General features: G+C 36.7%; 2 protein-coding genes across 6 annotated transcripts; one reads left to right on the top strand and one right to left on the bottom strand.

Annotated features, from left to right (window-relative positions):
• Positions 1–34,298: 34,298 nt before the first annotated feature.
• METTL4 (methyltransferase like 4) lies at positions 34,299–77,215 on the bottom strand. Of its 2 annotated transcripts, XM_039243197.1 has the most exons (8): positions 76,853–77,215; positions 74,916–74,978; positions 57,014–57,383; positions 54,832–54,901; positions 42,271–42,445; positions 40,976–41,082; positions 40,492–40,583; positions 34,299–34,588 (listed from the first exon to the last, which is right to left on the bottom strand). In XM_039243197.1, the coding sequence occupies exons 1-8, from the start codon at positions 77,189–77,191 to the stop codon at positions 34,443–34,445; spliced, it is 1,362 nt and encodes a 453-aa protein (XP_039099128.1). In that variant the 5' UTR covers positions 77,192–77,215; the 3' UTR covers positions 34,299–34,442. The 2 variants fall into 2 exon arrangements, with proteins under 2 accessions (XP_039099128.1, XP_039099129.1); XM_039243198.1 differs by lacking the exon at positions 40,492–40,583 and having other exon boundaries at positions 34,419–34,588.
• Positions 77,216–79,189: 1,974 nt separating this feature from the next.
• Positions 79,190–139,645, top strand: NDC80 (NDC80 kinetochore complex component). Of its 4 annotated transcripts, XM_039243182.1 has the most exons (17): positions 79,190–79,293; positions 80,821–80,930; positions 82,479–82,556; positions 85,021–85,144; positions 85,223–85,395; positions 86,090–86,192; positions 95,264–95,353; positions 97,746–97,839; positions 99,051–99,157; positions 99,877–100,021; positions 102,600–102,805; positions 108,683–108,835; positions 110,989–111,078; positions 122,942–123,034; positions 124,445–124,575; positions 126,852–126,954; positions 139,265–139,645. In XM_039243182.1, the coding sequence occupies exons 2-17, from the start codon at positions 80,830–80,832 to the stop codon at positions 139,400–139,402; spliced, it is 1,929 nt and encodes a 642-aa protein (XP_039099113.1). In that variant the 5' UTR covers positions 79,190–79,293; positions 80,821–80,829; the 3' UTR covers positions 139,403–139,645. The 4 variants fall into 4 exon arrangements, with proteins under 4 accessions (XP_039099113.1, XP_039099114.1, XP_039099115.1 ...); XM_039243183.1 differs by lacking the exon at positions 82,479–82,556; XM_039243184.1 differs by lacking the exon at positions 86,090–86,192 and having other exon boundaries at positions 85,223–85,399.
• The last annotated feature ends 4,534 nt before the right edge of the window (positions 139,646–144,179 follow it).

Below are 144,179 nucleotides of genomic sequence, written 5' to 3'. Positions count from 1 at the left end.
GTATAGTTGACCCTTAGATAAAGCCCTTAGAGTATCAACCCTCTGCACAGTGGAAAATTTATGTACAGCTTGACTCCCCAAAACTTAACTACTAATAGCCTACTATTGACCAGAAGCCTTACCAATAACATAGTGAATTAATACATATTTTGTATGTAATTTGTATTATATACTGTATTCTTAAAGGAATCTAGAGGAAAAAATGTTAAGAAAATCATGAGGAAGAGAAAATACATTTATAGCATAGTACTATATTTATCAAAAAATGTCTGCATATAAGTAGACCTACAAACCCATGCTGCTCAAGGGTCAACTGTATATGTTTTTATTTTCAGTTTCTGAGGTACTATCAGAAAATTTTGATGTTCTCATTCTATCAATTTACTACTGAAATCCATAACCACAAAGGGTTTGAAGAGTTAGTCAAAAAGCTGAACATGAGGATTATGTAGTTTATTTTCAAATGAGCAAGTATTTTTGGCTAAAACCTTAACCACTCAGACATATACACTACAGAATGGCATATTCTTCAGTTGCAAATAGGGGTCTTTAAGAAATTAGAGCTTTCCCAGAAGAAAGGAATCTATTTTTCCAGGTAGCTGCAGATTTTTCAATGCTCATTTGTCTCCATTCATTGTAGCACAGTTGAAGGCTTCTCCTACCTGGACCCACAGCAGTTTTGATCAATAAACCAACCAGAAACAGGTTCTGATTATAGTGTACTGTTACACAGATTTTCTCCTAATGATTCCTCAACTCTTTCAAATGTAGTCAGGAAGAAAAGATTCTTAACTTTGCTCGATCTCTTGGTAAATACGGCATATTCAAAATGTAAATTCATACATATTCAAAACCAAGTTTCTACTATCTTTCTCAAAAGTAAGCAGCATGTCCTAGTCTAATGCTGGGCACCTAACAGGATTAACTGAGAAAAAAATCCAGACAGTGTATCAAGGTTACTAATATAGAAAGAGTTTCAAAAACACTGATCAGGAAAAGACCAATAAACTAGGAGGAAAATGGACAAAATATATGAACAGACAGTTTACAGAAAAGGAAAGGCAAAAGGCTCTGGAATATATAATGTACAGCTTCACTCAAAATAAGAGAAGTACAAATTAAAGAAACACCCAGCCACTGTTTTTTGACTGTCAGATAGGCAACAACCAAAAAATTTAATAATACACAATGTTGGTAAGTGTATGGAGAAATAGGCAATATTATATATTGCTGGCAGGAATGAAATCGACTCAACTTCTAAGAAGTGCAATTTTGTAATGAATATCAGGTAATCCACTCTTAAACATAGAAAATTTCTTTTTGAGGATTTTATCCTATAAATTTAGTCAAACATGTATATAATTACATATGTATAAGATATTTTACTGCAGCATTATTTGATATAGCAAAGACTAGAAACAACTTACACATCTATCAATAGATGATTAATTAAATAAATTATGACATACCTATTCAAAGAAATACTCGATAGCCAGAAAATTAATGAGAATTCTCTTTTTGTAACAATATGAAGTGATTTCAAATGTGGAATAAAAAAAAACAAGGTATAAAATCATTTGAAGAGTATGCTACCATTTGGATAAACTGAGGAGAGTATCTACATATGTACTTATTTGTACATGCATAAAACACTTCTGAGAGCATACTTACAAAACTGATAGCATTGTTTCTTTCCAAAGAGAGGAACTGAATGGCTGAGGAATGAAATGGAATGTAAGGGAAATTTTCATTATAGGCCATTTTGTAATTTTTTTAAATGTTTACTGATTTTTAAATTTTTAAAAAATATTTATTTATTTATTTATTTATTTTTGAGAGAGAGAGAGAGAGGGAGAGACAAAGACAGGGCCTGAGCAGGGGATGGGGTCAGAGACAGAGGGAGACACAGAATGAAGCAGGCTCCAGGCTCTGAGCTTTCAGCACAGAGCCGGATGACAAGACTCGTACCCACAAAACATGAGATCATGGCCTGAACTGAAGTAAGATGCCTAACCGACTGAGCCACCCAGGCGTCCTGATGTTTATTTATTTTTGAGAGAGAGAGAGAGAGAGAGAGCACATAAGCAGGGGAAGGGCAGAAAGAGAGGGTGACAGAGGATCCTAAACAGGCTCTGCACTGACAGCAGGAAGCCCATTGCAGGGCTCAAACTCACAGACCATGAGATCATGACCTGAGCTGAAGTTGGACACTTAACCACCTTGCCCTTTTGTAATTATTTTATTTTGAACCATGTGGATATATTTCCTATATGAAAATTAAAATTTAGATTAAAAAAAAAAGAAACACCTTGGGCTGAGAGCATCAGTAGCTCTGATCACTGGTTTTATCTCAGCCTCTGTGGTCTCAAATCACCTCATGTCTCTGTGGCTCATTTTTTCCTTCAAAAAAAGAAGTTAGACTGGCAAATCTCTAATTGCAGAGTTTTACACATATGTAAGAAATCATAACTGCAGGGGATAAACAAAATAATTCTGTTATGCATTTCACATACAAAGTTTAATGGTGGTTCTGGCCAAGATAATTGTAATTCATTTTCTCAAAATCATAGAGCAAAAGCCCAGATTCTAGCAAATAGTCCCACTCTCTTCTTACAAATATGTGACATCAACATGATCTTTATGGAAATTGGAAGGATACACCAAGAGTCCCTAAACTACATGCCAAGCAAGCATATGCCTGTCATTCTCCAACTTAGGACTCCTGAAAATAGATGGTTCTTACTTTTTTAACATAGCCAAAAACCCCAAGATCCATCCATCTCACCCTTCCTCACTATAGGGTACATCGGCTTCATTCAATATAGAAGTATGCTGGTTCATATTTGTGCATACACAACTTAGTGTTGTGTATACAACTTAGTGGTCGTGTATACAACTTAGTGGTCTGCATACATATATGTATACAATAAAACATACTATACATATTTACCTGAAGGTAAATTTGCTTTATACATATATATATGTATACACACAAACACACATACACACACACTCTTATATATATATATATATATATATATATAACCTTAAAGTAATAATTTACCTTAAAATGTCTTTTACTAAAAAGAGTCACAAATCATTTTTGCAAATATGCAAATATTCTACAGTGTTAAGGTAAACAACTCACAACAGTCTAACAGTAACTCATAATTATAAGGCAAAAGAGCATCAACTAAAATCATTACCACAGTCAAGAAAACAAGGATGATGTAGGGATAACAGTGTTTTTCCTTGACATTGTGGGAACTGCAACTATCTACATGGGAACAAGTAGAATAGAAGTTTTGTAAACTCGCCAAACACAAAGTAGCCAGACTCTTTAGCCATGAGTACACTGACTTAGAGCTCTCAGTTACCTATTAATTTTCCTCATGAAAACCAAATTATAGTCGGCTTTAATCATTCACTTAATAGATTATTGGTTAATCAGCCCTTACTCATAACCTAAAAATAAAAGTCTATGGAACATGCCATTTGCCTCTGTTCTCCTCATTTGTAAAAGAGTACTTATTCTGACCTCACAGGATTATTTGGAAGATCCCATGATAGAAAGGGCTATAAAAATATTTTATAAACTGCAATGGGGTTGTTAAATCCCCCCCTCCATTAAGCCCTAAAGTGACCCTGGCTGCAAGAGCTATACACCCTGAGCTGCCAGGTATAGTAACTGCTGAATTGTTAAAGGTCTCAAAGGATCCTTACAAGACTGAGGAATTAGGACAAATGTTAATGTTTACTCGAGTAACTGAAATTAAAGTTATTTATAACTGTATAGCTAGAAAATTATATACTGAAGGTATACTCATAGATACATATAGATATAGATATAAGTAGATACAGATATCCATCTATAGAGATATAGATTTGAGCAATGAAACAAACTGCCTAACAAATATGGTTTACTGGTACACTCAGTCTCCAGTTTCTGGTAAACAACTGTTAAAGTAGCAAAACAAGCCAAATTTTCACATTCTCCACTTGGGAAATATGCCCTGTAGATATTTAATAATGTATTCTGCTTTTTGAAATTATTATATTAGTACATACAATCTTACCTTCAGGATCTGTTTTAATTAGAAATGTGTCATACATAAAACATGTGGAATCGTTTAAATATGTTCATTATCCTTTGCCTCATTCTTCAATTCACAAAGCAAGTTTAATTGTGGTATATTCATCAACCCTTCTATAGTCTTAAGATTTCCACAGATATTAGTTCAGCTGAAATTTCTAGAAAATAGTCCTCTGGCAGGTTACTCCTGATTGGGTTCCACTTCAGAGGACAGTATTAATCAATGTACTGGAAAACACATAAGCAACAAAACCATATTAAATCTAAGCTCCATCCCATAGGGCTCTGATTATGTAAATAGATTCACATATTTTAGTGAGAATATTAGCAGCCACAATTCTTTCTCAAATGAAACCTGAAGCAGTAATGCAGATTAGCACCAGTTTAACATTTTAAAATTTCATTTTTAATCGGGCTTGGAAGGAAGTGATTGTAGCCTCCCTGGTTATTTATTCTCCCTATTTCACTAAGGTAACATGAAGCTTAATTATACTTATGTTAAGGCTATTTGCTCTTCTGAAGTTTAAGTTTCTATGAATGTTGAATCATTAAATACCTGCAGTGTAAACATAAAAAAAAAAATCCTTTCCCTAAATCAAGAGACTTGAGAAATCCCAAACTACTTGAAGCTGGAGGAACTGAAGTGTAATTAGTTAATAGATACAATAATACTTATTTGAAACAACAAACCGGAATTTGATTCTGAGATGAAGAGCCAAAATGGAAAGCCAGAGAGAGTGAAAATAAAAGAGGCAAAGTCCTAAAGAAAACTAGAGAATTTCAGGAGAAAAACAAAAGCACGAAGTTATTAGAATTGGATGGTAGTAATAAACATTGAGGGCATCGTAGGTGATTTTTTTTTTTTTTAATAAGGCTGAGGTACCCTGAGGAGAAAGGGTCTAATTGAATTGGTGTTCAAGCGGCTGAAAGGAAAGCAATTTTGACCAGTCATCAAAAAAGTGGTTTTGAGATGAAGACTACAAAAAACAAAACAAAACAAAACAAAACAAAAGCCCCGTTTCTTTCCCAATAAGGAAAGATGAGACCAGAGAGAAAGAGCTCTATTTTTATACTAGAGCTATCATTTTGTATTCCTTTTCCTAGCACAACACATGACAAATGATATTTCCATTTAAGACACATCCCCCATAAGCACAAATACATGCAACTTTTTACATTTCATTCCTCTCTCTTCAACTTTTGAATTGTAATGTGTGACTATACTATCTTTATGGGATAAGCACTCTAATGTTTGGGAAAGGTAACTATTCATTACTTGGGATATACCTCACAAATGACTCCAACAAGGCAGTCCATTACCCAACCAGAACTAAGACAAATTAGGAAGGGTAACTAGAAATCACCAGGAAAGGCTAAAGTATCTACTTAGAATAAGCTGATAAGAGCCCATAGGTTAAAAGAATTTGATATTCCCCCAAGACTCTAGATTTGAGTCCTGTTACTCACTACCAGTCCTCCATACCAGGAGCCAAGATACCTGTATTGAGCTCACACTACATTATGTTTTGAGGTTAGGAAATCAGAACAAACAAAATCCAATGCAAAATCTTAAATTCTGGAAGCCTTTTGAAAATCTATCAGCTCACACTCCCATACAGAATTTTCTAAACAATGTTCTATAAAGGATAAATCAAGAAAACAAAAGTTGGCCACCCAGGGAACTTGCTTCTGATTTGGATCTGGTCAAAAATATGAAACTAAAAACTCACTACAGGGTACTAAAATATTCAGAGAAAGATAAAAAAGTCTTTTTCACTTCACATCTTTTAGGAGGCTTATTTTGTATGGATCTCCATTATCTGAGATGCAGTACTTGTCATTACTATGCAGACTAAAACTGAAGCACATACACCCTACAAGTTTATTTAATTTTTCTGCTTTGTCTCATCTCTCCAATTAGATTGCAAATTTCACATGATCAGGATTGTAACCCTCTTCTTAGCCCTTAGAGCAATGCTAAGCACCTAGAAGCCATTCTATTAAATTCTTACATGATTAACTAATAAAGCAACTTTAATTAATTCCTACCATTTCTCTAACATTGTTTTCTTACTGTCTATTGTTTTCTGTGGATTTATTTAAATGCTATTATAGTTAAACAAAGTGTGTGTGTGTGTGTGTGTGTGTGTGTGTGTGACACCTGAAGGCACATATCATAAATTAAGAATTAAGAAAAATGTCTGCCTTTAAATCAGATATATCATCAGAAACGATATATCTTTTTTTAAGGTTTATTTTATTTATTTATTTATTTATTTATTTATTTATTTATTTGAGAGAGAGAGAGAGAGAAAGAGAGCGAGTGAGCAGGGGAGGAGCATAGAGACAGAGGGAGACACAGAATCCAAAACAGGCTCCAAGCTCTGAGCTGTCAGCACAGAGCCCAGTGTGGGGTTCAAACCCATGAACCATGAGATCATGACCTGAGCCGAAGCTGGATGCTCAACTGACTGAGTCAGTTGTCCCATGAAATATCCTTTTAATCTTAGACAGTTTGGCTAATCAAAGTGAGTTTTAAAACATTAATAGGAATGAAGATGGAAAAGAAGTAGAGAGTAAAAGACCATTCTGGATAACTCTATGTTTGGAGCAAAATATACCTTACAGCAGATATAAAAAGCTGAATCACAGAAAGAGTCAAAGGTCATATCAAAGTTTAGACAATTGGCTAAAATTAGGCAACTGCTTTTAGCATGGAAATCATAGTGAACTCTTGGGTTAAACAGACCAAAATGTACATCAGAATCCAAGGAATCTTTTTGTTCTATATATCATACTCCTAATGATGTAAGTTGTGTTTATTTTAATATATCATTCTAATGGTTTCTTTTTGCATCAATTTTACTATTGAAAGTTATCTTCCTGCTTCTAGTATCACTTCCTTAAAGCAAGCTCTTACAAAGGGAAGTCTGAGAAAATGTAAATCTAAGCAAGACTACATAGAGAACTTAATTTATAGAGAATCGCATTTACAGCCACTTTATTAAAATCAAAATTAAAGGTGAGCAGTTCCTAATCATATGTCCCTGGCCAGTTTTACAGAAATATCAAACTAGAAAGCACCACAAAGCCAGCAACTGGATTTTTAATGTTATGCCCATTATAGGGAAAATTACAACGAGGAAAAGAGATCAACAAAAATCCATGGGTACGTAACCTGAATTCCTCAAAGAACAGAAATATATTAGGTTAGACAATGCTTCTCAACCCTTGCTAAGAGTTGAAACCTGAGCTTTTGAAAAATACCAATGCTTGGGTCTCAGCCCCAGAGATTCTGATTTACTTCATCTGTGAAGGTCCTAGGTACCTGCAGTTTTAGAAGCTCTTGAGATGACTGTACACCCAGAGTTGAGAACCATTAGGTTCAATGATACAAGATTACAAATAAACTTTCTTTAAAAATTCCTACATTTTCCTTCTGTCTACTTCCAACACTAATTCAAATAGTCTTAACTTGAAGTTCAAACAGTTCAAAGTCACCCTTTTAAGTATAGCCTGCTTTATGTAGGCTTAAACCCATCTGCCAAAATTATACTACATGTAGCTACAGCCAAAATTGTAAAGACTAAGTTTATAAATAATGTTAATTTATTAATTATATTGCAACTCCATTGATGCTTTTGGTCTGAAGTGATGAAAGTTAATTAATCTAATTTAAATGAAAGAAAATGGGAGAGTGGACTTACCAGCCAATAACTGGAAAGGACTAGAATACACTTAGCATTACATATCCAGATCCAGGGCTCAAAATGTCCCCAAAACTTGCTTTCTCATTCTCTCACATTCTCTTGCTCCCATTCTTAGCTCTACTTCTCTCTAGACGTTGGTCTCAACTTCTGTCAATGAGTTCCTCCAAATGATAGAAGCCCAGGTTCACATCTTAGCAGCATCCTTACCTGAAAAGCAAAAGAGAGTCTTTCCCACTCCTCTCCAGAAGAAAAGCCCCAGACAATGACTGATTGCCCTGAACTGGATCACAGGCCCATTGCAAAAATATCAAAATATTATCTATCTACAAACATATTACTCAACAATCAAAGTGAGTTTTAAAACATTAATAGGAATGAAGATGAAAAAGAAGTAGAGAGAGTAAAAGAGCGGATAACTGTATGTTTGGAGCAAAATATACCTTACAGCAGATATAAAAAGCTGAATCACAGAAAGAGTCAAAGGTCTTATCAAAGACAGACTTTAATCTTAAAGAGATGAATTTCAGTTTTATTCTGAGAGCTAAGAAGGCCACAAAAGGGTTTCAGCAGAGGAATGAAATAATCAGATTTGTTTTCGAAAGATTACTTTGGCATGTAGGTATAGACTGAAGAGAATGCATTTTAAAAATAGAAACCAGTTAAAAGGATGTTGCAGCTAACCACAAGAAAAGAAATCTAAACTTATACTAAGGCAATAATAAGACAAACAGAAACATGAAATGGACTTAAGAGATTTTAAGGAGGTGGTAACTACAGTAACTAGATTGTGTGTGAAGTACTTAGAAAGGAAGAGGATTCAGGATAACTCACTGATTTCTGGCTTGGGAAACTTGGAGAATAGTGATGCTATTAACTAAGAGAATTCAGAAAAAGAGGCAGATGTGGAAGGAATATATTATAAATTCAGTTTAACATATTAAGAGTTATATATAGGATAAAAAATGGAAGTTAATTCTTGCCCATTTTCTGAGCCTTGTTCTCAAGCCTTCCAAGTACTGGATATCCAAGTACTGGATAAATTCCTTTTCAGTTTAAGTTAATCAAGGGTAGTTTCTGTTGTTTGCAAGCTCTAAGTTCAGCTGCAAGATCAACTTTAATTGTAAAGTAATGGTGCTGGGTGATTAGTGAATAAATATATTAAAGTCAGTACTCCAGACAAAGGGAGAACTAAAAGCAGGGCTCGGGATGATGGGCCGTGTGATATTTGTAATCAACATGCAGGAGAGGCAAGTTAGTCAATAACCCCGACTAGAAGGATGTAAAGGGTAGTCTAACCAGTTGACATGAGGCCCAAAGGAGGTACAACATGAAAAGAGGAACAAGTTTTGAAGTGGACAAAATGGATGCTGATCTCCCCCCACCTCTTCCCAGATCTGTGGTTTGGAACACCAAAAAGGAGCTCGATAACTGGGCCAGGATGCTAAGGGGGTGGGGACTTTAGAGGAAATCCAGGTACTACAGTGCAGATTTCTTGGCCCTCTAGTATCTGAATCCTTGGACAGGGGCAGGGTTTGGCCTTGAGAGGAATGAAGAAACCAGAGAAGATTCTCCTTCACCCTGATCCCTGCAAAGAAGGCACTCACATGTAGCCTAGGTTCAGCCAACTCCATGTCCCATGTCCCACCTTAAGGCAGTCATGTATGGCATGTAAGTATGCAGTCAACTTGAAAAGTTCCTCATGGCAGAGGCAGCAGCTTAATTGACAAGCAGGATATGAGGCATATTGTAAATATTAAATATTCCAAAATATGATATCCCCTACACAACAACAGCATCAGAAAAGATTCCCAATACTCACTTTATGTTTAAAGGGACCATTTTCTGTCATGTCAATGCATTCTTTGGTCTGCTCTAATTTGGTGATTTAGGAAGCATGGCAGAGGGTGGGGGGAGGGCTGTTGTAGGCCAGGGAGAAATAGACAGGTATGTCAATTTGAAAAACAGCAGCTGTAATAATTATGAACATAAAACATCTTGGTATTTTTTAAACTCTAAAATATTAATTTCCATATATACCACATATATTTTATTATTGAATAGAGAAGATGGGTGGCTGAGAGTCCATGGTAGCATGATGGAGACTGGCACCAGTGTCAGCCCCCTAAATAAACTGACTCAATGCTGCACTTGGGCTGTAATTCCAGCCGTAGCTGCTCCAGCTTCCCTTGGTTCCTGCCCGTTTTCTGAGCCTGGTTCTCAAGCCTTCCAAGTACTGGATATCTTTGCAATAAATTCCTTTTCTGTTTAAGTTAGCCAAGAGTGGATTCTGTTGCGTGCAACCAAGAACTCTTCACAGCTACAAGTGACAAATGCTTTTATAGGCAAAATGAAGGGTGTAGTATGGTAGAGACCCCGGCTCTGTTAAGACCCCTGAATTGTAGTATTAGTAGTTTCAGAGTTTCTAAACATAAAAGCAAAAGTTCAAAGGTGAAAAAGTGATGTGACAAACAAAAATTAAAGTATTTCTATATCAAAATATATCATAATTAAAATTTAAAAGGCAAACTTAAAGAGTATTTAAGAAAATGCCAAGGTATCTTAAGGGTTTTTCAAAATTAGTAATATATCCTGGTCCAGACTGTGTGTTGGTTCTTTGGATCTTCATGAGAAAGAAATTACATAAAAGATAAAACTTGTCAAAAGATTTCACTCTCTGTTTCTTATTAAATGCAAGGCCCAGTAGTACAACCTGCCCAATTCCAACCTTTGCCTGAAGGTGAGATTCCACAAGCAAGTAAACCATTCCTGGGTTTGAGAGATGAAACTCCCATGGCAAAGAGATTTTGGTGACAAAGGGATGGTCCTTGAACTTAACAAAGTTAAGCCTCGATGGGTGTGACAATAGTCTTATCAAGGCAAGGCAGAGGGTAGAAGCAGGGGAAGGAAGAGAGTAATGTTCCCATCACATTAACTGTTTCTCTCTCAAGCAGAAGTTATGATTTGAACTACATAGCTAATTATAATTTTCTCTTTACCTTACATGGGCTACCTAAGGGAAACATGTAAGGCAAACAACCATGACTGGTAAATGAAAGGGTTTCTAGCAGATAAGGAGACCTTCCATGTTTTCTTGTATTGATTACATAGCCCATGTCTGGGAAAGGCACTGTTAAAAAACAACAACAACAACAATTTGACTGAGTAAATCTGAAGATCTATTTGGCTTTATCAACAATTCATGAATTGGTAATACCTCACCTAGCAAACAGAAGGGAGCTCTGAGGAGTTGTACAAAATACTTTTATAAACAGAAGGAAGGTAGGACATGGAAGGTAAATGAGTGGATTATGCTTATCAGGAAACTCCAGGCTGATTGATTTAAAAATCTGCTGGGAGAGGCTGATACTGCCTTTAGGTTAGGTATTGAATCTTGGTGGGGCTTAGCAAAGTGACTCCATTTGGGGCCTATTGTTTCTTTGTAACAGCACAAAGACTCGTTGCTTCACTTACACACGGCAGGTCATGGTCACAGTCCAGGCATCCCATCTGCTTTCCAAAAAGGGAGGAGATAATTTCATAAGTGTCAGGTCTTAAGGACCTGTCCCAATGTCTCCCTATCTACATAAAATACTCTTGTCTCAGCATCTTGGACTCAGCTTCAGTCCCACAGCAGTAAACTTACATATGACTGATTATGCCAATTAATGAATCAAACTCCAATGAGTTCAGTTTGAAATTGTGAAATCCTTTGCAATGATGAGCAGCCCTGTTAGTCTGGAGAATTCCAACATACAGGAGGTCCAAAAGGCACAGTGGACAAAACTGATGGAGGATAGTTTGAGAGGAAGGCGTTGTAGCACAGAGCCAGGCTAGAATAGCCATATTAGAAAGGATACAGGCCTGAATGGGCTGACATTTCAGGGACAGGAAAGATGACAGAGCCAGAGGCAAAGTGAGGTTAGCTAGGCACAATTCTGACTGGAATGCATCATAGGCTACTGTGCTAAGACAGAGTAAAGGATTGAGGGTTCCCTTATTACTGCAGTACAGGCATTAATTTCTACAGAGAACTGGCCTGCTCTGGACTCTGAACTGAACACTGGTTGGGGGGTAAAAAAAGTTTTGTGCCTTAGCAAATTATAAGCACCAGGGCACTGAGTTGTCAGGTGAGGGTGAGGCCCATGTCAGAATGGAAGTAACCAAAATTTTGGCAACCTTTTAAAGAAGCAAAGCAGGGGCGCCTGGGTGGCTCAGTCGGTTGAGCGTCCGACTTCGGCTCAGGTCATGATTTCGTGCTTCATAAGTTCGAGACCTGCATCAGGCTCTATGCTGACAGCTCAGCTGTTCCACCTAATCCTCCTATATGTGCAAACATACGGTAGCTGTCCATCTCTGCCTGGCTTATTTCACTCAGCATAACACCCTCATATTCCATCCATGTTGCTGCACATGGCCAGATTTCATTCTTTCTCATTGCCATGTAGTATTCCATTGTATAGATAAACCACATCTTCTTGATCCATTTGTCCGTTGATGGACACTTAGACTCTTTCCATGTTTTAGCTATTGTTGAGAGTGCTGCTATGAACATTGGGGTACATGTGTTCCTATGACAATAAACTATTTGTAAAAAAAAACAAAACAAACAAACAAAAACTAGAAAGGGCCTCTGTCTGCCCTGAGGAGTTGCTGAGGAGGCTCTCAGGCCTCTCCGCTCCCAGCAACAAAGGTCAGCTACTTCAGCAGGAAGACTGAAGGCTTCAACTCCACTTCCTTCCTGTTCATTCTCTACTTCAGCCAACTCATTGCTTAGTCACCTCACTCACATACTGAACTGTTAAATCACTTATCTAACTTTATCTCTCAATTCTTTTATTTAATCTATCATATGCCTCAATTTCAGCTTTTCATCTAACTTTACTTTTAACTCAGTTTTAATTTACTTTTGTCTTTATTTCATTTTTTTCACTTTATTATTATTGTAATGCAATTGACATACAATGTTGTATTAACTTCAGGAGTACAACATTGATTCAACAATTCTAAACATAACACAATGCTCAACACGATAAGTCTAGTCACCATCTGTCACCATACAACATTATTATAACTTTATTGACTATATTCCCTTTGCTGTGCCTTTCATCTCTGTGACTTATTAATTTTATAACTGGAAGTACAAACTTCTAGTTGTCCTTATCTCATGTTAAAATCATTAATGTTACTGCTGGAGTTTTAACTTGTCTTATCCTAATTCTTTTCTCTTTCTCTTTGCAGTTTTTAGCTTCTTATGCATTCCTTTTATTTACTGTCTACTATCTTAACCCTTTCCTACTTCTCTCGGATGTAGTCTTAAGTTATTCTCATTTTTAAATCATTTTTCATTGACTTATCTATACAGGGAGGAATGTGAACCACATAATCTGGAGAGCATCCACATTAGATGTCTAGAAGTTTGCAGGCTTTCTTCTCCCTGCCACATCATCCCTCTACTCATATTTCCCAATTCAGCCAATAACTATAGCTCTGCCCTCAGAAACCCATTCCCTGGCCCAGTCCAAGATGGCTCTGCAAAGCACCAAAAGCCATTCTCTGGAGGATTTAAATACAATGCTAACCACACAGTTGATTTTTTACAAATGTTCCCTCTCAATCCCATTTACAATTGCACCAAAAACAATAAAATATCTAAGAATAAACTTAACCAATGAGGTGAAAGACCTGCACTCTGAAAACTAATGAAAGAAGTTCAAGAAAATGAAAAGAAATGAAAAGACATTCCACACTCATGTGCTGGAAAAGCAAATATTATTAAAATGTCCTTAATATACATCTACGGATTTAATGCAATTGCTATCAAAATACCAACAACATTTTTCACAGAACTAGAACAAATAATCCTAAAATTTGTATGGAACTACAGAAGATCTCAAATAGGCAAAGCAATCTTAAGAAAAACAAATCTGGAGGCATCACAATGCCAGACTTCAAGTCATATTACAAAGCAGTAGTAATTAAGACAGTATGGTACTGGCATAAAAACAGACACATTGATCAATGGAATAGAATAGAAAACCCAGAAATAAACCCACAATTATATGGTCAATTAAACTTTGACAAAGCCATAAATAATACCCAATGGGGAAAAGACAGTCTCTTCAACAAATAATGTTGGGGAAACTGGACACTTACACACAAGAGAATGAAACTAGACCACTTTCTTTCACCATACACAAAAATAAAACCAAAATGGACTAAAGACTTAAAGTAAGACATGAAACCATAAAAATCCTTGAAGAAAGCACAGGCAGTAATGTCTCAGATATAAGCTGTAGCAACATTTTTGTAGCTATGTCTCCTAGAGGCAAAAGAGACAAAGGCAAAAATAAACTACTTGGACTACATCAAAATAAAAAGCTTCTGCACAGCAAAAGAAACAATCAACAAAACAGAAAGACAACCTACGGAATGGGAGAAGAGATCTGTGAATGATATAGCCAATAAAGGGGTAGGATCCAAAATATATAAAGAAATGATATAACTCAATATCCAAAAAGCAAACAATCCAATTTAAAAATGAGCAGAAGATATGAACAGACTTTTCTCCAAAGAAGACATTCAAATGGCTAACAGACACATGAAAATATGCTCAACATCATTCATCAGGGAAATGGAAGAAAAACTATAATGAGACATTTTTTCAACCTGTCAGAATGGATAAAATAAAAAACATAAGAAACAACAAGTGTTGGTGAGGATGTGGAGAAAAAAGTGGAATGCAAACTGATGCAGCCATTGTGGAAAACTATATGGAGGTTCCTTAAAAAAATTTTTTTTAAATAAAAAATAGAATACGCTACAATCCAGCAATCACACTAGTGGGTATTTCCCCCCAAAATACAAAGACACTGATTCAAAGGGATACATGCACCTCTATGTTTATAGCAGCATTATTTACAATAACCAAACGATGGAAGCAGCCCAAGTGTCTATCAGTAGATGAATGGATAAATATGTGATATATATACAATGGAATATTATTCAGCTATAGAAAAAGAATGAAATCTTGTCATTTGCAACAACGATAGAGCTAATAAGTCAATAAGAGAAAGACAAATATATGATTTCACTCATATGTGGAATTTAGAAACCAAAACAAATGAGCAAAGGAAAGAAAAAAAAGAGACACAAACCTAGAAACAGAATCTTAACTATAAAGAACAAACCAATGGTTACCAGAGGGAAGGTAGGTGGGAAGATGGGGAAAATAAAGAGATGGGGATTAAAGAGTACACTTATCATGATGGAAAAAAAAGAAAATGATAAAAAAAAGAAAAACAAATGTTGCCTGTCAACACTTCAAACACTCACACTCATCTGTTTCCAAAATAAACAATGGATCTGGAGCAAACCAAGATAATCACATGTCACAATCCAAAGGAAGGGACTGCTTACTCTCCATCCTAATCTTTACCAGGATGTCACATTCTTCTTGGAGGATTTTTTTTTTTTTTGAGAGAGAAAGCAAGCACACAATCAGGGGAGAGGGGCAGAGGGAGAGAGAGCGAGAGAGCGAGAGCAAGAGTGAGAGAGAGAGGGAGCAAGAGAGAGAGAGAGAGTGAGAGAAACCCAAGCAGGCTCCATGATCAGCATAAAGCCAGACTCAGGGCTCAATCTCACAACCATGAGATCATGATCTGAACTGAAGTCAAGAGTTAGACACTTAACTGACAAACCCTGGTACCCCTTGGAGGAATTTGTTTTAAAAACTCTTGAGATCAGGCTCTTCCCCAGCTCTCTTCATCTTGGAGGGATAAAAAGCAATCTAGATCAAGGGCTACTCCACAAAGAACATGATTTAAAGCAGCATTTGTATTTTGCCCTACTGGATGGTTCTTAACTTGAGGCATGGAATCCTGTGCTTAGATGCTCAGGCCTCCCAGGAAAGGTGGCTTTGGAGATGACAAAGTAGCTCTTCTCACTTTCCTGCTCAGGATTCAGTGGATGTGGGGCTCATGATTGGAGTGCAGAGGCCAAGAAGCTGCATTACTTTGCTGTCCTATTAGATACAAGGAAATTAAACATCGCCTTGGATACCTCCAATTTAAGGTTTCTCTTTTTCCACATATTAAGGAATTGAAGATTTAAAGTTTAAATCAGAATTACAAAATATAAAAAATATAAATCTTCCCTTCCTAATACCTGTTTTTCAGGGACTTCCAGGTAGCTAAAATAATTCTGTGTTCTCACACTAATAAAAAATAAGAAATACAACTAACAAGCATTATGAAGTATTTCCCTATGATTTTCTCTTTCAGATTCCCCAATAACACTATAAAGTTGGTCTTGTCTCCAACTGAGGTATTCTTACAGGTAGAAATGGATTTGTACATCAACCTCCCAACTGCAAGATCCCATGCCACTTTCATTGTGCCACACGAGGACCCACTCTCTTTGAAGAATGAAGGACTAAATTGCAGCTATTTGCCATCCAGAAGCCTATTCATTTTACCTTCAGGTCAAGGCTGAGTTTCCAGCAGACAGAAGACAAGATGGCTGACCTCCTAATAAGGAGATCTTCTCAGGCACATCAGAAACCAAATAGAAAGGGAGAGAGCTAAGACAGAAAAATCAGAGATGGATATGAGACAAAAGATATCCTAAACAAATATAAGCCATTTCTATAGTACCAAACATAAATCCAGAAATAAAAAAAGGATTAAGGTTCCAATTCAAGATGGCAACATAGGCAGACTGCACTCACCTCCTCCATGGAACACACTAAATTATACCTATTAATAAAACTCCTCCTGAAGAACTAAGGGCTGACTAAATAGCTATTGAACAGCCAAAGACAGACAGAACAGCAAGACAGATGGAGACAGTAACAAAGGGAACCCCGAGCACTCTGATGCTATCTGGGAACTGCAGTGGGGAGGAATACCAAGGGACTGGGAACAGATCCCTCTCTTCTTGGGCATAGTAAAAAAACCCCACATTTTAAAAGAGCAATTAGTGTATGAAAAAGACAACACTAGAACTCTGCCAAGCAGTGGAGGAGCTGCAGGAAAGTTCTCCAGGTCAGACAGACTACGGAACAACATAGTTTATGTTCCCACTCCAGGTTGGAAGCCTGAATAGGAGCAAAGTCCAGGTGCTATGGTGGGCAGGTCCGATGGTCTTGGCAGGCTTGCACCTTCAGTCCACAGGCCCACACAGCTCTAGACACACTGGGACACAGAAGAAAAGCTAAGATTTAGAGGGTCCAGGGAACTGTAGTAATGCTCTCTCCCCTTGCTCCTCAAAGACTCAAACTAAAGCAGTGTTTGGCCACCATTAGGGGTCAGTTCAGATGCCAATAAGTGGAGCATCAGATCATCACAAGGGGCTTACAACCTCAGCAAGCAAGGGTACACAAGTCCACATCAGTCCTACCTGTACTGGGAAACAGGAAAAAAGCCATGGTTTAGAGGCGAAAGGGACCTGCAAGTATACTCTCTCCTCCACCACCTTAAAATCCCAGAATGGAAGACACTCCAGCTCACAGTAGGCTTGTAACTTCAGTGAGCCCAGGGTCCACAAGCCCACACCTGCCATCCTCTGGTGCTGGGGCACAGCAAACAAGTCATAGTTTTGTGTGGATTGGTGGCTTTTGTACTGTTTTATCTTATCTTATTTACTTTTTAAAAATTTGTTCTGTTTTTATTTATTTTTATTTTTTCTTCTCCTTTTTTTCTTTTTCTTCATTCTTCTTCATTCTTTTCTTTTATTGATATTTTTTCTTTATTCTCTCTATAAAAAGACACAGTTTAAAAGAGTAACCATCCTGAAACCAATACTACATTGTGTTAACTAACTTGAATTTTAATAAATAAAACAGTAACTAGCATATATAGTCACAGTTCCAGCCCAGCCAGAGTAAGTAACCAGACACACATAGTCTGCAACAGAGTCACCAAACACAAGATCATTCCTTCAATTATAGGAGAAGTAGTCATTTCACTTAATCCATACAAATACACACAGAAAATCAAGCAAAATGGGGATACAGAGGAATATGCCTCAACAAAAAGAATAAGAAAAAAACCTCAGTAAAAGAATTAAATGAAACGGAGACATGCAATATCCCCCATAAAGAATTTAAAGTAATGTTTATAAAAATAATCACTGGGCTGGAGAAAAGATGGAAGAACTCAGTAAGACCTTCAATAAAGAGAAAATATTAAAATGTACCAGTCAGAGCTGAAGAATACAATAGCTAAAATTAAAAAACACACAAGGGAATCAAGAGTAGATTAGAGGATACAAAAGAACGTATCAGTGATCTGGAAGACAGGATAATGGAAATTACACAAGCTGAACAGCAAAAAGAGAAAATAATTTTTAAAAATGAGGACAGAATAAGAGATCTCTTGAACATCAAATGAAAAAAATATTCGCATTACAGGAGTCCCAGAAGAAGGAGAAAGAGAAAGGTATAGAAAACTTATTTTGAGAGATCACTGAAAACGTCCTTAACCCAACAAGGGAAATAGACATCCAAGTCCAAGAAGCATAGAGAATTCCAAACAAGATGAACCCAAGGAGGTCAACAGCATGACACACAATAATTAAAGTGCCAAAAGTTAAAGATTTTAAAAAAGGATCTTAAAAGCAGCAAGAGAGAAACAAAAGGTTACCTAGGAGGGAAAACCCTGTAAAACTCTAAGCTGATTTTTCAGCAAAAACTTTGCAAGCCAGGAGTGGCATGATATATTCAAAGTGTTAAAAGGAAAAAACCTACAATCAAGAATGGTTATCATTCAGATTTAAAGAAGATATAAAGTGTTTCCCAGACAATAAAAAAAGAGGAATTTATAATCACTAAACCAACCTTACAAAAAATGTTAAATGGATTTCTTTAAGTGGTAAATAAACGGCCATAATTAAATATAAAAAAACACGAATAAAAAGATGTAAAATATAACCACATATAAATAAAATGTGGAGAAGAGAGAAAAAGGAAAGAAAAGGGGGAAACAAAGAAATTTTTTCTTTTTGTTTTTTGGTTTTTTTAAGAATGTATTTGAACTTAAATAATCATCAAATTAATATGGACTGCTATTTACTTAGGATGCTATATATGAACCTCATGATAATCACAAAACCAAAACCTATGAAAAAAAAAAAAACCCAAAACCTATGAAACATACACAAAAAAATAAAGAGAAAGTCAAACAAAACACTGTAGATATTCATTGATCACAAAAATAGAAAACGAGAAGAAGAAAGGAATAAAGAACTAAAAACAGAATTTTTTAAATGTCAAAGTATATATTTATCAATAATTACTTTAAGCGTAAATATCCTAAATGCTCGAATCAAAAGACAAAGAACGACAGAATACATTAAAAAACAAAACCCATCTATATACTGCCTACAAGAGCTCACCTCACACCTAAAGATGCATATAGACTGAAAGTGAAGGGATAGAAAAACACTCACCATGCAAATGCAAGTAAAAAAAAAAAAGCTAGGGTCACAATACTTATATCGTACAAAAGAGACTTTAAAACAAAGACCATAACAAGAGACAAAGAAAGGCATTACACAGTGATAAAAGGATCAATCCAACATGAGGATATAACAATTATAAATATCTATGGACCCAACACTGAAGCAGCTCAATACATAAAGCAAACATTAATGGACATAAAGAAAGAAACTGATGGTAAAACAATAATAGTAGGGGACTTTAACACTCCATGTACATCAGTGGACAGATCATCCAGACAGAAAATCAATAAGAAAACAACATCTTTGAATGACACATTGGGCCAGATGATCAAAACAGATATATACAGAACATTTTATCCAAGACAACAGAATAAAACGTTCTTTTCAAGTGCATTTGGAACATTCTCCAAAACAGATCACTCATTAGGCCAGAAAACAACCTCAATAAACTTAAGAAGACTGAAATCATACCATGCATTTTTCCAGAAAAGACATACAGATGGCCAACAGACACATGAAAAAGATGCTCAACACCACCCATTATCAGAGAAATGCAAATCAAAATCACATACACACATCTGTTAGAAAGCTAAAATCAAGAAGACAAGAAACAAGTCTTGGCAAGGATGTGGAGAAAAAGGAACCCTTGTGCACTGTTGGTGGGAACATAAATTGGTACAGCCACTTTAGAAACAGTGTGGGCATTCTCAAAAAATTAAAAATAGAATTACCGTATGACCCAATAATTCCACTACTGGGTACAGTAAAACCTTGGGTTGCAAGTAACTTGTTCTGTGAGTGTTCCACAAGACAAACAAAGATTTCTAATAAATTTTAACTTGATAAACAAGCAACGTCTTGCAATACGAGTAGTATGCGATGCCAAATATCACATGATCACAACTGAGCCAATGATTCTCTCTCTCTCTTTGTGGGACTGTGGGTGATCATCTCATGCTCGGATGCTCGGTCTCAGGCAGTGGTGTTTGGCAGAAATCAGTGATATTTCAGAACTTTGGAAGGTGCCCACAGCTGGCACTAGTGTATTTTTTGTCACTTCAAAAACCCTATGGCAAGTCCTTTGCTTTACCATACAAGAGTAAGCTTAGGAATGCTTTGCTTCATTCTAAGTCAGGCTGCCTATAGATATAGACCCTTTCCTCTGCTGTCTTATTGAGAGTTACATTAAATACAGTATATGACAAGAGGTTATTAATACTGTACTGTAGTCACCATCTGTTAGTAACAGTGAAAGTCATCCTACACAATAAAGCTTCTCTCTCTTGTCTCCCTCATATCAGCCATGAGGATTTTCAAAAGTGAAGATTAATTTATTTTTGCTTATATTTTCTATTTTATTATCTTGTATTATATTACAATATTGTAATCATTTTTATATGAATATTTCTGGGTTGTGGAATGAGTGTTCTGAGTTTCCATTATTTCTTATGGGGAAATTCGCTTTGATATACAAGTGCTTTGGATTACAAGCATGTTTCCAGAAAAAATTATGCTTGCAAACCAAGGTTTTACTGTATTTACCCAGTGAAAATGAAAACACCATTAGAAAAGATGTATGCACCCCCATATATTTAATGTAGTATTTTTTGCAACAACCAAGACATGGAAGCAACTAAGTGTCCATCAGTAGATAAATGGATAAGGAAAATGTGATGTATATACACAATGAAATATTACACAACCAAAAAAGGATGAAATCATGCCATTTGAGACAATATGGATGGACCTAAAGGGCATTATGCTAAGTGAAATAGGTCAGACTGAGAAAGACAAATAGCATATGAGTCTACTCATAAATGAAACCTAAAACAAACAAACAAATAAACCAATGAATAAACAAAAAGCAGAATCAGAACTATAAATACAGAGAACAAACTGATGGTTGCCAGAGGGGAGGGTGTGGGAGATTAGCAAAACAGGGGAGATACAGGAGGAATATCTTCTAAATTTTTTTTTAATGTTTTATTTATTTCCAGGAGAGAGAGAGAGAGACAGCGTGAGCAGGAGAGGGTCAGAGAGAGAGGGAGTCACAGACTGAAACAGGCTCCAGGCTCCGAGCTGGCAGTCAGCACAGAGCCCGACGCGGGGCTCGAACCCACGAACCGCGAGATCATGACCTAAGCGAAAGTCGGACGCCTAACCGACTAAGCCACCCAGGTGCCCCAGGAATATCTTCTAATACATACACAAATGCACACACACACACACACACACACACACTATACTACTACTACTGCTGCTACTACTACTACTACTACTACTAATAATAATAATAACAATAATAAAAAGAGGGTAGAAGGAAACTTTGGGAGGTGATGGATATGTTTATGACCTTCATAGTGGTGATGGTTTCCCAGATGTATACTTATCCCCATACTTATCAAGTTGTATGCATTAAAGATGTATCAGCTTTAACATGTCAATCACACCTCAATCTCAATAAAATGGTTTAAAAATAAACAAACAAATAAGTGTGGGCTTTGGAGTGAAGCAGACTGGAGTTCAGGTCCTAGTTTTGCCACTTATTAGTGGTGTAACTTTGACCAAATCATTTAAATTCTAAAGAAAAAATAACAGAAAATGTTAATGATCTTGGGTTTAGTTAAGATATTTTTAAATAGTACACAAGAATCACAAACTAAAAAAAGAAAAAACCAACAAATAGAACTTTGTCAATAGTTTAAACACTTTCTCTTTAAAAGACAATGTTATACAACTTACAAGATATAGATCAATTCCTCAAAAATCACAAATTACCAAAAGACTACGAAGATGAAATAGATAATGTGAATAATCCCATTACTATTAGATTGAATTTAAATTAAAAGCTCCCTAGGGGCATCTGAGTGGCTCAGATGATTAAGTGTCCAACTTGGGCTCAGGTCATGAACTCACAGTTTGTGGGTTCAAGCCCCACCTAGGGCTTGCTTCAGATTTTGTGTCTCCCTCTCTTTGCCACTCCCCTGCTCACACTCTGTCTCTCTCTCTCAAAATAAATAAACATTTAAAAAGTATTAAAAAAAATAAAGGGAAGAGAAGGGGAGGAGAGGGAAGGGAAGAGAAGGAAAGGAAAGAGAAGGGAAGGGAAGGAAAGCAAAGCAAAGGGAGAGAGAGAGAGATACAGCTATCTAGAGGAATCCACACACAAAAAAAATTCTACAACTAATAAATGGTCACAAGATACAAAATCAATACACAAAAATTAATCACATTTTATTTAGTAACAAAAACATGTAGAAACTAAGATTTAAAACACAATACCACTTACAATTGTGCCAAAGAAAATTAAATGCTTAGGTGTAAATTTAACATAGCATGAACAGTGGGGTGGCGGTGTGGTATGGGATTGAGAAAGACAGGTTAGTAGCAATAAACATAAGTAAAACTAAAAGTGAAAAAAAATGCAAGGATCTGTATGCTGAAAATGACACAATACTGTTTCAAAAATTCAAAGAAGACCCAAATAAACAGAGCTATAGGATGGTTTTAAAGACTCAATACAGTTAATCCATCAATTCTTCCCAAATTGATATACAGATTTAATTTATCCCTATGAACATTCCAAAAATTTTTTGTAATCTGTAATAAGCAGAATAATAGCCCCCACAAAGATATACATGTCTTAATTCCTGGATGAAAGAGTTGTATAACTTGACAATGGTGGTAATTACACAAATTTGCATGTATGATTAAATTGAACAGCCCTATAAACACACTGGTCCATGTAACACTGGTGAAATTTAATAAGCTCTGTAGATGGTTCCAACGTCAACTTCCGTGACTTTGATACTGTGCAATAGTTATTCAAGATGCAAGATGTTACCACTGGGAGAAACTAGATAAAGGGTACACAGAACCTCCCTACATATATTTCTGCTACTTCCTGTGAACCTATAATTTAAAAAAAAAACAACTTTAAAAAAAATGTTTTATTTATTTCTAGGAGAGAGAGAGAGAGACAGCGTGAGCAGGGGAGGGTCAGAGAGAGAGGGAGTCACAGACTGAAACAGGCTCCAGGCTCTGAGCTGGCAGTCAGTACAGAGCCCGACACAGGGCCCGAACCCACGAACCGCGAGATCATGACCTAAGCAAAAGTCAGACGCTTAACCGACTAAGCCACCCAGGCGCCCCTCCCCACCAAAAAACTTTAAAACAAATGAAAGATGTTAGTGTGAAAATTAAAAGACAAATCTCAGATTGGGAAAAAACATTTTAAAAACTATTAAACAGAGAACTTGTGTCAAGTATACATAAGAATACTTACAACTCAATAATATAAAAACAAACCACCAAATAAAAAGCAGGCAATGATTTGAACACATTCTTCACTAGAGTTATACAGATAGCAAGTAAGTATGTCAATATATGCTCAAAATCATTTGTCACTAGGGAAATATAAACGAAAGCCACAATGAGCTATTACTTCATATAAGAGCTAAAATCTAAATGACTGACCATACCAAGCACTGACAAGGATGTAAAGGAACAGGAATTCTCATTTGCTGCTTGTAGAGAATATAAAATAATATAGTCACTTTGGAATACTCTGTGACCATTTTTTTAAAAGTTAAACTTATACCTCCCATAAGACCAAGATATTCCACCCTGAGGTATATACCCAAAAGAGATGAACACATAGATCTATACAAAAATTCACATACTCATAGAGACTTTATTTATAATTGCCCCACACTAAAAACACCACAAAGGCCTATCAAAAAAAATCAATGTAGGAAATTTTTAAGAATTTTCTTAATTGACCCCCAGTGACCCACATCCCAGTAGAATCCCCTCTTCTTTTTTTTTTTTTTTAATGTTTTATTTATTTCTAAGAGAGAGAGACATAGCATGAGAGGGGAAGGGTCAGAGAGAGAGGGAGACACAGAATCCGAAGCAGGTTCCAGGATCTGAGCTGTCAGCACAGAGCCTGACGCGGGGCTTGAACCCACGAACCGTGAGATCATGACCTGAGCTGAAGTCGGACGCTCAACCGACTGAGCCATCCAGGCGCCCCTAGAATCCCCTCTTCTTTGACTGTGAGTGGAACCTGTGAACAGGAAATACCACTCTCATGATCATGTTACATACAAGGGAGATTATCCAGGTGGACCAATCTAACCACAAAAGCCCTTTAAAAGCAAAGCCTTTTCTCTGGTTAACAGCAGAGATTAGAAGCACAAGAAGTATTTGACACACTGCTGCTAGTTCTGAAAATGGATGGGGGTACAGCCTCTGGGAGCTGAGAGCAACCACTGTTGTGGGCCAGCAAGGAAACAGCAAGGACAGTGACCTGTCTTACAACCATGTGGAACTGAATTCTGCCAACAATCTGAATGAACTTGGAAGCAGATTCCTCCTGAGAGCTTCCAGATAAGAGTCCAGGTTGAACGACTCCTTGCTTTTGGTCTTGAGACCCTAGGTAAAGAATCCAGTCTAGCCCACCTAGAATTCTTACCTACAGATTTGTGAGATTTAAAAAAAAAATGGGATGGGGATGCTGTTTTAAACTCCTATGTCTGTGATAATTTGTTAAACGATTAAAAAAAAAAAAAGTGATACACACTCTAGTACCTGGAAGTGGATACTATGGGAATACCTAAAATGCGACTCTTAAACTGGACAGTGGGCAGAAACTGGAAGAATTTGGAGAAGGAAGACAGAAGTCCTGAACAAATGACAGTAAAAATGTAGCAGTTAAAGATAATGCTGACGAGGGCTCAGAAAGAAGTGAGGAACATGTCACTGGAAACTAGGGGAGGGAAATCCTTGTTACATAAAGGCATAATATGTAGCAAAATCATATCTTGTAGTTACGTGGAAAGCAGAATTTAAAAGTGATAAACTTGAATATTTAGCTAAGATGTCCAAGCAAAGTGTTGAAGGTACTCCCTGGTTTCTTCTTGCTGCTTATAATAAAAGGCAAAAGGAGATAAACTGAAGGAAAAACTCTTAAGGAATCAAGATGCTGATTTGGGAAATTCTTGGCCTATCCAGGTGGCAAAATATGCTAAAAGTAAGAGAGTGCTTCTGAAATCATGGCATAAAGAAAAGGCTGAGAATGTGACTGTCCAACACTTTGATGAAACCTTGGAAAGATTAAAGGGCCAAAGCATTCAACCACACAAAAGATCCTTCAGAGAGATGAAGAGTGTTTGTAAAGATCTCAATCAACCTAGAGGACTCAAGGAAGCTTAAGAGCAGTGGCCCTCAGTCATTTCAGCAAAAGCCAAAAAAAGAGAAGGGATTATCTTTTCAGAATCTGCGGATCTGGCTCTTGTCTGATGAGTGAATCCCCTTGAATTCCAAACAAGATCCAAAAGGTTCTTGAGAATTGTATAGCAGTAGAAATACCAGCTTAGGCTGAAAGGGAGAGAGTATAAAATGAAAAGAAGGCTGTCATACCTCCCCCCACTATTATACTAACAGGAAGCAGGCTGATAAAAGAAGTCAGCTATAGTAAATACATGCTACCTTTCACAGAAAAGGAAGGATGACACAAAGGATGAAAACCAAAGCCAAGAGAGATGAACCAGAGCTCAGAGGGTGGAGCCAAGAGCCCTAAGTGCAGAGCTGGGAGCCAGTGTTTTCCAGGCCTTACTGAACTTATATTGGATTCTAATCAAGTAAGTCTGCCTAGAGTTCACCTGGCTAGATTTTCAGACTGATTTGGATTAGGTATGGTCATTTTTTTCCCCCAAATCTTTTTTTTCTAACATTAGTAGCTGTAACTCTTATGCTTTGACTGTCCCACTACTGCATGTTGTGTTGGAGGCAGGTCACATATTTCTTGAGTTCCACAGGTCCATAAATGGAGAGGAATTTTTCCCAGAAGCTTTACTTAATCAATTATACCAGAAGCTTCTGTTCTAACCTAATTTAGATGACTTAAATGATGAGATTTGGGACTTCTAAGCTGATGAAATCTCGGTAAGATTCTGGACTTTGAATTGGTGCTGTAATGAAATGACACCCTTGCAAACTTTGGGAAAGAGTTGAACATATTTTTACATGTGAGGCAGACATGGATCTCTGGGAGCCAGAGGTTGGGCCCATGGTAGGCAAAATTCTAAGAAAGACTCCCAAAGAACTTCATACTTTGTAAAGTCTCCTCCACTTTGAATCTGGTTGGAACCTGTGAATACAATGACCTTATCACCCACAAAAGGGAGACTATTCAAGTGGGTTGAATCTAAGCATAAAAGCCCTTTAAAAACAGAGAATTTTCTCTAGATGGCAGCACATGGAGAAGTTAGAGTGAGTTGAAGGCTAAGTACTCAATGTGCTAATTGTGACTTTGAAGATAGAGGAAGCCATGGGAAAGGGCTGAGAGCTGACCCCTAGCTGACAGCCATCAAGAAAACAGAACAGTATTAGGCTATCAACCTGAATGACCTTGAAAATGGATCTTCCCTAAAGCCTCCAGATTAAGAGCTCACCCCAGCCAACATCTTGTTTTTGGTGTTCTGAGATCCTAGGCAGTGACCCAAGTGAGACTGCCAGAATTCTGACCTATAAAACTGTAAACTAATAATGAGTGTTTTTTAAAGCCATTATGATTGTGCTAATTTGTTACGGCATCCAGGCACAATTCTAGAAAATGCACTCAACTCCACAGTACAGAATGCAGATCAGTGACTGCCTAGGGATAAAATGTAGAAGGGTAATTATGGAAGATGGATTATTTAGGGCCTTGACAAAATCTTGGGAGATAATGATTATATGTTTATTATTTTGTTTGTGATGGTGGCTTCGCAGGTACACACATAAGTCACAGCTCATTAAACTGTATGTCATAAGTATATGCAATTTATATCAATTATAAGTATATGCAGTTTATATTAATTATACCTCAATACAGCTATAAATAATATAAATAATTCTACTAGGGAGGCCTGGGTGGCTCAGTTGGTTAAGCTTCCAACTCTTGATGTCAGCTCAGTCATAATTTCACAGTTCAGTTCATGAGATAAAGCCCCATGGCAGGCTCTATGCTGACAGCATGAAGTCTGCTTGGGATGCTCTCTCTCCCTCTCTCTCTCTATCCTTCCCCCACTCATGCTCTCTCCCTTTCTCAAAATAAATAAATATTTAAAATAATAATCCTGCTAGACAACTCTAGAAAATATGCCCAAATAACATTTTCATTCAAAAGGTAGATATAGAGAAGTAAAAAATCCTCAATTTAGCCTCTAGTTCTATTAAATTGATAAATAAATTGCGTGTACTAATATCCTCTCGATTTCTGGAGAAAACAATTTTAAAGCTTACAATCTAGAAAGAACAGAATGCTTTCTTTGTAACTCCTCTGAACTCATACATTTTAGCTGTCTACTGTCTAGTAACATCATCACAGTTACTCCTACAGTTAGAAAATAAACCAAATTTAATCAGGACTTGTTTCTTGCTCTCTGTTTCTCATATTGCTTAGTGATCCCTAAGTGATCTGCTTTTCTAAACTTCTGTATCACTTTCCATCTATTCCACCACTTAGTCATTGATTGTATACTGTGGTTTATTATGTTCTAATGGCTTCTTACAAGAGTCTTACCTACTCAGCTGAATTCAAAGATACTTGAAAGCCAAGAGTCAGTTTATTCATTCAATAAATATTGGCAGTTCTAGGTATATGCTGGTAGGAGAAACAAATAAAAATTTGTCCTACTTCTTGCATCTTATTCAAGAGGTTATAAAGTCATCTATTTTTTCTTTTCAGTGAGCCACCTAAAGAATAAACCACTTTCTGTTTTCATGATAAATGTGAGGAAAAATCTATATGGATAATCCATACATGTGGAAAATGGCTCTATGAGCAAGTATAAAAGCCTTCCTTTAGAGGGGCGCCTGGGTGGCTTAGTCGGTTAAGCGTCCGACTTTCGCTTAGGTCATGATCCCGTGGTTTGTGGGTTCGAGCCCCGCATCGGGCTCTGTGCTGACTGCCAGCTCAGAGCCTGGAGCCTGTTTCAGTCTGTGACTCCCTCTCTCTCTGACCCTCCCCTGCTCACGCTGTCTCTCTCTCTCTCTCCTAGAAATAAATAAAAAAAAACATTAAAAAAAAATTTAAAAAAAAAGCCTTCCTTTAGAAAAAAAAAAGCGGATCATGAAATAAAAGTTGTCGGGAAGACTATAAATACAGAGAAATAAGCATATATATATTAAATAACTTCTAGGTACCATGTCCCATGCCAGACACCTTCACATATGTTACTTCACTTCATAATAATCCTATAAGGTCCAAAGATGAGCCTTCTTATTCCTCAGAAAACAGGATAGCGTAGTTTAAGTAATTATTCAGTCACTCAGAAGATAAATATCAAGACTCAATATATAGTTCCAGCTGAGCTGATCCCACAGTCTAGTTTTTTTCTGACTGAGGAAGACCCATGAGCAAAAGCAGAGTCTTAAATTCAAATAACAACAGTCCAGTTTGACTAACAATCAGGAAATATGTGGGTACTTTTGAGAGAAGCAGCTAAAAATCAAGGTGGGTGCCTTATGTTTTTCATTAAAGATAGTGACCAAACATGATTTTAATACTGTAAGTGACCATTCATTTGCCTTATCTGTCATCCAAAGTTGTCCCATGTTGTGTCACAGTTATCTGATAATCAGACCAAAGCCTAATTGGAAAAAGTAAATGGTGAATGAAAAAACTTATATCCTCATATTCTCCACCCCTAGAGATAAATTTGTTTTTATATGGTCCGAGGACTTTGACTGCTACTGAAAAAGTCCAAGAGGTTACCCTCAAGTTCACAGAAGCCCTAGAAGATTTAGGTAAACTCCTAGTAATATTTAGGGGGAAAGGCTGATTGTGGAGTTATCATGGTATTCTGACCTGCTTTCAAACTGGAGTAGACTAGTCAATAAAATGATTACTTTAATTAAGACCATCTACAGAGTTCCAGGTTGGTCCATACATCCAAACACTGACAACAGGTCACCAAGGTACATATAATTTGCACATGTACTTACCTTATTTAATCTCTCCTTTCTAACCACTTGAATGGCTGTGTTCAAGTCCAATTCTATATTCTGCAGAAGAGTTTCCTTAAAATTGTGAACTTAAAATGCCTAATCTGATTAAGGAACACATAATAGTATGGTAACTGTGCCAATGACTTAAGTTAAAAGGTTTAACAGCTCATCTGATTCTGAGTGATTCTGAGTGGCGTTTGGGCTATTAGTTCAACCAATGTCACTAAAATGTCTAATGAAAAATACTGTGCTAATAACTCAAGACTGATGATACAATATATTGAGAAAGGTATGTTCAGATGATTATAAATAAACCATTCTAAATCTGCTTCAGGCCACCCAACAGATCCTCTGATTACTAGCTAATGAGTCTACTATTAAGATCTCAGGTTCATTAGCAAACATGATACAACATAAAGTGCCTTAATTTAGGAATCAGAATTCAAGTCTTGATTATCACTATTAGCCATGTTGGCTAGCCTCCATGAACCTGTTTCTTCATTATAACTACAACTTCAAAAAACTACTTTGAGGGTAAAGTGACATAACTGAAGTAAAAGAACTCTGATAACCAGAGAGCTATGCCAACAGTGCTGTCGTGCTTCCCAGGGTGTGGCAGGCCAGTGGTGCATGACAGGAGTCAAATAAGGTGAACTGGAAGCATCTTCAGGGAAGGGAAGGCCCTTTAATGTAATTATAATCCTCCTCTGAATCATTATCAAGAGAAAACCCAAAGTCTCACTACAGCTGAATATATAAAAATTCATCAAAGATATGTTTCTAAGGCACCAAACTTGAAAAGGTACATTTAGGGTTTCTGATAAGAATGAGTTTGAGTCACAGAATTTGAAGAACTAGAATAGGACAAGGTAAATAGAGACTATAACAAGAACAGAGCAAAGGCAGCAATTAAAGCCAGGCCTGAGTCATAGACAAATCTCTCTGTTCTCCTCCAAGAAAACAACCAGCCCACAGTGATGCTGGCCTCTCACAAACATTGACATCCAAGAGGAAAAACTGATTCCGCACTGGTGCCTTTCAGATCTTTGGAAGAAAAAGGCCTTATTTACTTGGTCTTTACCTTATCAACTAGAAAAGCACTTTGGTGGCTATCTCAGACCAATTACTATAACAAATGACCATGAGTTGCGTGGCTTACACAATAAACATTTATTCCTCAGGGTTCAGGAGGTTCAAAGCTTAAGACCAAGATGCCAGCATGGTCAGGTTCTTGGTGAGAGGCCTCTTCCTGGTTATGTCCTCACCTGGCCTCTTCCTGGTGCTTGCATGCAGAGTGAGGTCCCGTAAATCCATTAATCCTGTCATGAAGGTCCAAAGTCACTTGAGGGTTGGGGTTTCAGTATCTGAATTTTGGGAGGGTAAAAACATTCAGTCTACAGCTGTTGCACATAAAAACCAAGTTCCTACAAAGGGTGACAGATCCTCCAGCAAAGTGTAAGAGATATATTTTGAACCAAAATTAACGTGACATGAGCCTAAAGTCTCTGAATATAGAAGAAACATCAGAAAGGCCACCAATTAACCACCTATGGAAGTCATCAAAGAACCATGCAGAGTAACTATGAAGTCCAGAGTCAGCATGGCAATATATAATCAAGAGTTCAAGCCTGGCACTATATGTGGCGTTTGTTTTGTTTTTAATTATTTGTTTTTAGGCAGGACCACAATGGAAATGATGGATTTCAAAGCTTCCTCATGTAAGAAACCAGATACAAGCTAGGAAATCTGATCTCAAGAAAAAGATCAAGAAAAACTCTATTGTATGGAAAATATTCAGGTGAACCTCCTGAATTTGAGTACAGATTGTGATAGAAAAAACTTTTTGACCTGAAACTGAAAAATATGCAAGCAATTCAAATATTTATTGATCACTTAAAATATTCCAATCCAGTTCTCAGTGCCTTACACGTATTAATACATTTAATCCTCATAACAACTTAAGAGATAAGCATTTTTATTGCCTGTTTCTATGGATGAAGAGGCTAAAGCATAGAGACTTAACTTTAAGTCTTAAGCTAGTAGCTGAAAAGGCTGGGGTTCAAACCTAGGCAAGTTGGATTCAGAATGCACTGACTGCTACAGTGAACTTACTGCCATCTATACAAAAAAGGCCCTGTGCCTAAAGTGACCAAGAAACTGAAAGAAACTAAGAAACTTTGACTAGAGGATACAAATAAAGGCTGAGCGAGAAAGGAAGACAAAAAGGACCAAGTTAAAGAGGATCTGCTTCCAAAAGAGTAGTCAAATACTCTGTTATTTTACTGTAACAGACCCTGTATGAGAGGGTGAAATAATGTCAAGAGAAAGACCATGAATTCCAAGGATACAATCTTATGAGGCAAGACTCCCCCAAGTTTCTTGAGTGTGTCTGCTGTTAACCACATGTAGGTGAAATGGCTTTTTGTGTGGTTGCGGAGGATCTCAATTGTGCTTCCACAGCTTCCAGGTAAGTTCAAATGAAACCAAACTCTAGGGCTGGGCTACAGGACTAGAGTGCACTATCACTTTAGAAATCGTTGGTCATTTGCTCAGTTTTCCATGTTCTTATAAGGAATACAGCATGAACTTCGGAGTCAGGGAGCTGTGCATTCTAATCCTAGTTTCAGTACTTACTATAGGTTTTAGGACAAAATGGTCCTCTTGGTTCAGTTTTCTTGACTACCTCACCCCATGTAATAATCTTTGTGTGTGGGGGGAAGGGGATGACAAGGAGTAAAGTGCACATAACCTTTGCCACTTTAACCATCTTATTTTTTTTCTTATTTTTAGGTAATCTCTACCCCCAACATGGGGTTCAAACTCATGACTCAGAGATCAAGAGCGGCAAGCTCTTCTGACTGAGCCAGCCAGGCACCCCCAGTATTCTTGACCATTAAATGGAGGTAAGATCTCTCACGGCTCTGCAAGGGTTAAATCCACTAAAATGTAAAAAGCATAGCAAAGACTAACACACTATTCAACAAATATTAGCTCTACCCCTTGCCTAAGCATTTTCAAGCATCTTAAAAGAATGTGTCTTAAAAAGAATATGACAGAAAAGAAAATCATTATGTTTTAAAGGTAATATAAAAATCTCTGAATGAAAATATCTTATAATATTAAATAAATTTGATAATAAAGTTCATTAGGTTAGTTGGCTAAAACTCAGTGGTAATGAAGTCAAAGGTCAATCTCTTAGTCTAGCCTTTTTGTTCTCACATGGCGTGTGATTGTTCCATTTCCCAGAATCATCCTTTATTCAAAAAAGAGCCCAATACTTAAACAGGAATTTTAAACAAGGCCCAGAAGTTGTACAACTTAGGAGCAGAGCTAAGACTAGAACTTCTGTTTCCTTTAAAAACAACAACAACAAAACCTGTATTTTGAATATCAAACTCAGTGAATAAAAGAAAATTCTCTTTTTCTCTCAATTATCAGTATTTGTGATGCAAAAATAAAATTCTAAAAACTTGGTGAGGATAAAATGTTTTCACAAACTATATAAAATCTATAAATACTACAAGAAGCTGGAAAGAATTTCAAATGAGGTTGTAAGAAGTTTGCTTTGAGTTTAATACCTTTTTCCATTTCTGTAACAAGTTAGAATATCCCTATAAATACAAAGTTAAGCCTAGATTACTATATTCACACACTCAAAGAATGAACAAACTTCAAAAATAACATTTTTCTTTGTAAAAATCAGTAAACGAATTGGCAACCTTGTGAGATAATCATTTCAATCTAACATTTTACTTAGCAGATAAATATTTATAGAAAAGCTGTAAATTGTATAAATACTTTTGTCAAAATGCTAAGTGAAAGAAGCCAGACACAAAAGATTATATATTCTATGATTCTAATTACATGACACTCTAAAAAAGCAAAACTAATTTTAGAAAACAAATTATTGTTTACCAAAGGCCAGTGGGGAGAAAAGGGATTGACTGTAATTGAACACATGAGTTTTGGAGGTGAAGAAAATGTTCCATATTATGACTATGGCAGTAGATAGACAACTGTATATACATTTTCTAAACTCACTGAACGCTATTCTAAAAACTGGAGAATTTTATGTGAAATTATACCTCAGTTGGAAAAAAGGTTATATATAATAAATCAGCATGCCTTTCAAAGAATCATTTCAGTAAAAATATTTTACTTAGTAAAGAAATAAATTTATTTGTGGAAAATCTGTAAATAATATAAATATCTTTTAAATCCTAAGCACTGTTTATTTTCTGACATTTTTATACAAAATATTTTTTAAATATTCTTCTAGAAAACAAAGCAAAACTAAGAAGTACTTGAAAAGTGACCTTGAATGCAGTTTAAAACCCTCTAAAATGTTTCATAAACACAATACAATGATGACTTCATAGGTCTTTCAATATTTTTTCCAGAATGTAGCAGTATACCAGAGGTTATAAATTTAGGGTGCACAGGAGCCAAGTAGACAACACAAGTGGGTAGTTACCAGTGAGTCCTACTTACTGATACAAGGAAAGAATAAAGACTGCAGTGTAGTCAGAGCTTCTGATGTTTAAAGAAAAGTAGAAATCTAGACTTTATGTGAAATTTCCCTATTTTTTAGAATGATGGCTTGAATTTTTTTTACAATACCATATGGGCCAAACAAAACACATCCATGGACAGAATTATGACCTCTGGTCCACAGTGCATGCTTTCTCAACTTTTTCAGGAACAAAGTCTTATCATTTTTCTAACTACTTGTCTCTTTATTTAGAGTGAATCTGGAATAATGGGGAATACTAATGCAACTGAAGTAAATTCATCTAAAAATTACAAAAAGACTAGTCACTTCTGGTCTTTTGCAGAAAAACCAAGTCCTGTTTACATTTTTTTTCTTTTAAAAAAAATTTTTTTATAGTTTATTTATTTTTGAGACAGAGAGACCAAGCATGAGTGGGGGTGGGGCAGATAGAGAGGGAGACACAGAATCTGAAATAGGCTCCAGGACCTGAGCTGTCAGCACAGAGCCCGACAGGGGCTCGAACCTACAAACCCCGAGATCAGGACCTGAGCCGAAGTCGGACTGAGCCACCCAGGCACCCCGCACCCCGTTTACATTTCTAAGCACACTCATTGGTAAAAAAAGGAACAATCAGTTAGAACGAAGGGAGAGGGGTGAGGAAAAACTGAAGAAAATCACAACTTTTAGACCACAGTCAGCTTCTAGACTCCAGAGCAACAAAATAATCCATGTGTTGAAATTTGAGAACTTCATTGCCCCAACTAGTCCAACCCGGCTGTAAATTTCGAGCAAACAATTCCAAACATTCCCCATCTGGCTTGACATAGTCTTTTAGAACCTCTGTCCAAAAAAAAGAAAAAAAACACAAAAATTATTATTAAGAAAGGAATCAATTTCCTTTTAGCAGTTAAAAGCAAAAGAGCAGGATTGTTTCCTTTAAAAAAAGAAGAGAGAAAAAAAAGGATAGCTAATTAATTTCAAGGATTTCATCACAGACTTTACTATTTATAGTTAGAAGTCATTTGAAATCAATACTCCTGAGATTGGAGATAATACCATCAGAACTTTCAGAAGTCCTGATTTATCAGGTTTCATTTGTAAATGAGAAATAAGGAGTTTAACACCCACACAGGTGACTTTTCAATTTTCCAATACTACTGACACGTCTCCTGAGTACTAACCTAACTTTTTAACAAATGTAATCCACGCATGAAAAATAAGTATATAGGAACAATATAAAAACAATTCACTTAAAAAACTGAAATAAAATATAATCTCTACAAGCATATACACTAGCATAAGAGCTGTAAGTGAAGAATTAGACATCAATAAAAATATTAAGAACACATAACTAACAAATATAACAATATCCTCTTAGTTGTAACTGGGTAGTACATTCCCTCATTTCCAAATTATAGATCCTTTTTACCTAAAATTTCACCATATTATTTCCACAGATAAATATTCCTTATGTATACAATTAATTAATGAAAACTTTATTTTTGAGAAAAAAAGTGTATCATATATATGATTATTAAATGTTATGACATATAGTAACAGGAAGAAAATACCGTAGAAGCCTTTTTTTTAAGTACATGTTCATTGGGATGACAATATTTAAATCAACTTAACCTTGATCATGTTACTGGTTAGCTATATTAACCATATTATAGGAATTGGGTATGAAAATATTAAATCAGGGATGAAAAGTCAGCAGAACTATATTTTTAAAATATAGTTCTTAAGTGCTATACAAAATTGAGCTTACAATAAATCTATCAAATTCCCTTTAGGAATGATAAGTGTTCCTTAGGAGTACTTGATATAGGTAAAGTTTAAAGAAAAGATATATAAAATATAGGTTTCATGATGTTCCCCAGTTGCTCTCACAGCAAAATAATGGTTTATATGTATAAATGCATTGACCCAATTTATCAAAAATCAAGGAATTTATAAAGTATTCATTGTCAATAACCCAACTGAAGTCAAATTTGGGCTTTGATAGCTTTTAGGAGATGCCAACATGAGACTTCTAGTCCTAACTTAAGTGTATAATTATAATTAAATGTTACTAAACCGTAAAGAAAATTTCCCAGAGCCTTAGAGCCTTTTTTCCCCATGAATTCAATGCCTTACTAACCTCATTTCACTTTTACTGTCACCTAAGATTATAGTGAAGCAAGGTTTTATTTGTTTGTTCCGTTTTTAGGTATAAAGACGTTAGCAACTCTATTTTAGAACCTTAATCTGGAGTCTAAACTGGAGTCAGACAGTCAAAAATGTTTACTGTTCGGAGCACCCACTATAATCTGTGCAATGGGATTTAACAAAGGAAACAAATATCCATGTCTTCTAAGAGTACACAAGCTAGTAGAAAAAGATGGCTGTGGACCTAGAGTCAACAAACACAGTACATAAAACCTCAACCCATTTACTACTTCCTACTTTCTCAATGTAATACATTTCTGCATGGTTTTTTTTTTTTCTGGTTAAAAAAAAACAGAAAATCAAGGAGTAATGTTTTTAAAATGTTAACCACATTTCAAAACAAAGCAAAAGAAATAAGGGTAAATTAACGGAAATGTTTTAATTCTCTAATCTTAAATGTCAATTTAAAAGTAAACTCAGGATTTTAGAAGTTCTAACCAGAAGGAAAAATATTTTGTAACTATGTGTGGTAATGGATGTTAACTAGACTCTTTGTGATGGGTGATCATTCCTCAATATATACATACAGAAGCCATTATGTTGTACATTTGAAACTAATATGTCAATTATATCTCAATTTTTAAAAAGAATATTCCAATGTATAAATTTAAGTACGAATGTGATATATAATACACTTAAGATAATTACAGAACATTTGACATTAGTAAGATATGCTACTAACCACAGAAGAGGAAATAATCCATGCATAGCCAGTTATTCCCCTTTTCTAAGGGATGGTGGCGGGGGGGAAGTAGGGGCTCAATCAGTGTACAGAATCTCATCAAACTGTGTTTTACTCTTCAGACAGAAACTGTTAGTGAATGAAGTAGGAAAAGGGAGTAGAGATTCCTCTAAGGTAAAATATGAACACTAATTTTGATTCAGATACTGTTATTTCATAATTTTCCCACCTTAAATCTTTTTTTTAATGTTTTATTTATTTCTAGGAGAGAGAGAGAGAGAGACAGCGTGAGCAGGGGAGGGTCAGAGAGAGAGGGAGTCATAGACTCTGAAACAGGCTCCAGGCTCTGAGCTGGCAGTCAGCACAGAGCCCGACGCGGGGCTCAAACCCACGAACCGCGAGATCATGACCCAAGCGAAAGTCAGACGCTTAACCGACTAAGCCACCCAGGCGCCCCCATAATTTTCCCACCTTAAATCTTTAAATGTAATAAATATTTATAAGGTTATGTGATAAGTTATAGCTATGGATGACTTATATTTTGATCTATAGAAGGAAACTTCAAAACTGAAAAACAAAATAAATGTATCTTTTTAAAATTTTTTACAGGTAGCAGTAGAAATCAATTAAAATATTTTAAAAATCTTAGTGTTTCTAGAAATAAAAGAACATTTCATTTTAAAAATATACACAAAACAATTTAAGAACCTTTACATGTAAAAGTTCTAAGCATTATATTTAGGACATATACTATCCCAAATCCGAGTTATGATTTCAGAGTAAATTATAATAAAAAAATCTGAAAACTGGTTTTTGGTGGCTTTAATTTGTATGGCTCTGTATTGAATTCAAAAATACTAACCTCAATTGACATATCTCAGTTCATAGTAACATAAATTCAAAAATACAGAATTACAAATACTTCTTATCTACCACTACTGATCTAAAACATAAAGATTACATATGTCATCATGTAGATTTTTTTCCCCAAAAAAATCCTTTCTAAATGTTCCCAGTCCTAAAAATATGTTTGTGCTGCTCTCTACTGGGAATATGGCAGAACTGCATTTCATACACATAGGCTGTAAGACTAATTTTTATTAGTATTAATAAAAGACTAATTTTTACTTACTATTTTAAAACCTTGTTTCTTGAGACTAATATTTAAACATTATTTTATTTTATGTAAAAGGAATTGATAAATAGTTTACCTATAATTTTAGAATAAAAGTTTAGTTCTTTGTTTTTAGATTTTTAAAAGTAAAAAAATAAGCCCTGGGGTGCCCGGCTGGCTCAGTAGGAATAGCATGCAACTCTTGATCTCAGGATCATGAGTTCGAGCCCCATTTTGGGTATTACTTAATTAATTAATTAAGAGATTACTTAAGTAAATAAAAACTAAAGAAAATAAAAAATTCCCAGGACAAACACTAAATTATGCTTTTGATACTCACTGAATAATAAAATTCAAATGAGAAGAATACAAATTAGACTTCCTCCATCAAATATAACTGGTGCCAAACACAATTGTCATCTCAAAGAATAGTACAACCTCACTTTTCATTTCAGTCATATATTTAATGCATTCTTCTACAGAAGTACACAGCTTAAAGACAATTACTCATTCAGCATTTCTCTAAGTCAAAGAATGGATCATCAGGTAAACATCTGAATATTTTTCAAATGAAATAACACTACAAAGACTCTTCTGCATAAGCAGTTTAAGAGAAGAGAAATTCTAAGTGCTATCAATAAAAATTACCTTGGGAATTTGTATTCACTTTCCTATGTACTCTAGCTCACGAACTATCCCATATTCTACAAAATAATATGATAGGTTGAGGACCTTATAGTTTTCCTGAGCAGCAGCTTAAAAGTTTTTGGTTTTTTGAGTGGGGATCACCAAATCAATATAATAGATATTCCTAAAGAAATTTTTTAATAGATAGATAACTATGAATATCACATTCAGTATCTCTCAAGGACTTACATCTCTATTTTTTCAATTCTATTTTTTTAAACTCTCATTTAAAAAATTTAGCATTCACTAAGCTTCCACTATATGCTACGAATTTCAAAAATATTATAATCAATGCTCACATCTCTAAAACATTAAATACCATTAGTCTCTCTTTAAATGAGGACTTTCAGGTAGAACATGTTAGAGTGACTAATTTAGTAGCAGAGCCAGGATTAAAATTCATGTTAGTTAATCTCCAAAGCCAAAACATTCCACTATTCCTTGCTGCCTTGCTGCTTAGTTTCACTGAATGATGAACATTATACCAAAGTGTTAAGACTAGTTAAGAATTGTAGCCTGCAGGGGCGCCTGGGTGGCTTAGTCGGTTAAGCGTCCAACTTTCGCTTAGGTCATGATCTCGCAGTTCGTGGGTTCGAGCCCCACGTCGGGCTCTGTGCTGACTGCCAGCTCAGAGCCTGGAGCCTGTTTCAGAGTCTGTGACTCCCTCTCTCTCTGACCCTCCCCTGCTCACGCTGTCTCTCTCTCTCTCTCCTAGAAATAAATAAAACATTAAAAAAAAAAAAAGAATTGTAGCCTGCAGATATTACCTTTCCAGTAGTTCAGAAAAGCAACACTACCTCAACATAAAACTGAGTCTCTACCAAGTATCGAGGGGATTCTAACCATGCCTCTGACTACTATTCTAAGTACCTGGTTTCAGATCAAGCAAAGGAGAGCCCTTGTAGTAAAATAAAGCCACTAGTAGAACTACAGTCCTCAGATGCCCCATCAGTCTATCAAGGACAGTGAGGGAGTAACAACCAAGGGGAACCTAAATAAGTGGTATTAAGGGGAAAAGCTGAAATGAAATAAAATGAATCTATGTAGTCCATCAACAGTTCATAATCTTATTCAACAGTCTTTAGATGGAACAGACCCAGGGACTCCCCTTATTCCAGTCTCTAACCACCTTCCAACCACTTTCCAACTTTCTTTCCAGGCACAACCTCTAGGACCAGCCAACACCATTTTTTGTGGTTCGCTCTTTATTGCTGACCAACAATGAGCTCCCAGATTCATCAGAATTATTCTACTGAGGTGGAGGCCAGTGTCAACCTCTTGATCAACCTGGATCTGTGGGCCTCCTACACCTACCTTTCAGGGCTTCTATTTTGATTGTAATGATACAACTCTGGACAGCCTGAGCACTTCTTCCACAAGATGGCCAAGTATCGCTTGGAAGATGCAAAACCAGTACAGCAGCTGTGCCCTCTTCCAAAGCATGAAGACGCCCTCCCAAGATGAGTGAGGCAAAGCCCTGGTTGTCATGGAAGCTGCCATGACCCTGAAGAAGACCCTGAACCAGGCCCTTCTAGACATACATGCTCTGGGCTCTGCCACACAAATCCCCATCTCTGTAACTTCTTAGAGAGCCACTTCCACATGAGGAGGTAAAACTCACCAAGAAGTTGGGTGACCGCCTAACCTCCACAGGCTGGATGGCACCCAGCTGGGCTGGGCAAGGCCAACTATCTCTTTGAAAGGCTCACTCTCAAGCACAACTAGGAGCCTCTGGAGCCCAGGAGCCTTTGAGCAGCACCTCCACATCCTCCTGATGTCAGAGCTTCTGCCTGCACCTCTCCCTGCAGCCACTAGACAGCTCTTTAACCATCATGAAGCCCCCTCTCAAGTCATGGACCAAATGAAAACAATAACACATTTGCAGCAAAATACAAACAAAAAACACTATTCATTAATTCTGCTATAAAATTTTAGGGAACTAATAAAAATAAGACATCTGACTTAATTTCCAAATCTCTACACCAAATACTAAATTTAATCCTTTTCTCAATTTGACAGAAGTCATAACAATTCTATTTTATAAAAACATACCAGCAAGTGGTGGCTTATGTGAGTGAAGAGTACAGGGCACACTGACAATTAACTTGTGATCTGGAATAGGAAGCACTTTTACATCTGCATTCCTAATAAAACAAAAGAACAAAATAAATTATACTTGAAAGGACAGTTTTTTATATATAAGCCACAGTTGCCTTGATTTTTTTTTTACTTTTCAACTAGTTATCTGAATTTAAAAATAAATTCAAGAATAGAAAAAATAATGAAAATCAACAATTTAAGTATTGAGACATTACTGATAATTTCCTTTTCTTCAATAATGACAGTTACACACTAGATAAAACAAAGGATAATATAAAACTTCATGTGCCATGCCATTCATACTTTTCTGGTCTGGGCATTTTCAGATTTTCAAAAATGTAAAAATTAAGGAAAATCAATGATCATTATGCCATTAATTTTATAAAATGTATAACTGTATACATTTATACAATTTTTTAAAAATCGCCTTTCCTACCTTAACGGTAGAGCAGTTTTTTCTCGAACTCTCCCCAGTATAAGACCTTCATAAGGCTTTTTGTGTGGAGAATCTAATGGGAACACAAACTCTCCTGAATTGGTGATCTGATAGGAAGAAGTCAAAAAAACAAAACAAAATTAAACCACACATCTATAAATATCCAGGAAAGAGTTGGGGTTTTTTTCCTATCACTATACAATTTCCACCAAAGAAAAGAAATTATTAAACCTTTAGGCTAGTGCTATCTAATAAAAATATGATGGAAGCCACAAATACAAACCACATTTGTAATTTAAATTTTCTACTAGCAATATTAAAAAAGTAAGAAGTTGGGCTGCCTAGGTGGCTCTGTAGGTTAAGTTTCCAACTCTTGATTTCAGCTCAGATCATGATCTCATGGTTCATGAGCTCAAGCCCCACTTCAGGCTCTACACTGACAGCACTGAGTGTGCCTGAAATTCTCTCTCCCTCTCTCTCCCTGCCCCTCCCTAGGGTACACATGCATGTACTCTCTCTCAAAATAAATAAATAAACATTTGTAAAAAGTAGGAAGCATATATAAGTAATTTTAATTATATACTTAGCTTAATCTCACATATCCAAGATGTTATTTTAAAATGTAATCAATTCAAAAAGTTATTGAGGTATGTCACATTTTTTTCATACTCTCTTTGAAATACAGTGTACATCTTACACTTAGCATCAATTCAATTTTGAATAATCATAATTCATGTGGTGAATAATGACATATGGATAGTAACTATAAGGGACTAAAATATTTTAAATATCACTTTATCACTTTATACATAAAAATCTACTTTTCATTAAAATTCATCCCTGAAAACCACGTCATCAATTCATTTATTCATTCAAATAACATTTACTGATTATTGATAATATAAATTAAGTAGATTATAGTAAAATATATTCCTTCATAGAAAATAGTGTTGTAAACATTGTCAGAGCTAGAATTAGTGATAAAAGCAACTAAGGGATTGATAAGATAGACAATACTTAGACATGTTTGTTTTTTTTTTAACTTCAGATATGAGAGCTTTTTAAAATGTCATCCTGATATCTCCCTGAGTGACTTTCTAAGGCCAGCACTTTGGAACTCACAAGGAAAAAGCCTCAAAGAGTAAGAAAATAAAAGTGTTTAGTATCAAAGTAAAAGTTCTAATTAGACTGTGCTGAAGGAGTAGAGCAGTGACTTGCTAAGTGTTAAAAATTAGATGCTACATTTATGTGACTTACATAGCATGTTATAATAACAAGTTAATATCTGAACTTACTTTTACCCAGTGCCATTCAGCTACTACCTCAATAGACCAAGAAGGATAAAGTTCTTCCTTTACAAAACGTAGGTGCTTCTGTCTATTGGTCACCCAAGTAATAACAAGACAGTCTGGAGCAGCCAGTTTAGGGATAGGTATCTGCTTTATTTGCAGTGGTGATAAATAACTGTACCTAAAAATAAACAGAAAAAAAAATTAGCAAAATTCACTGCAAAAAGGAAAAATAAGCAGAGAAAAGACCCATATAATACCAACTACACAAACACAGATCTCCTATAGCTGTTTATTTGTATAGCTAAATATGAAGCCACAGTGACACCCAGTGGACATACTATAACATGCAAGTCAGAATTAACCCAAGTCATTTTTAACAGTGTAAAACTGCCAGGCTATATTTATCATTTCTAAATGTATTACATTTCAGTAATTTCACTAATATGCTTTTCCCTCATTCAAAATTAAGCAAATATTATTGTTTTGTTTTCATAATCCTAACAGTAAGTCTTGAAACTATGGTCTCAATATTCCACTATATTTTCAACCTTCAATCTATCATCCTGCTTCTTCTTTATTCCCAATCTATTCTACTGGGCTCTCTGAAATCTTCATGCTTTTATTTTTTACAAAATACTATATTCTTGCACCTCTGAGTCATTAATAGTACAAACTTTGATTTCTCTTGCTAGAATTACTTGCTCAATAATATCCAATCTAAAGAATGTGGCCCTTACTCTAACACTCAACACACGCAACAAAGAGAGGAGGTTCAGTATTCTCCTAGCTCTATTATTGCTACTTCTAGGCTATAACTCCACCATCTGCATAAAATCCACTTCTCCTTGAGGGACATGCTATCCACCGATGCTAGACTGTAATGTTCTTTATTAAACCCATTTCTTGGGGTGCCTGGATGGCTCAGTCGGTTAAGTGTCTGACTTTGGCTCAGGTTATGATCTCACAGTTCGTGGGTTTGAGCCCTGCATTAGGCTCTGTGCTGATAGCTCAGAGCCTGGAACCTATTTCGGATTCTGTGTCTCCCTCTCTCTCTGACCCTCCCCTGCTCACGCTGTCTCTCTCTCTATCAGAAATAAATAAAAAGCATTAAAAAACTTAAAAAAAAAACATTTCTTCCTCAGTCTTCATATCAGTGAAGCTTTACGCTCTAAGATCCTTCTCTCTTACCAACACAAACCTTGTCGTTATCCTGGGCAATTTCAAGGCACAATCTATATAATAGACACACTTCACCTAATCTTCCCCTAAACAAATACAATTGCATTCATCTCAATAATCCATTCCAGTGACCCCAACCTGGGCCTTGTCATCACTCATACTTAATTTCATCTCAAACCAAATGTCAATCTCTGGCAGCAAATACCTATCCCTTACCTATTCTTTAACCTTATCAAAGCACCCCATGCCCCATCCCTTTACTTTACTGAGTCTATCATTTCTTCCTGCCCACATGCCCTTCTTCTCCACAGACTAGCAATCACCAATCATTTCACTGTCTTCTCTCTAAATTACCATCACCTCTTTACCCTTCACCCCACAGTTCCTTTAAACCTCCAATCTTCAATTCAACTTCCACACAACTCAATTGCACTTCTTCATATGGGGGAAATCAGGTGGAGAAAAATGAGAAGTGAAGAATTGGGTCAATTAAACCCATTCTCAGGCTCTCAAAACTACAAAAGCTACTCATCAATTCTTTTATTTATCCTTGGTCAACTACAAACCCTCATCTCTTTTCAAATCTCTTGCCCAAACTCACTGTTGGCAGATGAAGTTTAACTCATATATCAGTAAAAATAAAAGTCAACAGACTCCTTCAACTACCTAACCCTCTCTCCTTATATACCTTCACTGATCTATTTCTATACATTTCCTCTTAAATGAAATGGTATGGCTTCACCTATTTAAAGCTTATCAGTCCAACTGTGTTCTCTTATTCCCATTTTCTACTATCTTATAGTGCTAATTATTCCTCTCCTTCTGTATTTCAACCTCTCTAGTAGTTCCTTACGATCAGCCTAGGTATTAAAGGAAGAAAGAGAAGAGAAAGAGGGAAAGGAGGTAGTGGAAAAGAAAAGAGACAAGAAATTCCCTCAATTCAGTCTTCTAATGTCTACAACTAACCTAAGGACTGGTATGCATTTAGTCCTTCTACTTTCTTTTATGTTATGCCTCAATGGACTAATAGGCTTCTACTATTATACCTGTTCTAGAAAAAGTAAACATCCTAATGGCCAAACGCAAGAAACACTGGAATCCAACTCTCATACATAGCAACTGCATGATGTGAGGAAGTGATCAATAAGTATTTTCTCAAATAAACAGAAAAGTAAAATATTCAGATCTCATGCACCCAAGTTTTCTATCATCCAGACCAGTGCTCTTCCAGTAGGCTAGCATATCTTATAATCAAAGTGGTAATTTAAAAAAACTAAGGGGTACCTGGGTGGCTCAGTCATTAAGCATCTTACTTCAGCTCAGGCCATGATCTCACAGTTCATGAGCTCAAGACCCACTTTGGGCAAACTCTGCTTCTTGTGCTCTCCCTCTCTCCCTCTACCTTTTCTAGGATTTCTTCTCTCGTACCCTCGCTCCCTTGTGCCCTCCCTCCTTCTCAACCAAAATTAATTATTTAAAAAAAGTTAAAAATAAAAAAATTAATTTTCTACAGTATGAAAAACATCAAGTCAAAACTGTGAAGTCTGATGTTCCAATGACTGCTGGTTCCTTGACTGTCTTAATTTTATTTAATTGGGTTTATTTGCCAGGGGTAGTGAGGGGGATGAAATATTCCATTTTTTAATTTTATTCTCCTGGAAGTCACTGAACAAATTCCAAAATATGCATCTTTATCACCAAATTAGTATGCTTATCAAAAATGTTTAACCTGAATCTAATCATGAAAAAATAATCAGACAAATCCAAATGGCAGGAAATCTACAGAAAAGTGGCATGGGATATTAAAAAAGGGTCAATAACCTGAGAACAAAAACAACAACAACAACAAAACCCCCAGGAGACTGTTGTACATTAAAGGAATAAAAGAAAAATAAAGACCAAATGTAATGTACGATTCCTGATTGGCGCTTAAATCTGAAAAACAAAAAGAAAACTATAGCCATAAATAACAGTTTGAGAAGAGGTAAAAAAAAAATATATGAATATACAATATATATTTGATACAATTATATTTGATAATATTAACTTTATTGGGAGTAATACTGTTATTATAGTTATGTAAGAGATATCCTTGTTTTAAGAAGATACATGCAAAAGAATTTGTGGGTGAAAGCATGATTTCTACAACATCAGATAAAAAAGCAGAGAGATGGAAAGAGAAAAACTACACACAAATGTGGTACAATATTAATAACCAGTGAATCTGAAGGAAAGGTAATTGATACTCACATGGTATCCTTTCAACTTTTCTCAAAGTTTGGAATTTTTAAAGTCAAAAGTTAGAGAAAGAAGCAATACAATAACTCATTACAAAAAAAGACCATAAAGATATACCTATAAGCTAACTGCAGAAGAAAAACAAAAAAGTTCAAAATGTGCTGTGTAAAACTATCACAAAATATTATAAAAAGAATAAGTCTATTTTTCTGAATTATAAAAGATGCTCCCAAAGATGCTGCTAATTATGATCAAGGATAGGCTTACTTTTTAAAACATCTAAAGAATATTCAAGAAGACTATCAATTTTCATTAAAATAAAATGCAAATGAAATTTAAACTGAATTTTAAAAAAATTTTTAACATTTATTTATTTTTGAGAGAGACTGAGACAAAGTGCAAGATGGGAAGGGGCAGAGACAGAGGGAGACACAGAATCACAATCAGGCTCCAGGCTCTAAGCTGTCAGCACAGGGCCCAATATGGGACTTGAACTCAAGACTGAGCCAGTGGGTTAAGCATCTGACTTCGGCTCAGGTCATAATCTCATGGTTCCTAGGTTCAAGCCCTACATCAGGCCCTATGCTGACAGCTCAGTGGAGCCTGCTTCAGATTCTGTGTCTCCCAGTGGTACAGAACCACTGAAACTCTCACTGGGGTTAAGAGGCACCAGTAAGTGGCATTTTTACATTCTACATCCACCTTCATACCATAAACAAGGGCAGGGTCCGGGCACTCTACCAACCTGCTAGGACCACCCCAGCACACTCTAGACCTCTGGCCCACACCAGCTCCAGCTGTCCTTCAAAGACAGCCCCCACACAGTACACCCCAGGTCTCCAACCTATCTCCAGCCATCCTGCCAAGTCAGGCCCGACATAACACCCTCCAGAACCCAATGGGCCTATGCCAAATCCAGCCATCCCTCAAAGGCAGCCCCAGCATAGCACATCTACATAGGACATACCCAACCGATGCCCACTCCAGCTCCAGCAATTCCACAGAAGTGGCCACAGCACATGTCCCAGAACCTCCAAGCCATGCCCACTTCAGCTCTAACCAGCCTGCCAAAGCCACCAGACACACAGTCTACACAGCAGGCAGACCTACACAAGGCCACTCTTTCAATACCAGGAAAGTTAGGTCTTTCAGCTAATTCATAGAAACACACACAGAAAGTCAAACAAAATGAGGAGACAGAAATACATTCCAAGCAAAACAAGAAAAAAACCCAGAAACAAAGAAAAACCTAAAGAAAAGGAGATAAGTAATTTACCTGATAAAGAGTTCAAAGTAATGGTCATAAAAGATGCTCACCAAACACAGGAGAAAAATGGAAGAACACAGAACTTCAACAAAAGGAAAGAAAATACTTTTCAAAACCCCATCAGAGCTGAGGAATACAATAACTGAAATAGAAAAATACACTAGAAAGGACCAAAAGCAGATTACATAATAGAGAAGGATGAATCAGCAATCTGGAAGAGAGAATAGTTGAAATTACACAATGAGAATAGCAAAAAATAATCTTTTTAAGGAGGATAGTTTTAGGGGACCTCCGGAACAAGCAGCATACTAACATTCTCATTATATGAGTCCCAGGAGGAAAAGAGAGAGTAAAACTGCCAGAAAAATTGAAGAAATAATGACTGAAAACTTCCCTAGCTTGAGAAAGAAAATACATATCAGATGCAGAAAGCATAGAGAGCCCCTAATAAAGTGAGCCCAAAGAGATCCACCAAAACATATTATAAATAAAATGGCAAAAGTTAAAGATAATGAGATAATGTTAAAATAGCAATAAAAAAAAACAATAATCATATATGAGGAAAACTCCGTAAGATGATTAGCTCTTTTTTTTTTTTTTTTTTACTTGAGAGAGAGAGTGTGAGAGAGAACAAGCACACAAGCGAAGGAGAGGAACAGAGGGAGAAAGAGAATCTTAAGCAGCCTCCATACTCAGTATGGTGACTGACACGGGGCTAGATCCCATGACCCTTGGATCATAACCTGCGCCAAAATCAAGAATGAGACACTAAACCAACTGAGCCACCCAGGCATCCTGATCAGTTCATATTTCAGCAAAAACTTTGCAAGCCAGAGAGAGTACCAATAAATATTTAAAGTGCTGAAAAGGAAAATCTTACAACCAAAAATACTCTACCCAGCAAGGCTGTCATTCAGAATTGAAAGAGAGATAAAGGGTTTCCCAGACAAGCAAAAGCTAAAGGAATTCATCCTAACTAAACCAGCCTTATAAGAAATGTTAAAGATCTTCTTTAAGCAGAAAAGAAAGTACCATGACTAAAAATAAGAAAATATATGAAATGAAAAAAATCTCACTCATGGGGCACCTGGGTGGCTTAGTCGGTTAAGTGTCCAACTTTTGCTTAGGTCATGATCTCGCAGTTCGTGGGTTCGAGCCCCGTGTCGGGCTCTGTGCTGACTGCCAGCTCAGAGCCTGGAGCCTGTTTCGGAGTCTGTGACTCCCTCTCTCTCTCTGACCCTTCCCTGCTCACGCTCTCTCTCTCTCTCTCTCTCTCTCTCTCCTAGAAATAAATAAAACATTGAAAAAAAAAAAAAAGAAAAAATCTCACTCATAAAGGCAAAATATATAATAATGACAGTGGATGAACCAACTAAAAAGCTAGTATGAGGTTAAAAACAAACAAGTAAACTTAGGCAACTGGGTGGCTCAGTCAGTTAAGTATCCAACTTTGGCTCAGGTCATGATCTCATAGTTCGTGAATTTGAGCCCCACATAGGGCTCTCTGCTGTCAGTGCAAACCCTGCTTCAGATCCTCTGTCTCCCTCTTTCTCTGCCTTTCCTCAACTTCTACACACATGCACACACTCCCTTTCTCTCAAAAAGAAACATTTTTTAAAAAAATTAAACTCAACTATAACTATAATAAGTAGTTAAGTGATAAAAAAAAGACATAAAATATAATGTCAAAAACAGAAAATGTTGAGGGGCAGTAAAAAAGTAGTGCTTTTAGAATGCATTCAAACTGCGGCGCCTGGGTGGCTTAGTCAGTTAACCGTCTGACTTTCCCTTAGGTCATGATCTCGCAGTTCGTGGGTTCAAGCACCGCGTCGGGCTCTGTGCTGACTGCCAGCACAGAGCCTGGAGCCTGTTTCGGAGCCTGTGACTCCCTCTCTGACCCTCCCCTGCTCATGCTGTCTCTCTCTCTCCTAGAAATAAATAAAAAACATTAAAAAAAAAAAAAGAATCCATTCAAACTTAAACTATCAGTTTAAAATAGACTGCTATATATCTAAGGTCATTATATATAAACTTCATAGCAACCACAAACCAAAAACCTACAACAGATATACAAAACACAAAAACAAAAGAACCCAAACATAACTCTAAAGAAAACCATCAAATCACAGGGGAAGAGATCAAAAGAAGGACAAAGAAACACAAAAGAATCACAAAAACAACAAAAAAAATAATTCAAATGTTAACAAGTACATACCAACCAATAATTATGTTAAATAAAATGGACTAAAATGCCCTAGCCAAAAGACATAGGAAAGCTGAATGGCTAAAAAAAATAAGACCCATCTATATGCTGCCTGGAAGAAACTCGCTTCACATCTAAAGTCACATATAGACTAAAAAGATAAAGGGATGGTAAGAGGTGTTCCGTGCAAATAAAAACAGAATGAAAGCTGAAATACCAATACTCATATTAATAAAATAAACTTTACAACAAAGACGTAACAAAAAATAAAGAAGAGCATTACATAATGATAAAGGAGTCAACCCAAGAAGATAATATAATAGTTATAAATATTTATGCACCCAACATAGTAGCACCTAAATATTTAAACCAAGTATTAACAGACCTAAAGAAAGAAATTGACATTAATACAATAATAATAGGGGACTTCAATACCCCCATTTATATAAATAAATAGATCATCCAGACAAAACTCCATAAGGAAATTTTGCCCTTAGACAACACATTAGACTAGATGGACGTAATAAATATATACAGCACAATTCACCCAAAAACTATAGAAGACACATTTTTTTCAATGACACATGGAACATTCTTCAGGACAGATAATATAGTAGGTCACAAAACAAGTCTCAATAAGGTTAAAAAAAAACATTGAGCATCTTTTCTAACCATGATAGTTAAATCAAAAGTCATTTACATGAAGAAAACAAAAAAAACCATAAACATGTGGTGACTAAAAACTGTTACTGAACAACCAATGGGTAAACAAAGAAATCAAAGAGGAAATCAAAAAATACTCTGAAACAAATGAAAATAGAAACACACATGGCGCCTGGGTGACTTAGTGAGTGTCCAACTCTTGATTTCAGCTCAGGTCATGATCTCAGGGTCATGGAATCAAGCCCCATGTCAGGCTTGGCACTGAGCATGGAATCTGCTTAAGATTGTCTCTCTCTCCTTCTGCCCCTCTCCCCCACTTGCACTCTCTAAAATTGAAAAAAAAAAAAAAGGAAATGGAAACACAACTTTCCAAAATTGCAGCAAAAGCAGTTCTAAGAGGGGCGTTTATAGTGATACAAAACTATCTAAGAAACAAGAAAAATCCCTTAGATTTGGCCAGCTGTAGGGTACTTGGTGTTTGTGAGGGAAGAATTTTTAAGTTTACAGGTCTAATAATTAGGAAACCAAATTACTTATTGATAACTGAATATTCTGTAATTTGGAGTAAACATGCACTAAAATGAAAAGAGGTTTCATTTGAGGCCAGGGAGAAAAAACTGTTTTCCCAAATGGACACTGTGATAGCTGTGTGTCAGGCCTTTTGAAGCTGGCATTTGGGAGAATAAATGAGGGTTCTTGCTTTCCAGAAAAGAAGGGAAGTTGTGGATGCTTAGTCTGTGTGTCAGCCTGCTGGGTAGTGACTGTTAGGTTGGTCCCAGGCCATGAGCAACAACCGACATGAGATGTAGAAAGAAGGAGCAATAAAGCATCTTGTAGCAGCAAAAAGAAGGAGGAAGAAGAGAGAAAGAAACAAGAAAAATCCCAAATAAACAATATAATCTAAACCAGAAAAAATAAGAACAAAACCTAAAGTTAGTAGAAGGAAGGAAATAATAAAGTTTAGAGTGGAAATTTTACAAAAAAATCAGAGATAAAACTGAAATAGAAACTAAAAAAAAAAAAAGAAAAAATAGAAAAGATCAATAAAACTAAAATCAGGTTCTTTAAAAACTTAAAATTGAAAAATCCTAGCCAGGCTCATCAAGAAAAAAAGAAAGGGCTCACATGAATTAAATCAAAAATGAAAGGGAAGTTACAACTGAAACCACAGAAATACACAGGAGACTATTTATCACAGAAGAGTACTAAAAACAATTATATGCCAACAAACTGGATAACCTAAGAAGATGGGTAAGTTCCTCAAAACACAGAAGCTTATTAGACTGAATCACAGAGAAATAGAAAATCTGAATATACCAATTACAAGTAATTAAATTGAATCAGAAATTTAAAAACTCCCAGAAAACAAAAGTCCAAAACAAGATTGCTTCATATATGATAATGTACTAAACATGTAAAGAGGAGTTAGTAACTATTCTTCTCAAATTATTCCAAAAACTTGAAGAGGAAGAAATGTTTCTAAACCCATTTTGCAAAGCCAGCAGAACCCCAATACTCAGACAAATATACCAATAAAAAAGGAAATTACAGGCCAATATTTCCAATAAACACAGATATTAGTAAACCACAATCAACAATACATTAAAAGGATTAAAATCTGGTGGCATTTACCAATATACTATACAACATCAACAAAATTAAAGCTAAAATATGATCACCTAAATAGATGCAAAAAAGCATTTGACATATACAACATCCATTTATGATAAAAACCCTAAAAAAGTGGATAAAGAAAGAAAATACCAAGTATAATAAAGTCCAAATATGATAGACCCTCAGCTAACATCATAATCAGTGGTGACAAGCTGAAAGCATTTCCTCTGAGATCAGGAACAAGACAAGGATACCCATTCTCACCACTTATTCAACATAGTATTAGAAACCCTAGCCACACTAATTAAGTAAGAAAAAAAAATTAAAGGCATCCAAATTGAAAAAGAATAAGTAAAACTGCCACTACTTGCAGATGACATAATATCATCTATAGAAAACCATAAGGATTCACCAAAAAACTATTAGAACTAATAAAATAATTGAGGGAAATCACAGGATACCGAATGAACATACAGAAATATAATCTCTTGCATTCATATACACTAATAATGAGCTAGCAGAAAGAGAAATCAAGAAACAATCCCATTTACAACTGCAACAAAAAGAATAAAATACCTAGGAAAAAAAATTTAACCAAGGAAGTGAAAGACCTGTACACTGAAAAGTATGACATTGATGAAAAACCTGAAGACAACACAAAGAAATGGAAATATTCACTGTGCTCATGGACTCAAAAAATTAATATTGTGAGGATGTCCATACTACAGAAAGCAATCTACAGATTTAATGCAACCCTTATCAAAATACCAAAGGCATTTTTAACAGAACTAGAACAAAGAATCCTAAAATTTGTATGGAACCACAAAAAACCCTACATAGTAAAAGTGATCTTAAGAAGAACAAAGCAGGAAGTATTGTGCTCCCTGATTTCAAAGTATATTAAAAAGCTATTCTAATCAGAATAGTATGGTACTGATACAAAGAAACACACATACATCAATGGAACTGGATAGCCCAAAAATAAACGCACACAGATACAATCACCATTTGGCAACTGCCTTAGTAATAACTGATTTGGGCAAGACTCATCAAGGGATGCTACATTACTTTCCTATTGCTGCTTTCAAAAGTGTCAATTTCCGGGATGCCTGGGCGGCTCACTTGGTTAAGCATCCAACTTCATCTCAGGTAATGGTCTCACAGTTCACGAGCTCCAGTCCTGCATAAAGCTCTGTTCTGACAGCTTGGAGCCTGGAACCTGCTTCAGATTGTGCGTCTTCCTCTCTCTCTGCCCCTCCCCTGATCATGCTCTGTCTCTCTCAAAAATAAACATAAAAGAAAAAAACAAAACAAAAAAAGTCAATTCCTGAAACACCTGAGAAAAGTTTCTGAGAAAAGACTTAGGAACTTCCAAATTAAAGGACAGTAAAGAGATATGTACATGAATAAAAGGCATGATTCAGGATTTTGTTAAAAATTTCTGGGATAACTGGTAAAACCTGAATGAGGTCTATAGATGAGACACTAGTGCTATATCAATAACAGTACTATATCAATGTTCATTACCTATTTTGACAATTGCATTACAATTATATGTGAGAATTTCTATGTTTTCAGGAAATACAGAATGAAATATTTCAGAGTAACTTACTTTTTCTCTTAAATAATTTATTTTCATATGGTTTAGAAAAAATTATGTATAGATATCTATATGCAAACACACACATAGAGGATACATGAACACTTTGTATGATTCTTGCAACTTTAAGAGAAAAATATCCTAACTCATAAACAAAAAAGCATAAGAAACCTGGAGAAAATTGTGGAGATAAAGAAATTTCACATTAAGTTGAAGTTAAGGTAATAGGAAGTGTTCAAGTCTAGAGTTGAACATTCAAAGGAAATATAACTGAAGATATTCAGTAGTATAAGAGAGGAAAATTTAAAATTTTGAAAAAGCTATTAAACGAAATGTCCTTGAGGTGCCTGGGTGGCACCTCCATAAAGCTGACTTTTGATTTTGGCTCGGTTCATGACTTATAGTTCATGAGATGGGGCCCTGCATTGGGCTCTGTGCTGTCACCATGGGGCCTGATTTTATTTCTCTCTGTCTCTCTGGCCCTCCACAACCCACACCGCATAAACAAACATGAAAAAAAAAAAAAAAAAAAAAGGAGGGGCACTTGGGTGGCTCAGTCAGTTACACGTTCAACTTCGACTCAGGTCATGATTTCATGGTCTGTGTGTTGGAGCCCCTCCTGGGGACCTGTGCTGACAGCTTAGAGCTTGGAACCTGCTTTGGATTCTGTCTCCCTCTCCCTCTGTCTCAAAAATAAGCATTAAAAAAAAAAAAAAAGGAAGTGTCCTCTCCATAACTAAACTTACTACTCTGAGAGATGACATAAACAAAAAAGGTGACAAATTTTAAAAAGTTAAAGATGGACTAGACAAATTCATAGTAGCTACTGAGGAAAACTATAGAAGCATACCTCAGAGATACTGCAGGTTCAGTTCCAGACCACCACAACAAAGTTAATATCACTTTAATAAAGCGAGTCAAATTAACTTTGGGGTTTCCCAGTGCATGTAACAGTTATGTTTACACTATAGTCAACTAAGTATGCAATAGCAGTATTTCTAAAAAAAGAAAATACATATTTTATTGCTAAAAAAAAGTAACCATCATCTGAATTTTCAGTGAGTTAATCACTGATCACAGATCACCATAACAAATATAATGAAGAAGTTTGAGAGACACAAAGTGAGCAAATACTGTGGGAAAAGTGTTGCCAAAGACTTGCTGAATCCAGGGTTGTCACAAACCTTCAGTTTAAAAAAAAAAAAGGCAATATCTGCAAAGCACAATAAAGTGAAGCACCATAAAACAAGGTATCCCCATATTTTGGCACATATTTCCAAACTTAAAAATTTGATATCAAAGAAGGCACAAATGTTGCCCTTTGGTGTTACAGAATATCCCTGAACTGGTTCAGTCAGTAACCTCAGTCATTAATAAGTATACCACCTGTGACACTCTTATACCTATACATAGTTCTAATTCAAGAGAATTACCTAGTTAGGGAAATTAAAAATTTAAGTGAAAAGGGGTGCTTGGGTGGCTCAGATGGTTAAGCAACTGACACTTGATTTTGGCTCAAGCCCTGAGTCAAGCTACCACAGTGGGCTTGAAGCCTGCTTAAGATTCTCTCTCTCTTTCTCCCTTTGCTCTTCCTAGGTTCATGCATGCTCTCTAAATAAATACATACATACATATGTATATAAATATTTTTTAAAATAAACAAAAATTTAAATGAAAATATTTTAGCAGTTTCAGACAAACCTTATCTCAAAGTAATGCTTTTTATTATATGTTACTAGAATGTACAAAAGACAATACCTTTTAGAAAACATATCTAATAGATAATTTATTTATTCTTACTTGTTACTCCTTTTAACTGATTTGTTCTGCCATGGTGGATCTATCACAATTACATCATATGTTTTCCTACCTGAAAACAAACATACAAAGTATTTCAAAAAATAGGTGATCACTTCAAAAACTAAAATGCATTTACTATAGACACAAATATAATGGAATGCCACAAATCCTTCTATTCAAATAGAAGAATTTAACCTAAAAAAATTAAATTTCCTTCATAATTTAGTACCACTGGGATTTTAACATAATTTCACTTATTGCTATTTTTTCAAAGACTACCTGAAAATAACTACAGCTCACTTAGCTGGATACCAAGCATCTGTAAATGCTCTATAAATCTTTGCAGCCATGTTAATATGGTCCTTTCAAATCTAAATGGGGTTGATTTTTTTGTTTTTTTGCTTTACTTTTTTTAAACTTCCTTTTGAAATAACTTAAAACTGATATACTGACCATAATAAAATTTCCCCAATGTCTACAAGTGTCCTCTTTTTTGGCCCAGGATCCAAACCAGAATCCCACATTGCATCTACTTCCCATGTGTCCTCAATCTCTTCCAATCTGGGAAAGTTCCTGCCTTTTTTTGTCATTTATAACCCTGACAGTTTGAAGGCTACTGGCCATTTATTTTACAGAATGTCTCCTAATTTGGGTTCAGTAATTAGGAAATAACAGATGACAAAATGTCTCATTACTGGTGATACTAATTTTAATCACTTCGTTAAAGTGCTGCCTACCAGGTTTCTCCAGTTCTCCTTTTGTAATTAGTAAGTATCATGTAAGGAGATACTTTAAGACTATGCAAATATCCCGTGTCTCATCTCTTCACCTACTATTTTGACGTCCAATTACTATGGTGTTTGCCTAATAGAAACTTTCTAGTTCTATCAATCCACCCATATTTATTAATTGGAATTTTATATTAAAGAACAGCTGTCCCTTTCTGCTTTTATAAATATTGGGTACATTTTGGTAAATTTAGAATTTCACACATAATCAAAACAGTGCAAATTAAAATGAGGAAGTAATGGTTTTTAAACTATTAGAGTGACAAAGATAAAAAAGAATGGAAAACATTCAAACATAGCATAATTTTCCCATTAATTTATTATTCTGTTATCTACCCTGAAGAATTTATGACATGAATAACCAATCATGTATAACATGGCTTCAGAGCAATTAAAAGAAGCTTTTCTTTAATGAACTATGTCATCTAATATCATACAATTTTGCTATTAAATGTCCAAATAAGAATAAATAGCATATTTATATACTTCTTTCCTATCCTATCTCTTAGAATAGTTATAGTTTATTAAATATTATATATATATAAAACCCTGACATAAGCAATTGATGCAGATTAATTCACTTAAACCTCAAAATAGCCTCCAAAAGTAGGTTTTTATCATATCCATTTTATAAACTAGGAAACCAAGGCTCTTTTTATTGACCCAGGGACTAACAGTTAAGCTTCAGAATCTAAATTCAAATTCAGCTGTGGACTTCAATCTTTAAATTGTGTTAACATTATACAGGAAAATATTTCAAGAAATTTTAGACGATAAACTTGAACATTAGCTTAATATGTAACCTAGAAGATTAGGGTGTAAATATTCATATCTGAAGTATTTCTACTTTGCTACAAAGAAAAGTTAAATAAAGTTGTTTAGGAGCACCTGGGTGGCTCAGTTGGTTAACCATCTGACTTTGGCTCAGGTCATGATATCATGGTCTGTAGGTTCCAGCCCCACGTCAGTCTCTGTGCTGACAGCTCAGAGCCTAAAACCTGCTTCTGATTCTGTGTCTCCCTCTCTCTCTGCCCCTCCCCCACTCACACTCTGCGTCTCTCTCAAAAAAAGTTTTTTTTTAATTTTTTAAAAATCTTACATAAAGTTGTTTGGCGAAAACCAATTGTAACCTGAATTCCTAACTACAGAGCAGCAACTGTATTTGCTCTCATGGGGACTAATTACTTTTTGACCCTTTGTTCATAATTCATATTTTTAAAAATTTTTTTAATTCAAAGTCAGCACTTTTAGAATTTTAAAAGAAAAATCAGACAGAGAAAATTAAGTGTTTACCCTATTCTCATAAAATGTTGACCCTCATTCAGCATTGACTAGCTCTTAACTTTTGAGGCCACAGAAAAATTTATTTTTCTAATTACATAATAATTACTTACAGTTCAGAAGTGGATGCATGCAAGAAATGTCAGACAAAAGAAAACTGCTTTTTGGTGGCACCAGGTATTTCTGTCCCATTAAAGTAATAATTTTTGTAAAGCTAGAGTTGTTTTCAACAATCCGTGAAAATAAATCCTGTTCTGTAACAGACATATCCTCTTCCATCAATTGTAATGCCTGAAGTTCCATTTCATTCAGAGAAGGCAAATGCTTTGCCATTGCACATAATTCTGACAAATTGCAGGTATCAAGTGGTAAAGTAATGGACTCACTACACTTTTTCCATTTTTCAGAAAGTGGATGAAGAAAGCCACTCTTGAGACCTTCTTGGATTAACTCTGAAGAGCCATCCAAAATCAGTTCCCTGATCTGTAAGAAAAATTTGATGAAGTATATCAAAAGGTCATTAATATTAAAACATCTAAATAATGAAATTCTTATTTTGCTTTGAATATTTGAACTTATGGATTGAAATCAGTATTTTTAAAGCTTACACTAATTTTATAATACAATGTAAAAATAAGACCGTGAGTATACCTTTGAAGTGCTGTTTCTTAATTGTGGAAAGAAAAAAAACACCCCACAAATTCACTTACAATCAAATAACCAAACAATACACATAAAAAAAAAAACCCACATTCTTAAAAATGTATTAAAACAAGGGGCGCCTGAGTGGCTCAGTCATCTGAGCATCCAACTCTTGATTTCAGCTCAAGTCATGACCCCAGGGTTGTTGGATCGAGCCCCAGGTTGGGCTCCAGCTGAGCATGGAGACTGCTTAAGATTCTGTCTCTTCCTCTGTCCTTCTCTACTCACTCTCTATCTCTCTCTAAAAAATATAAGTATTAAGATGAATTTGAAAAAATCGAGGGTGAATTTGATAACATGAATGTTTCTAAAAGAAAGCAGAATTTCTAATCTATAAAGCAAACCAAGTTTAAATCATGTTTAATGTTGTTTTTCTAGTGATCTACTTTTAAAATAAGCATACCTTTTAACTTCTAATATACTACTTAAATTGTAAAGAAAAAAGTAACAGTTAAATGAACATATAAACACAGTTCTGTGAAAATATAACTTCAATAATTATAAAATTAAAATCGAAGTTCCACTTCTGGACAAGATGGAGTGTCAAAAGTCAGATTTCATTTTTCATCAGAAATTACTTTTTTACAAATGTATATTTTATTAAAAGGGTTTTCAGACCCTGGATGGATGTCAAGTAAAGAAGAACAATAGTCCCTAAAAAAGGAGAAACAAAATGATTGCTCCAGCTTACTACCTTGAGAAAGTTTCCAGATAGCAGCACAAGGAAAGACACTCATTCAGACCCAAGTTGACTTGGGAAGATGGGGCTGGAAGTCTGTCTGGAAAGGTCAAAGCAGCTAGAATTTGCCAGGAAGGATACTAAAGAGGAGATTACACAGAGAGTTCTTAAAAGCTGCAGAAGGGTCTAGTCAAGTCTACCCAAGATCGGGGAAAGAAATAGATGTGAAATGATCATAAGGAACAATACACAAAGCCCAGACAGGGCTGGGAACAGTGCTCTTATCAGCCAGAATGGAAAATCTCCTAATTTACAAGGCATCAGGTAGAGTATTCAAAAGAGTATTGCCTCACTAGTGGTGAGGAAAAAAGCTCTAAAGACTGCTCTGGTTCTAACTAAAAAAGCTTAAAGCAAGCTTCAAAACCTTTCTTTTAGAAAATCACAGGGAGGCCAAGATGGCAGAACAGCATGGAAGATTTTTTGCATCTCTCATCCCTGAAATACAGCCAGATCAACACTAAACCATCCTGCACACCTAGAAAACTGACTTGGGGATTAACACAACAATCTGCACAATCTGAGCCAGAGAATTCAGCAAGTGTGGGGCATGGAGAAGTAAACTGGGGGAGAGAGAAGCCACAGAAGGTAGGAAGCTGTTTTTGCTTGCAGAGAGAGGATGGCAACAGGGGAAGAGTATGAAAGGAGGTGGAGGGAAAAGAAAAAATATCTAAGGGACTGAATAAAAAAAGAAAGGAGAAAGGAGGGGGTTTAAATTCCATTAAGACTATAAACAGGGGGAGTGCAGAGTCTGAAACTCCACAGCTTGATATCTAGTGGTGCTCTGGAGGGAAGGGCGAAACCCGAGGATCAGAGAGTGAGGTCCAAGGGGTCCTCGGGCCACATGGGGAGAGGTGGTTCCCCTGCTGGGAGGACATTTGGCAGAGGCTGTACAGCCACCCCATGTCCAACAGTCCCTGCAAACTCTGGAGAACAACCACATTCACCACATTCACTAGTGTTGGAACAAGAATGTTTAGGGGGAAGCCTGGTACCAGATTTGTGTTGTGATTTTCCATAAAGTCTGAAAACACTGCTAATACACAATCACATGAACTTTTTCTGGGGCAGGCTGGCACCTACCCATAGTCTCTGGCCATGGGCAGCAGTACAGTCCCACAAATGTTCCTGGGGGCAGTTGGCACCTGGTCACAGTATTCAGTGAGACCCTCCCCCGGAGGGTCAGAATAGGTCAAAGTTATAGTCCCTCAGAAGTCAGGGGTTGGGAAACACAGCCACACCTGGGATAAAACTAAGGAGGGAGGTGCCACCTGGCAACCTGATGGCTTCGTCATGAAATGTAAAAGTGGGGGGTGGACAGAAGCTGGAGAAAAAGGAGGGGTGCTCGACTGCAGGTCGGGGAGAGCACAGAATTCTGACTCTAGAGACTGGGTAGCTGGTAACATCATTATTCCTCTTCCATGCACATGAATACATGCCTACATGTGCCACAACAATCAACCCCACTAAGCTAGGCAGTGCCATATACTGGAACCATTACACTAAACCCCCCCCAACTGGGCCAACCTCACTCATCAGGAACACCACAAGTCTCTGCCACCTGCTTAGTTTACAGAATATAAAGTGCTGCATAGTTTGACTTCTAGGTGAAACTCATGTAAATTCAATTGTATTTCATGGTCCATCTATTAAATATTTTTCCTTTTTGTTTCCTCTTATTTTTGAATACAAAAAGAGAAAAAATTCATTTTTATTCTTGATTTTTATTAAAAATATTTTTAATTTTTTCTACTTTTTAATTTTTGTAAATTTTTAAAAATCTATTTTACTTCTATCACTTCATTTTATTATTTTAGTGAATTCATTTTTTCAAATTTTCAAATGGTATCTTTTTTTTTTCTTTTTCTTTTTTTTTTTTCTATTCTTATTCCCTTTATCTCTTATCTATCAAGTTCCTTTCAACAACCAGACCACACCTAGGGTCTAGCATTCTTTATTTGATTTTTTTTATGTTGTTTTTAATTTTTTAATTTTAATTGTTTTTATCTTATTAATTCCTTTTCTTCCTTCAAAATGATGAAATAAAGGAATTCACCCCAAAAATAGAAGAGGAAGAAATGACAGGCAGGTACTTAATCAACACAGATAAAAGCACGATGTCTGAATCGGAATTTAGACACAATACTGAGAATACTAGCTGGGGTTGAAACTAGACTAGGATCCCTTTCTGCAGAGATAAAAGAAGTAAAAGCTACTCAGGATAAAATAAAAAATTTGCTATAACTGAGCTGAAATCTCAAATAGATGCCACAGCGGCAAGGATGGATGAGGCAGAACAGTGAATCAGTGATATAGAGGACAAACTTGTGGAGAATAATGAAGCAGAAAAAAAGAGGGAAACTAAGTCAAAGGAGCATGATTTAAGAATTAGAGAACTCACTGAAAAGGAACAATATCAGAATCATAGGGTTCCCAGAAGACGAAGACAGAGAAAAAGGGGTAGAAGGTTTGAGAGTAAACCATAGCAGAAAACTTTCCTAACCTGGGGAAAGACACAGACATCCAAATCCAGGAAGGACAGGGGACTCCCATTAGATTCAACAAAAACCAACCATCAACAAGGCATATCATAGTCAAATTCACAAAATACTCGGGCAAGGAAAGAATCATGAAAGCAGCAAGGGAAAAAAAAGTCCTTAACCTACAAGGGAAGACTGATCAGGTTTGCAGCAGACCTAGCCACAGAAACTTGGCAGGCCAGAAAGGAATGGCAGGATATAATCAATGTGCTGAATCGGAAAAATATGCAGCCAAGAATTCTTTATCCAGCAAGGCTTCCATTCAAAATAGTAGAGATAAAAAATTTCCCAAACAAAAAATTAAAGGAGTTTGGGACCACTTAACCAGCCCTGTAAGAAATTTTAAAGGGGAATCTCTGAGGGGAGAAAAGACCAAAAAAAAAAAAAAAAAAAAAAAAAGACCAAAAGCACCAAAGACTAGAAAGGACCAGAGAACACCACCAGAAACTCCAACTATACAGGCAACATAAAGGCAATAAATTCATATCTTTCAGTACTCACTCTAAACATCAATGGACTAAATGCTCCAATCAAAAGACCTAGGATAACAGAATGGATAAGGAAACAGGATCCATCTATATGCTGTTTACAAAAGACCCTTTAGACCTAAAGACACCTTCAGACTGAAAGCAAGGGGATGGAGAACCATCTCTCATACTAATATGTGGCAAAAGAAAGCCGGAGTAGCCATACTTATATCAAACAACCTAAAATTTAATATAGATCCTGTAACAAGAGATGAAGAAGAGCATTATATCATAATTAAGGGATGTATCCATCAAGAAGATGTAACAATTGTAAACATTTATGCTCCAAATATGAAGCATCCAAATACATAAACCAATTAATCACAAATGTAAAGAACTCATTGATAATAATACCGTAATAGTAGGGGACTTCAACACCCCACTTAGAACAATGGACATCTACACAGAAAATCAACAAGGAAACAATGGCTTTGAATGATACACTGGACCAGATGGACTTAAGAGATATATTCAAAACATTTCACCGTAGAACAGCAGAATACAAATACTTCTCTAGTGCACATGGAACGATCTCCAGAATAGACCACATACTGGGAAAGATTTCAGCACTCAGCAAGTACAAAAAGACTGAGATCATACCATGTATGTTTTCAGACCACAATACTATAAAACACAAAATCAACCACAAGAAAAATGTGGAAAGATAACAAATACTTGGAGACTAAAGAACACCCTACTAAAGAATGAATGGGCTAACCAAGAAGTAAAATAGGAAATTAAAAAGTACATAGAAGCCAATGAAAATGATAATACCACAGCCCAAAACCTCTGGGATGCAGCAAAGGCAGTCATAAAAGGAAAGTATATATCAATCCAGGCCTTCCTAAAGAAGGAAGAAAGGTCTCAGAAACACAACCTAACCTTACACTTTAAAGAGCTGGAAAAATAACAGCAAATAAAACCCAAAACCAGCAGACAACAGGAAATAATAAAGATTAGAGCATAAATCAATGCTATGGAAACCAAAAAAAAAAATCAGTAGAACAGATCAGTGAAACCAGAAGCTGGTCCTTTGAAACAATTAACAAAATTGATAAACCCCTAGCCAGTTTGATCAAAAAGAAAAGGAAAGGACCCAAATAAATAAGATCAAAAATGAAAGAGAAGAGATCACAACCAACACAACAGAAATACAAAATACAAACAATAATAAGAGAATATTACGAGCAACTATACATCAATAAAATGGGAAATCTGGAAAAAATGAACAAATTTCAAGAAACATACAAACTACCAAAACTGAAACAGGAAGAAGGAGGAAATTTAAACAGACCCATAACCAGTAAAGAAATCAAATTAGTAATCAAAAATCTCCCAAAAAACAAGAGTCTAGGGCCAGATGGCTTTCCAGGGGAATTCTATCAAACATTTAAGGAAGAGTTAACACCTATTCTCTTGAAGCTGTTCCAAAACATAGAAATGGAAGAAAAGCTTCCAAACTCTTTTTAAGAAGCCAACATTACCTTGATTCCAAAACCACATAAGGACCCCACTAAAAAAAAGAGAACTATAGCCCAACTTCCCTGATGAACACGGATGCAAATATCTGCAGCAAGATACTAGCCAACCAGATCGAACAACAGATAAAAGAGTTATTCACCACAACCAAGTTGGATTCATACCTGGGATGCAGGGATGGTTCAGTATCTGCACAACAATCAATGAGATACATCACATCAATAAAAGAAAGGACAAGAACCACATGACCCTCTCAACAGATGTAGAGAAAGCATTTGACAAAATACAGCATCCTTTCTTGATAACAACCCTCAAGTAGGGATAGAAGGATCATACCTCAAGATCATAAAAGCCATATATGAAAGACCCACTGCTAATATCATCCTCAATGGGGAAAAACTCAGAGCTTTGTCCTTAAGGGTAAGAACAAGGCAGGGATATCCACTCTCACCACTGTTATTCAACATGGTATTGGAAGTCTTAGCCTCAGCAATCAGACAACACAAAGATATAAAAGGCATCCACATATGCCAGGAGAAAGTCTTTCACTCTTTGCAAATGACAAGATACTCTATATGGAAAACTCAAAGATTCCACCAAAAAAACTGCTAAAACTGATTCATGAATTCAGCAAAGTAGCAGGATATAAAATCAGTGCACAGAAATCAGTTGCATGCCTATACACCAATAATGAAGCAACAGAAAGAGAAATCAAAGAATTGATTCATTTACAATTGCACCAAAAACCATAAAAGACATAGGAATAAATCTAACCAAAGAGGTGAAAACCCTATACACTGAAAACTATAGAAAGCTTATGAAAGAAATTGAAGAAGACACATACACACATGAAGGAAAAATATTACATGCTCATGGATTGGAAGAACAAACATTGTTAAAATGTCGATACTACCCAAAGCAATCTACATATTCAATGCAATCCTTATCAAAATAACACCAGAGAGCTAGAACAAACAATCCTAAATTTGTATGGAACCACAAACAATCCTAAATTTGTATGGAACTCCAAATAGCCAAAGCAATCTTTAAAAAGAAAACCAAAGCTGGAGGCATCACAATCCCAGACTTCAAGCTGCATTACAAAGCTATAATCACCAAGACAGTATGGTACTGGCACAAAAACAGACACTCAGATAAATGGAACAGAATAGAGAGCCCAGAAATGGACCCACAAACATATGGCACCTAATCTTTGATAAAGCAGGAAAGAATATTCAATGTAATAAAGACAGTCTCTTCAGCAAATGGTGCTGGGGAAACTGGACAGCAACATGCAGAAGAATGAACCTGGATCACTTTCTACACAATACACAAAAATAAACTCAAAATGGATGAAAGACCTAAATCTAAGACAGGAAGCCATCAAAATCCTAGAGGAGGAAGCAGGCAAAAACCTCTTTGACCTCGGTCACAGCAACTTCTTACTCAACACATCTCCGGAGGCAAGGGAAACAAAAGCAAAAATGAACTATTGGGACCTCATCAAAATAAAATGCTTCTGCCCAGCGAAGGAAACAATCAGCAAAACTAAAAGGCAACCGATGGAATGGGAGAAGATATTTGCAAATAATATATCAGATAAAGGGTTGGTATCCAAAATCTATAAAGAACTTATCAAAATCAACACCCAAAAAACAAATAATCCAGTGAAGGAATGGACAAAAGACATGAATAGACACTACTCCAAAGAAGACGTTCAGATGGCCAACAGACACATGAAAAAATGCTCAACATCACTCATCAGGGAAATACAAATCAAAACCATGATGAGATACCACCTCACACCTCTCAGAATGGCTAACAATAACAACTCAGGCAATGACAGATGTTGGCGAGGATGCAGAGAAAGAGGATCTCTTTTGCACTGCTGGTGGAAATGCAAACTGGTGCAGCTACTCTGGAAAACAGTATGGAGGTTCCTCAAAAAATTAAAAATAGAACTACCCTACTACCCCCAGCAATTGCTCTACTAGGTATCTATCTAAGGGATACAAGAGTGCTGTTTCAAAGGGGCACATGCACCCCAATGCTTATAGCAGCACTATCAACAATAGCCAAAGTATGGAAAGAGCCCAAATGTCCATCAACAGATGAATGGATAAAGATGTGGTGTGTGTGTGTATGTATATATATATATATGATATATATATATACATACACACATACATACAATGGAGTATTAGCTATCAAAAAGAATAAAATCTTGCCATTTACAACTACATGGATGGAATTGGAGGGTATTATGCTAAGTGAAATTAGTCAGAGAAAGATAAATATCATAGGACTTCAGTCATTTGATGAAATTAAGATACAAAACAGATGAACATAAGGGAAGAGAGGCAAAAAGAATATAAAAACAGGGAGGGGGACAAAACATGAGACTCTTGAATGCAGAGAACAAACAGAGGGTGACTGGAGGATTTTGGGGGGGGGAATGGGCTAAATGGGTGAGGGGCATTGAGGAATCAACTCCTGAAATTGCTGCACTGTAAGATAACTAACTTGGATAAATTTAAAAATAAATTAATATTTTTCAAAAAATCACAAAAGGATCAGCCAGTTTCAAAGTAACTTTGTCCAAGAACAAAATTCAAGAATATTTACAGGACTATGATGGGGCACCTGGGTGGCTCAGTCATTAGGCATCTGACTTCAGCTCAGGTCATGATCTCACAGTTTATGAGTTTGAGCCCCACACTGGGATCTCTGCTGTCAGCGCAGAGCCTGCTTCAGATCCTGTGTCTCCCTCTCTCTCTGCCCCTACCCTGCTCATGAGCTCTCTCTCAAAAATAAACATTTTCAATTTAAAAAAAAAAAAAGAATACTTAAAGGAATATGAAAATATCTAGTACTCAACAAGCTGAAATTGAAATATTTTACAAAAAAAATTTAAATTACCAGATATAGGGTGGTGTGGGTGGCTCAGTCACTTTAGCATCTGACTCCTGTTTTCAGTTCAGGCCATGATCTCTCAAGTTGTAAGTTCAAGCCCTGCATCGGGCTCTGAGCTGGCAGTGCAGAGCCTGCTTGGGATTCTCTGTCTCCCTCTCTCTGCCCCTCCCCTGCTCCGTCTCTCTCAAAAATAAATACAAAAAAAATTTTTTTTAATTATCAGGTATGTAAGAAGAAAAACACAGCATAATGGAGGAATAATCCATACGAATAATACAAATGATACAAAGTGTAGGAAAGGCTGAATACGTTTACTTGCAGCCCATTTAAAAGATTGAGAACAAAAGCAAAAAAGGATAATAAGACACTAGTTGTAACCATATTCATATGTTCAAATATGTAAAGCAAAAAATGAGAATGTTTAGAGATACAAAAACTACTAAAAATATTGAGCTTCTAAAGAAGAAAACTATGGCAAACCAAAGAAATATTGTGGATTGGGTTCCAGACCACTAGAATAAAGCAAATTATCATTAATAAATGAATCATTTAAAGGCAAGGGCTATAAACTATATTTTGTAAACGGGACTATATATTCTTTTTTTATAATCACTACCCTTTTTGTATATGTTTGTCCAGTCTTTCTAAAATACAGTATTTCAACTACCTTAATTGGAATCACTTTCAGGTTGTTAAGAATTCCTACTCCCAAAAAGAAGACATTGGGGGTTCAGGTCCAGGCCACCACAATAAAGTGACTATTGCTATAAAGTGAGTCAAATGAATTTTTTGGTTTCCCACTGCATACAAAAGTTATGTTTACATTATACCATAGTCTATTAAGTGTTCAAGAACATTATGTGTTTCAAAATAATGTACATACCTTAAATAAAAAGTACCTTATTGCTAAAACATGCTAATTATCTCAACTTTCAGCAAGTCATATTCTTTTTGCAGATGAAGGGTCTTGCCTCCATGTTGGTGGGTGTTGACTGATTGCTGAAGGCTGAGGTAGCTATGGCAATTTCTTAAAATAAGACAACAATGAAGTTTGCCATATCAATGGACTCTTCCTTTCTTTTTTTTTTTTAATGTTTTATTTATTTCTGAGAGAGAGAGAGAGAGAGAGAGAGAGAGAGAGAGAGACTGCGTGAGCAGGAGAGGGTCAGAGACAGAGTGAGACACAGAATCCAAAACAGGTTCCAGGCTCTGAGCTGGCTGTCAGCACAGAGCCCGATGCAGGGCTCGAACCCACAACCGTGAGATCATGACCTGAGCCGAAGTTGGACGCTCAACTCACTGAGCCACCCAGGCGCCCCAATGGACTCTTCCTTTAATGGACATCAATTTCTCTGTAACAAGAATGCTGTTTGATAGCATTTTACCCACAGCAGAACTTCTTTCCAGATTGGAGTCAAACCTCTCAAACCCTGCTGCTGCTTTACCAAGTTTGTGGAATATTATAAAGTCTTTGTTGTCACTTCAACAATGTTCACAGCATCTTCACCAAGAGTAGTTTCCACCTGAAGGAATTACTTTCTTTGCTCCTCCATCAGAAGCAACCTCTTATTCATCAGAAGCAACTCCTCTTCCTTTAAAGTTCTATCATGAGATTGCAACAATTTGGTTACATCTTCAGGCTCCATTTCTATTTCTTTTGATATTTCCATCACATTTGCAGTTACTTCCTCCACTGAAGTCTGGAACCCCTGAAAGTCATCCTTTAGAGTTGAAATCAACTTCTTCCAAGCTCCCAGTAATGTTGACATTTTGACCTCTTTCCATTAGTCACAACTGTTCTCAGAGCCATCTAGAATAGCAAATCTTTTCCAGAAGATATTCCATTGACTTTGTGCCCAGATCCATCAGAGGAATCACTGTCTGTGGAAGCTACAGCCCTGTGAAATGTATTTCTTCAATAATAAGACTTTAAAGTCAAAATTACTCCTTGATCCATGAGCTGCCAAATGAATTTTGTGTTAGTAGACATGAAAACAACATTCATCTGATTGTACATCTCCATCAGAGCTCTTGGGCAACCAAGTGCATTATTTATAAGTCCTATTTTGAAAGGAGTCTTTTTTCTGACCAGTAATCTCAAGAGTGGATTTAAAAGATTCAGTAAGCCCTGTTGTAAACAGATGTGCTGTCATCCAGGCTTTGTTGCTCCACTTAGAGAGTATACACAGAGTAAATTTACCATAATTCTTAAGGGTCCTAGAGTTTTCAGAATGGTAAATGAGCAGTGGCTTTAACTTAAAGTCACCAGCTACAGTAGCCCTTAACAAGAGAGTCAGCCTCTCTTTTGCAGCCCAGCATTGAAAGTCCTAGGTGACACCTTCTTCCAATAAAAGGCTGTTTCATCTACATTGAAAATTTGTTTAGTGTAGACACCTTCATAAATTATCTTAGCTAGATCTTCTGGATAACTTGCTGCAGCTTCTACTTCATCACTTGCTGCTTCGCCATGCACTTTGATGTTATGGAGATGGCTTCTCAAACCTAATGAACCAACTTTTGCTGGCTTCAAACTTTTCTTCTGCATCTTCGTCACCTCTCAGCCTTCAAAGAATTGAAGAGAGTTAGGACCTTGTTCTGGATTAGGATTTGACTTAAGGCAAGGCTGTGGCTGCTTTGATCTCCTATCCAGATCACTCAAACTTTCTCCATATCAGCAATAAGGCTGAATGTATCATTCCTATGTTCACTGGGTTAACACTTTAAATTCCATCAAGAACTTTTGTTTTGCATTCACAACATGGCTACCAGATTGGTGCAAGAGGCCTAGCTTTCAGCATTCCTCAGCTTTTGACATGCCTTCCTCACTGAACTTAGTCATTTCCAGTTTTTTATTTCAAGTACGAGACATGCAAACCTTCCTTTTACTAGAACACTTAGAGAAAAATGCAGGGCTATCAGTTAACCTAATTTCAAGACTGTGTGTCTCAGGAAAGAGGGAGACCCAAGGAGAGAGAGAGATATGGGAGCAGCTGATGGCTGGAGGAGTCAGAGTACACAATATTTATCAATTAAGTTTGCCATCTTATATGTGCACAGTTTGTGGAGCCCTAAAACTATTACAACAGTAACATCAAAGATCACTTATCACAGATGACCCTAACAAATATAATAATAATAACAAAGTTATTACAGCAACAATTACCAAAACGTGACACAGAGAAACAAAGTGAGCTGACAGACTTGCTTGATGCAGGGATGCCACAAAGTTTCAATTTTTATAAAGCATGGTATCTGCAAAGTGCAATAAAGCAAAATACAATAGAACAAAGTATGCCTGTTCAATACAAAAATGAAATATACACTAGGTTGAATTAACAGCAGGTATTGAAGAAGAAAAGATTAGTACACTTGAAAACAACACAATAAAAGAATCTAAAATGTAGAGGACAGAAAAAATTTGAAGAGGTAATGGTTAAAAATTTCCAAATTTGCTAAAGACTATTAATTCACAGATTCAAGCTCAACAAACAAAGGACGGGGAAACTGCACAAAGGAACATCATAATCAAATTGCTAAAAATCAATGATAAAGAAAAAATGTTCAAAACAGCCAAAGACTTCTATTTTTAATCAAGATGAAGTAACAGGAACAATAACTTTCAAGATATAGAACATCAAGCAATAAAGAACAGTGAAAGAAATCACAGGTAAGCCCTAATGACTGCCGCAGCTAAGGCCATAAGAATCCCAACAGAGGCTGGGAGAAATCCAGAGCTGAGTAGACAAGGCAGAGAACATGTGGAGGTCAAGATAAGATTTCACAAGACAGAGTACCAGAGAAGGGCGCCTGGGTGGCTTAGTCGGTTAAGCGTCCGACTTTCACTTAGGTCATGATCTCGCGGTTCGTGGGTTTGAGCCCCACGTCGGGCTCTGTGCTGACTGCCAGCTCAGAGCCTGGAGCCTGTTTCAGAGTCTGTGTCTCCCTCTCTCTCTGACCCTCCCCTGCTCACGCTGTCTCTCTCTCTCTCTCTCCTAGAAATAAATAAAAATATTTAAAAAAAAAAAAAAAAAAAAGAGTACCAGAGAGGAAAGAGCCAACCAAAAGAAGAACTCTGTAGATGTATAGGGAGTCACACGGGAGAAACTCCCCTAAGTGCTAATGTGCTTAAGTGTATGAGGGAATTATCGAAGGCCCAAGAAAAGAAGCACTCAAAGGACAGAAGAAAAAGTACCAGTTCCTAAAGTGCCAAGAATGGTGCCTGTTTCCAATATTCAGACTGAAAAACCTCATGATTAACAGGACAAATAGGAGACAATTCACCATGGGTCTCTGTGTGAGGAGAGGCACTGACAGTTTTTGTTCCAGAATAAATTCTCAAGGTTATGTGTACAGCATGGAAGATGGAGGCTGTATCTCCCTCCAAGGAAGAGGGCAGATTTATTTCCTGTCCAAGTTAATAAAAAGGCTCTTTAGAGTAAAAGGGTAGACAGATGTACTTCAACCCATTTAAAAGACTAGGGTTTCCAATCTATCAAAGATAGAAAGTCAATGGAATTCTCATGCATTGCTGGTAGGAAATCTAAAACAGTACAGTCACTGTGGAAAACAATTTGGCATTTTTAAATAGAGCTTAACAAACCTTTACCATCAACCCAACAATACTACTCCAAAATGGAATCTTAAAAATTTACTAATAACTATTTTTAAAATAATAAAATAATATAAATAAATAAAATGCAAATTTATTAACTCTTAGGCAAATCTCTAGAAAACCATAATATTTAAATGAAACTTCATCACAACACTTAAAATACAACGTATCAGAATATGAAATGTTTGGGGTGCCTGGGTGGCTCAGTCAGTTAAGCATCTGACTTCAGCTCAGGTCATGATCTCACAGTTCGTGGGCTGGAGCCCTGCATCAGACCCTGTGCTGACGGCTCAGAGCCTAGAGCCTGCTTCAGATTCTGTGTCTCCCTCTCTCTCTGCCCCTCCACTGTTCATGTTCGGGTTCTCTCTCTCTCAAAATAAATAAACATTTAAAAAAAATTTTTTAAGAAGAATATGAAATGTTTCAGTACCCAGAGAAAAATGTGTAATGCCAAATACTTCTATAAAAAAAGTAAAAATATGAATTAAGACAACTCAAAAAGCCAGAAAAAAATTAATGGAAGGATTAAATTAATAGAGACTAAAGCAGAAGTTAGAAAATAAAAATGATAAATTTCAGAAACAACTAATAAATTAGGTAAGCTATTAGCTAATCTACTAAGAGAATAAACATACAACATGAATGATGAAGGTGTAATAAAGAGACTATGCATAAATTTTAAAAACTTAATGAAATGGATAATGTTTTAAGATAACACACTTTACAAGACTGAGTACAAAAGAAAACAGATTTTTTTTTTAAATCTAAAACTTATTTCCAAAGAAGAAAAAGGTAAAGTTGTCAAAAGCAGTATCTCCAGAAAAGACAACATCCTGAAATAGTTGCAAAGAAGAGTTCTACCAAACCTTTAAAATTTTTTTAATGTTTATTTATTTTTGAGAGAGACACAAAGCATGAGTGGGGAGGGCCAGAGAGAGAGGGAGACAGAATCTGAAGCAGGCTCCAGGCTCCATGCACAGAGCCCAGTGCAGGGCTTGAACCCACAAACCATGAGATCGTGACCTGAGCTGAAGTCGGCGCTTAACCAACTGAGCCACCCTGACACCCACCTATTAAAATCTTTTTAAAAAAAGATTGCATCAGAGATTTGGGGAGGGGAAAAAAAGGAAAATTTTCAACTTCCAATATTGGTGTATAATAACTATGTGTATATAATTATGTATAAACAAAAAAAATTATCAGATTAATCTCACTTATCATTATCTCAATTACAATGTTAGCTAATAAAATTTAACAGAACATTTGAAAAATAATACATCATGGTCACTTGGAATACACACTACAAATGCAAGGATGGTTACAGATGAGGAAAAAAAATCAAAGGAAAATATTAGGGGAAAAATCAGCTATTCAATCTCCATGGATGCCTAAAAAAACATTTCATAAAATTCAGTAAGTATGTTTGATAATAACAATAAATAAGAAGAAATGAAAATGTCCTTAACATGCCATTTGCAGCTCACCCCAAAAGCCAGTATTATACTTAGTGAGGAAATCATCCCCACCCTATCAGAAACAGGACAAGGATAAATACTCTATTAAATATGATTTAATAGTATATGTAATATTCCAGCCTGTGGAATTACAGAAGACAAATTAATTAGAGATACAATAATTGGAAAGCTGTAAGTAAAAGTATTACTATCTTTTAGGAGTTTTAAGTATTATCTGGAAAACAAAAAAGATTAAAAGAAAAAAATACAGCAACTTAAGAAATTGGCAAGACTTTTATAAAGAAAATCTTATAGAATGACAGCAGAAACTGAAATAAATGGAAAGACATATTCATCTTTGGGAGCAGAATCATCAATATCTTAAAGACATAAGTATGCCCTAACTTAAAATTTTAAATTTAATTTGATGCCATAAAAATTCCACTTGCTTCTTTTTCTAACCAAGTTAAAAGTGATCCTAAAATTGATACAGAGAGGCACCTGGGTGGCTCAGTCTGTTGAGCTTCTGACTTCAGGTCAGGTCATGATCTCACAGTCTGAGTCTGAGTCCCTACATCAAGCTCTGTGCCTGCTTTGGATTCTGTGTCTCCCTTTTTCTCTGCCATTCACACTCTCCCCCTCTCAAATATAAATAAACATTAAAAAAAAAGAAAGAAAGAAATGCTGTAAAATTCATATGGAAAAATAAACAAACAAACAAAATAGAAAAACTATGTAAAAGAAAAATAATAAGGATGGGGGAGTGGGGAGAGGTGAGCATATCAAATATTAAAACAGGGGTGCCTGGATGGCTCAATAGGTTGCGTGTTCAACTTTGGCTCAGGTCATGATCTTGCGGTCCGTGAGCTTGAGCCCTGCATCCAGCTCTGGGCTGACAGTCCAGAGCCTGGAGCCTGCTTCAGATTCTGTGTCTCCCTCTCCCTCCGGCCCTCCCTCCCCTCACTCTCTGTCTCTCTCTCTCTCTCTCATTCTCAAAAAATAAAGATAAAAATTATGTTTAAATATTAAAAGACATTCATATTACAAAACCTGAAAAGAGATTGGAAAATAGACTAAGTAAGATATAAAGTGCAGATATAAACTCAAATACATATGAGAAGGGGCGCCTGGGTGGCTTAGTCGGTTAAGCGTCCGACTTTCGCTTAGGTCATGATCTCGCGGTTCGTGGGTTCGAGCCCCGTGTCGGGCTCTGTGCTGACTGCCAGCTCAGAGCCTGGAGCCTGTTTCAGTCTGTGACTCCCTCTCTCTCTGACCCTCCCCTGCTCACACTGTCTCTCTCCTAGAAATAATAAATTAAAAAAAAATACATATGAGAAGTTAGTATATGTAGCATCTCAAAACAGCAGAGAAAAAACTCAACAGATAATGGGCCATCCTCAGAAAAAACAAAGTTGGATCCATAACTCATGCTTTATACCACAATGAAATCTAAATGAATCAAAGTTACAAATGTGAAATGAAATCATAAGTATTCTAGAAGAAAACATGGGAAAATTCTTTTAAAGGTTTGAAGAAGAAATACCTTTTCAACTATGATTCAAAAATCCAGAAGTCATAAAAGAAAAAAAATAAATTCAACTAAATAAAAATACAATACTGTGTATGTGGTAAAAAAAAAAAAAAAAGATAATTAAATTAAAATGACAAACTGGTAAAAATATCTTTGCAATTTATATCATAGACAAAGAATTAATTTCCCTAACATATAAAGAGAGCCTATAAATTAAGGACACAATTTTTTTAATATACAAAAGAAACAGTTCACATTAAAAAAATACAAATGGTTTTTAAACATATGTGAGATGCTTAACTACACTCCTAATAGGAGAATGCAAATTAAAAGTATACTGAAGTATTATTTTTAATCTATCAGATTAGCAAATTTCAAAAACAATACATCACATACTATAATGGTAAGGATGTGGAAAAATAGGCAGAATTACACACTTCTGGTTTGCTAATAAGATGATAAAATCTCCAAAGCAGCAACTGGACAATATCTACCAAAAAGTTCAAACCTCTGTCCCAGAAAATTAATTTCTTGAAATGTATCCTGCAGATATACATATGTGTGTGGAAAATGGCATGTGTATAATATACCTAAATGTTATCAGTTAAAGACTAATTCAATACTACTCAAACTTAAGAAAGGAATGAAATTCTGACACAGGTATGGATCTTGAGGACATTATGTTAAGTGAAATAAATCAGATACAAAAAGATAAATATATGGTTCCACTTATATACCTATAATAGGCAAATTCAAAATAAAGAAGTTAGAATAGAGGTTGCCAGGGGCTATGGAAAAGGAAACTGGGGAGTTATTTAACCAGTGTAGATTCTATTTGGGATGATGAAAAAGTTCTGGAGATGGATGGTGATGATTAGGGCACAATATTGTGAGTGTACTTAATACCACTGAATTATACATCTAAAATATAGTTAAGTTGGCAAATTTTGTTATGTATATTCTCCTACAAAAAAGAGATTAAAAAATATTTTATGTCCTATCATATTAATATAACATGTCCAAGACTGCACTTATTATCATCCCTCCTGAGCCAAATTCCAACCCCAATTTTTCTATTTCAATCAAAGGGTTCCTTAGGGAGTTAAAGCTTAAAATACTTGCATACCCTCTGCTTCCTCTCATTTCTTTATTAGATCCCTTTATTGCTATGTTCTAAAAATACATCTTTCACATTACTCATGCTTTCTTCTGCAACTATCTTAATAAATTGTTTTACCTATGGACAACAGGCTTTAAAACTTATCAAATTTCTAAACTTAACCAATATAGTATAAGTTTACTTATGTTAAACAGTAAAACTAATAGAAGTATATAAAGTTTCAATAAAAACTGATTTGAACTGTTCATTACTGTTAAAGTAACAATAAATCACTCCACTATTAAATTCTAACTTTGATCAAAATAATTGCTTACTCTTTAAGAATATCTTTATTTATTTATTACATTTATATAACTTCACATTAATCTTCTAATATCATCAATGAACACTTTATACCTTACCTTTGTATGGTATTCCATAGCATCCAATTCACCTTGATTGAAAACAACACATCTTTTATGCTTCTATGGAGTAAATTACAGGGAGAAAATTATGTTGCAATCTATCACAACATTGATAGTATGAAATATATTAGTATTTATTTTTTATCACATTTTCCATAGTATGTATCTCAGTCTTTAAGAGGTGATAATGGACTACTAAGGTCAAAATCAGAGCAAAGAGTATGGACTAAGGAAGTAAGCTTTCTCAAATAAAAAATTGTATTTTTATTTATTATTATTATTATTATAAGCTTAATAACTGATATAAGGTCACCTCAGCCTTATCTGCTATTAATAAGAACTAGTACCAATGATAAAAAGAAGCACAGACATCCATGGAACGCAAGAAAGCTGACACTGTATAAAGTTACAAGTGTTATCTATCAGTTAATGTGGTTTAGTTACACCCATTTCTTCATTTCTGAAGAGACGATCTATCCATGTACTATCTCTTAAAAATCCAATGCATTTTCAATAGCTCTTTATAATTGATCTGAGGGCTAGGTACAAATCAAACATACTAACAGCTCTATATGTAACAACTCCATAGAAAAGAACATGTAATACAGCACAAAATAGAGCAGCAGTGCTAACATGGTTGCAAATTCCTAGCAGGCTAATAATAAATGTTTGCTGACTAAATAAATAAATAAATTAGCTTAAGAATAAGCTAATTGTACAATCTGCTCTGGCATATCAGAAATGAGGTAAGTTTTGTCAAGACAATTCATTACATAAGTGTATCTATATTTTTCTATATTGAAATGAGAAATTCACCCAACATAACAGTGTACACATTAAAAGATGTCCAAACTTGGTAAACTGAAAATGCTGGTTATAATTTTTCTGAATTTGTAACAGTAATGATAAATAATCTATATAGTACTCTACTGAAATCTCAGACACTATCTATATGTTTTCCATTCTATGCTTGATGCACAGCAAATGGTCAATATTTGTTGAAAGAAACAAAAAGATTGAAAAAAATTACAAGAATATTAAAAGTTTTACTTCGGGAAACTAGAACAATGTAATAAATTATCTCTATTAGTTTCCTTATTCTAATTCTCAACATGCTTTCTTATTTAACACCTTTTTTTATGGGTCTCAATTATAAGATCCATGAGGGCAGGAATTGTGTTTATCTTGTTTCATCCCTGTATGTACAACAGCACACAAAAAAATCCCAACCAAAAGAAAAAAAAAACAGAAAAGATCTCAAATATTTGTAAGTAATAAATAGTTTTCCTATCTTAAGATAATTTACTGATATGGACTTTATATAATCACCTCTGAACTTTTCAGAACATAAAAAGTATTAAAGTATAATTAATTAGATCCTGTATGGCATTCTTGAAACTTCACCAAAAGTCCACACCAGTGTATATACCAATACATATACTTTAAGAACATACACAATTTTCCACGGCAACTTTCTACTTTTATTACTATAAATCTTACAAAATATCACTCTTCTTCCAAACTTTATTATATGAGCTTATCCCCAATGGACAGGTCTCTAAAAATCTCCCAAAGTCCATATACTCCTTCAGAATTTTGCAGAGAAAGTAGCATGTTGTTGAAAAAAACAGGTGTAAAAACATGCAATTAATACAAATGACTAAACAGAAAGGCTTTTGTTGTTGTTTAGTTTGGTTGGTTTAATTTATAGAGCATTCACTTCTGAGCAAACATTGCTTACTTTTGAAATATGCAAATTCGGTCTTCTAACAATTGCAGAACATTAGGAACGAGTTCAAAATTACACTGGATATACTAAAACCTTCCTATGCTTTATTGATTGTTTAGACTTAGTAAATTACAAGATATTTGAGATATTGGAATAAACTTTTTCGTGTTCTGTAGAAAAATAAAAATGTATTAAAACTTTCTACCTTGCCAATAATAGAATTGAAGTTTTCTTCTTTAACACCACTCATTGGATCCTCCTTTTCATTCCTTTGTTGGCATTCTTTGTGAACAGCTGGAGTTATATAAGGTTTGGTGACATTAAACAGCTCAGATCGAAAAACATATTTCTGTATGAAGATTTCACTATTTCCTCTGTCATCATCATCTGGCTTAGAGGTAGAGTCAAAAGCAATAAATGTAGAAGAGGTTCGAAAAGAGATCAAGCAAGGCTCACGATGCTGGTGAAGTTGATAGTTTATGTTGTTAATGAAAGAAAGATGATCTAGTAACCATCCTGGTGACAGATGATGCACCACAGACATATTCTTCTTTTAAAAAAGAAAGAAAAAAAAACAACTCTGGAAATTGGGGTCTAGACATAAAACCCAACTTTCGAGATTAAGTTCTTAAATGTCCTACATTTCAATAAAAATATACTTCATATACCCAGATTTCATGTGTAAGAATAGAAAATTGACATATACACAAAAAAGGATTTGACATTCATGATACGACTTTACGGAAAAACGTAATGTTTTAATATCAACTTTAATTTCAGGGTTAATTCAAAATTTTCAGCCAATTTAGCAAAAGAGAGTTAAAACTTGATCTTATTTCTGGAATCCCAATTGAATTCTCTTATCTTCCTGGGCCCTCCACACAACCTTCTGTTTGGTCCTTGAATCTAGCCACTAGGTTCACATCCTCCAAGTCAGGAAGTCATTCAAGATAGTGTCCTGTCAAAGTAAAGAATACAATACCTATGTGAAACCACACTTTCTAATGAAATAAACCTGGAGAGGTCACAGAATTTCAAGAGGAGTTATTAGCTGATCAGCCCTTGTTTTTTCAAAGCACATTTGCCATAAGTCAGCCCATTCTCCAGTAATACTACCCTGCTTAGCCACTGCTACCAACAGAGTGCAAAAAGGGTAAAATGAAAGACTGGTCTAGGCAGAGCACAATTTTAACAGATATCAAAAGTACCAAACCCTAGCAAATTTGCAAGACTCTGGTTAAGGTAACTGGTTCTGAGCAGTCCTCTTCCAGCAACCAGGTTTTTCAAAACTCCCTTATCTTTCTATAAAAGATGGTAAAGTTCTCGACATTCCTTATTAAATCCAGTGTAAGGGAGAATTTAAGAAAGGTACAGAATAAGATATACATAAGTGGCTAAGAGCACAGTTAGTAATCTAGCACTTAGATCCAACCTTCTAACTCCATGTAGTATTAGCAGTATGGCCATGGGCAAGTTATTTGATATCACTGAGCCCCAATTTCATCATTTTTCATGACATCTCAGATGGCAGTTTAGAGAATTAAATGACATAATCTACATGAAGTGCTGTGCAGTGCCTGACACACATGGCAACTGTTCAAACAAATGCTACTAGTGATGGTAATGCTTGTATTCGCCCTACCTTCAGAGTCACCACTAACGTAGTATCTAGTGAGAGCCTAAAATTTAGTCGAGAAGACTGAAACTCATAAAAGGCGACGTGCCCCAAATTATAATTCGAGTTGACCGCACAATTGCTCCAAGAATCAGGTATCTAGACTTTGGCTCAAAGGTTTCCTCCCACCCCCACCATTCCCCAGGTACTGGGCAATACTCGTCACTGAGTCAAACTCAGGGAAGCAGGGAAGTACTATTTTAGCAAAGTAAACTACTGTGTTTAAACGCCCTCTCACCTGCCTCTCTGCTTCACACCCAACCTCACCCTACGCCGACCCCACCCCCAGCCCGGTGGGTTCTTCCTAGTTTCACTCGCTGGCCACGGCTAGAAGACCATGAAACACTAGCGAGTGGACTGCGAACCCGAACCTTAGAGGTGACCACCAGGATTCGGAAGCCGATTACACCCCACCTCAGCATTACTATGTCCTATGTCACCGCTTCCTGTCAGAAAATTGCACGACGCCTCCCAGACTTGCATTACGAAAACAGCACCCCCTCTAAAGAGTGATCATGAAAAATGCCACTTGCACAGCAAAAAAATTTCTCCTTTTCTACGAGCCAATGGGCGCGGCCATCTTGCTGTACGGAAAAAGCGTCTCAGGGTGAATTGGAGCGTTCTGCCCGCTACTTAGCGAAGCAGAGCGCCCACAACTTCAGCGCTAACTTTAGAAATTGGACCAGACTTTGGAGCAGACGTTTGCACTGACCAGAAACACCAGTGGGATGAATGAGGCGGTGGGACGCGACCAACACGCTGACTTCCACCGACTGGGAGCGGCGCCTTAGAGTTGCGCAGCCGCGCGACGTACGTGTTGACGTAAGCGCCGGCGGAGATTTTAAAATTCGAACCGCGCTGGCGGGTGGAAGGAAGAGTTGCTGTTTTGGCGGCTGGTGTCCTGTCCTTCAGATAGTTGTACAGGTTACAGAAATTCTGTCCCTGGGTCGTGTCACGAAACTGGAAGAAAGGTAAGTAATGACTTTGGGTTAATTTCGTGCCAGCAGAGCTGTTCTGAAGAGAGAAAGTGATGGCGCCAACCACTTAGATTGAGAGGCCCCGAGGGGCAACGTCTTAGTGTCTACTGTTGTGAGAGGCCTCGGGGCCGAATCTGTGCGAGGCGCCAGTTTCTCGGAATCCAATAAATTTCTACTGTCAGTGATTTACCAAGGGAGAAGAGGAGGCCCTAGGAGCACACTGGTGGGGAGAAGAGAAGCTGGAGGAAAGGGAAATAGTTGATAGGAGCATGGAGTGGAAGAACAAGATTAACCGTTTGAGATGTTGCGTTTGAGATACTCCTAGTGGGCGTGTAAGGAACTCTTAATCTTGAATTATTTTAAGTAGAGATTTGGAGTGTACATATAGGTGAGTGGGAAAGTTGAGTGGATAGCAGAAATGTATAAAGGAGGAGAAATGGGTGGCCTAACGAAGATGGTAAGTGTAATCAGTTTAAAATATTTTTTTAAATGTTTGTTTATTTTTGAGAGAGCACGAGCAGGGGAGGAGCAGAGAGAGAGAGAGAGGGAGACACAAAATCTGGAGCAAACTCCAGGCTCGGAGCTATCAGCACAGAGCCCCATGCCGGGCTCAAACTCACTAACTGTGAGATCATGACCTACCTACCTGAGCTGAAGTCGGACATTTAACGGACTGAGCCACCCCGGGCCCCGGGGAAAATGTTTAAAAGTCAAAGGACAGCCTAGAAAAAAGAAAAGATAACCACAAATGTCCACTTCCCTGGAACCCAGAACAGGACCTGGGTTCCTGAGAAATCTTAAGTGTATAGTGTCTAATACCACACAGAGATGAGAAAGGATCAAAAGTTTTATCAATCATGAGTGTCCTAGGGGGCAAGAGTTTCCGTAGATATGAAGGAAACGAAGTGTTAATATTCTCAAAAATGAGAATCATTAGACCAATTTGTGGACCAGATAATTAATCTTTGTTAGAAGAGAAATTGAAGTAAGAGGGACAGTAATTGAATATAAATGGGAAACAGTGGGTTAAGGACAGAACAAGAGAGATGGAAGTTAGGAAAACTAAAGTTGGGCTTTAGTCTCTAAGCCCAAAGAAAAGGAAACATCTTGAGGTAGTTCTTGTCAGGTTGCCTCTGACTTTTTCCCAGTGAAACAGGTATAGCCAACAGCAGTAATGTGGTCCGGGTTAGGATTCAGGGCTTTAACTACCATAGCTACCCTTGCAAAGGCAGGAATTATACCTTATTTATTAGTGTATCCTTTCAGTTGCCTTGGACACTCCCAATATATGTGGTAGGCAGTAAGTAAATATTCGTGTGTGTTGTATATTTTTAAATGAAGTTATGTAGATTTCCCTGCAAATTAAGACTTCTCCTTACACGAACATGAGGGCCCAGGCAAAGATTATCTTGAAGAAACAATGGAACCTGGCTGCTTTTTGTTTGAGGCTGAAGATAACAGTTGGTGCTTAATGTACCATCTCTCTGAAAAGATTTTTTAATACTGAATTCATGAATGCAGGTAGCAAACATGAAGCGCAGTTCAGTTTCCACCGGTGGTGCTGGCCGCCTCTCTATGCAGGAGTTAAGGTCTCAGGATTTCAATAAACAAAGCCTCCATACCCCTCAAACGTAAGTACCTCATGCCTTACCAACTTGGACAAAGAAATCTGTAAAGATGGCTAATACAAAAATGTATTAAGAGAGACATTCTGATGAATCTTGTTTGTTCATGGTGGTACCTAATTTTGGGTTAATGAAGGGTAAAAATTGGCATGTTATTACGTGTGTTTTATCTAATTTGTTCCTTAAATGTCCAAAGCTATACCCTTTGTCAGGCAAACTCTAAAAAAGACTGTTAATTCCCTTTGTGCACTCTTTCTTATTTTCCTCCTTTATTCTAGGCCTGCTTAGGTGAGTGGACTCAACTTTCAATTCACTAAAGTATATCCAACTGGCAAAATTCTTTTTTTTTTTTTTTTAGTTGTTTATTTATTTATTTATTTTTTACAGATAGTTTATTGTCAAATAAATTGGTTTCCATATAACACCCAGTGCTCATCCCCACAAATGCCCTTCTCCATGCCCATCTCCCTCCTCCCCCCCACACCCATGAGTCCTCAGTTTGTTTCTCAGCATTCAAGAGTCTCTCATGGTTTGCCTCTCTCCCTTTCCCCCACCATTTCCCCCCATTTTCTCCCCCATGGTCCTCAGTTAAGTTCCTCCTAATCCTCCTATACATGCAAACATATGATATTTGTCCTCTGCCTGACTTATTTCGCTAAGCATAACACCCTCAAGGCCCATCCATGTTGCTACACATGGCCCAACTGGCAAAATTCTTAATCAGTTATTATTTATTTGTTCAATGATAAGCTGCAGTTTAGAATAACCTACAGAACCACTTCTCCAAACTGTTTCTCAGTATTCGCTGGAAAAAAAGGGTGCATAATTATACTATCATAAACCAGTTTTTCTCCGAGTTTTTTCTAATTAAGAGAAGACTATTTGAAAGCCACTATAGAGCTATATCAATCCTTCTCTAATACCAAGGTACGTGTTACTTGCTAACTGTGCTTAGTTTACTTAGATTTACATAGTATAAGCACCTGCTACTGGTAGAAATTTGAAATATTTGTATCATTTCCTTCTGAATCAAAAATTTGTTGTACTATTACATATTACATACACTGAAAGATTAAATTTATGCTTCAAATTGTATTGGAAGTCAAAAGGCTGCCATAGTCAATGTTTTTAAGTCTGTCATTTAAATAATATATGTTTCTAAGTGTAGCTGCAACCTTATAGAGTAGTCCTTGAAAGAAAATTGTTAAATGTAGCTATCATCCTCTAACTGAAGATACTTATTTTCAAGTTTTTTTCCTTTGTTGCTTGTAAATGTACATACTTTAAGGTAATTGAAATTAGGATGTAGATATGTTTTTTTCTGCTTTCTTCTTAACATTTTAGTATTATTGCTTATACATGTTGTTAGGTTAGCCTATCCTATTTATAACAGCTATGATTGCTACTAAAAATTTTCATGATTCTGAATTATTTTTATAGGTAATGGGGAAAAGGTGTTAGTTCCAATGTATTTCCAAAAATTTCTTAAACTAATATTTTTTATATTTATATTTTAAAGTTTGTTGTTGTTGTTGTTTTTTCATTTTGTTAAAGCAAAGAGAAACCAGGCTTTGGAAAGTTGAGTATAAACAAACCCACATCTGAAAGAAAAGTCTCTTTGTTTGGTAAAAGGTAATGTTTTTTTTTTTATTACTTCTGATGAAGGGTTCTCAAAAAATTAAATGACATTGTCCCTTACAAAAGAAAATTATAAGCTAGCTTTCTTCTGCTTTAAATGGTTAAATGCTTTAGATAGTGCTAAGAAATATATCAGCACATTCAGACCACTTTCCATATTACAAGTGAATAGTTGATTGAAAATCCTATATCTGGCTTTCAAATAGTATGGAATCGTAGTATTTTAAAATTAAGAGGAACCATCATCTAGTTCGACGTTTTAGTCCCTGACTTTTTTTATATTCTTAAATATTAAGGCTCTTTAGAGGTGAAATGTTTGTTACCTTATGAGAAGTTTATTTACAGAGAGAAGGAGAAAGCATGTGCCCACCTGTAGGAAAAGGAGCAGAGAGAGAGAGAGAGAGAGAGAGAACCCCAAGCAGGCTTGTGCTGTTAGCACAGAGCCTTAGGCAGGACTCAAACTAACGAACCATGAGATCATAACCTGAACTGCAGTCAGGAGACCTGACCTGAAATCAAGACACTTAACCAGCTGAGTTGCCCACGTGTCCCTTAAGGCATTTTTGTAACATAACTTTTCTCTTGGTGGTGAACTTCAGACATAATGATGATAATTATAAAATCTAACATTTACTGAGCATTTTTATAAGCCAGATGTTGTTTTAAGTGCTTTATCTATGTTAACTCTTTTAATCCTCAGATCTGCCCTATGAATAGATATTGTTATAGATAAAGAAATCAGAGAAGAGAGAACTTATTTACTTAAGGTCATAGAACTAGCAATAGAGACAGAATTTGAAACCACAACTCTGCTTCTAGCTGCTATGTTCTTGAGCTATAAATGGAATGATACGGTATTTTGATTGGTTGAGGAATTCTCTTATAATTAAAAAAATATATATATCTAAGGGTGCTGTTTTCTGTAAAATAAAAGCTGAGTCTGCAGCACCGAGGTGGCTCAGTCTGTTAAGCATCTTGAACTCTTGATCTCATCTCAGATCTTGATCTCAGGGTCATGAATTTGAGCCCTGTGTTGGGTTCCTCACTGGGCATGGAACCTACTTTAAAAGAGAGAGAGAGAGAACAAGAGCCAAATCTATATATGTATTCCTTTTATGGTTTAAAAAAGAAATTAGGGGCACCTGGGTGGCTAGGTCAGTTAAGCATCCGACTTCGGCTCAGATCATGATCTCATAGTTCATGAGTTCGAGCCCAGCATCAGGCTCTGTGCTGACAGCTGGCTCAGAACCTGTTTCGGATTCTGTGTCTCCCTCTCTCTTACCCTCCCCTGCTCATGCTGTCTCTCTCTCTCTCAAATAAATAAAACATTAAGAAAAATTTTTTAAAAACCTAAAGATTAAGTAATAGCAGGAACATCTGGGTGGCTCAGTTGGTTAAGCGTCCAACTTCAGCTCAGGTTATGATCTCGTGGTTCGGTTCATGAGATCTATCCCCGCGTCAGGCCCTGTGCTGACAGCTCAGAGCCTGAAGCCTCTTTCTGATTCTGTGTCTTCCTCTCTCTCTCTACCCCTCCCCCACTCACACTCTGTCTTTCTCTGTCTCTCAAAAATGAATAAGTGTTAAAAAAATTTTTTTTAAGATTAAGTAATGTAGGTAAAAAAGTGGTTTTCAAATTAGCAAATTGTCGGGAGAAAAATAGCTAATTAATTTGGTCCCAAGGTAAAGAACTTTTAGAGCCTTGGCAGAATAGAACTTGAAAGCAGCAAGCAAACTTGCAGGGAGAAATAGAGCTCTGATGAACAGAATTCAGGTGTTATAGCAGTGTTCAATGCAACTCAGTTTTGTGGCATTAGTTCAATAAGGAAAAGATTTATTCTAAGGATATTTAATAAACTACAGTTGTTAGCTAAACTGGGTAACAAAGTTAAGCAAAAGGAGCCATTATAAAGATATAAACAAAGGTTTCTTTGGGAGGAAAGGGCTTGGAATGGAGCACATATGTTGTATCCATTAATAACTAAAAAGTAGAACCGTGTAGATTTATGGTAAATAAAAACCAGATACATAATATTGCATGACACAAAATATTCATGAGAAAAAGCATGCACAACCTATTTTAACATCTCGAAAGCAATTTTCTCACAAGAAATGATGGCATATGAAGGGATTGGGAGTGAAGGAGCAATGATGAAAAGCTAAAGAGGATAGCAAAAGGACTTAGGTTATTGAATAGACTTAGAGAATGGTTGGTACAGTAGACCTAGTAGACTCAAAGTTTAGATGATAATATACGTGCTAATAATGCAAAGCACCACAAGTGCATTTTTCTTCCCACCTCATTTTATACTTAACAGTTAGCTCTTTTTCTTTGCTTTGAATAGGAGAAAAGAAATGTACTTTAATGTTTGATGCTGATATTAAAATACGAAATCACCTTGAAATAATTTAGACTTGACCACAGAAGGAAATAGTTTTGATTGACTATTTATGTTTCCAGAACAAGTGGACATGGATCCCGGAATAGTCAATTTGGTATATTTTCCAGTTCTGAAAAAATCAAGGACCCAAGACCACTTAATGACAAAGCGTTCATTCAGCAGTGTATTCGACAACTCTGTGAGGTATTTAGTGTTCTCTTGAGTATTTTCCACTAGTTTTTGTATTATCAAATGTTTGATGTTTCATAAAAATTATTGTAGTTTCTTACAGAAAATGGATATGCATATAGTGTGTCCATGAAATCTCTGCAAGCTCCTTCTGTTAAAGATTTCCTAAAGATCTTCACTTTTCTTTATGGCTTCCTGTGCCCTTCATATGAACTTCCTGACACAAAGTTTGAAGAAGAGGTTCCAAGAATCTTTAAAGATCTTGGGTTTGTATGTTCTATTTCTTAATAGCCTAAAGAGATTGTTGGAACACAGAGAAGAATCAAACTCAAATGATTTGTGAAGGTTTTGAGTTAGAGAAATCATATCTTTTAAGATGGTCAATGTGGGCAACATATCTAAGGATAAATTTGAAAGGCAAGAAAAATCATTCAGTATAAATCATTACTGAATTATAGAAGATGATATGATAGATCATAAGGCCTTCCCACTACTAAAGTGAAAAATAAATAGAATGGGCTGGATACCACAGATTTTATAGAGGCAAAAAAGATAGGATTGAAGGCCTGAGAAAATGAAATGGGATAAAGTACAGAAGGGCTGTGTAGAGTAAACAGAGGGAGGAATGAATCTGAGGATGAGGAGTACACTCATTGGAATACATTGAATTTGAGGGAACAATCTTTTAGAAGTTCAATATACTGATTATAAATCAAGTTCTACAGTGTTAGGGATATATGTACAAAGTAATCTGCAGAGAAAAAAAACACAAAGTACACAAAATCATTTGAGAGTAAGATAACCAAGGACAAAATCTTAATAAATATGTTATTTCTAAACAAGTCAAGACTATTGGTATATGTGTGGAATTTTTCTAATGTAACTTCTTGCTTAATTTAGCCCTTATTTTCACAAAATTAACAGTGTTAGCTTATTTTTTTTTCCCCTAATTTTTCATAGGTATCCTTTTGCATTATCCAAAAGCTCCATGTATACAGTTGGGGCCCCTCATACATGGCCTCACATTGTGGCAGCCTTGGTTTGGCTAATAGACTGCATCAAGGTATTTGATTTCTCGTTTTAAAATATATATGTTGGGAGAATTTTTTTTTCTCTCAAAGTGATCTTATTTCTCTTTTAGTCTTTCTTTTGCCGTTATCTCACAGTCTGCATCAGTTTTCATTTTTCAAAGCACACTTGATTTTAAATTCTTCAAACTGTTAATAAATGCTTCCAGAGGTAAGAGGAAAGAAGTACCACATTGGCAAGAAGATTGTTTTCACAAGGTTTTAAAGCTTTTTTAAAAAAGTTAGTAGGAAATTATTTCCCCCATTATATACATAATTTGGTTTTTCTTTTTTTTTTTTTTAATTGAAATCCATATTCACTGCAAAAAAAAATTTTGGAAAATACAGGAAAACATACACCAAAAGTGATGTGCGCATAATCCCCACAACTTAGAGACAACAATTTAAAATTTTCATTGGGCTGTAGTTTTAAAGATGGATTTTTCTGCACACTTATGTGTTTCTTTTTTTAACTTTTGATATATATTGGCAAATTTCCCTTCAGAAGACTTGCACCAGTTAAAAGTTCGTTGTTGAGCAACAGTGTGTGAGCATATGCATTTTCCCACACTGTCCACGTCATTGTTTTTAAAATCTTTACCATTTGAGAGGTGAAAAAAAAGCTTGTTTAATATATATATTACTAATGCAGTTAGTTTTTGTATGGTTTCTCATTGATGTTTCTTGTATGTGCCTTTTTGGCCTATTTTATATTTCATTTTTTTGCTTCTGCTATTAATTTGAACTTTTATATATTAAGCTGCTTATATATGAGCTTATCAGTATTTTTAATGAACACATGACAAGCAAAAACACCATCTTTTCATATTTGCAAGTTTTGTTTTCAATTTGAACATTTTTCACATTTATTACAACTGCCTATTTGTATCTTTTGCCATTTTTCTGTTTTATTGATTTGTAGGAGCACCATTTTGTACATCAAAAACAGTCAAATTGAGGAAATCAACTCTTGTGGATATGGTGCAAATATTATTTCCCTTTTTTCCTTTTGATTTATTTGCTGTATTTTGACTGTTGAGAAATATAAGTTTTTATCTAGTCGAATTCAGTCTCTTCCTTTTGCAGTTTCTGAATTTCCTGTCCTTCTTAGTGCTTGGAATCCTTAAAACTAATACCGTCCTCCTGGCATTCTCGGCTATCGGTAATCCTTTAACAAAATATAGGCAGGCACTATATGGATGGGTTTTGACCCAGAAGACATCTCAGTACTTTCAGCACCACCATTGTCAATATAGGAGTAGAAATCCAATACTATAGCCTATTAATACAACTCACATTTTATTGAAGTTTATACATAACATTTGTGCATTCAGTTTGTCTCTTAGTGATATCCATGAGCAGTGGATAGCTACCTCTTTGTTCCCACCACCAAATACTTGTATTGTCAAAAGAATACTTTACCCTTGTTTGACTAAGCAGCTTATGTCATTCTTATGTGGTTGGGAGATAGCATTTCCACACTGATGCAGGAGCTCATGGAGTACCTGCTTTGGCTTCTGTTGGGGAGAGACCTCTTGAGATGCCTCCAAGTGTGTTATGTAGGTTGAAATCCCCTCCTTCCTATCTTGATTTGCTTGAGGTGGTAGAATTGAACACTGTAACAATGTCAGTGGATAACATTGTTAGCTAACAAGAGATCATAGGCCTCTTGTTTTAATTATCTTTCCCAGTTAAGAATCCTAGCCAGCCTTAGGATGGCCTCCTGTAGTCTCTGATTTAAAAAAAAAAAAAAAAAATCTACTTTTTTCTCTGTTGTTTTTATAATTTCTTTGTATTGTATTTAAATAAATATCTTGATAAGATAGCTTGAAACTGGGAAGTGTAATGCCTCCCACATTGTGCTTTCTCAGGATTTCTCTGGGTATTTGTCATCTTCTGTGATTCTATATAAATTTTAGAATTGTTTCTCTACCCTAGTAAAAAAAAAGGTCATTGGAATTTTGAAAGGGATTGCATTTATCTATAGCTTATAGATGGCTTTGGGTAGTATGGACATTTTAACAATATTACTTTTTCCAGTCCATGAACACAGGATTATCTTTCCATTTATTTGTGTTTTCATTTTCTCTCATCAATGTCCTATAGTTGACAGCATAGAGATCTTTCACCTTGTTACTTAAATTTATTCCTAATTATTTCATTGCTCTGATGCTATTGTAAATGGTGTACTTTTTTTTTTTCCAGATAATTTATCATTAACGTATAGAACTACTACTGAGTTTTGTATTTTAATACTATGTCCTGCAACATTACTGAATTCATTGCTCAGGTCTAACAGTTCTTTATGGAGTCTTTAGTATTTTCTACATATAAAATCATGTCATCTACAAATAGAGATAATTTTATTCCTTTTCAATTCTAATGCCTTTATTTCTTGTTTCATTTTCTTGGCTGGAACTTCCAGTACCAAATTGAATAGGAGTGGTTGCGAGTGGGCACATTTGTCTTGTTTCTGACCTTAGAGGAAAACTTTCAACCTTTTACCTTTGAGTATGATGTTAGCTGTGGGCTTTTCATATATGCCCTTTATTATGTTGAGGTACAATTCTTCTATAAGTAATTTGTTGAGTTTTATCATGAACAGATGTTAAATTTTGTCAAATACTGCCTCTCCATTTGCTGAGATTATGTGATATTTTTCATTCCTTCTAGTAATGAAATGTATCACATATATTGATTTGTGTATGTTGAACCATCCTTGCATCCTGCAATAAATCCCACTTGATGATGGTGAGATCCTTTTAATGTACTGCTAAATTTGGTTCATTAATGTTTTATTGAGAACTTTGCAACTATAAACAGGGATATTGGCCTGTTTTCTTATAGTGTCCTCATCTGGCTTTTGTATCAGGGTTATGCTGACCTTATAAGTTTGGGATTATTCCCTATCCTTCAAAGAATTCTAAGGATTGGTATTAATTCTTTAAATGTTTGGTAAATTTCACCAGTGAATTCATCTGGACTTAGATTTATCTTCATTAGATTGGTTGTTCAGGAGAGTTATGTTTAACTTCCATGTACTCATGATTTTTCCAATTTTCTTCCTGTTGATTTCTAGTTTCATACTTAGAGAAGATACTTATTATGATACTTGATCATGCTAAGACTTGTTTTGTAACCTAACATATTCTCTCCTAGAAAATTTTCCTTGTACTCATGAGAAGAATGTATATTTTGCTATTGTTAGATAGAATGTTCAGTATTTTTCTGTTGAATCCCATTTGGTCTGTAGGGTTTTCAAATTGCTATTTACTTATTCTCTGTCTGGATCATCTCTCCATTACTAAGAATGTAGTATTAAAGTCTCCAGCTATTATATTGTTGTTATTTCTCCTTTTAGTTGTCTTAGTTTTTGCTTTATATATTTAGGTGCTCCAATGTTTGCATAAATATTTATATATGTTTTATCTTTTTTATAGTGATACATTTATTTTGAGAGAGAGAGAGAGCATGAGTTGGGATGGGGGCAGAGAGGGAGGGAGAGAGAGAATCCCAAGCAAACTCCACACTGTTAGCCCACCAGGGGTCTTGATCTCATGAACCGCAAGATCAGATCCTGAGACAAAATCAGTGTTGGGCGCTTAACCAACTGAGCCATCTAGGCACCTCAGCTAGTGTTTTATCTTCTTAATGAATTGACCTTTTTGTCATTATGTAATGACTTTCGCTGTCTCTTTTTACCATTTTTACTTTAAAGTCTATTTTGTCTGTAAAAAAAAATTTAAAAAAAAATGGGGCGCCTGGGTGGCTTAGTCGGTTAAGCGTCCGACTTTAGCTTAGGTCATGATGTCGCGGTTCGTGGGTTCGATCCCTGCGTCAGGCTCTGTGCTGACTGCCAGCTCAGAGCCTGAAGCCTGTTTCAGTCTGTGACTCCCTCTCTCTCTGACCCTCCCCTGCTCATGCTGCCTCTCTCTCTCTCTCCTAGAAATAAATAAAACATTAAAAAAAATTTTTTTTAAATAAATAAAAAAATAAAGTCTATTTTGTCTGGTATATAGTTTTTCATCCCTTCACTCTCAATCTGTGTCTCTAAAACTAAACTGAGTCTCTTGTAGGCAGCATATTTTTGAATCGTATTTTTTTGTCCACTCAGTCATTCTATGTATTTTGGTTGGAAAGTTTAATCCATTTACATTTAAAGTAATTACTGGTTGGGAGTGCCTGTTTGGCTTAGTCAGTTGAGCATCCAACTTCAGCCCAGATCATAATCTCGCGGTCCATGAGTTCAAGCCCTGCACCAGGCTGTGTGCTGATAGCTCAGAACGTGGAGCCTCTTCAGATTCTGTGTCTCCCTCTCTCTCTGACCCTTCCCTCCTCACACTCTGTCTCTCTTTCTCAAAAATAAACAAATATTTAAAATAAAACTTATTTAAGTAATTATTATTGGTGTGTAAGGACCTATTGCCATTTTTAAAATTGTTTTCTCACTGTTTTGTAGGTCTGTTCTGCTTGGTCTTTATTCTACTATCTTCTTTTGCAATTTGATGACCTTTGGTTTCAGCATACTTTGACTTTATCATTTTTTATGTATCTACTTTGTGTTTTTTCCATGTGGTTATCATAAGGCTTACATGAAATATCTTCTTAACATTCTATTTTAAAGGGATAATTACAATAACTTCATTAACTTTACACTTTTACTTCTCATTTTACATTTTAGGTTCTTAATGTTACAGTTTACATAGTTTTTATATTTCTAATAGATTATTTTAGTTATGGTTCTTTTTAACACATTTGTTTTTTACTATTAAACTAGAGTTTTAAGTGAATTACATACTACCATAGTAGAAAACCAGACTTTGTATGTTTATCATAACCAGTGAGTTTTATACTACCTTCATATGTTTTTACAGTATTAATTAGCATCTTTTTGCTTCTACTCAAAGAACTCCCTTTAGGATTTCTTGTAAGGCAGATCTTGTGGTGAACTCCCTCAGCTTTTATTTTGGAGGGTGAGCATCTCTTCATTTCTGAAGGACAGTTTTGTCAGATACAGTATTTGGGGTTGATAGTTTTTTTCCTTTCAAAATTTTGAATATGCCATCCTTTTCTTTCCTGGCCTAAAATATTTCTATTGAGAATTCTCTCAATAGTCTTATGGAAGTTTCCTTGTATGTAACTTCTCCCTTTTCTCTTGCTGCTTTCAAAATTCTGTCTTGATTTTTGACAACATAATTATATGTCTCAACATAGCCCAAATTGGGTTCAGCCTTTTGGGGTCCTTTGAATTTCATGGATCTGGATGTCCATTTCTCTTCCTAGGTTTGGGAAGTTTTCATCTTTCATTGCTTTAAATATACTTTTTGATGGGGCTTCTGGGTGGCATAGTCCGTTAAGTGTCCAACTCTTGATTTCAGCTCAAATCATGATCTCACGGTTCGTGAGTTCAAGCCCCACATTGGGCCCTGGCTTGGGATTCTCTCTCTTTCTCCCTCTCTCTCTGCCCCTGCCCTACTCACATTGTCTGTATCTCTCTGAAAATAAAGTTTAAAAACATTTTTTTACATAAATCTAAATAAATATACTTTCTGTCCCTTTCTCTTTCTCATCTCCTTTTCAGATTCCCAATGCAGATATTGTATCTTTTGATGATGACCCATAAGTCCCATAGTCTTTCTTCACTTTTTTTTCATCCTTTTTTCTTTCTGCTTCTCTTACTGGATAATTTCAAATATCCTGTCTTATATCCCACTGATTCTTTCTTCTGCATGGTCAACTCTGATTTTGAAACTCTATTTAATTCTTTTTAGGTAAGTTTTTTTAGCTATAATTTATTTGTTTTTTTTATAGCTTTTGTTTCTTTGTTGAATTTCTTGTTCTTGAATTGTTTTCCTTTTTAAAAAATGTTTACTTATTTTGAGAGAGAGAGAGAGCACAGGGAAAGGGCAGAGAGAGAGAAAGAAGGAGGGAATCCTAATCATGCTCTGTGTTGTCAGTACAGAGCCCAACATGGAGTTCAAACCCATGAACCGCAAGATCATGACCCAAGGCAAAACCAAGAGCTTAACTGACTGAGCCACTCAGGTGCCCCTCGTGCATCATTTTTCTAAAATTGTTTAATTGGCTGTGTGTTCTTATAGTTTACTAATCCACTTTCAGAGGATTATTCTGAATTAGTTCATAGATAGCCATTTCTTTAGGCTCGGTTATTAGAGTTTTATTTGTTTCCTTTGGTAGTGCCACGTTTACCTTATTTTTCATGATCCTTGATTCCTTGTGATGGTACTTTGCACATTTGAGTAAGTGGTCTCTTCTTCCACACTTGAGAGGATCTCTTTGGCAGAGATAGTTCTTCACCAATCAGCTCAGCGTGGGTTTTTAGATGTGTCCGTTGGTAATGTACTTCGGTACGTCGGGCGTATATCAAGGTCTATTTTTGGGAAAGGTCACTGTCCAGGCTCTGAGGTTAGGAGAGAGAGGGAAGTGCTGCTGTCTGAGAACAATTTCCTGGATTGATTGGTCAGGCTTCCTAGATAGTTGGGATTAGATACCATACTCAGCAGTAGGCAGTGCTACAAATTAGCTTTCCTGCCCTGATGGGGCAGTAGAATAGCCCCAAAGCCTCCATAACTTGTTTGGGCCCTGAAACCAATGTGTATGTGTTGAACTCCCTGGACAGAAGAGGCCACCACTGATTTTGCTCTACACAAAAGGAAGGCCATGAGCTATGCCTTCTCTTCAAGTGTCACTGTCAGTAGGACTGTAGGATGGGCTACACAGCCTCGCACATCCTCTCGTTGGGTTCTCTGGTCAGGTGGGCTGAAGAGTGTAAAAAGCATTGGGCAAGACTGCAACTTAGATTCCATGCCTAGGAGGGGGCCCCCATACATGCTCCAAGATTGGAAAGATGAGGACCCCAATCTTTTTGGGGATCAAACTAGACAGAACTATGCTCTAAGCTCCCTGACCTTGGAGCCTTCCATCCCAGCCCTGCAGGTGGTAGGGCCACCAGCCAGATTCTCTACTCCAGTGCCACTGTAATGAGAGTTACAGGGTGAGCTACAACATATACTCCAGGTGCTCTGCTTAGGTTTTCTAATCAGGTGGAACTGGAGGCTGTATTCAGCTTTAGACAGCACTGTAAATTATCTTCCCTGTCCCACTGGGACTTCAGATCAGACTTCATGGCTGGCTAGTCTTTTTGGGAATTAAATCAGAAAACATTGCATGATCAGCTCCCCAAATAGCAGGGCCACGGAGCAAGTTCTTCATTCAGTTGCTGCTATAATTTGGGCTATCGGGTAGGCTACTGAGATTCTCATGAGCTCTGGTTAGCAGATTGGAGGCTGTAGTCATCAGTGGGGAGGGCTGTGGATTAGATTCCCTACCAGAGTAGAAGAAGGATGCAGAACAGACCCCAAGGCTGGCAGGATTCTTTTTGGGGAGCTAATCAAACTATTGCACCAAACTCTGGCTAGACTAGGTTGCTGGCTTGACTCTGCAGATGAACAAAGCCCTAGCCAAGCTCTCTTCATATGCTCCTGAGCTAAGCAGTTATCTAGGTGCTTCAGCTAGGCTTTCTGTTTGGCCAGGGCCAGAAGCCACACTAGCAGTGGGTGGGGTTGTGAATAAGTTCCCCTGCCTGGGCAAAGCAGAAGAACAGGCCCCAAGTTTCCTCTCTAAATGAGGTCACCAGCTTTCTCTGTGGATGATCAGTTCTGCCTTCCAGACTCTTAGTTCAAGTGTTTCTGAGCTAAGCAGCTTTTCATGTGTCCCAGCTAGGCTTTCTGCTCAGATGGGGCTAGAGCAGTGATTGGGGCTATGGATTAACTCCCCTGCCTGGGCAGAGTCGTTTGTCCCTGTATGAGGGTCTTTTTGAACTTTGCAGAGTATCAAGAATATTCACTTGGACCTTTGACATGGCAACACTGTCTTTATCTACCCTGATTACAAGGTTGAAGATTGTTCTTAATCTTGGGCTCTGCCCTACATGTTTTGCAGATGTAGTTAAATCTGAATGTCACTTGAGACCTTGTCAAAGGAAGAAGTAAAGGATGAGTTTATAGAGCTCACCTGCATCCAACTTAGATATACAAAAAGTTTTATGAGTGCCTTTGGAATAGGAAAGGAATAGATATGGCCAGCAGCTCTGAGCTAAGAACAATATTCTCGCTCAGGAACCTGGTGTGTTAAGTCCTACCATAAGAAAAATTAATGAAATATTTTTAACAGAAACCACATTCTTCTTTTACATTTCTAATGCATAGTCCTTTTCTTAGATGCTTGATGTGCATTATGCATTTGATAGTAGTTTCATTTACGTTTTCTAGAGTATTTTTCATGTTTGGAATATTATATTTTTAAAACAATTTATAGGGGCACCAGGATGGCTCAGTCGGTTAAGTGTCCAACTCTCTATTTTAGCTCAGGTAGTGATCTCAGGGTCATGGTATCTAGCCCCACATTGAGTTCTGTGCTGGGCGTGGAACCTGTTTAATATTCTCTCTCTCCCTCTGCCTCTTCCTGCTCATTTGCTCGCTCTCAAAAAAAAAAAAAAATTTATAAAAAAGTGTTCCAAAATGGAATTTCTTTGCCTTAAGAACCTTTAGCCATTTTCCTTTTAGCTTATCAATTATAAATATCTGAATGTTTTGCTATAATGTATTATCTGTTATGTTTCTGAAGATTTTATGATCAATCTGAAATTCATATTTATACGTAATGAAGGAGTCTGTCGATATTTAAGCACCAAACTTGAATTCATAACCTTTCTGGTTCACCTTTTATGTGACAGGGGGTTTTTTTTGGATTCTCAGAGTTGCATTAAAATGTATGCATATGCTTTCATGGATTAATAGCAGCATAAAGATCAGCATATTTTATAGAACTAAATATGGAATCTATCCTTTTTTTAATCCTAATGATTTAGTTATTAAAATATCAAAAGGATTGTATTTTAAGACTCAATAAATTAACATCTCAAGACTTTCACTCATGCAGTAATTTAATCCTCTAAAAATGACACTAAAATTTGTCAAAACCTAAAAACTATGTGTTTTACTCATAAACTTTATCAACTTAAATATGTTTCTTGTGTACTTATTAGTTACATAATGCCATGAAAGAAAGCTCACCGTTATTTGATGATGGACAGTCTTGGGGAGAAGAAACTGAAGATGGAATTATGCATAACAAGGTACCACAAACAGGAGAGTTATCTTGGTATTATTAACTGTGTCACTATTGAAATTAATGTAGTCTTTTGTACAGATTATCTTTTTGCTTCCTGAAAAACTTCTAAAATTGATTTTTTGTTTCCAATGTTAATAGAGGAATGCCTGGGTGACTAGGTCGATTAAGCATCCAATTTAGGCTTAGGTCATGATCTCATGGTTTGTGAGTTTGAGCCCCAGATTGAATTCCTGCAGAGCCCGCTTTGGATCCTCTGTTTCCCTCTCCTTTTCCCTCTTCCTCTCCCTTCTCCTCTCTTGCTTATGTACTCTCTCTCTCTCAAAAATAAACATTTATAAATAAATAAGCAAACAAACAAATATTAATAGATTTACTCTTGAAATCAGATTATAATTTCTTGAAACTAAGTAGGCATAGAAATTTCAAATGTTGGGGCACCTGGGTGGCTGAGTCAGTTAAGCATCAGATTTTGGCTTGGGTTATGATCTCCCGGTTTGTGAGTTGGAGTACCATGTTGGGGCTGTTAGCACACAGCCTGCTTTGGATCCTCTTTCTCCCTCTTTCTGCCCCTTTCTGGCTTATACTTGTGCACACGCTCTCTCTCTCTGTCATAAACAGATGGTCTAAATTGGTTCCCAAACCGTACTTTATTGGAGCCTGAACTATGTAACTAACCCTACCCTGTTTCCTAAAATAAGCAAATTTACATGTGTAAATAGAGCAAACACCAACTCCAAGGAATAGTTTATAGTATTAAAATTAAACATTAATGTGCCCTAGTACATGTAAAAGATCCATCACCATGCAGGTCCCTAAGAAGAAAAACTATTTTCTGTTTCTAATTCTAATCTACACTCTTTCGAGCATTTGACTTGAAAAGAAAGTGGCAACAACTTTAGTTTTACCTTTTATATCTACCTGGGAAATAATTCAAAGAGGTGTCATAGAGTTTTTTTGTTTTTTGGGTCTTTTTAAACAGAAAGAAACCATACCTTTTACTACTTCAGCAATGACCCCTGCTGGTGAAGTAGTTAGAAAGCCTTTGATCCTACTCTTGAGAGAATTTTCCTCCTGTGTTGCAATATGTGTACTGGACAAGATTTATTCGTACCTCAGTTTTCAAGCCAAATATAATTACAACATTTATTAAGCATTAATTTTTTTACATTTATCCTAAAGGTTAAACCAGTAAAAGTTATTCTTGCTATTTTAACTATTATTTCAGATGACAATATACAGAGCAACACTTTGGAAATTATGAAGAGCTGTTTTTAATTAAAGAAGGTTATCAAAATATCCAATTTCACCAGATTCTTAGCCTCAGCTTTGTAGATCCAGAAACTCAGTTTGTTCCTGGCAAAGCATTTGACTGCAGAAATTCAATTTGTTTTTTTAATCTGCAAAGTCGAAATTGACCAAGCTTAAAGAAACTGATTCATTGTCACCAAATTCACAAGGGACGGATCTGAAATAGAATGAAAATTTATTAATCATCAGCAGTATACCTTTCCAGTTAGAAGAATTCTCATACTGCCTATTCAGGGTGTCCTTTCCATATGAACCAAGTAATATAAAGGTTGCTTAGTTAGCAGAGAGTCAGCCCAAAGGGAATTGGTTTGTCCTGAGGGAGATATCTTTCATCTAGGGTTTGGAAAATTCTTATCAGCCATCCTCACCTCCTAACAAAGTGTGCATCTTCAAAGTGACCAAAACACTACATAACTACAAACTGTAGGGTTACTTTCTCTTGGATAAATATTAAGAATGCCAGTATTCTACTGTTTAGATCTCTACTAACCATGCCACTTTTGAGACTGAAGTAACAATATAATTATAGCTTTCATTCTGGTTTTCACAGCTTGACTTTGTCAGTTTAACTGGACTTAGGTGATCATCAATTAAGTTTTTCATAAGGTTCATTCATAGGGATGATCTATTCCTAAAGATGAATGTGCATTTTATGTTGAATTATGTTTTTTAATATTTATTTATTTTTTGAGAGAATGAGCATGAGCAGAGGAGAGGCAGAGAGAGAGGGAGACACAGTATCCAAAGCAGGCTCCAGGCTCTGAGCTATCGGCACAGAGCCTGACTCAGGGCTCTGACCCACAAACCATGAGATCATGACCTGAACCGGAGTCAGGATGATTAACCCACTGAACCACTCAGGCCCCCTGAATTATGTTTATTAATAAGCTTCCTTGTTTGACCTCAAAAGTCTATGCAATGTAATTATATATCCTAGACATTTCTGTCTCATTTATATGAGTTCATATAACTACTTCATATTCTTGATTATTATTTTTTAAATTCAATTTTAAATTCCCACTTAGAAAAATGAAACACACTAAATAAAGAATAATGGCTTTGTCTTTAAATCTCCTTAACCCAATCAGTTGTTTTTGGATTACACCATAAAATGCTATGAGAGTTTCATGACTGGTGCCGACAGCTTTGAAGAGATGAATACAGAGTTGCAGTCAAAACTGAGTAAGTGTTCTCATTCCTAGTGTACATGCTTTTAGTCGTGTGTTAAACTATATTCATGGAGCTGTCTTATTTTACCACACTCATTGTTTATATGAGCTACTCTAAATTTATTTGGATGCCTACTGATTTTTGTCCTCATTGCTTCTTTGATGGAGAAAAGTGAGAGTTAAGCAGAAAGAATGCTGTTAGAGTCAGACCTGAGGCAAAACCCCTTCCTGGTTATGTGACCTAAACAAATTAATTAACCTCTCTAACAAAGTTTTGCAAGATCAGGTGGCCATGTACCTAAAGTGTCAAACACACTACCAGGAACACAGAAGACAATCACCAAATGTTATTCCTGTGATGTCCCTATAATATTCTTGCTTTAGTGTATGAGAAATTAAAGTTAATGGACCATTATATTTCCAAGGAAAGAAATTCTTTATTTTTCCACTCTGCAATCATCTAATGACATCTAGTATTTACCAATTAACTCTAAAATGTTCCAGAGGTTATTTTACATTTTTTTCCTTTTATTGACATAGTCTTGTATATAAAATAGAGTAATAAGTAAAATAGATACATTTAAGATGTGTAAAGCTATTTTTCCAATGGAATCAATCCAAACAGGAGAGTATCACCTTGCCACTACTGGCAGAAAAGGTGAAAGCATTTCCCTTATGTTTCCATGGGATGTATCTTGCTGAAAAAACAGGACAACTTCTGCTTGTCCAACATAAGAAAGGGAGCAAGGTTAAATGATGTTTCATTTTAAAAGAAAAAAATTCACAGTGGTATAATGCAAAAGACATTTAGTGAATTCTTTGGTATTTCTTTTTATAATTAATTGAGCCAATTAATAGTATTTATTCAAACAGTATTTATTATATGCCAATAGTGAGCAAGCCACCCTTTAAGCACTGAGGATACAGTAATGAATAAGAGATAGAAAATCCCTGCTCTGTGAGGTTACCTCTAATAGAGACAATAATCAAATAACTATAAACCAAAGGGTGATAAGTGCTACGAAAAAAAAAATAAAGTAAGGTAAGGGGATAGACAGGGTAGTGAAGGGAAAGGTTTGCTATTTTAGAGGGTAGTATATCCTTCACTGGTAGTATTTTGAGCAAACCAGAAGGAAGTGAGGGAGAAAGCAATGGTGAAAACCTGGGGGAAAATGTTTCTAGGCAGAATTGAGATCTCACTAAGTTTTGGGGTTTTCTCTCCAGAGGATTTATTTAATGTGGATGCTTCCAAGCTGGAATCATTAGCAGCAAAAAACAAAGCATTGAATGAACAGATTGCAAGATTGGAACAAGAAAGAGAAAAAGAACCGGTTAGTAAACATGCTTATCATCAATAGGCTTATATACTTAGCTCTTTTGGATTTTTGGATCTCCTTAAAGCATGACAGCTATTTCTTTCCCAAAAAAACAAATAACAAAATAAGCTTCTTTAAAGCTAATTTTTTTTATATATGACAGAACTCCCTATGAAAACATGTTTAGTATCTCTAGAGCTTTGTTTTCCCTTGTGATCTATCAGTCTTGTACTAATGGTGTTCAGAATATGATGAAAGAGTCTAACCTACTTACATAAGACCAAAAAGATCTTTGAACAAGGTCCCCATGTTAGACACCTCTAGGGAGCAGTATTTACAAGAAGCCCTGAGTTATGTAGTTAATGAAAAGGGAATGGGAAGTGGGTTTATATAATATATTCTTAGAGCCTTCTAAAAGCTAAATAGTAATATCCAGATATCTAATTTTATTTTATGTATGTATTACTGAACTATCTAGACTGTTGTGTAAAATGTCAGATTTTAAATATTTGTGCTTTTTCATTCTGGCCCTTGACTTTTTGTATCCCAAACTGACTTCCTGAAAAGTATATCTTAATTAGGTAGTGATGCCAAAATTTCCTTTTATTTCTTTTGACTTCCTCTAAAAGTAAAAGGAAAATTTAATATATTTTAAGATGAATTTAAATAATATTGTGTAACTTTAAAGTTTGGAATGGTTATCAATACGAATAATATGTTCTTTTCTTTTAAAGAATCGTCTAGAGTCATTGAGAAAACTGAAAACTTCCTTACAAGCAGATGTTCAAAAATATCAAGCATACATGAGCAATTTGGAGTCTCATTCAGCCATTCTTGACCAGAAATTGAATGGTCTTGATGAAGAAATTTCTAGAGTAGGTAAGCACAACCAATGCTAAAAGAAGACATTCAAACTGGAATGTGGCCTGCCTGGGGTTTATCATGTACAGAGAGAACTTTGTCATCCATATCTTTTCTCCTTTAGTGGTGAATGGGTATAGCAGGCTACCAAGTTTTCACTGCCTTCTACATATATTAGTTTTCTGAAGCTGCCATTTAAAAAAAAACAAACCCACAGATTTGGTGGATTAGAACAATAGAAACTTATTTGTTCACAGTTCTGAAGGCTAAAAGTCCAAAATTTAGCATGGCTAAGCTTCCTCCAAGGAGTCTAGGAGACTCTTCCAGCTTCTGTTATTGATGGCATTCCTGAACTTTTGACCATGTCACTTCAGTCTCTGCCTTCAGCCTCACATTGCCTCTTCTGTGCATCCATCTCTCTTCTTCTCAGCCTCTATCTTTTAAGGACGTTTATGATGGCATTTAGGACCCACTAGGTAATTCAGGGTAATCTCATCTCAAAATACTTAATGTAATTATAACTGCAAAAAAAACCTTTTCCAAATAAGGAAATGTTTACAAATTCGAGGGATTTTGACTACATATCTTTGGGTGACCATTAATTAGTCAACCTTCTATGCCTTCCAACGTGTTTTCAGGTGTCTGATATTTTTGAAGCAGAGAAGGACCTAACTTAAGAACATATGCTGCCTAATATAAATATTTATTCTATTCCACCTCATAATTGTAAACCAGATTCTTTCATCTTTGCTGGCTTCAATCTGCTACAATTGTCTTATCCTCCATCGCTGCCTCCGAGGCTACTTGGCAACTTAAGATGATTGAAAAGTAAGGTGAAAAAATGGAAGTACTACAATTCTCTATAAGCAAAAGCCCAACTAAAGAAAGTTTGTTTATATCCTTGTGTGTTCCTAACCTTGTTTTCATAAGAACGTATCAGTCATAAAACTTTAAAAAAACTGGCACATGAATTAATTGATAGTTCTATAGTGCCAGAAGGAGAGCAAAGGAAGGTATCCATAAATGGCAGAGCCATTGAATGGCACTTTACCAAATGAATAACTCTGTAGACCCACTGTGCTATTTTTCGAGGTGTTTGCCTGCTTCAGTTTTATTCTTGTAGGATTTTATAGCCTGTATCTGCCCCACATAGGATTTGTGTAGGTAGTCCTTAGGATATTTGATTTAATTCTTAGTCTATGGAATATTGACCATCTGTCAAGTGAAGGGTAATATTTATCTGGGGTATTTGCTAATTCAGTTTTTTTTTTTTTTTTTGTAAACTCTGATTACATAAATTAGATTTGCTCTAAATCAACTCTAAATAATTTACACTTGGTTCCTAATGTTTGTTCTCAATGAGGACAAGAAGCCACAGACTAATTTTTTATTACAACAATGTTTATGATTAAATCAATAATTTACAATACAATACTCTGTCTTCCTCATTGGTGTTTAATCAAGACAATATTCATACTTTCTACTTTTCTTGTGAGAATTTTTTCCCAACAATTGCAAGCTGAAGGGGTGAGAGAGATACTTTAGCAATCATTTACCATTCCATATTGACTTAGTTTGAGATAATAATTTGATAACATAACCTAAAATGTTTTTATTCTGAGTATTTTAATTTTCTTGTTTATTTAAAGTCATTTGTGGCCAAGAATGAAAGAGACCTATTTAAACTGTATAGATACTGTACATTGTGGATTTTTTTGTGCAGATTCCTGTGATAAATGTAAAAAATTTTACTTAAGCCAACTATTAATTTATTTTGAGCTCATGTTGGAACTTTCCAAATATAGTGCTACAACTGAATCGTAACAGAGCCAAGATCTTGATTCTGTTAGCCCTTGAGATGATTCTCTTGGCCCCTTTGGTCATGAACATTCTCCTTCATCTATCCCAGCCTGCTTAAAAGTACTAGGTTATTCTTTGTAAGTTATGAATAACAAAAGGTTGGAAAACACTCTTCTATATAACCCCAAGTATTTTAAGTTTAATAACTTCTCTTCCTTTTGCATGATCATTTCCTATTTGTCTGTAAGTACCATTTTGCCTTAGTACAATATAGTCATTTTTTATTGTAAATTTTGGTAAATAGACAAAGCAAGAACTTAAACCACTGTAGGTACCTAATATCTAATCAAGCTACTGAAAATGTCAATGAAATAAGAATAAAGTGATGTATTTGAATATAAATTTTTGTTTGTGAAAAACTTGTGGGTTTTCTGACTTACTGAAGAGAATCATACTGGAGTATTAAAAGCCTTTGAACTGAATATTGACAGACTATCCCTCTTAGGTGTGGTAATTTTCAATCCTAATCATTATGTGTGGGGTCATATTTTTTTCATAGAGTACTTCTGAAAATCATCACAAGCCAATAGGGAAATAAGTTTCTAACATAAAACTTTAATTGTATCATTTTTCAGAAATGTGGGATAAAATGGAATTATCCCTCCACAAAATAAAAGAAAAATATACGTGTACATAACTTGGAATTTTAGACATCTTAATCAACTCTATTAAATAATGGTATCAATTTCTTTGTAGGAATTGAAAGCTCTTAACAAATTTGTTTTCTTCAATGCAGAACTAGAATATGAAACAATGAAACAGGAGAATACTCGCCTACAGAATATTGTTGATAACCAGAAGTACTCAGTTGCAGACATTGAGAGAATAAATCATGAAAGAAATGAATTGCAGCAGACCATTAATAAATTAACCAAAGACTTGGAGTCTGAACAACAGCAATTGTGGAATGAAGAGCTAAAATATGCCAGAGGCAAAGAGGCGGTATGTCATACCATTTTCAGAGTGGCAACTCAGAACTGAAATTTGCAAAGGCCTATCCCTGTTAAGAAAAACAGAGTGGGTAGAATAGATTGGCTAAAAAGGTAAAACTATTTATTTTTTTTAAATCCTTTTTCAACTATCGTTATAATTTTTTCTCCATCCAGCTTTCCTTTTTTTTTTTTTTTTAATGTTTTATTTATTTCTGAGAGAGAGGCAGCGTGAGCAGGGAGGGTCAGAGAGAGAGGGAGACACAGAATCTGAAGCAGGCTCTAGGCTCTGAGCTAGCTGTCAGCACAGAGCCCAACGCAGGGCTCGAACCCACAAATCGTTAGATCATGACCTGAGCCAAAGTCGGACGCTTAACCGACTGAGCCACCCAGGCGCCCCAAGGTAAAACTTTTTAGCATTAACATTTTACTAAAACCCACTCACCCCAGTCAACTCAGTAACATCCCAATTTCTCTCAGTCAGATTTAAGGTAACCTCTATTTTTTTTTTTTTATTTATTTTTTTTATTTCTAGGAGAGAGAGAGAGAGAGAGACAGCGTGAGCAGGGTAGGGTCAGAGAGAGAGGGAGTCACAGACTGAAACAGGCTCCAGGCTCTGAGCTGGCAGTCAGCACAGAGCCCGACGCGGGGCTCGAACCCACGAACCGCGAGATCATGACCTAAGGGAAAGTCGGACGCTTAACCGACTAAGCCACCCAGGCGCCCCAGGTAACCTGTATGTTTTAGCAGTGAACAAGAAATAAGCAAAAAGCCTCTAAGGCCATAAAAATAATTTTCATAAACCTCATGCCTTTTATTCTAGAAGATGGAGTGAGTCAATTCTTCCTTTACTTATTTACTATTCAAACATTTATTTAACACCTGCTGTGTGCCACTTCCCATGCTGGGCTTAGAAGAAGACAGACTCAACTCTCCCCTCAAGAAACTTCCAATCTAATTGATATTTTTCTACCATGAGGTCAGACCTCCAACAGATACTTGCAGAGAGTACTGAGGAAGCATATAGTTAGTATACCTAACCCAGATGTAGTGTGTGTTGTGTGGGGGAGATATATGAGGTGATTTTAGAAAGGCTTCCTTGAGAGGTGCCTGGGTGGCTCAGTCATTTAAGCATCTGACTTCAACTCAGGTCATGATCTCACACTTAATGAGTTCAAGCCCTGTGTGAGCTCAAGCCCCGTGTCGGGCTCTCTTCTGGAGAGAATACCTGAACTGAATTGGGAAGGGTGAGAAAGTTAATTTGGCAAGGATAGGGGAGTCAGCAAACAGAAGTATAAGGGAAAGCTTAGAAAATAGCATGATGCCCTCTGGCATCAGAATCTTTTTGGGGTGCCTGGGTGGCTCAGTCAGTTGGGCATCCGACTTTGGCTCAGGTCATGATCTCACAGCTCATGGGTTCGAGCCCCACGTCAGGCTCTGTGCTGACAGCTAGCTCAGAGCCTGGAGCCTGCTTCGGATTCTGTGTCTCCCTCTCTCTCTGACCCTCCCCTGATGACTCTGTCTCTCAGAAATAAATAAAAAACATTAAAATAAAAAAATAAAAATAAAAATCTTTTCATATGGCTTGAGCTTAATAGCAAGGGATAGGTACACATAACAAAAGGTAAAGACTCAAGAGAGAAAATGTGAACCAGACAATAAAGATTCTTTCCATATTTAATGGGGTGCCTGGGTGGCTCAGTCGGTTAAGCGTCTGACTTCGGCTCAGGTCATGATCTCATGGTTCATGGGTTCGAGCCCTGCGTCGGTCTCTGTGCTGACAGCTCAGAGCCTGGAGCCTGCTTCAGATTCTGTGTCTCCCTCTCTCTCTGCCCCTCCCCTGCTCACACTGTCTCTCTGTCTCAGAAATAAATTTTAAAAAATTAAAAAACTTTAAAAAAAAATTATTTTCATATTTAAAAGTTTGGACTTTATCCTGGAAGCTCCAAGAAGCCCTTAAGATTTTTAAACAGATATAATAATTTCAGAAAGATCTCATTTTTGGTCATGTGAAAAATGGATTGGAAGGGAGCAAAATAGATAAGGATCTTTGGCAGCAATGTGGTGAGAATTTATGAGCTGAATTTAGATAGTGCTAAGGGTAATTCAAAGAAATGGGTGGACTCTGACTACTTAGGTAGAGTGAATAAGACTTGATGAAAGAGAAGGGATACATTCACAGTGTCTGGCTTGAGCAATGAGGCAAGCTATAGTACCACTCACTCTGGAATAGAAATTGCCAGTCAGGAATGGGGATGGTATGCTTACCTGTTGTGTCTATGGGGTGTCCAAGTGAAAATATCAAATAATCTATTATGAGTCTGAACCTTAGCATAAAATAATCTAGGTTTGCAATGTAGATTAAGTAAAAATCAGTATATAATGTACTTGAAGCCATAAGAGTAGATGAATTCACCAAGGAAAAATGCAGAGGAGGAAGGGAGCACCAACATCTTGAAGTGGATGAAGGTCCCTTAAAAAGAAGCCTAAAAGAGACTGTGGACTAGCCAGAGAGATCAAGAAGATAGAAGCTGAGAAAGGAGGAGTCAGGAAGGAATTAACAGTGTCAAATGCAATAACAGGATTTAAACATTTCTGCCAGATTCAGTAACAGCAGTCACTTGTAATCCTTACCAAAACAAAATTATTTGACTTTATTTCAATTTTATAGGTAGTAGATTATCCTTTTAGCCAACATTTATCCTTTTAGTTGAGAAAGGGGGCTCATTGGCCATATGAATTTCTAGGTAATTAGAGCCTATCCTTATTTTTGTTGGAAGTCCCTTATAAATGTTTCACACTTCTGCCTTGCTTAGCTATGCACTATTTTTCTCTTTTTAACATAGCTCTCAATAGACATGAACTTTTTCTTAATGATTCAGCATAATTATGGGAATGACACCACTGTATTCTAAAACAGTAAGTTAACAGGTTGTCTAGGGTCCAAATGTTTTCCTATTAAATAATTCCAAAAATGATCTTTTCTGCTACATACACTATTACATTCCTAAAAAAAAATATGTAATATGTATCTTTTAAGAAAAATAGTAAAGCATGTCTTTCAAAGGACTCTCTTTTTTTTTTTAAGTTTTATTTATTTTGGGAGAGAGGGAGGAGCACCTGGGTGGCTCAATCAGTAAAGTGTCTGACTTTAGCTCAGGTCATGATATTGCAGTTCATGAGTTCAAGCCCCCCGTCAGGCCCTACTCTGACAGCTTGGAGCCTGCTTTGGATTCTGTGTCTCCCTCTCTCTCTGCCCCTCCCTGCTTATGCTCTGTCTCTCTCAAAAATAAGCAAACATATTTTGAAAGAGAGAAGTGCATGCTGAGGAAGGACCCAGAGAGAAGGAGAGAGAGAATCCTAAGCAGGCCCTGCACTGTCAGCACAGAGCCCAACACGGGGCTCAAACTCATGAACCTCAAGATCATGACCTGGACCAGAATGAAGAGTCAGACACTTAACTGACCTAGCCACCAAGGTCAGTCTCTCTCTCTCTCTCTCTTTTTATTTATTTTTTTTTTAATTTTTTTTTTATTAATTTTTTTTATTTCTAGGAGAGAGAGAGAGAGAGAGAGAGACAGCGTGAGCATGGGAGGGTCAGAGAGAGAGGGCGTCACAGACTGAAACAGGCTCCAGGCTCTGAGCTGGCAGTCAGCACAGAGCCCGACGCGGGGCTTGAACCCACGAACCGCGAGATCATGACCTAAGCGAAAGTCGGACGCTTAACCGACTAAGCCACCCAGGCGCCCCTCTCTCTCCCTTTTTAAATAGATAAGAACACACTACAGAGTTTCAAAATTAAATTTTGGTTTGAAGTTATCTACCTGAGTATTTGTTTATCAGTAAGTATAGTACTAAAATTAATACTTCACTGAGAAAAATTTAATCTCTGTTTTGCTCCAACGGTAATGAGGTTTTCTATCCTACTACTTCAAGCACTTTCCTTAGTACATTACTTCATAAATATATTTACCACTATTGTTAAAGTAAAAAAAGTAGTTCAAAGAAATCAGCTGTTTTTGCCCAAGAAGACAATACTGGTTTTTAATGCTGGTCACCTTATAAAGTATGTTACCATTATAAGCATAATACAAATAGTTTCTTAGGTTTTAACTGTCTTGCATTTTTAAAAGTCTGTATTTTATACACCTATGTATGTAATTCTTACTATGAAATGGACAGTTCAGCATGAACAATAAGCATTGTCTCCTTTTTTAGCCCTATTTCACCATATTTTTGCTTTGCCTTGACTATCTGTACTCTCTCAACCTCCTGACCCTCTAGGGAATCTCTGTCCCTATGTATCAAGGAGAAACATAGACATTTATAAGTAGATTATAGTGATGATCCCAAAAGTCTTTGAACCTAGAATTTGGTAAACCTCATTTAACCCTGGATTTGCCATTGCATACGTATGTGACCTCAGCCTGTTATCTAACCTCTCATAGCCTCAGTTTCCTTATTAATAAAGTGAGATGTGGCTCAGCTTACATCAGTGAATCTGAAATGTGTTCAACATACATTAATGAATATATTTTATCTCTCAAGCACTGTATGGAAAAGGGAAAGTTATGAATCTCCAGACTAGGTGAACTCTTAGAATTAGCTGTATAAAAATACTGTTTATTTGGAGGATCAGGCTAAAAGAAGAATATTATTTAGGAAATAGGTAAACAGTGATCTAATCAGAGTCAGAGTAGGCCATAGACCAGAAAACCTTAGGGTACTAGGTGCAAGAGAGATTAAAGAATGATAGCAGAATGCAACAGTTCAATATAAACCTTTATCCATCATCTTTTTTTCCTGGACTAATTTTTATTCCATTTAGATAAATAAAATGCTGGTGAAGAACAGAAGCAACTACCTCTAAAACCATTTAGTATAAGGACAAATAGAGCTACATATCTTAGTACTCCCTAGAGAGCTACTATATTACAAATTGGAGTAGTTGAAATTATTTCCTACTCATTAGTAAGAATCTTCAGTATAATATATATCTACTAAATGCCAAGCACTGTTAGATCCTGAGAGGATGCAGCTGCTTTCATGAAGCTTACAATGAAAATAAATATGTCAGGTAGTAAGAAGTGCTATGAATAAAAATAAAGTAAGAGGATTAAGAAATTCCGGGGGCTATATTAGAGCAAAAGCCTTTCTGGTGATGTAATTTGAACAGAGCCCTGAAGGAAGAGGAGACCAGGTAGTATGGAATTGTGTTACTAAAATATTTTTGTTAAGGGGGGCCTGGGTGGCTCAGTCAGTTAAATATCCGACTCTGGACTTTAGCCCAGGTCATGACTTCACAGTTCATGGGATGAAGTCCTGCTGTCAACACAGAGCCTGCTTGGGATTCTCTCTCTCTCTCTCTCTCTCTCTCTCTCTTCCCCTCCCCCGCTCATTTTCTCTCTTGGTCCCCCTCCCCCTCTTCCCCTGTCTCTCAAAATAAACGTTTAAAAAAGTAAAACATTTTTGTTCAAATAACATTTGAGACTTAAATGATTACATTTCACTTATTTTGAATAAATAAAATGTTTTATTTTTTAAACTGATAAAATCTAAAGTTTGTTTCGTTTTTGTGATTTCTCTGCCCAGCACTTTAAAAAGTAAATTTTAGTTTATACCTAAATATGGATTCTTGCTCATAGCTATTTGAAAATGAGAAGAACAGTAGTAAATGAAACAACAGTAGTATAGTGCTCATTAACTATAGTTTTTAAATTATCCTACAGATTGAGTGTGAATAATATCTTTCATGCTTATATACCAAATTACAAAACTACAAAAAATGCATATAATTTTTGTGTAAAATTGCAGGAATGCCAATTGAAAACCATATGGAATGCGGCTAGTTGGCTTACTTTAACATTATTTTGGTGTTCTCTTCTTACAGATTGAAACACAATTATCTGAGTATCACAAGTTGGCCAGAAAATTAAAACTTATTCCTAAGAGTGCTGAAAATTCCAAAGGTTATGACTTTGAAATTAAGTTTAATCCTGAAGCTGGTGCCAACTGCCTTGTTAAATACAGAGCCCAAGTTTATGTAAGTAATCATGAGATTAATTACTTAATCTCCAAAAGATTTTTAAATGATATGATTGATGTCTTGTTCATTTACTTATAACTAACAGTTTAAACATCAGCATGTTCATAGTGGAGGTTATAAATACTGAAACTTTTTATCTTCTATCTTTTTGGTAGTTAGAAATCTCTCTTATACCTTCCTCTTTGAGTAAATAATTCCTATATATACACTTTATTAGAAATATTTACAAGATACGCTATTGATCAATTCTTGCCAGAATTAAGGGGAAAGAAAAGTTTCTACAGAGATGGTGAACCTGGAATGAAGTCTTGAAAGATGTGGTATTTATTGGGATGGTCTGTGGGAAAACCTGTGGTTTCAGGTACCAGGACACACATGAAGGCATGAAATACAAGAGGGCATTAAGTAACACCAGTAGTCAGTAATGAAAAGTCTACACCTAATTTTTAAATACGGCCAACGATGTAATTTGAAGAAGGAAATATTTAAATCATTCTATTGCAGCTTCTTAATTATTCACAGATTTTAGTATTTTGGTGTCCCCCACAAAAATGTCAATTTTCAAAATACTTAGTTTTTGAACAAAGACTACCAGTTACAGTATAAAACTATGCATTTTTCCCTTGAGAATCATTCATTCAATAAATTGTTTATTGAGTACATATTCCATACCAGATAGGTGCTAGAGATGAAACACCCAAAAAGATACAGTTTCTACTTTCCCACTGATCACAGTTTATTTGCTGAACAGACTTTGATTAAATAAAGTCAGACTCACTTTCAGTAGAAAAAATCCATCCAGTGAACATTTAGTCTTTTACTAAATTGATTCTCAAACAATAGCTAAGTAGGCAGGTAGACAGACACTGGTGCAAGAAAAAAAAAAAAAACCCTGCATCAAATCAGTATAGAAAGGATTACTTAATACCAAAAAAAAAATAAAATAAAATGCATATTCTCAGGAAAACTTTTTCTCTGATCTCTGGAACAGTTTTACGTAATAATAGAACAATAAAAATAGAAACAGCATTTAGAAGGTACAACCCAACTATCACAAATAATATTTGGGGGAAAGTTCTTAGATTAAAGAGGCATTCCATCTTTCAAAAAAAGAGCAGTCAAAATTAAAACTCAGCAATAAATAACTTCAAAAGATCTACTAAAAACATAGTAACACACAAGATTTTCTTTTGGTGATGAAGATGGTTTGGAACAAAAGTTGCTGGTTATACAACATTGTAAATGTACTAAATGCCACTGAACTATACACTTTAAAAGAGGTAATTTTATATTAAATTTATTTTAACTTAATCATTTCAATTTAATCATTTTAAAGTAAGTTTGACCTCAAAAAATAATGGGAAACTATTAGAAGAGAGGACAAACAAGGAATATAAACATATGTAGAGCTTCAAGATTGGTGAACATGTGGAGATGCCGGGAGAGGGGCTCACCCAGAGGACATGGAAGCTCTGCATCCCTTTCCTAGGACCTTGACCTCTGCATTTCTTCCATCTGGCTTTTCCTGACTTTCATCATTACTGTTATAAACTAGTAAATGTTTGCTTATTCAGGACACCCACCTTGCTTCATTCCTGGAACAACCCACCCTGGTTATCTCTCTGCAGTAGTATTTCAAGATCTTCTCTTGTCCTTTTTTGCAGCCTCAGAGTCCTCCATTGTGTAGCTTATTCAATCAGTGCAGACATTTGCTGTATTTCAAGTCTTTTGCTATTGCAGTAGAGTTCCAATGAATAGCAAAAATAAGAAATACAAGCAGATAATTGTAAGACTAAGCAGTTGAAGAGGGTTGAGAGAAAAACACAAATTATTTTCAAGAAAGATACTGCATGAAAATAAATATTCTTATAAGATGTTTAAATAATAGTGAATCACCAGAATCGAAAAGGAAATCTAAAATCTTTGAAGTATTCAAAACAAAAAACAAATTGCATTCTACAGTTAGAGAAATTAGGTTGAAAATTAGTTTATTGTCTTATTTCTGATGTATAAATTTAGTTTAAAAATATCATGGCTTCACTTTTTTATCCTCCAAAACTGGCTCCTACTATTGCAATGTGTAGATGCCTCATGAGAACTTTTGTAATTACGTATATCATATGGAACTCCTATTCTTATGTATTTTGTAGGTACCACTCAAGGAACTGTTGAACCAAACTGAAGAAGAAATTAATAAAGCTCTAAATAAAAAAATGAGTTTAGAGGATACTTTAGAACAAGTAAGTAACAAAACAGTTATTAAAAGCAAAAATAAGATATTTAACACTTAAATGTGATTTGTAGTTTCTAATTGTTAAGGAATGAATTTTTAATAAGATATTATGGAAAATGAGTGTTGGGTATATCCTTGACTTAGAAACCTTTGAAGTAATATTTTAAATAATTTAAGTATCCTAGGCTTGATGTATTAGTGATAATGAAGTGAAACTGAATAAATTTCCCTTGATTTTAAATGGAGAATTTTTTAAGTCTTATTTTTTATTTGAGTAATCTCACACCCAGTGTAGGGCTCAAACTCATGACCCCAAGATCAAGAGTCTCATGTTCTTCCAGCTAATCCAGCCAAGAACCCCTTAATATCCTTTTTTAGGCTGAAAGAAATTTGACATGGCTACCTTAAAAGTAGATACGTATCATTTGGAGGTAGAGGCTAAGAATCTATAATAAATTAAGAGATTTTTATTTACCAAATTTTTCATTCTGTACCATGAAATTCAGGGGAACTCAAATGCCTATAAAAGTGTATTTCCAAAAGTAGGTTTCAAAAAGTTCCTGCTTCTAAGATACTTGAAACATTATATGACCACAATCTCTCAGAGAGACCAGTACTATTGATTTAGTAACCTTCAAATATTGTTATAATTGATTAAGAAAAGTTAAGAAGCTACTTCTCAACTGTAAACAAACGGTATTGTTTATGTGACACCAAATAATTGAAGGAAAACTCCAGTTAATTCAGGTCTTCAAGAACTATTGTGGCATTTGAAGATACAAAATCCTATCTTTAATTGGAATAGACATTTTTTTTCTCATCTGGAAATAAAACCTATGCATTTCACAAATAATTATGAAAGTAACCCACATTTTTTAAATGTTAACAAATTGTATGAAGATTTACTTTGTATTAGAAAGAATTTCCACTTAGAAAAATAGTAAACTTTGAAACATTAGATAAGTGGGCAGTTTCATGATACTATTGTTATAATCTGGGGTTTCTATAACATCACATGTGGGAAAGAAGGAATTGGTAACTTCTTTAACAGAAGGAATTGGTACTCCACAGATGTGACTGTTATTCAAGATGAAGTCTTCCCTTAGCTTACCTCAGTTCAATTTCTCTCTTCTGTTGGAATGGGCACTAAACCTATAGATTTTCAAATTGAATTGAAACTTTTTAAAACTTTTTTAAATGTTTATTTATTTTGAGAGAGAGAGAGAGAGCAGGGGAGGAGTGAAGAGAGAGCATTTCAAGCAGGCTGTCAGCACAGAGCCCAGCACAGGACTTGAACCCACAAACCACAGGATCATGACCTGAGCTGAACCAAGAGTCAGATGCTCAACTGACTGAGCCACCTAGGCACCCTGACTTGAAACCTTTTAAAGGCCATATGCAGGAAAACTTGGGGGGGAGGACAAAGCGGGGGTTATAAAATAATTACTATAGGCTAGGCCCAATGATAATATTGCAAAGATAAATATAACAAGTTTATATGAAATACAAACTCCCGTTTGGAGAAAAAGACCTGTAGTTATGCTAATCAGATTTGCATTTTTGCAAAACCCTTTGGGGCGTAGAAAAAGTGACTTGTGGGGAATTGTTAAGAGGTTAAACCAAAGTATTACAGTAGAAATAGAAGGAAGAGGACAGGTTTAGGAAATGTTCAGGTAGAACCCAAGCATTTTGTGGTGGACTGTGAAAGCTAGGAGAGAAAGTGCTAACAGTGTCTTCCATTTTCACAGTGTGGGTAATCCTGAGGAGAAAAAAATGAGTGCAGGTGACCAGGAGAATACCGGAGTTGTTGAGCTTACTGTCCACAGACCATAGACATCCAAAAGGAAGCCGAAACAATAGATTCAGAACATTGGGGAGAGATTGAGTCTGAAAATACACATTTCACGGTCTTTACCATATATATATACATAGTACTTTTAACCCAGATGTGGGTGATATTTCCTAGAATATGTAGAGAAAAGTGGCAGAGGATTACATCTGGAGAAATAGCACCACTTAAGAAATTGGAAAAGGAAGGAGATTCTGGGGAAAACTCTTAGAAGTGGACAAAATCATGAGAATAATCACAGGAAGAGAAAATGCTATAATAAACTACTTATTGTGGTATTAGTTTATAGTGTGTGTGTGTGTGCGCACGTGTGTGTGTGTATGTGTGTGTGTATATATATATATATCTCATGGTGTTATATACCTTACACCTATACAATGGTTTAGAGCCATTATATTCCAAAACTGGGGGGAAAAAGAAGTGATTGGTGATGTCATATGCTTCAGAGACTAAAGGTTAAACTTTTTTTAAATTTGGCAGCTTAACCAAATTAAGATGGCATAAGCTAAAATAGCTATTCGACATAGTAATGGTTAAACATGAATTAATAAAATAATTGAATGTTAAACAAAATTTCAGCTGAGTAACTTTGAAGATCAAATTGACTTTATTCAGCAATTCTTGAATTGGACAGTATTCCACTTAGCCATTAGAAACTCTAAAAGACTACAGAAAGAAAAGCAATTTTTAAGGCAGGACAAGGACGTCATAAACCAAAAAAAAAAAAAAAAAATCATTTCAGGCAAGATTTCACCTCCCTTTGAAAGATAAAAGGGTCTTATTAGGTAGATTACTTCAGTGATGCTAACCAGAAACTACAGACTGACCTGTTAAGATTACATTCTCGGGGAAGGTTGAAATTACAGTTAGGTTGGGTATTAAGCTCTGGTTTGGTAACATGGGCCTAGTATGAGTTACTCCATTTTGAATTGTTGGTTTCCTTTTTAACAGTTTTCCCCTTTTGATCACAGTATCACCTTGACTGAGAGATATAATCACAATTTAACACATCAGCATCACTTGTAGTTTTTGTTTTTCCTTTGTGTGATATCCTTAGATCATGACATTTGTGCTAAATGTCTGTGACAGTCACAAGTCTCAGTTTTAAGTTCATATTCCTTAAGTCTGTCATTCTTTTCAATTTTCTGATGTTCCAGTCCTAGAGAGATCACTTGCTTGGTAGTTCAAGGCTGCAAACATACGCTTAAAAGTTTTTGAGAGAATACAACACACTAGGAGATTTTTATGATTATAACAAATAAGTCCAGTGTTTGGACTGCACTTTACAACCATGGTCCCCAGGACCCAAACCAAACAAAATCAAATAAGTCAAAGAAAGACTACACTGAAGGGGTCATCTTTTTAAATCAAGTACCTTACTCGGTGATCTTATATAACTGAGTTTCAGCTTCCCCAGAAATGTTAGTCCAGGTGCAACAGGTAGTGTTGACCATAGCACAAACACCTCCTTGCTCAGTGAAAAGATACTCAAGGACTCTCCTATTACTGAGAACAACTTTGGCCAGAGTCAGAGGAAGCTAATTTTGAATTGTGAATGCCTCCTACAAAATCCCTTCTGACTTGACAACTTAAATTTAGGGAGTTGACCAGTGAGGTAACTCAGTATGGGCAGTTAGAGGCACAGTTAAATAACCTAAGAGGCATTACCCAATTATATGTTAGCCATTTAGGCATTCATAGGCCCAGGGGGATGATAACCACCAAGAAAAAGAAAAACCCTTTTGGGGCACAAATAATTCCCATTAAGGAGGTCCTATTAATGGATTAAATCACAGAGATTGCTACACTTACCCGCACATGCCTAAGGTCAGTTAGGTTTTCTCCTAGCCTGAAATAAAAAGTTGTTCCAAATACCCCCTTAGCAATGGCCTGGGAGATACAGATGATGACTTTACCTTTCCAGGCCAGTGCCAAAGTAAAGGAAGAGAAGAATAGAAGATGTCATGTTTAGTTAAAGTACGAAGTCTTGATCCAGTGTCTTGGGAAGATGCAGTCTACCTTGCTGTCACCTGTTTCTCTTCTCGGTCAAATGTGTTTGGGAGGTCTCTATCATTTGCACAGGACTAGATGTCAAGCAGAGCCTTCTTCAGCTGTGAGATATATATCTAAGGTTCAAATCCATGAAGTTTTGCTGCCATCTGCATAGTAAGGAGGTATTAATAGTCTCTTTCAAAGAAATTCAAGGCAGCCTTTGTTCTTAGTGATTCCAAATCAGAAGTCAGGGGAGAAAAATGAAATCACTAATTTGGACATTTATAGCCAGGTATTTGAGGAAATTAGAAGAATCCAGGACCTAGTCCAATTTATAGGTATGTAACAGAACCTCAGAGATAACAGGATTAGAATTTAATATCTACACATGATCAAGCATAATTTTTCTCTCTACAGTTAACCCCCTTTTACCAAAAATAACCACAGAAAAACTAATTTATTTGCATTAGACTTGGCCTGATTAATTACATAAGAATAGCAAGAAAAGTGATTGACCATATAAGCCCTATTTAAAATTACTTTGCTGGAAACTTGTAAGCAAGGTGTATACCAGGTCGATTTTTCCAAGGGGCTTTATTGACTCCCATGAAGTTAACCTTAGTTCCTTAGGGGTGTCCAGTCATATTTGAGTCTATGCAAACCTCTCCAAATATGAAAATCCAGTCAAAACCTTGATAATATAACCAATATTTCCAATTGTGTATCTTATTACAAGGAAAACAGATTCTTATTGAACTTATACAAATAACTAACCGTATTATCATGAAAAGAATACTCAAAAGAGTTTCCAAAATCTGGACCAGGTAGAAAAAGTAAATGTTTCATCATTGCTTATAAAGATATACTTTAGTGGCACCTGGGTGGCTCAGTCTTGGTTAAACATCCCACTCTTGATTTTGGCTTAGGTCATGATCTTGACTCAAATCATGATCTCACAGTTTGTGGAATGGAACCCTGCTTTGGGCTGTATGCTGGCAGCGCAGAGCCTACTTGGGATTCTCTATCTCCCTCTCTCTCTTCCCCTCCCCCCCCAATACATAAACTGTAAAACATACCAATTGGTGCAAATCCTAGATAACAAAAGTTTCCTTAAATCTGGAAAAGCAAAACATTAGACAACCATTATTTCAAACAACAAATCATAAAAAGTTATAGTCATCCTACTCAGTTCATTCAGTTCCTTGTTCCTAGTTTCTTGTTGTACCTGAATCCAGTTTACCATTAGTTTTGGAAATTCTTACCCAGTTCAGTTTTATGATCATAAGGTGTCTGTACTTATCAAAAGCCCTTTCCTTACATCTCCTTGAAGATGAAGTATTTTGCAGGAAGCTATTGCAGTGTATCAGGGTAAAACAATAACAGTCTGTAAATGACCAAAAACTTGTAAAAATGTCCATTGTTGAGATGTGATGAAAGTTCATTGTAATGGAATTGACCAAGAAAGTTGGTTATTTCATAACATGGAACATTTTAAGATAGTAAATGGAATTGTGACTGATAACACTATACCAGGATATATTAGACTTTGGGAATTTCATACAATTTCTAGAACACTTATATACTTACACACATACAATAGAAAGAAAGCTTAGTCTTCTTACTTGACAGTATCTCCCATATAACGTGTCAAATAATCCTAATTAGCTTAGCATCTCTTCTTTTTCTGGAAAGATAACAAGCCTTTTGGGAGGTTCCAGGAGCCCTCCAGAAATTCTCCCATCCAAGTACTAACCAGGCGAGTACTATCCAGGTCCGACCCTGCTTAGCTTCCGAGATCAAACAAGATGGGGCGCGTTCAGGGTGGTATGGCTGTAGACCCTCCAGAAATTCTCAAAGTTAGTTTGAGGTCATAAAGTTTAGTTTGCTTTAGAGAAGTTTATAGGAATATCAAGAGGTTTTAAAATACTTTGTCAAATAAGATCATAGGTCACTGTGATATAACAGTTATCCATTCAACTATGGTGACAAAAACTTAACAGGCAAATACAGAAAGTTAAATAGTTATAAGTAAAACTTAGCTCTTCTAATCGAGAATGCTCAGTTTTCTTAATCAAAGATCTGATAAAAACACAGGAAATTATTTTAACAAAGCAAAACTTTGCTTATAAGAGTAGACCAGTAGTCTAAGAAAACTTAGCTCTATTAGCAGAAAGAAAACCAAATTCTAAGTTTGCACTAGCTTATGTTTTATATTAAAACTCTTTTACTTAATTAAATTCATTTTTTTTTTAATGTTTATTTTGAAAGAGAGCAGGAAAGGATCAGAGAGAGAGGAAGAGAGAGACTCCCAAGTCCCTGATCTGGAGCTCAAACTCACAAACTGTGAGATCATGACCTGAACTGGAATCAAGATTTGGATGCTTAACCGACTGAGCCACACAGGGGCCCCTAAATTCATTCTAATCTTAGCCAACCCTGAACACACATAGAATGTCTTTCCCTTATTATTTCTAGCAATTTCAGTTACACATATTAGAATTGTTGACCCTCAGAAACTTTTAAGTTCTAGTGAAATCTAAGCAGTAAATTAAAAACTGTCTTTTATATTACCATTCTAAGAATTAGCAGACTAATACTTTTTATGACTTTAGGAAACATGTGCTTTCTCACAGAAAATTTGTCAGAGCAGCATAACACATGTTTACTAGTAGATCCACATACCTGTATAGTTCCTCTGTGAAAGGAAGTAAAAAGTTGATAAACCAATATTCAGTAATTCATGTTTCAGTATTTTATCTTACTTGGAAATAATATGAATAGTGAATGAATATAATGTAACTCATCTTTAACTTAACCTAGCAAAGCTTTTAAGTTTCCAGGTTAACAAAAAGATTTGGGGAATCTATTTAAAAATGCACCGAAAAAATTTTTATCTTATTTATATTCACTTAATATACTGTTCCTTACTATATTTATTTTTTAACACTTATTTTAAGTTTATTTCTTTATTTTGAGAAAGAGAGAGAGAGGGAGAGACAGAATGCTAAGCATGCTCTGTGTTGTCACTGCAGAGCCCAACTTGGCTCTAACTCAAAAACCAAGAGATTATGACCTGAGCTGAGATCAAGAATCAGACACTTAACTGACTGAGCCACCTAGGTGCCACCAAAACTTCATTAAACAAAGTCAGCCATCATCCCAAGCTAATTTTTCTTGCTGACAAATTTTGTAACAAATAACATTAACTCATTTGATTGATAAACCCTGGTGGAATAAGACTTGTATGTATGCATTTTAGTCATTGTTGATAACTCTAAAGGAAGGTTTATTTTAATTAAGTCAACAAACTTAAGCTAACTTAAGCATTTAAGTGATGGGCATTCAGAAAGCATTTGGGTTAGGGGTGCCTGGGTGGCACAGCTGGGTAAGCATCTGACTCTTGGTTTTGGCTTAGGTCATGATCTCATGGTTCATGAGTTCTAGCCCTGCATCAGACTCTGTGCTAACAGCACGGAGCCTACCTGGGATTCTCTCTCTCCCTCTCTCTTTCCCCTGCTCTGCTCTCTCTGTCTCTCAAAATAAAAAACTAAAAATAATAAAAATAAAGCATTTGGGTTAGTTTCTATTACATTTTAAACAATTTTTATGAATACATTAAGCACTTACTCAAGTCAGTTAAATAAAGCTTTTTTATAGACTAATTTTAGTAATACCATCCAGAGGTAGAAAATGCAACACATCTACAACACATATAATATACCTACATAAACATGTAAACAGAGGCCTTATAGCTTCTGTTTTTCATTTTTTTTCCTGATGAGAATTACCTTCCTAAAGTTGTACTTTAATGTGCACATCTCAAAGTCACCAGGAAAGAATACAGTTACAAGTCTTTTAAGATAAATATGGGAGGCTGGGGATTGATAAAAAGAAATAGATGAATTTTGAATTGCCTCTAGAGCTGCATTTCTAGTTTTATAAAGAAGTGAGTAAATTTAAAGATCTAATTGGCTTTGTTCAATAATTCATAAATCAGGCAGCATCCCATTTAGCAAACAGAAGAGCTCCAAAGAGCTACAGAAAGGGAAAGCTTTTCAAGGCAGGACAAAGAAGTCATAAACCAAAAAAGAGGATTATTTCAGACAAAGTCACCTCCCCTTGAGGAACAAAAGGGTCTTATTAGGTGGATTACCTCAGTGGTGCTAACTAGGAAATTCCAGACTTGACCTGTTAAGATTACATCTCTGGGGAAGGTTGAAACTGCAATGAGATTAGTTATTAAGCCCTAGTTTGGTAACATGGGCCTACCACATGTGACCAATTTTGAGCCTATAATTTTCTTTTTATCTACCTGAAAATTATTTTTTTATCTTTATTTATTTTTGAGAAAGACACCACAAGCATGGGAGGGACAGAGAGAGGGCGACAGAGGATCTGGAGCAGGCTCTGCACTGACAGCAGCAAGCCCAGTGTGGGACTCAAACTCACGAACCATGAGATCATAACCTGAGCCAAAGTCGGCCCTCAAGTGACTAAGCCACCCAGGTGCCCCTGCCTGAAAATTACTTTAAAATAATTGCCAAACCATTCAAGAAAATGCTGGGAAATACAAAATGAGAACCGGATACCCTATAAAGATGGAGGGATTTATTTGAATTATGAAGTAAAACAGTCAAAATAAAAATTCATCTCTAGAAAATTTGAAGGGTAGCATAACCCACCTACCACAATCTGATAAAGATATCACAAAAGAAGAAAATTAAACTAGTCCACTTATGAGGGTAAATATAAAATGAAAAATTAGATGTTAGCAACTATAATTTATTCAGCAAGTATTTTTAAAGAACCTGATATTTGCCTGGTTCTGTAATAGATGTTGGTGATAAAGTATCTTCCTTTGTAAACTCTCTTTCAAGTCAGAAGGTGGACGTGGATACAATTACTTTCATCATAACACTTTTTTAGCATAAATACAAAATGCTGTGGATTCTCATAAAGCACCTGAGATAAGCACAAGATTCAGAAGGAAGTTGTAGCTGAGCTGAGTTGTGAATAACAAGTAGGAATTGACCAGTGAGTACCAAAAAGATACGCATACCTCCAAAGGCCCAGAGAACAAAGATTATGGCATATTAACAAATTACCATGACTAATCTGGAGAAACAAAAACTTAGTTATGAATGAGCTTGTCTATTTTTTTTCCTTTTATAAGTTTATTTATTTTGAGAGAAGGAGAGCATACAAGTGAGGGAGAGGCAGAGAGAGAAAATCCCACACAGGCCTGACTCAGGGCTCAACCCCACGAACCTCGAGATCATGACCGAAGCCAAAACCAAGCGTTGGACATTTAACCTACTAAGCCACCCAGGTGATCCAGAGCTTGCTATTCTTGATTACTGGTTGCATTATAATTCTGTAGACACCACGGACAATTGAAGAGTTTTAAGGGAAGGCATAACATCTGTGTATGTTTTTTTTTTTTAATATTTATTTTATTTTTGAGAGAGACAGAAATGGAGCATGAGCGGGTGAGAGGCAGAGAGAGAAGGAGACACAGAATTGGAAGCAGGCTTTAGGCTCTGAGCTGTCAGCAAAGAGCCCAACGCAGGGCTCAAATGCATGAACCATGAGGTCATGACCTGGGCTGAAATTGGACAGTTAACCAGTTGAGCCACCCAGGCACCCCAACACCTGTGTATTTTAGTAAAATGCCCACAGTGTTGGCATTTTGAAGACTAAGAGGTACATGAATCTAGAGTCACACAGTTAAGAGACCTAACAGTATCCTGAATGATAAATAGTAAAGATTCAAACCAAGGCTACTGCAGTGACAATGGAAAAAAATATAAGGATTCTAACAATGTAATTTAGTGGTCTATTTGAATATGAAGGTTAAGGAAGAGAGAACTTAAGAATGTTAAGGTGTCCCCCTTTGGTATATGATATTAAAGGAAAATAAAAATTAGCCATGACACTTGTTAACACAAGTACAACTGAAAGAAGAACTGGGAGTTTATAATCAAGGAGTAGGATGCAGATCAGTGGATAAAAATTACTGCGGGAAATGCTAGGAGTAAGGGAGGATTCTGTTTAAACTGACCCAATAGGGTTTTTTTTTGAAGGCAGATTAAGGTGATCAGATATCAACTGTGGGGATGTTGGAGGATGAGGGACCTGATTAGGTTGAGGTTAGAGATTCTGATTACACTGTCTTGCATGATTCTTGCTAAATCTGAACAATACAGAGACAAACACAGAAGCTAAGAGGTCGACCTCTTTGAAAAGAGAGGTCAGGGGCACCTGGGTGGCTCAGTTGGTTAGGGCCTTAGCTCAGACAGACAAGCCCCCTGTTAGGCTCTGTGCTGACAGCTCAGAACCTGAAGCCCCACTCATGTGCGCGCTCTCTCTTTCTCTCTCTCTCTCTCAAAAATAAATATTTAAAAAAGAAAATGTTCAGAAGAGCGTGAATGGTTTGGTCAAGGAGAGAATCTTTCAGTGGTGATATTCTAGAACTTTGGTAAGGAATGCAAGAGAAGGTTATGGAAGAATTTCAGGCTGGGATATGCTAAATTTCAGGTCATCAGAGTGGAGAATGTCCTGTAGGAAATTGAAGTTTGGACATAGTTGTAAATAGGTATTTCTTGGCTTGTAGTTAATTAAAGCCAGGAGATCTTCCAGGTGTAAAAATGAGAGAGAAACAAAGAGAAAGAGAGCTCTCCCAGGTGAGCAGATGGGAATACAGCCAAGATCAGAATCTTAGGAAAATATCCACATCCAAAGTACAAGCAGAGAAAGAGAAATCTGTAAGGAAGAATTAGAAGGATCTCCCAAGACTTAAAGAGAAAATTTTGAGAGCTTGCATGGTCATAGAAACCAAAGAGAATTTCAGAAGGGAGTGATCAGCAACTACAAATGTGAATCAGATAGATATCTAATACGCATAATCCTAAGTGAATAGCATTCATTCTAGCCAACTCTTCTCATTTGTAAAAGAGTAAAGGAATATTCCTTACCAATGGTCTTTGATAATTGAATATGAAGTATATGCAAGTTTCTTTAATAAATATGTAGTCATTTATCCTATCTTTTACCAAATAATAATTGCTTCATTGAATTTTTCCCAAGTGTATATATATATATACTTTCCCAAGTATATATATATATATAATTTTGTTAATAACTTTATATATGGTTTGAATATATATTAAAAAATTATATATATATACTTGAGAAATATATATATATAAAGTTATAACTTTATATATGGTTTGAATCGTCCTTTTAAAGAAAGATCCAGCTTATTTGTACATTTTGCTAAATTTTGTTTCCTACAAAAAATACCTTCTTTGTCTAGCTGGAAAACATTCCATATTAATTACTGGTATCAACTGATATTAGCACCTGTTGACAAGAATTGAACTTTGGAAACACTTTTTTTCTTCACTTTTGGCTTCAACAGACCTTAAAGCTCAAAGTTTCATAAGACTAAATGTGGTTACTTTATTACTTTTTGGAAGAAATTACTGACTAATAACCAGTTAGTAAACACCCAATGAAATCATTGGGTTTTTATAGTTCTCCTTAACATTTATACTTCTCTTTAACATCCTAGAAAGTAAACACACAAATGTAAAGCTAGGTAGCTAACAAAATAGATCAAGTCTAAGTAAAGCTAGACTTCAAAACTAAGGACAGAAACAACTTATATGTACTAATTAATATTAAAATGTTGAGAGTATATGTAATATTGTTATAGAGCTTAAAAACACTCCCACAGCTACTAGTGGAACAAGTTGTTGGTGTCTTTATTTTACTGAGAATTAAGCCACTTTTTTTATTCCTAACCAATTCCACTCTGCATTTAAGTATTCTACATTAAAAAACGTAAGTTTGGTTGTCATTGTTTGAAATTAATTCCTCTTTGGGGAATAATAAATTTGGGGTACAAATGACAGGTGAGAATAACACGGTTCAGTTAGTTGACATGATAATAGAGAAAGTTCTATAACTTACTAGAATTTTTTTGATGTATGGTTATAATTTCTCTACCAAACTTTTATCCCCCAAGTTAAATACAATGATAACAGAAAGCAGGAGAGGCGTAAGAACTCTGAAAGAAGAAGTTCAAAAGCTGGATGATCTTTACCAACAAAAAGTTAAGGTAAGAACTTTGTTATAGTTTATATAGGTGAGCCAAACTATGTCATAATATTCACATGTTCTGATATCTAACCGAATCTCTAAGCTATATCCTATAACTTATATTTTAGTGTCATCTTCTAGAGTTTATTTTAAGGAGTTATTTTGTTCTTTTAAAGGATTTTTTTTCTGGAATTGACTGTTATATCCTAGAACATGTTTACTATTCAATTAATATTTTAGACTTAGAAGATTCTGCATGCTTGTAAAACCAAAACATGTTTTAAAAATAATTTCTTCTATCTTTTATAGAGATTTAGTGTTAAGTACTCCTAAAGCATAAACCGCTAGTAAGGCCTTGTGTATGTGTGATAGTCCTTGCAAACTGACTGTCTTGGCAAAATTTCAATGACTATTTTTATTAAATCTAGAATGTGGGTTCATTTCCCACCACCTCTAATTCATCCCCCTTCTGGTGAGCATTTTACTTAGGGAAGCACTCATATGAATGTTCATTACCACCTATCTAGTTTACGTGAAAATTTTAGTCATACCAATATTATTTACTTGGTTACACCAAAAAAGCAGCAGGAATTGAAAACTTATCTCTTGGCCTTGTACTATATTGTATTTAGACCTTATACATTTTGTCAGGCAGTGTGAAATTTTTAGAAAGTATGCCACAGTAATGTGATCTACATGTGAAATATGAAGCAGCTGGTAACCATTTTTATTTTTTCATATATTCTCTATGACAGTACTTCAGTTTATTCTCTGAAAGCACTTCAGTGAAAGCACTAAGAATTGATGACTCTGGCCTCCTTTGCCTGTGCATAATTAATACACTTGTGAAATAAAAGTAGTATGAAAGTGATCTACATTTTTGCCTATATATAAAGGCCTTTTTTTTTTTTTAATTTCTAGGAAAGAGAGAGATAGCGTGTGCAGGGGAGGGTCAGAGAGAGAGGGAGTGACAGACTCTGAAATAGGCTCCAGGCTCCGAGAGCCTGACGCGGGGCTCGAACCCACGAACCGCGAGATCATGACCTAAGCGAAAGTCAGACGCTTAACTGACTAAGCCACTCAGGCGCCCCTATAAAGGCCTTTTTGATGATCGTAGGAGAAATTCAAATCCGTATCATAAAATTTCCTATAGTAGATACTTGAAAATACTGCTGAATGAATTCTATACAGGACTGTTGAGAAGGTCACATTTAGATCACATTTATTTAGGTTGACAGTATAAAATTCCCAATGGAGCATTTTAAAGTTTCTTACATGTAAAATAGTACACATTCTGAGCACACAAATGATGATGCAATCTGATTTTTTTTCAAAGCTTTACATATATATAGTACATGGAGTATACATAGTATATGGAGTATATAGAACATGAACATCAAAAACCTTAAGGATGCTTTTATCTTGATAGGAAGCTGAAGAAGAGGACAAAAAATGTGCCAATGAGTTGGAGTCCTTGGAGAAACACAAGCACCTGCTGGAGAGCGCTGTTAACGACGGCCTCAGTGAAGCTATGAATGAATTAGATGCTATTCAGCGAGAGTAAGTTTGTGTCACTAAGATTTCTGTGTATTTTCAGATTAATTATTTACCTTTTTCTGCAAAACTAGATCTTCATTTATTTGCTTTATATTACAGAGCTATTTGGCGGAGAGGGATTAATGAACAGTACTTACATAAAAACAGTTTATAACTTGAGATACCGTCCGTAAACAAATATATTGTGCAACTATTAGAAGAAATCATTCCTTTTTAAATGTTTTTATGTATTTATATTGAGAGAACACGTGTTTGCAAGCAGGGGAGGGACAAAGAGAGGAGGAGAGAGAATATCAAGCAGGCTCCATGCTGTCAGCGCAGAGCCCAACTCAGAATTCCATCCCGTGAACAGTGATAATATGACCTGCGCTTAAACCAGGAGTCAAATGCTTAACAGACTGAGCCACCCACACACCCCAGGAATCATGCATTTTTAGATCTAATTAATAAATGACTTTTAAACCCTGAAAACAACATAAAATTTTAAATCAATTAAAATACTTTGTCTATTTGTTAGTATTTTTAAGATATATATACTTTCTAGAAATCATGTGTATTGTATAGTAAACTATATACTATAAATCATACAGTCATTCTAAAACACAACTTGTGCCCTCATAATAGGCACCACACTGCAAAATTGTGCAATAAAAATCAGGACTTAGAGGAAAATTGGGATTGGGACACAACACTCAAAATCTCTGTCAATGACACACATAAACAAGAGATAGGAGCCTAACAAAAATGTTAGCACAATTGTACACATTGTAAGTGGTTAAGAAATACATAAATGCTATGATAAATATGACACTTTATCTTTAAAAAACCTGAAGTTTGCTTAGGAAGATGAGCATTCAAAGGGTTGCAGCTTGTATAAATCATTGAGATGGGGTAGAAGGAGCATTACCTAAAATCAGATGGAAAGATATTTTTTTAAATGTTTTATTCATTTTTGAGAGAAAGAGAGTGAGTACAAGCTGGGGGTGGGTAGAGATAGAGGCGGACAGAGGATCTGAAACTAACTCTGCACTCACAGCCCCAGTGTGGGGCTTGAACTCACAAACCATAATCTGACCTAAAGTCAGATGCTTAACCAACCCATCCACCCAGGTTCCCTTCAGATGGAAAGATTTAATACCAGATGTGGATGTATGTGGCTCATCACACAATACAATAAACTGACAGCTAGTACACACACACATTTGTGTGCTGGTGTGTTTTGTGTATTCCTTTGCATCTGGATTCCTTTGCAGCTGGAGTCAGCTGAATGCAGCTTTCTATGTTCACTTAGTGTTTCTCAAGAAGAAAAAGGTGTATAGGGATTCCTGCCTGGCTCAGTTGGAAGAGCATGTGATTCTTAATCTCAGGGTTTTGAGTTTGAGCCCCACACTGGGTGTAGAGAGTACTAAAGAAACAAACTTTTTTTAAAAAGGAAGGAAATGACATAAACAAATATAAATTTTGTGTTGTGCTCAAATTGCTACATAATATATCAGTCCAGTTGGAACAAATACATATTTCCAAACAAGCAGCAGAACTGTATATTAGTTTACATTTCTTGGAAGTTCTTCATTATCAAATTACACATTGTCAAGTTTTTCTCTGGTTTCCCTTATTATTTTAAAACTTACATAGGAAAAGTATTAGCCACATTGTTTATTAACAGTAACTAAAATAGTGACATCCCTTTTTGAGAAAACATTCTGCCTTTGTGTATATAATTCTCTCGTGCAACCTATATAGAATCAATATACTAAATAGTAATCCATACGGTCTTTTTTCTAAAGTTTCAATAAAGTGGCCCTCGACTGAAAAAAATATCACTTTTAAAAGTACAGCCCTTCAGAAAATCATACCTCTTCATTTGCTTATTTGTAGTTTAGGGATAAAAATCTCAGCTGAAGGGTTTTTTGGCTTATAGTTCTTATTTTTTAACTTGAATTTGCATGCCTAAAGGTAAGACTCCCACTCCCCCATTTAAATGTATTTAATTCCTTACCCCTGAAAGCATTTAAGTTTATAGTCCTTTTGGAGATTCAATTAAGACCATTTGCTCCCAGGTTTTATATGTTAAAGCAGGAGGTTTTGGTGCTATTTTATTTTGTTGCCTGGAAAGGATCTTTGAAAATGCTTTTCTGTTTGAAGGTTTGAGAAGCAAACGGCACAGATACTAATCACTGCCTGTTCTTATTGAATATGAAAAGGAGAAGTGAGCTAACTAGAACTGATACATTAAGTTTTTTTCCTAGAAAACTCAAGCAAGAGTTTTTATTCTACAGATACCAACTAGTTGTGCAGACCACAACTGAAGAAAGACGAAAAGTGGGAAATAACTTGCAGCGTCTTTTAGAGATGGTTGCTACACATGTAGGGTCTGTAGAGGTAAGTGTATGATGGTCTCTTCTACATCCTAAGAAAGCTTTTTAAAATAATATTTCTGTTTTGTTTCTACAGATACAAATGATAAATTTTATTTCTATGGAAAATATGTTCTAGTGAAAAGTTATCAGAAAAATCTTGTTTAGTGGTATGGTAAGGGGACATACCTGTACATTTCATAAAGTAATCTGTTTTTTTTCCCCACATAAATTAGCATATAATGATATTTATTATGTCAACAATTTATAATGATGTGCCAAGCCACATTCTGCATATTGAAAGCGTATCAACACTCTTAAGAATCCATTAAGATGAGGGGCGCCTGGGTGGCTTAGTCGGTTAAGCGTCCGACTTTCGCTTAGGTCATGATCTCGCGGTTCGTGGGTTCGAGCCCCGCGTCGGGCTCTGTGCTGACTGCCAGCTCAGAGCCTGGAGCCTGTTTCAGAGTCTGTGACTCCCTCTCTCTCTGACCCTCCCCTGTTCACGCTGTCTCTCTCTCTCGCTCTCTCCTAGAAATAAATAAAACATTAAAAAAAAAAAAAAAGAATCCATTAAGATGAAAAAGAATGTGTTATGACAAATATTTTTCCTCTCTATTAATTACATGTAAAGTGCTTAGGAAACATGAAGCATAACTTGAAATTATTGTGAAAACTTCAACAATAATGCTATTCCTCCAATCTGTTGTACAGAGCCCAAAAGCCAGGATAAATTGGTTAACTTTAAAATTCCTGGGTAGTTTTTTAAATGACAATGTATTTCCAATTGTGAAGGATTAAGAGGAAAATAAACTCATTATAGCACACTGATAGGCTTCCATTTGCTGAAAACAGAACATACGGTATTGTTACAGCAAATACATGGCACCCAGGAAGAGACAAGCAACACGCACTTGGGGAATCAGAAAAGACTGTTTTGCACCAGTACCAGCCCAGTGGAGTTACCTCTGAAGGCTGAGCCCCGAGCCCCGGTGCTGGCCTGCCTAGCTTCGGGGTGCTTGGAAACATTCTGTTGGTGGCACATGGGGGTGCACTATCGATTGTACTATGCAGACAGGTGGCTGATGCAAGAGGCAAGCAAGATTACAGAAGCCAAAAGCATGCAAGGGGAGTATCCAGCCTCAGACATCCAGGTGGCCCCTTTTTTATCTGCACTTGCCAGCTTTCCTTCTCATTATCCCCTCTTGATTCTCAACCTACTGTAGCCTTAGAGAAAATCACTTTCTGGGGGCCAGGGAACCCCTTGCTATCGCAGGAGGAGGGGTGAAGACTGTTCTGGCTTTTCTTCTGAACAGGGATGTCAAAGGGAGGGGTGTGACAGGTAGGGTTCTTCACCATCCAAAGGAGAGTAGCGACAGCTAGAATGATCCAACTGGAGCATCATCTGGAGTTTTATAGCTTCTAGGCCAAAGGAAATAAACCTGGTTAGCATATTAAGAATACAAGGACCCAACAGGAGGGCTATGAAAAGCATTAGGAGAGGACCAGCTAAAGGGAGGAGCCAGGAGGCCCAATTCCATATGTCGCTCCAAGAGTTTGATGAATGTGTTAATTCTGCTGCCTCCATTTGATGATACACTCCCTTAGTTGTTGGGCCATATCTCTAACTATCCCTGATTAGTTAACATAGAAGCAGCATACCTCATTTAGGGAGAGACATTGTCCTCCTTTTTCAGCAGTTAACTAGCCCTGTCTTGTTTTATAAGACTACTGCTGCTAAGGAGTCTACTTGATCCTGTAAAACCACGAGACATTTGGCAACTCATTCTATGTCGTCTGTTAGGTCCTTGGATAATTTATAATAAGTGGTTGAGGACAGTATTCCTCCTATCCCAGTGCCCACCCCTGCTGCTATTCTGAAAGCAATCAACAGGGCTATGACTTGAATGGCTCTTTTTGATCGAGCGTATGCTGCCAAGGGTACTATAAGAAAAGCCCTGGGAGGGTATGACACCAGGGTTGGGTTGTAGGAACATGACTGAGTTCCTGACTGTCAAGGGTCTGGTTGCATTGGCTGATGGTCAGATTGCTAACTGGCTCCATTCCCATTTTGTTTGTCAGGCACCTGGAATTTGGTGTCCCAAACTTTGGGACAGTTTGACTCTAGTTGGAGTCACCACGTGGGGGTCTGGGTCTTTAGTTAATAGGGTAACATTTACAATTGCCTGTGTTATCAGAGTAACTACATAAAGGAGGGGCCCTGTGGACAAGCAGAGCCGGTAGGCTATGGCCAAGCTGGGATTGTTATCATTGAGAAGGCAGTGAGTTGAGCTCAACATCTGGTCCAGACAGAGATCTAAAGCAGGTGGTCTACCTGATTCAAGTCTAGGCAAAGGCCGATAAATTGGATCAGAGGTGACCCAACAGGCATGAAGAACATCAGGGCAAGTCGGATCAGGCAGTCCCCAATCACATCTTATTTTTATTTTTCCCATCCAGTAAATTCTCCTGTTCCTATTACAGGGAATGATCCTCCTGGCATTATGACATCTGTCTGGCATGTGGGGATAAACAGTGGCACAGAGGCATGGTGGTAGTAGTATCTCATTCTTCAGGGCCGGAGGAACAGGGGAAGAAACAAGAACAGGCGGGAATACAAGCAGAAGGAGGGATAGTGGGGTAACAGGGTAACCTAGGCCTGTAATGTAGGGCTGTCCCTCATGGAGGCAGAAGACAGCAGAAGATCCTTTGACACATCCCTCCAGTCAGGGAGGAAGGTTCCAAGAGGGGCAGTGGTACGTGGAACAAGTACACAGTTGGTAAGAGGAGAAGATCCCTTTTGAGCACATTAAGAACAGGTATATATGCAATAGGGATAGGAGACAAGGCATTGGAGGGAATGATTCCATCCTGAGGTAGGAGACAGTTGTAGAGGCAGAGAACAAACATGCAGAGAAAAATACCAATCACAACTCAGATAATATACAGCTAAGGAGAATAAGACATCCTGACACTAGGAAGTATGGGGAGGCTAACAAGGGTTTGTGACTGAGGCACCAATCTGCAGGAGTAACTTGGGTCAGCCCTACAGCAAAGAGTATAGCAACAAGTATGGAAAGAGAAATAGGTAGGGGATGACAATGAAATTTGAGAGAGAACGAGTTGCTGTAGTTCATTTAAGTCACCTCATGATTTCCTCAAGCTTGTGATTATAGAGAGTCCTCAGGTGTTGGCTACAGGCTGCTTATCGTTTGCTGTCTTCTTAAGGGTGATCTGTAGAGGATTGTTCTGGTTAGCAGTTACTTTCCATTCCAAGTGGTTGTCAGGTGACAGATGAGCTGCCTCTACTCGAGAATGGTGGATCCAGGCAGTTAGTACTGCAACCTTGAGGGCTATGGGTATGATTAGCACAACTAAATAGGGTCCCTTCCAGGTAGGTTTCAGTGGCTCCTTTTTCCAATCTTTTATCTAAACTTGATCCCCAGGTTTTTGAAGGTGCACAGTTATTCCTAGGGAAATGGGTGTCCTGTCTATCACCCATCTATGTATTTCAAACAGTTTTCTCTAATCCTTCTGATTGTTTTTGTATTTCCAAGTTCCCTAGATCTGTCAGGGACCCCCTGAATTTGACTAGCGAAAGGGGTCTTCTGTATAGGATCTTAAGTGGCGAGAATCCTATTTTTGTCTATGGTGTGCAGCATATTTGGAAGAGAGCTAGGGGTAGTATATCTGGCCAGGGCCAGTTAGTTTCATGACATAGTTTGTCCATGGCTGATTTAAGGGTCCAGTTCATACCTGTACTTGCCCTGAACTCGGGGGCTGGTAGGTTGCATGTAAGTTACATTGGATACCTGGATTTTTGGCTATTTGTTGCACTACCTCAGCCATGAAGGCTGTGCTGTCGTCTGAGCCTATGGTTAATGGCATTCCATGTCTGGGAATGATATCCCTTAGCAGAGCCTTAGTTGCTTTTCTTGCTTTTTCGGTGCATGTAGGGTAGACCTCAACCGAAGAAATTTGTATCATCCACTGGATCTTATTTTGGTAAAGTCCACCTCCAAATCTTTGGAGGGTGCTTGACCACAGCATTGGATTCCCATGGGCCCAATAGGGCCTTGTTTGGCGTTATTTTGAGCACAGAGGTGGCAGCATTAAGAGATCAAGGCACAGAGGGACAGGAGTCAACCAGTTACATAGTAACAACTCAATAAGATTTCAAGGGCAGTTTTTCCTAGGTGAGTGAGCTCATGCTATAACCACCTGGTGGGCTGGCTGCTCTGGTATATGGACTCTTTGGTCTGTAAGTACCCACCATCCTTCTTTTGTCTGGCTTCCCTTTGCCTGTTGTACCCATTTTGTTTCTTGGATTGTGTACCTTGGGAAAGTTAGCTGTTCCAGGACCAGCATGATTTTTGAGGGTGTTGTTTTTTCTCCTGCTGCTTGTTTAGCTGCAGCGTCTGCCCATCGGTTACCTTCCAACACTGAGTCTTTTCCTCTTTGGTGTCCCTTGCAATGGATGACTGCTACCTCCCTCAGTTCCCAGACTGCCCTTAATAGTTTTAGGATTTCTTCCTGATGTTTTATTTATTTTCCTCCTGCGGTCAAAAGTCCTCTCTCCTTGTATAGAGAGCCCCATGTATATGTAGAGTGGTGAAGGCATAGTGCAAGTCAGTGTATATGTTGGCCCATTTGTCTTTACTGAGTTCTAGTGCTCTCGTTAGGGCCCTCAGTTCTGCTCTTTGGGCTGACCATCCTTGTGGAAGAGCCTTTACTTCTGTGACCTCAGAATTAGTGATTACTGCATAACTGGCATATCTTTTGCCTTCATGAAGCTGCTGCCATCGATGTACAGGATGAGGTCAGGATTTTGTAAGGTGCTGACCTGTTTGATAGGTCAGGTCAGCTAGAATAGACTTCATCAAGTACCTCTAGACAGTCATGCTCTGGGGTCCCTGCCGGTGCCAGCCAGAAAGTGTCAAGGTCTAGAGTTTTTACGGGTTCCAATCTTATTCATGGGTTTTTACATAGTAGTCCCTGATATTGTGTCATCCCAGCATGCATTATCCAGTTTTGCCCTCTGGCATCCATCACGATAACAGAATGGGGAACCTAATGTTTAGGTTTTGTCCCAACATGAGTTTGTCTTCTACCTTGATTAAAAGTGTGGTGGCTGCCAGGGTCCTCAAACAGAGTGGCTGTCCTGCTTTGAAAGGTATGCTCCTGGTCTTTGCCAAGGTCCAAATTCCTGGGTGAGAACCCCCAGGGCCACCCCATTGCTTTCATGTACAAACAGGTTGAAATCTCATGATACAACTGGGAGTCCCAAGGCTGGTGCATCTGTTGAGTTTTGTTTTTCTGGTCTTGAACACCTCTTCTTGATTAGGGTCCCCAGAAAAGGGGTGCCCTTTCTTCTCTCTTTAGTGCCTTGTATACAGATCTAGCCAACTTTATGAACCCTGGGATCCATATTCAACTGAACCCTGCTACTCCCAGGAACTCTCAGATCTGCTGGCAGGTGGTGGGAACTGGAATGGCACAGACTGCCTGTTTCCTTTCAGCTCTCAGCATCCATTTGCCTCAGGTAATTTTGAAGCCCAAATATTTAACTTCCTGTTGGCAAATCTGTGCCTTTTTCTTTGACGCCCAGTATCTCACCTGTTAGTAGCCTGAGTAGGGCCCTGATTCCTTCCAGCATTGGGTCCGCGTGGAACTGGCTAGCAGAAGATTGTCCAAGTATTGGATGAGGACACATCCTAGGTCCCGTCCCAGACACTTGGCTAAGTCAAATGCCAGCGCCCCACTAAATAAGGTTGGTGAATTTTGGAATCCTTGCAGCAGCCTAGTCCAAGTAAACTGTTCCTGTGCCTCTGTGGTAGGATTTTCCCATTCAAAGGTAAATAAGGGTTGACTATTAGGCATTAGGTGGAGACAGAAGAAAGCTTCCTTAAATTCACACATGTGAACCATCCTGCCTCAGAGGGTATGAGTCCTAGTAGAGTGTACAGGTTAGGCAATGCTAAATGCAGTATGATGACTGCTTCCTTAACGGCTCTTAGGTCCTGTACAGGGTGGTAATCATTTGTTCCACGCTTTTTCACAGGCAGCAGGGGAGTATTCCATGGTGACTGGCATCGTTTTAGAAGTCCCCACTTGAGTAGCCTGTCCAAGTGTGTCTGGATCCCTCCTGTGGTACCATATATTGGCATATTTTGACAGGTTGAGCCCTTGGCTTTAGGTCAATTAATATTGGGGGATTTTTTTTGACAGATCAGGGTGGTTTCCTTCTGCCCAAACTGAAGAGAATTCAGCTTCTAGCTCAGGGGCCACAGATGGCTCACCAGGAAGGGAAGTATATAATCTCCATTCCTCTTCCAGTGGAATCGTCAGGAACAAAATCATCGGTTGGGCCTTTTCGTTTAGGCACAATTGTGCCTGTCCATCCAAAGTGAAAGCTATTTCTGCACCAAACTTGGCTAGGAGGTCTCTACCAAACAGTGAGACTGGGCAGTCAGGTAGATACAGGAATTCATGAACTGCTTGGTGACACCTCCCCACCCCCTCCAGCGAGGATTGTTGGGAGCTGCACAATGTCCTTTGGGTTTGGTTCCCAGTGGCTCCTAGGATGGTGACTTCTCGACCCAACAGAGGTGCTACCTTGTGTGTCTGCAGAGTGTTCAGCCCCAGTGTCAACCATGAAATCTATTGTCTGGTCCCCTACCTTCATTTTGACCATAGGCTCATGCGGGTCCAGTTGGATAGAGCCTGGTCTGTCCATTTTTTTTTTTTTTTAATGTTTTATTTATTCTGAGAGAGAGAGCGTGAGCAGGGGAGGGTCAGAGAGAGAGGGAGACACAGAATCTGAAGCAAGCTCCAGGTTCTGAGCTGTCAGCACAGAGCCCAACGCAGGGCTCGAACCCACAAACTATGAGATCATGATCTGAGATGAAGTCAGATGCTTAGCTGAGCCACCCAGGCACCCCAGAGCCTTGTGTTTCCTAATCAGAGTCTACTGCCATTCTGATGAGGTCAGCCTTCGGTGGTTCTGGTTGGTAGCAGCTGGGTAGAGTGGAAGTTTCTGGTTTTCCCTTTTGGCATTTGGGGCATTCATTTTTCCAGTGTCGATTCCTTGTTGTAGGCACATTGATCCCATCCCAGTGGCACCCTTCTTTTTACTTCTTGAATCCCTCATGGTTTCTGTGGGAGACCTTCCAGAGGGGTGGTTGCCCCAAGGCTGAGACCAGGAGAGCTGCCTTTTGTTTCATCCTTTGGTCTGCCTCCTTTCTGGCAGCTCAATCCCAATTTACAAAAACCTTGTTGGCAATTTCCAGTAGTTCAGTGGCATTCTTTCCAGCGAATTCTTCTAATTTTTGGAGCTTCTATGTAATGTCACTTTGGCCCTGTCCCATGACGGCAGTATTTTGGGGGGTTTCTATGTCGAATGGAGTGTAAGCTCTGAAGGCTTCACATCATCTTTCATAGAAGTCCCCCGGACACTCTTCTGGCTTTTTAGGACCTCAGATACCTTTGCCATGTTGGTGGGCTTTTGGGCCCCTGCTTTTACCCTGCTTTTACCAAGCAAGTTGGTAACTTTCTAATCTGGCCCTTCCCAATTCTGCATTGGGGTCCCAGCAAGGCTCCTCTTCAGGTGTAGCCTCCATACCCAAGACTCAACGTCTAGTTTTCCATCTTGTGCCTGAGTCTGGAGCCATTTTCTGGCTTCAGTGACTATTTGTCAGCGCTCTTCCATGCTGAAAAATGTGAGCAGCTTCTGCTCACAGTTGACTCAAGCAGGGCAATGAGTCCAGAATATGGATTCTAGGAGATCTGTCATTGCCTATGGCTTCTCAGAGTAGGGCAGCCTGTGGTGTTTCCAGTTGAATAGGTCAGTAGTGGAGAACAGTTGGTAGTAGAAAACTGATCCCCCCGTTGTAGGATCCCGTCAGGGCCTATTCTCTGCTGACCCCTCTTCTCCCACAATAGCATCTGCATTGCCGTTGGGGGCCTTGGACTTTGAGCTGCAGACCTAAGGCATCTTCCTACCAGTTCAGGTGTCCCTGTTTGGGGCCAACTGGCTGCTGGCAGAGGCAAGACCGGCAGAAGTGGGCTGTCAGGCAGCCGAGATTCCCCTCCCTTGATTGATGGGGTGCTGAGGGCATATGATGGTGGAAATGGAAGAATTTATGAATTTTCTTGGAAGATGGGAGCGTTTTTTCTGCTGTGAGATCTTCTTCTCGGCCTGTGGCCCTAAGACCCTACATTGTCCCTTACTATTAACACAGAACCGGACCCAGGGAGGCTTGACTTGGGCTATTTCCAGCCACTGATCAATGTATGGGAATTGATCTGGTAGCCAGTGTCTCCACTAACTACTTTATAAACAGCTCGGACTGTGGGGACATCTAGGGTGCCCTTAGGGGGCCAGCCTATACTGAACATAGGCCATTCTAATTCACAGATGGTGTGTAATTTCCTGGCAGTCAATTTGACCCCATAGTCCTCTGAAAATCTCTTTTTAAAATTCTTACTTATACACTCCAAAACAGCTGGTCTTGAGGAACTCCCCCCCCATCCTGGTATCCTAGATGGGACCCTCCCAATGTTTGTCACAGGACAAACACAAGGGAAGAGGTCGCTTCATCTGCCTGGCAGCTCCCCTCATGGGGATTGGATGTCTCTTAGCATTGGCAGTTCAGTATAAACTCCTGACTCAGATCAGGCCTCTGTGGGCCTGATTCTGTCTTGAGCCGTATGAGGTCATCACAGAATTGCAAGGGAAGACTCAGGCTCTGTAGCTAAAACTGAGGAGCGTGGGCACTCACTCACATTCAGACAGATTAGACTTCCACCAAGTATTCCCTGTTCTGTGCAGCTCCTCTCACCTGGGAGGTGATCAAGCTCCCCTTCCACCTCTAGGGCAAGCCTGAATTCAGTCTGAAGTCCCTTGGGACACTTAACCCATCTGATGTCCTGAGGCAGGCCGTTTCTATTCTCCCTGGAGTCCATTGAAGCACAGCGGTGGCTGACTGTTGTCAGGCCAGCAAGGATCGCGTCCAGTGAAATCACCGGTGGCACACCTTCCTTTCTGTCTCAGGGGCTGGCGATAAGTGGCCTCTCCACTGGCCTGCAACAACGGTGGCTCAAGGAGTCAGCGTGGCTGTCGGCTTCCCAGCCAGCACACCAAAAATATTACAGCAAATACTCAGCGCCCAGGAAGAGACAAGTACTCGGAGAATCCGAAAAGGCTGTTTATTTTGCACCAGTAACCTTCAAAGGCTAAAATCTGAGTCCTGGTGCTGGCCTTCTTTTATTATGCCTGGCTTCCTTCCGGATACTTGGAAACATTCTATTGACTGCACAGGGGGGCACTATTAGTTGCGCTATGTGAACAGTTGGCTGATACAAGAGGCAAACAAGATTACAGTAGCCAAAAGTATGCAAGGGAAGGATCCGGCCTCAGACATCTGGCTGGCCCCTTTTTTATCTGCTCTTGCCAGCTTTCCTTCTCAATATCCTACTTCCTCTCCTTTCTCCTGAAAGACATTGACCTGCATTTTCTTGTTTGTCAATGTTCTTCACTGCTTGGCGCTAAAAACTAAGAAAAACATACTGGATTCTATATCACAAAACCTGGACTCTACCCACTTCTTTGTAATTCAGCCACTTAGTTGCTCTATAACCTTTTATGGATTCTTTTTCTACCAGTTAATTTGTTACATTTGAACCACAGATCAGAAAATTATTTGAGTAATTACTTTTTCATTCTCCTAAAGATGATGTATAATAGATGCACAAGAGAAAAATTCATTCACAACATATAATGATTGGCACACAGTTGGCCAGGTAAGTATGGAAGGAGCACATAAGTCTCCCAATCATCTTTAAAACCTATCATGGGGAAATTTTACAAGAAATGAAATTTGACTGAAGAAAACAGAGGAGTTTGGATCTAATGGTATCTTTAGATGGGATATTTTTCCTCAGGAGCAAAGTGTTTCTTTGAGCAGTTCCTGGTTGGAGCCCCATGTAGGTCCTCATGTGGCTTGGTATTCTAGACTAGGAGATGGCAAACTACAGTCCACAAGCCAAATTGTGCTCACAGCCTACTTTTGTAAGTAAAGTTTTATTGGAACACAGATACTTCATTCACTTCCATACTATTTATGGCTGCCTTCCCACTACAGTGTCAGTGTTGAACAGTTAAAACAAAAACCATCTGGCTTGCAAAACCTAAAATATTTATTATTTGGCCCTTTACAGGGTAAAGTTGCTGACTCCTCTTCTAGATTCCTTTCTTCTTGAGGGACACAAAATCTTTTTTATCTGTTTAGATGTTCAAAAATGATTGTAAAGTATAATAACTAATCCATTGTAGTATTGATGCGTATAAACCAATCTCTCTGAGAGTACAGAAATAGATGATAAACATAGACAGTCTGATTTATGAGACAGGTACTATTGCAAACCAGTGGGTGAAAAGAATTGTTCAATTAATGGAGTTGAGATTCCTACCCTAAATCTTAGACAGAAATGACTTCAAGGTGTATTAAGAAATTAATGTGAGGCTAAATTTTTGACTTTTAGAAGAATTACAGGCACTATACTTAAACCTCAGCAGTTGTAAAGGAGTTCTTAAATTAGACACAAGTACAAACCACAATAGAAATTATTTATAAATTCATCTTTATTAAAATTAAGATCTCTACAACAAACGTAAAGAGTGGAAAGATAAGCCACAAAACAGTAGATGATATTTTTTAAAACAAGTACTAAAGTAGGGCACCTGGGTGGCTCAATAGGTCGCATCCCAACTCTTGATTTTGACTCTGGTTCATGAATTCACGCCCTGTATTGGCCTCTGTGCTGGCAGTGTGGAGCCTGCTTGGGATCCTCTCTCTCTCCCTCTCTTTCTCCATCTGACCCCCCTTCCCCCAGCTCGTGCACACACGCTCTCTCTCTCTCTCTCTCAAATAAAGGGGGGAAAACAGTAAAGAATTAACATCCAGATACATGATGACCTCCAGAAAATAAGTGCAGAAACTGGGCAAAAGACTTGAATGGGAATTTTACAGAGAGTTAACATGGCCAATAAACATGAAAAGATACACCACTAAAAAAAGAAGAAAAAAAAAAGAAGAAAAGATACACCACTTCCACCCTCACTAAATTAGAAAAATAATAATAATAATAATAATAATGAAGTTTGAGAATACTAAATGCCAGCAAGAATATGAAGAATTGCAAGTTTTTATTTATACTGCTTGGATTGTAAATTGATGTTAACAATTTTAGAAAGCAATTTGGCAGTAAAATAGTGCAGTTCCATTCTAGGTATTTAATTAAATTTGTAACTGTGTGCTGGGGTACTGTACTAGACTGGATGGTATTCCCCCCAAATTCATGTCTATCCAGAATCTCCTAAGATGACCTTATTTGAAAATAAAGTCTTATGGATGTAGTTAAGATGAGGTCATACTAGATTAGAGTAGGCCCTGAATCTAGGGACTGATGCCTTTGTAATAGTCCATGTGAATTATGGAGGCAGAAAATATTTCTGGAGGTCAGGAATATAAAATGGGCCTCCAAGGCTACAATCTTTCCAGAGACTCTAGGGGGGAATCTTTTTGCTTTTTCCATTTTCTAGAGCCAACTACACTCCTTGGCTTGTGCCCTCTTCATCTTCAAAGCCAACAGCATAGTATCTTCTATCCCCTCTGACGTCTCTTCTGTCCGTATATTTTCTCTCTCTGACTCTCACACTGCTGATTACCTCTTACTAGGATCCTTATAATTATATTGGACCCACCAGGACAATGCAGAATAATCTCCTTTTCTCAATACCCTTAACATAATCACATCTGTAAAGTTCCTTTGCTGTGTAAAGAAGACATATTTCACAGGTTCTAGGGATTAGGCCACGGACATCTTTGAAGAGGTTGTTATTCAGCCTACCATACCTGGGAACAAAAAAAATTAGTAGTAAAATTGGTAAGTAAATGTTGATATATTCATGCAGTAGCAACTATATGGCAGTACATAAAACTATCTGCATTAACACCAATGAATCAAAATACTGGGTGGAAAAAAGCCATTATACTTCGTATAATTCAGTAAATATGAAAGTTAATACCAGATGCCACTAAACTAGTGTATTGTTTAGAGATACATACATAGGTGTCTGTGTGGAGTGGGGGGTACAAGTATAAAGAATAGCAAAGCACTATTCAGGAGAGTGTAGAAAAATGATTAGGAAAGGGCACAAAAGGAGATTCAAGAGCATCCCTTTTATTCTTGCCCTTAACAGTTGTTACATGCTTGTTTGTACACTTCACAATTAAATCCTTTAAAAGAAATTAATATTTTTATATTTCCACTAGAAACATCTTGAAGAGCAGATTGCTAAAGTTGATAGAGAATACGAAGAATACATGTCTGAAGATCTCTTGGAAAATATTAGAGAGATTGGAGACAAGTATAAAAAGAAAGCTGCTCTACTTAAGGCTTCTGATGAATGAAGATAAAATTAAGCAAGACATTAACTGTAAATTTTTAAATGTACTTTGTAGGTTTGAAAAATCTCTAACATATCCTATACCCCTCCTTACAATGAAGTTTCATGACCATATCTTCCCAAGCCTGTGAAATATTTTTATATCTTTTATAAACCTAGTTTATTAATTTAAAGTATGTATAACCTGAAATTATGATAACTTGTTGGATTGTTGTCTTTAGATGTGAAAGACTAGTTGTATTATGTACCCAGAGTTAATAAAATTATATCAACAAAGTGTGTTTTTACCTGATTTCTCAACCTAACTTCAGATGGTCAAAAGACAGTTATTCTGATCTAAACCAGGAATCAGCACACTGGGCCACTTGTGGTCACTCGTATTCATTGACATATCTGGCGGTCTTCATACTATAATGGTAGTGTTTATTATAGGAGACAGAGACCATATGGCCTGCAGAGCCAAAAATGTGTACTATCGGGCCCTTTTCCACAAAGTTTGCCAATTCCTGTTATGAACTATACAAATGTCAGTGCTCTTAACCTAAAAAACATGGTTGAACTCACTCCTTATTCAGAGCCAAGAATCTTTCTAATTTCATGCCACCATTATTGTGAAGTGAGCAGAATATGAAATGTGAGAATCAGAAGACATAATAATCTAGTTCAACCCCCTCATTTTGGAGTTGAGAATTCATTTCTAGAGAAGTTCTCATTTACTTCTGATCACACCCCTAAGTAGTGGTAGAAGCAACAGGAACTTACATATTACACAATCCTGACTACAGCCAACCACAGGAGCTATGAAATATGCATGTTCTGGATGGTGAGGAAGTTGTGTTAAAAGGTAAGACTATTTAGAGGTCTAAATTGTTAGGAAGCTCCTCAAATTGAAGTGACATCTGTCCCCAGATGAACTGTCTATTCAAACTTTATCACAACTCTAATGCAAGTCAGAAGGAAGAACATGTTAAAATGAGACATAAGCAATATAAGAACCCAGAAAGGAATTCCAGCAAAACTTTATGAGAGGAGGTCATGAGCCTGAGAGTGGGATGAGCAAAGGTCATAGTTTAATAGATAGGACATGATAATAAGCAATGTATTCAAGAATCTTGACTCTTAACATGCAGCAGGACTGTCTTCAATGATGGAAATATTTTATCTGCACTGTCCAGTATGGTACCAGCCATGTGTATCTACGGTACACTCAAATGACACATCTGTTTATGACAAAGACAAGAGCTTTGCCACTCAAATGTGGTATGGAAACTGCAGCATTAGCATCACCTAGGAGTTAGTGTTTTAGTTAAAAAACACAGACTCTTGGCCCCGCCCAAACCTACTGAATCAGAAACAACCTTTTATAGTGTATTGACATAAACTATACATACTTAAATATTCATAAGTTTTGACATCCATATACACCTATAAAATCATCATAATGAAACTAATGAGTATCCTTGTGGCCCTTTGCAATCTTTTCTCTTACCCTTGACACCTGCCCCACACGTATCCCCTGGCAAGCACTGCTCTCCTTTCTATTACTATAGTTTACTATAATCATATAGTATATATGCTTGTAAGGCTTCTTTCAGAATATTTTGAGATCCATGATTATTTTGAGGTCCAGGTTGTACTGGATATCAGTAGTTCATTCCTCTTTGCTGACTAGTGTTCCATTATATGAATATATCGAGTTTGTTTATCCATTCACCTGTTGATGGGTATTTGGGTTCTTTACAGTTTTTGACTTACAAAGTCATGAGCAATCACGTAGACGTGTTTGAATGGAAATATGCTTTCATTTGTCTTGGGTAAACACCTAGGAGTGGAATGGCTAGTTCATACATGGTAGGGGCATATTTATCTTTTATGAAATTCCTAAAATGTTTTCTAAAGTGATGGTTCCTACCTACAGTGTATGAGACTTCCATATGCTCCACATCCTTACCTACATACAGTATAGTCAGTCTTTTTAATTTTAGCCATCCTAAAGGGGTGTGATCCTATCTCATTATATTAATTTGCACTTCCTCAATGTTAAGCATTTTTTCATGTGCTTACTTGTCAGGCATATATCTTCATGGTGAAGTGTCTCTTCAAATATTTGTCCATATTTTTATTGGGTTGTTTCTTATTACTGATTTGCAAGGCTGTTTATATGTTTAGGTACAAGACCTAAATATTTTAGAAATATTTTCTCCCACTCCATGGCTGGCCTTTTCATTTTCTTAATAGTGTCTTTTGAATAGGAAAAGTTTTTTTTTTAATGTTTTATTTATTTCTAGGAGAGAGAGAGAGACAGCATGAGCAGGGGATTGTCAGAGAGAGAGGGAGTGACAGACTCTGAAACAGGCTACAGGCTCTGAGCTGGCAGTCAGCACAGAGCCCGACGTGGGGCTCGAACCCACAAACCGCGAGATCATGACCTGAGCTAAAGTCAGACGCTTAACCGACTAAGCCACCCGGGTGCCCCGAAAAGTTTTATTCTTTTAATGAACCCCAATTATTGCTGCTTTTATAATTTCTGCATTTTGTGAAGTATTTAAGGAATCTTTGCCAAGCACAAGAAATCTTTGCCAACATCAGTATGATTTTCACTTACTATATTTTAGAAGTTCTACTGGTTCTTTTGGTTCTATTGAAACAAAATCAGAATCCAAACCTTAATCTTTTAAAGGTCCCCAGGCTGTTTGTATGTACATTAAAATTTGAGATTCACTACTTTAAAAGTCACCACTAGTTAAGTATTATTAATAATGTAACATTATTTAATAGTGACTTTAGAAATTAAAGAAAAGACATACTAAGTTCAACCAAAATGATTGCCTAAGCACAACCTGGGTCATGTCCAAGAGGCGAAAGTGATCAGTAAATTTGCAGGACACTTTTCACTCAAAATATTTTTACCTCACTCTATATACAGTTTTCTTCTGAATTCTTAAGAGACATGTATGTCTTCAGGACTAACACCATTGAGGTAGATATTATTCCAGTTAAAAATTCCAAGAATCCTAGAATCAGAAAAGGCTTTAAATATCACACAGTTCAACCTCTCAATCTGTAAGGAATATCGCCCTTGGCATTTTTTAAAGTTTATTTAAGCATTGAGACAGAGTGTATGTAAGCCAGCAAAGGAGGGGCAGAGAGTGAGGGAGAGAATCTCAGGCAGGCTTCATGCTGTCAGTGCAGAGCCCAATCCCACAAACTGTAAGATCATGACCTGAGCCGAAATTAAGAGTCAGACACAACCTACTGAGCCACCCAGACGCCCTCTCTTGGCATTTTTGTAGATGATGTATCTAGTCCTTGTCTGAATACTTTCAGGGATAGGTCAACTTCCAAATTGCTTACTTACTTCAAAGCATTTGATGGTGGCACAATGCTAATTGCCAGAAGGTTCTATCTTATATTGGCCAACCTGCCTTCGATGTAGCTTCCTCTAGTCCATCTTTTTGTCATAGAATATCATAGTTTCCAGTTCCATTTAGGGACCCCAATGATCTATTACTGTTTATCTTATGTTCAATCTTGTGTTTGATTAAATCAGTCTCTTCACAATTTTTAAAAAGTTTTTTGTTTATTTATTTTGAGAGGGAATGAGTGGGAGGGGGAGGGGGTGCAGAGAGAGAGGGTGAGAATCAGAAGCAGGCTCTGCATTGTCAGCTCAGAGCCTGACAGGGCTCGAACTCACAAACCAGGAGATCACTGTACTAAAATCAGGAGTCCATGCTTAACCAAATGAGCCACTCAGGCGCCCCATAGTCTCTTCCTAATTATTTTAATCTCTTTGTTATTTGACCTTGTTTTCAATATTACTATGTCCTCTATAGAATTATCATTCTTTAGTTTTTAATTTTGAAATAATTTTACTTTAGAAAGTTGTAAGACTAGCACAAGTAACCCCTTCACACAAATTCCCTCGCTAATATTTTACTATTTTTATTTATCATTCTTTTCCCTTGCCTTTCCAATTTTCTATTTATCTTAACTCACTTGTGAGTAATTTGTAGATGTGATACCCCTTTACCTCTAAATATTTCCTAAAGACAATGTATATTCTTTGTATATTTCCTAAAAACAATGACATAGGTCAGAAAAGCAGTTAAAGGGGCTTAATCTGAAGAAGTCTGTGGAGGTGGTTAATAGAGATGGTATCCTTAGAGGCAAAGAACTAAGCTGACTGTCTTACCCTCTGTGATAATGAAGTCCAAAGAAATATGAGCTGCTTTGGCCAGAAAGGAATGGCAGGAGATCTTCAATGTGATGAACAGAAAAAATATGCAGCCAAGAATCCTCGATCCAGCAAACCTGTCATGCAGAATAGCAAGAGAGATAAAAGTCTTTGCAAATAAACAAAAATTGAAAGAATTTGTCACCACTAAGCCAGCCCTACAAGAAATCCTGAGGGGGACTCTCTGAGGGAAGTGTTGCAAGGAACAAAGATACCAGAGACACCACCACAAGCATGAATCCCACAAAGGACACAATGACTCTAAACCCATATATCTCACTAATAACACTGAATGTAAATGGGCTGAATGCTCCAATCAAAAGACATAGGGTAGCAGAATGGATAAAAAAACAAAATCCATCTATTTGCTGTCTACAAGAAACTCATTTTAGACTGGAAGATACCTTCAGAATAAAAGTAAGGGGGTGGAGAAATATATATCATACTACTGGAAATCAAAAGAAACCTGGAATAGCTATACTTATATCAGATAAACTGGACTTTAAATTAAAGACAATAACAAGGGATGAAGAAGGGCATTATATAA

The sequence above is a fragment of the Hyaena hyaena genome, unplaced genomic scaffold, assembly GCF_003009895.1.
Source record: "Hyaena hyaena isolate Hyena2069 unplaced genomic scaffold, ASM300989v1 scaffold_222, whole genome shotgun sequence".
NCBI classification, from domain to species: Eukaryota; Metazoa; Chordata; class Mammalia; order Carnivora; family Hyaenidae; genus Hyaena; species Hyaena hyaena.
The sequence above is the reverse complement of the archived record's forward strand: the minus strand, read 5'-3'. Positions and strand labels throughout refer to the sequence as shown.

Bases quoted from the DNA above. Each gene is read 5' to 3' on its own strand.
- NDC80 (XM_039243182.1), top strand. From the start codon at position 80,830: ATGAAGCGCAGTTCAGTTTCCACCGGTGGTGCTGGCCGCCTCTCTATG. The intron at 97,840-99,050 runs GTAAGTGTTCTC...TTTTCTCTCCAG, and splicing joins AGAGTTGCAGTCAAAACTGA to AGGATTTATTTAATGTGGAT. The intron at 126,955-139,264 runs GTAAGTGTATGA...TATTTCCACTAG, and splicing joins CACATGTAGGGTCTGTAGAG to AAACATCTTGAAGAGCAGAT.
- METTL4 (XM_039243197.1), bottom strand. From the start codon at position 77,191: ATGTCTGTGGTGCATCATCTGTCACCAGGATGGTTACTAGATCATCTT. The intron at 57,384-74,915 runs GTAAGGTATAAA...TTTTTCTTACAG, and splicing joins CTATGGAATACCATACAAAG to ATCAGGGAACTGATTTTGGA. The intron at 34,589-40,491 runs GTATGTTTTTAT...TTTTTTGGACAG, and splicing joins ACATAAGCCACCACTTGCTG to AGGTTCTAAAAGACTATGTC.